At 42.7% G+C, this 136,070-nt stretch overlaps 3 protein-coding genes across 3 annotated transcripts in view; all 3 read left to right on the forward strand.

Annotated features, from left to right (window-relative positions):
* The window catches only part of RRS1 (regulator of ribosome synthesis 1), a 1,283-nt gene extending 463 nt beyond the window's left edge, over positions 1–820 (forward strand). Inside the window, exon 1 of the mRNA XM_089654262.1 lies at positions 1–820. This exon is cut by the window's left edge and continues 463 nt beyond it. Within this exon, the coding sequence (XP_089510388.1) occupies positions 1–630 (630 nt within the window). The 3' untranslated portion in view covers positions 631–820.
* Positions 821–13,682: 12,862 nt separating this feature from the next.
* On the forward strand, positions 13,683–74,524 carry ADHFE1 (alcohol dehydrogenase iron containing 1). Its single transcript, XM_089654263.1, has 15 exons — positions 13,683–13,831; positions 18,437–18,526; positions 18,665–18,702; positions 22,505–22,542; positions 25,472–25,525; positions 25,715–25,869; positions 27,270–27,466; positions 27,634–27,711; positions 35,471–35,576; positions 35,651–35,803; positions 39,044–39,142; positions 42,223–42,301; positions 42,970–43,066; positions 61,679–61,836; positions 71,714–74,524. The coding sequence occupies exons 2-15, from the start codon at positions 18,471–18,473 to the stop codon at positions 71,795–71,797; spliced, it is 1,392 nt and encodes a 463-aa protein (XP_089510389.1). The 5' UTR covers positions 13,683–13,831; positions 18,437–18,470; the 3' UTR covers positions 71,798–74,524.
* LOC149445037 (vexin-like) lies at positions 72,713–106,172 on the forward strand. The gene is made up of 7 exons (XM_089654254.1): positions 72,713–72,740; positions 85,622–85,741; positions 95,223–95,278; positions 98,089–98,236; positions 98,999–99,063; positions 102,796–102,887; positions 105,439–106,172. Exons 1-7 carry the CDS (start codon positions 72,713–72,715, stop codon positions 105,620–105,622), a joined length of 693 nt encoding a protein of 230 aa, XP_089510380.1. The 3' UTR covers positions 105,623–106,172.
* The last annotated feature ends 29,898 nt before the right edge of the window (positions 106,173–136,070 follow it).

Below are 136,070 nucleotides of genomic sequence, written 5' to 3' on the forward strand. Positions count from 1 at the left end.
GAGTGGCGGCGGCGCTGGGGCTACAAACGGGCCAACGATGACACCAAGGACTGGCTGATCGAAGTCCCGGCCACCGCAAACCCCAACGAGGACCAGTTCTCCAAGAGGGTGAAGGCCAAGAAGGAGCGGGTGGCCAAGAACGAGCTGAACCGGCTGAGGAACCTGGCCAGAGCCGACAAGGGGAAGGTCCCGGGGGTAGGACTCACCCCTACCGGGCAGCCTAGCCGGGATGAGCTGGGCAAAGCCATGCAAGTGGCCAAGAGGTCTACAGCCTCCGTGGGCAGGTTCCAGGACAAGCTACCCAAGGAGAAGGAGCCCAAGAACATGGGCAAGAAGAGGAAGTTCCTGCCTTTGGTGGGGGACCTGGGAGCAGAGAAGACCAAGCAGCTGGAGATCCTGAAGGTCCTGGACAGTAAGAAACCCATGTTGGATGTCACCAAGGCGGTCAACAGGCAGATGAGGGAGGAGGATGCAGAGGAGTCCGCCAAGAAGAGGAAGACCTTCAAAAAGGGGCGAGGGGGGAAACAGGGGGGCAAGAAGGGCAAGGGACCAGCCAAAGGGGGAAAAGGACCGGTGAGAGGGGGGAAAGGCAAGGGCGGGAAAGGGTTTGGCGGTAAAAGAAAAAAGTAAAGCTCTAAGCCCATGGACCTCACCTGATGGACTGTAGTCCCTATGCCTGTCACCGCTGATTGACACTTTATTGACTCATGATGTTCTCCATAGTAATACAGAAGGGCTGTCATAATGTTGATTGAAATATTTTTCTATTAAGCGTTTACCTCCTTTTTGGGGTATGTGAATAAAGGAAATGTAACTTGAATATTTAGGTAATGCCTGTTTACATATATTTGACTTCTAGATTGCAGTTGTTATGAATTTCCTAAGGGTGGGTTTGCATTATTTTTTGCTGGGAACATACTGCTCTTCAGCAGAAGTATGGGGGTGCTATTAACTTTTAATGGCACTCACACACCAACAAAACACCTGTGGTTTCACAGAATACCGCATGGTGACCCAGCACTATGCAGTTACGTCTGGCACAATGTTTTTAGGAAAAGGATCCGGTACGTCTTCTGCATGTAGGGCTGCCCATTCAAATGAATAGGCTGCTGTACATGCAGAATACTTCCTGCACAAGTGTGAACCTAACCTAAGACCTCATGCACATGGATGGTGTGGCCCAGATGCATCAAATCTTGGTGCTGTGGAGGCGCAGGTACAGTCAAAATCTGTGACTGGCTGAATGACAGAGACTGACCACTGTACTAGATTAGGGATGTATGCCCCAATCAGAACATTTCTATGTTCCAGCCATACGTCCCTATGCATGCTGCATATTTCAGTCTGTCATAAATGTTGGCATGCTGCTGGCAGTGGGATGGATTGGGCATCTCAGCCCAGTGCTGCTGGTGGTGAACAAGATCTAAATCATTTTCACTGTGTGGAAGATGACTAGTCAATATTAACCATTTTCCTACTGGGCACTTATACCCCTCTTCCTGCCCAGGCCAATTTTCAGCACTGTCGCAGTTTGAATGACAATTGCGCGGTCGTGCAACACTACCCATAATAAAGTTTTTTTTATCATTTTTTTCACACAAATAGAGCTTTCTTTTGGTGGTATTTAATCGCTGCTGGGTGTTTTATTTTTTGCGCTTTAAACAAAAAAGCAAAAAATGTTTTTCTTTCTATTATAAAATTTTGCAAACAGGTAATTTTTCTCCTTCACTGATGTGTATTGATGAGGCTGTACTGATGGGTGGTGCTGATCACTTCTCTGACAATTGCCGGTTATCGGCAGTACTTTCCTCATGCTGTGACAGCGTGAGGAAAGTGCAGCCGATAACTGGCAACTGTATCTACCTGGTGATCTTCTGTTTCATCGGAGACAGCTGATCACGTGGTAAAAGGAAGCTGTGATTGGCTGTTTACCGTATCACGTGATCAGCTGTCTGTAGGACACAGCAATCACTGGGGGACACGCAGGGGGCGTGTTCTAGAATGGCGTCTATGGACGTCCTCCCAGAACTAGACAACCGCGCTGTAGCCGTCTGTCAGCTATAGCGCAGTAGGGAAGAGGTTAAATGAGACAGTCATTCCTAAATGATTGAGGTAGTGCACTACATAGGTTCATCAAGGAATGTGAAGCAACCAGGTAGCTTGCTTTACACATTAGGCCCCATACATGCTACGGCATTTTGAATCACCACAATTCCAAAACGGTTTACTATAATAAATTGCACAACAGTGTGTTCATGTGCCATTCATTTTAATGCTGCCTAAAAACGCAGTGCAGTTCTGCCGTGAGATACATTATAGCAAACCCTCTCGCCCAAAAGAAGCTCCTGAACTTTTTTTGGGTGACATGCTTTGTGCGATTGCAGCACGATTTATTGCGTGACAATTGCAGCAGAACTGCATCACTTTTTTAGGTGCTTTTTAAATGAATGGCACCTGAATGCGTTGTGCAATTTGTTGCTTTAGCAAAGCATTTTGAAATTGCAGGCAGAATCGTAGAGACCATAGTGTGACTAGGGCCCTAGTGTACCCCCTTTTTTTGTTGCTGGTAACTGACCTTTGTGGTCCATAGCCATTGTGTAAATCGGTCACCTTTACAAATGGACTTCGTTTTTATGTATGACGGGTTTTAAACCAATTTTATTTTGCCATGGGGTTTTGCCATGGCACAAATGCAAGCAGCAGGAGTCTAATTCATGCTGCTGCCTTTGACACCTGTCTGCTGCTCGCTGTGGCCACAGAGTCTGTATGTTTCAATGACAGTTTGTCAGCAGCCTCAGCTATTTGTGGCTGTTCATGGTCAGCATTAACCTGTTGTAATCACTGCTGAATTCACACAAAGTGCAGTTAGCAGTGATCACCGCAGGTTAACGCTGGCTGTGCAAACATCTGAGGCTGCCAACAATCTGTCATTGAAGTGTACAGATTACTGCCGCTGGAATTCACACTGCCAAAACACAAGTGCAAATGTAGCCTTAGGAACAGTAATTCCATACACTGAATGGGAGACTATAATTGTCCTGCAACCTGTTGGCTATACCACTCTACAACTACATTGTCATCAGGATTGCTGTGCTGTTTGTCACTCAGCTCCCCTTTACACTTGGTGTCAGTGTAGCCAATTGATGTAATAGATGCTGAACCTTTTTTTTTTGTCAAAGCTTAATTGAACAAGCTGAAGTTAAAAGCTGATTGACTACCATGCACCAGATTATGCACTCAACAGTTTTCATAAATCACCCTCTTAAAGTCCACCTCTATATAAAAAATGCACTTATTTTTGCAGGGAAAAAGGGCATGTATTTTTTTTTCCTCCCCCAGGAGCTTGAAAGCATTTCACCCTCAATCAGTGCATCGCAGGTTAAGTGCAAGGCTCCTACAGGCTTTCATTTAGAGAGCTGGAGGAAATGTCAGTGGACTATGAGTGCAATGATCACTGCACTTTGTATTCCACTGAGAAGTACGAAGTCCATCTGCTGCAGTGGATACAGATCTCTGGCAACGAATGACATGAATGTGGGGGCAGAGCCTTACACAGCCATGCTGATTTCAAATTTCAGCATTTTCAGTCACTCTGCACGTGCTCAGTTTAGTGTGTATTGCTAGAGTTCTTTTCTTTGGAAGGGTACATGTGATCAGCACAGGGCCAATCCGCACTGTTCAGAGGTCCTGCAGCCCCATAGGGGAGAATGAAAACTCCTCCTACAAGCTTTAACCAGTGATTTGATGGAAGTCACAAGCCTGCTGTATACTGCTGATGAGAAAATGTATTTAGCAGTTTATATGTACTAAAATAATTGCATTTCTGTGTACTGTGGGAGACAAGATATAGTGGATGCAAGGTGCTGAGTTTAGTAACACTTTAAATATGGATGTTGCTAAAGTTTGAGTTGGTGTTTAAAGGATAAGTTCACCTTTGGGAACATGTTACATGTGCCACCTGTTTTTAGGGTGGAACATGTAACGTTCCCGATCCTGCAGCCTCCCGCTAACCCCCTCTCCCTATAACAGTACAGCGGGGTTTCCCCTGCTCCCTATCCCTGTCCAAGTTCACTGTTCCCAATAAAAACCCCAAAAGAAACCCCTAGACTTTGAGCCAAAAGAGTGACTGATACTGTGTGCCTGGCTGCTAGTGCAAATAAGCGGAACCAAATCAACTGGCCCTTTTGGGGGTAAGTGGTACACCTGTTTTGGCTATGGGACAGGAAGTGAAGGGAAATCTTCCTAATGGGATGCAGATGGCAAATATAAACCATTCAGTGGTTATACGCTATCCAAAATGAAAAATATAAAGCTTTGCCTGGTTTTGATTTTCCTTATAGGTAGATCACTTAAAGGATAAGTTCACCTTAAAGCAGAGCTCCAGCTGAAAAAAAAAAGCAGCTACTTACCTGTCCAGTGGTGTCCTCACCACTGCTGGTTTCACCAGCCATCTTGTTTCCCTGATGCCGGCATCTTTAGTGTGGACACCTGGCTGTGACAGCTTGCAGCTTCACAGTCAGGTGTCACATGCGCCAGAAGCACTGCTCTTTGTAAATGGCCCCGTAGTCTTCTGGGACCTGTCACATGTCCCAGAAGACTACGAGGAGGGAGTACAACCTCCTCTTCTGATCGCCTAGGTGATCGAGTACCTGTCAAATTTGGGTACCCGCTCCCCAAAGGTACCAATCCTTAATGGGGAGCTGGGGACAAAGCATTAAAGCAGAACTTCCCCTTTTAGATGGAGCTCCACTTTAAGGAACGTGTTACATGTTCCACCCGTTTTTAGGGTGGAACATGTTCCCAATGCTGCAGCCGCTGCCGTTCCCTCCCTGTGACAGAAGTATGAGGAGTAGTTCTCCGTACTAGCTGCCACTTTTCCAAAACAGTGTGGCCGTGTGGGGCTCCTCCCACACGGTCGCACTGTTCATTCACAGTCCTCTGTGAATGAATGAACTACAGATCCCGACAGCCTTAGCTACTGTCAGCTTGTAGTCCTCAATAAACTACCACAGCACTCCTTGTACAGGATGTAAAAGCAAGCAGATACATTGACAGTCTGCAGGAGACCTGCATGGCATCAGGGATCTGCTGATCGCTGGTGCAATCCTTTAGAGGCTCCAAACAAAACGAAAAAAAAAAAATTGCACATTTTTTTTACATGCAAAAAATGTGCATTTATTATTTTTTGTGTAAAGGTTAACTTATATTTTTACATGGGAGTGCTTGAAAAACTTGCCAGTTGGTCCATTGAGATTAATGGGAGTCTTCATCTTGACTGCTGTTGTGCTTCAGGAATCATGCGACAAAACAATTGGATGTCAGTGGGGGCAGAAGTTAGCCACTCTTGTGTGTAGTTCATTACTGAGAGCATATTATCTTGATTTTAAAGTGGTATTTATCCCAAAAATAAAAAATGATTATATTGTAGATTCTAGCCATTAACCACTTGCCTACCAGACACTTTTACCCCCTTTGTGCCCAGGCCAATTTTCAGCTTTCAGTGCTGTCGCACTTGGAATGACAATTGTGCGGTCATGCAACTTTGTACCCATTTGAAATTTCTATCATTTTTTTCACACACATAGAGCTTTCTTTTGGTGGTATTTAATCACCACTGGGTGTTTTATTTTTTGCACTATAAACAAAAAAAAAAAAAAATGGGGAAAAAATTTTTTCTTTGTTTCTATTATAAAATTTTGCAAACAGGTAATTTTTCTCCACTGATGTATGTTGATGAGACAGCACTGATAGGCAGCACTGATGAGGTGGCATGGATAGGCAGCACTGATGTGCATTTATAGGCTGCACTGATGAGGTGGCACTGGTGGGCATTGATGAGGAGGTACTGATGATACTGCACTGATATGCAGCAATGATGGGCACTGATAGATGGCACTGACTAGCAGCGCTGCTGGGCAGTAATGTGTGGCACTGCTGGGCACTGATCATCAATGCTCTGATCAGTGCAGATGTCCTTTGTGTCAGTTGCTGGTTATCGGCATAACTTTCCTCATGCTGTGACAGCATTAGGAATGTGCAGCCGATAACTGGCAACAGTATTTACTTGGTGATCTGCTGTGTCATTGGACACAGCTGATTATGTGGTATAAGGCTGCTGTGATTGGCCTTTTACCCCATCATGTGATCAGCTGTGTCCATAGGACACAGCAATCGAGAGCACCAAGGGCGCGTTCTGGGAGGACGTCATATGACGCCCTCCCAGAACTGGTCAACTACGCTGTAGATGTAATTCGGCTATAGCGCGGTTGGCACACGGTTAAGTTTATTTTTCAACTTCCTTTAACACTAAGCTGCCCAGCAAAAGTGTCAGTTAGAGGGTAGAGACAAACCATTTACCACTGACAGGGGTGCTTACAATGGTGATTAATTTACATAAAACCTTTATCCCAAAAAGTAAAAAAACGGGGTTCCCATGGCTGGAATGACAGGTATGTATAAAGAGCTGCAGCTGCTTGGCCAATACAATGCAATGACAGGAGGTTGCACCTGGTAATCCTGTGAAAACACACTTTCTGTCTATGGGTAACTACATTCATTTCTCCACAGTATCTATGAAAGGAGCCGTGGTTATCACCTAGGCTGGACTTCAAACATGTCTGCTTTCGTTAATTTTCTATACATACGTTGAAGGGCTTAGTTTAGTTTATATAAAAAATATTTTTCTGTAGTTGCTGGAACTGATCTTAGCATGAAAAAAGAAAACAAATGCAACCATTACATCTAATGACTGGTAAACTGCAATATATTAAATTTTTTTTCTTGTTCTTTGTTCTCGAAAAAAAGTTGATCTTGCCAGATATTTTGTCAGCAGATATCCTCTTGTGCTGCATTGTTATCGGTTACATTATTCATAGCTCACGTATAACTACATAACCCCACTAATATATGTTTTAGGGGAAGTCTCTGTAGGTTTGTCCTAGGGTGGTGACCTTGGCTCCTCAATAGACATAGTGGACTAAATGAGTGGTCACTGGAAGTGTGTTGCTAGCAAAATCACCATGTAAAAAAATAAGGTAGAACAATGGAAAATAAATAAAACTAATCCAGCCGCCACATTTAAAGACTGATAAGGTGCAATATGTTAAAAGTTTGTTTTGGGGTTTGGTTATGCTTTAAGGACCCATTTGCTATTGGTGCCATGTATGCCAGTATGTGAGAGCTCCTGCAGGGGTTCTCGGTGATCAGCTGCAGAAGCAGGGGTGGACTGACAACTCATGGGGCCCCTGGGCAATAGGGGATCATGGGGCCCCTGTGTCCTTGCCCAAACTCAAAAAATCCTATGAAAAAGATACCAGGGGCATGTCATGGGGTACCCTACTGACCCCGGGCCCTCGGGCAGTGCCTAAGTTTCCAAATGGTCAGTCCGCCCCTGTGCAGGAGGTAGCCTCGGTGAAAGCAATGGGCGGCTGACCACTCCAGCAGCTAATCATGGGCGATAGCATGAAATCGATCATGGATTGACTACCTGTGAATAATTGGCCCTGAATGCAGACTTTCTTCATCATTGGCGGATGTGTCCCAATGTTTTCGTTAAGCAAATCATTCATTTTGGACAAACTTGGTCCAAGCAAACTATTTAAAATCACAAGAAACCTGGAGTTAGGTTCTAATTGTTTACATCTTGAATTCCCAATGGTATCATGCACAATGGTTGGAGATGGGCCTTTAAGATATGTCTGCAGAATTGACGTATAATTAAGAACTTTCCTCCAGGAAATATATTATCCCCATTCAAGACACAGACAGTTTCTAATTCTTCTCTATTTAAAAATAAAGCAAGTTTTGTCTGGAGCTACTCTCTGCATGCCTATTTAGCTAGAACTATAGCTGCCCCCCCAAGTAAAAGTCCCTATTTAAAGTATAGCTAAAGGCAAAACTTTTTTTTTTGTTTTGGACAGAGCGGAGAGGGATAGAACACCTGTCAGTTTAAATTGCTGTCTGTGTCCCTTTTAAGGAGATTCACCCTCTACTCTGTTTGTCCCATTTACCCTTAGTCCCTGGTCACACTAGATGCGACTTGGCATGCGATTTTCATGCCATGCGACTTGCAAATCACATGGCAAGTCCCACCCTATTGTCCACAATTACAGCAGTCATATTGGTGTGGTTCCAACTTGGTTGGAGCCGAACCGATTTCTAAATTAGTACATGCACTACTTTCTGTACAATTTGCATAGACATCTGTGTCAGATGTCTTACAAATTGCACCTGAAATCAGCATGTCATCCAACTTTGAAATAGTGCGATTTCAAAGTCGGGTTTGGTGTGACCGGGGGGTTATTGTCGAAAGTAAAAGAAACACAAAATTTTGGGCTGACACCAGAACAGTAACAGAGGGAACATCTTCCAATAGGGACACTAATTCTGGTGACACCCCGGGATTCCCTCACTTTGAATGGATTTCCTCTCACCTCCTGCTTTGGCTATGGGACAGGAAGTGAAGGGAAGAGACACAGATGACAAAAAAACTGATGGGATATAACCCATCTTACTCTGTCCAAAATTACAAAAAAGACAAAAAAGATTTGCCTTTAGTTACACTTTAAGGAGTTGCAGACTATGGGTGTGTTACACTTGCCCAAAAAAAAAAGACCATAATTTGTACCCAGGGCATGTGTAACACATCCAGTCTTGTGCTCCTGGGAACCCCTCCCCCATCTCCCAGTATACAGTAATTGTCAGCTGTGTTTAATCAAAGCTGCATTACTGTACACTCAGAGAAGAAGTGGGGAGTTGTAGCTGTCAAAAAAGCCATCTGAATCAGTGTTTATAAACAACACTACTCCAGACTGTTATACAAAGATACAATGTAACATATTGTTGCAGTTGTATCTTTCTGTACATTCATCTATAGATCAAAGGGAGCAAATTATGTCAGTTAAAGTAACCTGACAAGTAAAAAAAAAGTTTTTTTTTATGTTCATGTTCCCTTGTTTAACCCCTTACTAACCCTTAGGCAAGCCATAGGTGATTACATTTTCTTTCCTGCAACCATGGGTTGTAGGAAAGAAAATTGCTTGTTTCCTCCATCAACACATTCGGTGTTAATGGGAGAATCCCTCCTGCAGTATTATTATCTGCCAGCAAGGAGCTTTTCCTGCTGGCAGAACACATTGGTTACTATTCCTGGTTATAGCTGCCGATAGTAATCACATGCAAAAAAATCTGACAAAGACTGGTTGTACTGAAGTCGATCGATGGATCAACTTCAGTACAACCAGCCTGTACATAGATGGACCTTCTGAAACGGCTGAGATCCGATCTATCTATGGCTTGCTTTAGTTTAATAATTAACTCTTTAGTCCTTTCGCTCTCCAACAGTTTTTTTCCTGCAGATTTTTTTTTGTCGGTTTCTATTTTATTAACTATTAATATTTAAACTTTTTTTTGTTTTTGTTCTGTTAATATTTTTACACATTTAACAAATATTTACACAACCCCTATATAAAAAAAGAGCAAAATTGAAAAAACAAAAAAGACTTTATTTCATTTGTAAATAACCTTGTAATGATCTGTACCAGAATCATAATTTTAGTGTAATTTTAAACAAGACAAATTACAGAATAAAATGGACACTCTTTATCTGTGGTAACACTATTTATTTTTAAACAAAAATTGCTCAAAAAAAGTGTGTTTGTTTTGTTTTTATTATCTAAGGATTGTTGCACAACAATATAATGAAAAGACAGCCTTGTTTGTCCTTAAAAACAGTAAATGTATTACCTTATTCTCTTTAGTAATGACAAAGATATTGCCAAATAAAAAGGTCCATAACAGAATTGTAACAATTGCTCTGGTCCATAGGGGGTGCACAGGTGTGAGAGGCAAAGTGGTTAATCACAGAGGTGGTTTGGTCCAGTCCGTGAAGCCTACCCTTACACAAAGTAAGAGGTGGTCTCACTGCCATGGTAACACATTTGCTGGTTATGAAGTGCTACAGTCTATCCTGCAGATACAACTGAGATACTTTCAGGTTCAATTAATAACAGAGATGTAGAAAAAGCAGTAACCCATAGCAACACATCAAATGTCATTTGCTTGGAATAAGGTTGCCTGAGAAAAGGCAGTTGATTCTGGCAGCAGGGAGTTACTGAACTATCTGTCTCATTATTCTACATATTATTGAATAAATCAACATAAGTGATCCAGAAAAACACACAGAAGGGACCCCCTAAATTAAATGAGACTTTTAAGGCATGAATACATAAACTAAAAATATGTGAAATCTTTATTTTCCATCAAAATTTCACACATACTGTATAATAAATATATAGCATGACAAACTATTTTCCAAGAGATCATAATGTAACATAACATAAACATTAAAAGATATTGTTTGGTTACAGGGATAGTTCTATAACAATCTGACGCGATTTGAAGTAATTCTGCTCCTTCCTTAGGGAAAAGACTCTGCACAAAGGTGATATAGTAACATAGAGGAGTAAAAAGACAAATGGATAAATCTTCAACCAAACATAAAAGCAAAGCTCTAATTTGTCGCCACCTCTTCAATGGGCTCTCAGATGAAAATGGACCGCCTGTTCGTTTTCTTCCAACGGATGGGGAATTGGATCCCTATCCATCCATTCACACCCGCTGCTCCACAGAGGAGAATGAAGGTTCCGAACAGGTCTGCTTTAAAAATGGGCAGGCAGACCCAATCGGAACATCCGTTAGAAAGAGCCCTAAAATGTAGAATATGCAACATTTGGCAGGCTCTTGGGCCAAACCTCTAAGTAAAGGCTGCATAGACAAACCACCTGTGCTTTAATGATTGCTCGGTAACGCCTGCAGGTGTTTGATGTCTGAGTGCACTGGTTATGCTCCCAGACGTAGGCTAGCCATACACTATACAATTTTCTGCCCAATTTCCTTTAGATTTACCTTCAACTATGTAGTGCAAGAGCCTGCCTAATTGGATACAATTGAAAGTGTTGTTAGGTTTGACCTCCTATTATATGGTTTTCGGTAAATCTAAACCAAAAATCTCAAGATAATTGTATAATGCATGGGCAGCCTTACAGTTAGGGTCGCCACCTCATCCCTTTATACCCTGGTCATATCAAGCCCAACTTTGAAAGCATGTGACTTACAGTGAAGTCGTATGATTTCAAAATTGGGGACATGCCGATTTCAGGTGCAATTTGCAAGGCATCTGACACAGATGTCTATGCAAATCGCACCAAAAGTACTGCATGTACTACTTTAGAAATCGGTGCAGCTCCAACCAAGTCAGAACCCCACCAAGATGACCGCTGTAATAGCGGACAATAGAGTGTGACTTGGCATATGATTTGCAAGTTGCATGGCATGCAAATCGCATGCCAAGTTGCACCCAATGGGACTGGGATGTTAAACCCAAGCACATATTAATTACAAAGGTTCTGAGGCTAAATTAATTCAGATAAGATACTAATTGAGCTCAATTACCACCTTAATCAGCTACAGAACCTGTGTAATTAATATGTATTCACTTTTAAAGGGATGAGGTGACAACCCTACTTCTAGGGGTGTCAGCAACTTAAGGATCTCTTCACAGCAGAACACTGTATGGGAAACCTTCATTTAAAGTGCATTGCCCTTGTGATGTGCTGCGGTTGTCAATGCAATGCTATTGCTAAAAACACTCAAAACAAGAGTTATTTGCCTGCACCGTATTACATAGTACATAAGTACAATGCAATCTGGTTGCAGAATGTTTTTTTTAAAGAAGTGTTCCTGTGCGATTCCTGGGGTGAACCACCCCTTTTCATTAAAATAAAGAGGTTTACACATACATTCTCTTTGTAATGGTTTTGCGCAGAGCAGCCCCTTACCTCCTCTTCTGGTGTCCCCACTGCCACTCTCTGCTCCTCCTCTTCTGCATGTGCTCTGGAGCACTCCTGAGCCGGGTTGTGTGTGTCCAAGGTTTACCTATAGTTATGGTAAATATGTCCAAAACGTGCACCGTTTAGAAAATATTTACTGTAGAAGCATCAGTGATGTCCACAGGGCAAGTGCACTGTGCTCTCCATGGACAACGTGCTGTGACCAAAACTGCTGTGTGCATGCGCAGGAGTGATGACATTGCAGCTCGGCCAATCTAATGGATGAAGGAAGACCAAGTGAAGATGGAAGCCTTTGGGAGCCATGACAGTGCTCCGCTGCTGGGCTTCGTTTTCAGGTAAGTCTTTCATAATGTGCTAATATGCAATGCATACTAGAACATTATGCTCTTAAATGATACGTTCACTTTTGGGAACATGTTACATATCCCACCCGTTTTTAGGATGGAACATGCAGGGCTGGTGCTAGACTATTTTGTGCCCTAGGCAAGACCATTTACTTGTACCCATTTTAAAAACAGTAGAGAATCTGCTAAATTTATTATAAAAACAAGTGCCATAAGATGCTACCAGCACCAATATTAAAGACAAAATCAGCGTCATGGATGGACTGTATCTGTGGCTGGCAGTGTCAGGGTTAGAGTTGCAGTGAGCAGAGGATGACAGATCATCACTTTGACAGATCCCAGGCAATGGGGGGAGATAAAACGCTGTGACAGCAGACAGCCAGCCGGCACACACACAGAGAGAACACCTGAGCTGAGTGATCCCACACAGTGACAGATCCGACACAACACACCACCTCCTACACTGACATAGATCAGCAGGTGATAGAAGAGCAGGCTGTGGAATCATGATGGTGTCATCACTCACTGACACATTGCACATGTGATGGATGGCCGGGTGACACTCACACAGACACAAGACATCAGATTCAGATGTTACTTTCCTCTGCAGGCACAGCTCCACCTCCACTGACAAATGGGAAGAGAAGGGCTGGAACTACACAGTGATCAGCAGCCGTCAGCTGGCTTGAAGTAAGGGACTGAGTCTGAGAGGAACACTGGAAGGATCAGCAGCTCAGCTGCTACACTGGCCCCAGACTCCCGGCATCTTCTTCTGTCCTTTCTTCCTTTCCTCTGCTTCCCCTCAGTTGAAGGATCATTCATTACGTGGCGGCATCCCACATAGAGTGCCAGCCTGTGTTGTGCCCAGGCTCCCCTAGGTGGCAGCGTGCCCTAGGCACTAGGTGCCTAGTTTGCCTAGTGGGAGCACTGGCCCTGGGAACATGCAGCCCCCTGCCCAGCTGTCACATTTTAAAAGCAGCGCTGCCAATGCAGGGCTCCGCCCACACAGCTGTGTCATTCATTTACAGTTCTGTGAATGAATGAACTATAAGTCTCAACAGTCTTTGCGGCTGTCAGCTTGTTGTTCTCAATGAATTACCACAGCGCTGTGGAGTGCCGTGGTAGTTCATTTAATCTTCCTGTCAGTATATCTGCTTGCCCGTACATCCTGTGCAGGCAAGCAGACATACTGACAGGTCTGCAGGAGACTTGCATGGCACCAGCAATCTACTGATTGCTGGTACAATGCTTTACAGGATCCTGCAACAAAAAATTAATAAATCCACATATTGATACCTGCAAAAAAATGTGCATTTATTATTTTTTGTCAAAAGCTGAACTTATCTTTCACTTGCAGGGAGAAGTTTTTTTAGATTTTTTTTTTTTTTTTTGCTGTTTGCTACCGCTTTAAGCTTTAGACCAGTGAACAATCCTTGGAGAAAATGCAGAAAGAGTGTCTTACAGAGGGGAGGAGGGACTTGTTTTCCTGCAGCCTAGGGGTGATCAGATTACCGCCTATCAGAACATAGGGCTGCGCTGAATCCTGGGAAAGAACATGCATTCCTACACTGGCTGACATAAGGAGACTGACACAGGATTCCACCATACTGATCCCACTGTACACATAAAATCTTTCAGGTAGTATTCCTTGTATCAGCACTCTGTTCCTTACTAACAAGGTTCTCTGTTGCAGGGGTCCCTGTATTGCTCTCGTTAGTTTGTAATGAACTGCTATGGCATGTCCAGCAGCTGTGTGCAAACATGCATAACTTTACAGCCCACGTCAATGCTTCATTGTATACTCCAACGTGACATTAATACATAATAACTGTTTTTACGCACAGACCTACAATATTTCTACAAATGCCTTTTCTGTAAAAAATAGATTTTAATTATCAGTATATACAGTAGCTTTACTTATGTGTGGTAGCTGAAACGACCTATTCTCACATATTCTGTATGTTTAAAGCTGAAATCCGGAGCCAGATGTCAATGATTGATATTACATTTGTGAGAAGAGTAATTGCTGGTGGACCATAGAAATGAGATTACAGTCACTCTTTATGATTGTATTCACCTTGATTGGGCAATGATCTCACGTCTATGGTGGCAGGCAGATGCCATCCTGCAGAGCAGGGAAGGATCTAGCCTGTCTGATATGGGGGTGGAGTAAAAGATGTGAGGGGGGCAGTGGATGGCAAGTCAGCAGGGCAGTGTACAGGGGGGTCAGCAGGGCAGTGTATAGGGGGATCAGCAGGGCAGTGTACAGGGGGTTCAGCAGGTCAGTGTACAGGGGAGTCAGGAGGGCACTGTACAGGGGGTTCAGCAGGTCAGTGTACAGGGGGATCAGGAGGGCAGTGTACAGGGGGGTCAGCAGGGCAGTGTACAGAGGGGTCAGCACGGCAGTGTATAGGGGGATCAGCAGGTCAGTGTACAGGGGGGTCAGCAGGGCAGTGTACAGGGGGGTCAGCAGGGCAGTGTACAGGGGGGTCAGCACGGCAGTGTATAGGGAATCAGCAGGTCAGTGTACAGGGGGTTCAGCAGGTCAGTGTACAGGGGGGTTAGGAGGGCAGTGTACAGGGGGGTCAGCAGGGCAGTGTACAGGGGGGTCAGCAGGGCAGAAGATAAGCATAGTGGTTTTTGCAGCAGTATGCAGAGCCTATTAGTTTGCAAGGTAGAGGACTGGGGTAATTGCTGGCAGGGCACTTTGCAGAGCTTCTCCCATCCCTGCACTGCACACAGTCTGGGCACAGGCATCAGCTCTCCTCCTCTACACACCACACATAGCTGAGATTGCCTTCCCTTACACACAGCCATGATCTGCAATGTGAAGCTGTCTGCTATGTTGCCGTTCTGATTTTTGAAATTCCATGGTAGGAATAGCAGTGCAGCTGCAGTAGCCAGGTACACACTGTGCAGATCGTGGCTGTGTGTAAGGGAATGCAATCAGGTATGTGTGGTGTAAAGAGGCCGAGCTCTGCTGCCTGTGCCCAGGCTGTGTGCAGTGCAGGGATGGGAGAAGGTGCTCAGCAGGTGGGCACAGTGTCTGGGGTGGAGGGGGGAGGAGAGGGCAGGGGGCTTTGACTTCAACAAATGTAAGTGGGGAAGAGCAGGAGAGATTACAACTATATCAATGCAAGAGTGGCAGGACTAGGATGGATAGTGTCGGTCAGCCGCGTTAGATAAGCAGAGAGCGGCAATGATCTTTTTTCTCACACTGCTTAAAGGCTCAGTTCACCTTTGGAACATGTTACATATTAGAAGTGTATTTAGGGTGGAACATATAACATGTTCCAACTCCTGTCCCCTCTCCCCCACGTCATGTGACAACGGGCAGGGGTACTTCTCCCCGCACCTGCTCTCCCTTTTCAAAAAGAGCGTGGCTACTTGAGGCTTTGTCTACTCAGCCGTGTCATTCATTTACAGTTTCCTGTGAATGAATAAACTACAAGAACCATCTGTTACCAAGTCAGATAGGCTTGTAGTTTTCAATGGGCTGCTGAATATAGCAGCTATAGCCATTAGCAATAATCACTGTGTTCTCCCAGCAGGGATGGCTCCCCCCCCCCTTTACCAGAGTACACAATGGCTCCACGAGAGCCATTCCCCCATCAACACAGACTGTGTTGATGGGGAAATTATGCGATTTTCATTGCAGGAAAGAAAATTGTATCATCTGTGGCTTGCCTTAGCCTTTAATCCTGAAGGGAATGAGATGAGTCTAGAAGATCACAGCAGGAGGCAACAGATGATCCTATGCTATGTGACCCCAGTGCTGAAGAGTAGTTACTATGTGTAGCTTTTAACTCTGAAAGGAGTACAAGTCACCATCTGCATAGAGATCCTGTGGGACATTCTTTGTTTTGTACAGTGTAGCTAGAAGTGAGGAGTCCTCAAGTTGTTTAGTTCTTCGGTATACCGGGGTATCCCAGGCTTCCTATCCCTATCCAAGTTCATTGTTCCCAATAAAAACCCCAAAAGAAATCCCTAGACTGTTCTTTGAGCCAGAAGAGTGACTGATACCGTGTGCTTGGCTGCTAGTGCAAATCAGCGGAACCAAATCAGCGGAACCAAATCAGCGGGCCCCTTTGGGGGTGAGCGGTACACCTGTTTTGGCTTTGGGACAGGAAGTGAAGGTAAATCTGCCTAATGGGATGCAGATGGTGAAAATAAACTATACAGTGGTTATACACTATCCAAAATGAAAAAATATAGATCAGTCACTTAAAGGATAAGTTCACCTTTTGGAACATGTTACAAGTTCCACCCGTTTTTAAGACGTAATATGCTTCCAATGCTGCAGCAGCTGCCCGCTGCTGCCCCCACCCTGTGACAGAAGTATGGGGAGGAGTTCCCCGTACCATCTGTCACTTTTTAAAATCAGCGCAACTGTGTGGGGCTCCTTCCACGCGGCTGCGTCATTCATTCACAGTGCTCTATGAATGAATGAACTACAAGTCGCGTCATCCTTAGCGGTTGTCGGCTTGTAGTTCTGAATGAACTACCACGGCGCTGTGGGGACCATAGTAGGTCATTGATTCTTCCTGTCAATATATCTGCTTGCCCATACATCTTGTATGGGCAAATATACTGACAGGTCTGCAGGAGACCTGCATGGCCCCAGTGATCTGCTGAAGGCTGCTGCAATGCTTTACAGGCTCCTATAAAGATAAATAATATAGTGCAGCGCTTGTAAATTAGATCCAATGCAGAAAAAGACAGCAAGCAAACAACAAACTGAAAGTCAATCAAGTATCCTTGGTACTCGCAGGGGCAGTGAAGATACCCAGAGCTATACTGCCTCAAATAATAGCAATGCGCACTCACCAGAAACGCATGGATTATGCGCATGTAACAACGATTATCCTAGATGATGGATCCGTCATAGAGCAGGTGGTGGGCATCACTGCATTGTTGTGACTGCACTGTATGTACGAATCTCAGGCTTCCTGGATGTATTCACCTTCTTCCCGGAACACAGCCTCTCTGCGGAAGACTTCCGCAGAGAGGCTGTGTTCCGGGAAGAAGGTGGATACACAACAATGCAGTGATGCCCACCACCTGCTCTATGACGGATCAATCATCTAGGATAATCGTTGTTACATGCGCATAATCCATGCGTTTCTGGTGAGTGCGCATTGCTATTATTTGAGGCAGTATAGCTCTGGATATCTTCACTACCCCTGCGAGTACCAAGGATACTTGATTGACTTTCAGTTTGTTGTTTTCTTGCTGTCTTTTTCTGCATTGGATCTAATTTACAAGCGCTGCACTATATTATTTATCTTTATACTTGTATTCCAAAGGCATTGTGGTTGCCTTAGGTGTTCTAGCTGCTTCAGTTTTATTAGAGCGCTCACTACAGTTTGTTTTTTAAACTTTACAGGCTCCTGCAACCAAAAATATTAAATGTACCTTTTTTTGCAGGTGAACTTACCCTTTAAGCCTAGTATACATGATGAGAAAATAGGACAAAAGAAAATGTTTTCGGAGCGATTATCTGATAATCTGAAAAAATACAATACAATAAAATACATGACATTGCGAGAGTTGTATTCTGCCTTATGAGAATTTTCGTAACTCTAGTAACCTAATCATTTTTGATGTGAGACTAGCATGCAATAAAAAAGAAAAAACGATGATAATCCATCCGATATACTCATGTGTACCAGGCATTATGCTTCGTGTTTATCCATAGTAGGGGTCATTGCGCTTTTTGCTGTTTTCGTGTTCCTGTTTCACTCTTTAAGCCCCCGGTCACATTGGGTACGACTTGGCATGTGACTTGCAAATCGTATGCCAAGTCGCACCCTATTGTTCGCTATTAGAGCGGTCATATCAGTGCGGTTCTGACTTAGTCGAAGCCGCACCAATTTCTAAAGTAGTGCATGCACTACTTTTGCTGTGATTTGTATAGACATCTGTGTCAGATGTCTTGCAAATTGCAATGAAATTGGCAGGTCACCCAATTTTGAAATCGTGCAACTTCACTGTAAGTCACATGCAGGGGCGGACTGACAACTCATGGGGCCCCCGGGCACACGATTTTTAAAATTGGCTTTAATTATCTTGCTTGGGCATTAAGCAGTCATAGCTACCATACAATTCTAATATGGACATATGAAGTAGACTCTGTCTATTATTTCTTTTGGATGTAACTTTGCAAGTACGTTTTGAACCATTCATCTTTTATTATTGATAGTAACCATGTACCTCTCTATTGTCCCTATATTTCCATCTTAGAACAACCCTATCTTTATATTTTCTGTAATTCCTAATGGCTGCTGGAAGGGATAAAGTGATTCACCTGCTTCAACAACTGCAGAGAGCATCGTAAGTTTTTAAAACCGTTCTTAGGATAAATCATTTATTCATGGACCAATAATTTTTAATATATTAATGTTATAGTAGGAAATTATGTTACACGAGAGTATACTTGTAACTAACACTATTTAATAATCCTCTCTTTAGATGCAGGTGCCCAGCTCATTCCCACACATATTGTCAAGGTAGGAATGAACTAGTCCATGCTACATATTGGTTGGATATATGAAATGTAAAAACATAAAATACTAGGCAAAATGGTATTCTAATTTAAAGTGGTATTAAATAAAAAACAAACATTTATCATATTGTAGCTTATTAATTTTTGGATGTGCTGGCTGCATTAGTTTTCTTATTTTAGGCTTTCATTCTTTTATTTTCACCTAGTGGTCTGGCCAGTAAGTCTGCTGTTCTTCAGCAGAACAAGTTGTTCTGCAGATAGATATAGCAGTTAGTGGGTTGAGAAAAAACATTTACCACTGACAAGGGTGCTTGCAATGATCACCATTTATTGTCCTGTTGAAAAACAACAGACTTACTGGTCAGATCACCAGGTGAACATAAAAGAAAGTAAGCCTCAAAAAGAAAGCTAATGCAGCCATCACATCTAAGAATTGGCTGCAATATGGTAAATGTTTGCTTTTGGATTTAATAACACTTTAAGCATTGAGGAGAAATTTATCTTTAGAGTTCACAACACAAGTACCAAAATATGGCTAGGTTTACACTATCTGTGGTGGATCACTTTTCAGAGAGCAGCTAAGCTGCAGCTTCCATGCATTCAGGAGGCAATCCTGCTGCCTCTGGAAGGTTTGTCTTTTTTGTTTGTTTGTTTTTTTATTTCTCAAATGGCAAATTTGATTGGGAATAACACGGTGCAATAGCAGTTTCAGCGCGGTCCTATTGACTCCAATGGCCTAGGTCAGCAATGGGCAAACTACGGCCCGCGGGCCGTATACGGCCCGGTGAACCTTTTAATCCGGCCCGCGGAGCGTGATACTGTCAGGATGGCTGTCAGGATGTGTGTAGGCGGGGCAGCGTGACGAACGTGAAGGGAGCTAGGCTCCTCTCTCAGTCCGCCCTGAAGACCGGAACGGCGCGGAACACGGCGAGAGGAACGCGCGGAGCAAAGGTAAGTGAATTGACACAGGGGGGACTTGGGGACTTAATATGGGGGATGAATTAATATGGGGGATGAATTAATATGGGGAATGAATTACTATAGGGGGGATGAATTACTATAGGGGGGATAAATTACTATATGGGGGATGAATTACTATATGGGGGATGAATTACTATGGGGGATGAATTACTATATGGGGAATGAATTACTATAGGGGGGATGAATTACTATAGGGGGGATAAATTACTATATGGGTGATGAATTACTATGGGGGATGAATTACTATATGGGGGATGAATTACTATGGGGGATGAATTACTATGGGGGATGAATTACTATATGGGGGATGAATTACTATGGGGGATGAATTACTATATGGGGGATGAATTACTATGGGGGATGAATTACTATGGGGGATTAATTACTATATGGGGGATTAATTACTATATGGGGGATGAATTACTATGGGGGATGAATTACTATATGGGGGATTAATTACTATGCTTACTATGGGGGAATATTACTATACTTACTATGGATGACACATACACATCATTCATCTACTCTTGGTCCGGCCCCCGGGTCCAATATATGAACCCATTGCGGCCCTCAAGTCAAAAAGTTTGCCCACCCCTGGCCTAGGTGGACAGGTGGTTCCGACTGTCAATTTGACAAGCTATGTTAATTTTGCTGCAGCCCCAACAAGGCCACAGCATGTGTACAGCACCCTTTGACTGTTTAGTAGGTTTTAGGTGGGCGACGGGGAAGAAGGGGGGGAGGGGGGTCTACTCTGATTCAATGTACCTCCATGTTGATCTGCAGTCATATCTAAAAGACATGCAGATCCCATCAGATGTCAGGTAGGGCAAAGCAACTGGATCATTTTTTTTTTAATTCTCTATTTTGTAAGGGGCACATCACATCCAACAAATATACAGTGGAAGGCTGGCCATAAATTATACAATTTTCTTGTTTTTCCTATAGATTTACGAAAACCATATAATATGAAATCAAACCTAAACACATGCTTTGTATGCTATTAGGTAGGCCATTGCACTACATAGTTGAAGATAAATCCAAAGAAAATTGAACAAGAAAATTTTATAATGTATGGCCAGCTTAAATCAAAATCTAGATTAACAGTATGGTCAAGATAATTGTTATACGTGAGTAACCTGATATATACAGCTTATGTTTTAGCATCTATCAGAACAGAATAGTCCGGTATATCGAGATGTACAAAGTTATCAAAGCGTTTTCATGTTTTTTGTTAGAGGAGAGGGAAGAGCAAGAAAAACACACAAAGAAGACAGCTGTCCGAGCGGAGTATCTCAGATCTGGAGGATATAGAGTCTAGGAAAAATGGAGAAGAGGGCAGGAATGCAGATTCCTTCCCAAGGGAAAATATCCTTGGTGTGGAGGCAGAAGCATAAAAAAGAGGGGGGGGGGGTTGCGGGGGTAAGGAAAGCAGGAGGGACTTGTGGGGTGTGGGGGAAAGGGGGGGCAGGGGGGAGGGTTGTGGTCTAATAACTGTGCACCTAAAAATTGGAGTCAAATGTAAGTCATAGCTTCCCAGGGAAGGCCACAAAGCAGGGATCGGACACAAAGCAGGGAAAGAGGCCAACGGCTCCATTTTTTTCAGTTGTTGACACCTATCGGAATATTTGAATTCATTCAGCTTTCTGGTCTGAAAGCTTATCTATGATAGCCATGGTAAGTTCCTCCAGCTCTTAAATACTCTGGCAAACCACTGTCATAGAGTTGGGGACACACACTTTTCCAGGAGCTAGGAAGACACATTTTAGCCACATTCAGCAACCAAAGCAGCATGGATTTCTTATACCACTTCCAGGACATTGGAATCAGAAAAGGAGTAGTACTGGATTATCCCCCAACAACTGCTTCATTTTAGTGTCATATCTTTACTTTAAAGTGTTACTAAACCCACAATGCTAAAATCAATCTGAAAATATCAGTGTTACATTTCTGGAGCCAATTTTGAGTCGCATGTCCTGTAAAAAAAAAAAAGCTGTAAAATTGCATATGAGTTTTTGCCACAGATCAGTGTGAAAGTAGCCTTAAATGTTACTAAACCCACAACAGTACAATCAGTCTGTATATGCAGTAAAGCATGCTTGTTATACTCACTGTTGAACCTAAGAGGTTAATACTCCACATTGTGTAAAAAGACTGTTTGAGCCTGTCTTCTCTGATCCTCCTCTTCTACTGTCCCCAATTCATCTGCTGATAGTACAGAGCTCTAGGAGACACTCTGCACATGCTCTGTTTGGTGTGTATTGCTAGAGCGTTTTTCTTTTTTTGGGGAGAGTGCAGGTGATCAGCATAGGGCCAATCAACACTGTCCAGACAGAGGGTCAGGGGTTATGCAGCCTCAAAGGACAATCAGAACAGAACTCCTCCTATAAGCTTTAACCAGTGCTCAGCCAGGCACTCATAGAAGTCACAAGGCTACTATATACTGCTGACAAGAAAAGGTATTTAGCAGTTTATATTTACTACAATAATTGCATTTCCATGTTATGTGCACTGTGGGAGACCAGATATAGTGATTGCAGGGTCCTGGGTTTAGAAACACTTTAATATCACTCCCGTGCCACTCTGTTCATCATTGCAGGTAAATGGAGATATCTCTCTACTCAGCAACCAACACCATCAACAGGGTGCCTGTAATCATTCTTAAAGGCTTCTAGGAAGTCACTGAACTCTAAGATAACATAAAATATACATGGGTATACTAGGCTTTGTGATATAACCGGAACATTGTTGTTTGTGAGCATTTTTTTATAGTCTGTAGCTTGTAATCATTTCAGAGAATGCACTGATCTGTTCTAAATTTATTTTAGCTCCATCATCTCAGATTACAACAGAATATGCATTTGAGGTAAATATGCAAATACAAACATTACTGTCAAAGTCTTGTTGGTAGATTTAGGGTTTGTTCACTCATGCGTCAATACCGTTAAGCAGTGTTTTCAAGGCCTCATGCACAGGGCTGCTGTTAGAAACCACGAGGGCCCATATAGCGGGGGCCCCGTTTTTTCCCTCTGAATGGAGGAGAGAGATACATTGTATCTCTCTCTGTCCTTTCAGAGAGAAAAAAATAAAGTGTGTGTAAAGAAGAAAGAAAAATAATAATAAAAAAATAAACAAAAATACCTTGATCAAGGTTTGATATAGGTCTGTGCTAGGGTTAGTGTCAAGGTCAGGGTCCATTTTTATCTTTAAATTGGTATTAGTGTCAGTTATTGGCAGGATAAAAAAAAGCAAATTGCACACTATGGTTTCTGGGCTGTACTACTGGGTTCAAAAAACTAACATACACATTTGTGGTATCGCTGCGATCCTCAGGAGCAGGAGAAATTATTTTGGGTTGTTCTTTGGTGGTAAGTTATGGTAGTAGGAAGAAATATACAGCTAATTTTTAAAAATGTTTGTTTGTTTTTTAGTATTTTAGTTTTCCTTTGGTAGTAAAACAAAAATCCAGAGATATTCATTAGCATTTGCCACCAAATGAAAGCCCAATTTGTCATGAACAAAACAAGGTACAATCCACAGGGATGTACAAAGTAGTTGTGAAGATATGTACAGTTTTACTATCACATGTCAAAGTTACAAAATTGTGCTTAGGCGTTAAGATTTGTTTTACCCTTAGGCGTGAAGGGGGTGAACAAGCTGAGGTTAGAAGCTGATTGGCTTCCACGCACAGGTGCACGAGATTCTGAGTGAACCAGTTTTAGTAAATAAACCCCCGTGACTCTTGCCTTTTTTGGATTATTTCTTTTATTCTCTAAACATTTGGAATATGAAGTCTTGCACCAGTAGCGTTCCTAAGGGGGTGCGGGCCGCACCGGGTCACACCATCATATGGGGTGCAGGAGCAGGATGCCGGCACAGTGACAGCTGCCCCCATCCCGGTGTTGTGGTAAAATGAGTATCCCCTGAAGAAACTGCGCATGTGCTGGTTTCAGGCCTAAGAAGCCGTTCGCTGGCTCTGTGCTAAAGTCGGAGATGGGCTTCTTCAGCCTGAAACCGGCACATGCGCAGTTGCTTCAGGGGATACATATCTTCCAAGGATACTCATTTTACTGCTACACCGGCTCTGCTCCTTGCTTTCTGGAGGGGTGACACCACGTGTTACCGCCCCTGGTGACACCAACCATAGGGACGCCTCTGTCTTGCACTATCCTGCTTATTCTCCTGTTCCTGTCACTGGGCTTTCAGCATTTCTTGTTCTGGCTCCAGGTATTCTGCTCACCATTTTTTCATTCTCCAAGACTCTATTTTCGATCCTCTTCTACACCTATAACCTTGGACAGCTTATTTGCTCCTTAAACAAATATTTAGTGACATCTCCCAACAATGTGCTGTTACAATGGCGGTGCAGGAAAGATGCATTCTGTGTGTTCCAGTGTGTTTCCCACAACACACTGGAATACACTGCATTTGAAACCACTGCAGGTGCCAATGCATTGTTAACAGCATCGCAAACGCATGCATGTACTACAAATGCGCTATAATACCATGCAATTTGGTGCAGCATGTTTTTTCAAAGTAGTGCATGAACTATTTTCTCTGTGTTCCAGTGCACTTTTAGCCCGTTTAAAGGGATGAGCTGCAAAATTGTACCACATGGGAAAGCGCTGGAATTGCATGAGAATTTGGCACTTGTTCCTGTGCAGACTGTAAGCCCTTTGAAAGGAGTTGTCACTCTTACTCAGGAACTCATAAAGAGTGTCAGTTGGTCTTTAGAATTCCCTCACTCCTCCATACTATAAATGTTGGTGCAGAATACGGATTCATTCATCTGTCTGGAACAGTCTGAATGAAGGGAGGCTGCACTAAGGGTGGACTGTCCATACCATGGACCTTCCCTGATGGCACCAGAATTCCAGCAACCCACAAGTCCTGTGTGGGAATTTATCGCATTATTGACAGCTTTCCAGGACATATACCCAGATCTTTCTATACCAACTCAGAGTCGCTAACCTGCACACCAACTTGTACACCAACAAATTTAATAAATGACTGCCAGTTTTCTTATCTCTTTTTTAATCTGTTGCAACCATTGTGACAGATTCCAAAAGTGTCAGTAGTAAACTGCTACCTGAGTCTGAAGCATGTGTTGGTACTGGTAGCAAAACTGGTGCAAGGCTTTCATCATTATTATTATTATTTATAATACAGGATTTATATAGTGCCAACAGTTTGCGCAGCGCTTTACAAAATGAAGGTAGACATTACAGTTACAATACAATTTGGTACAAGAGGAAACAGTGGGCCATGTTAAAGGGGCCATACTGCCAGAAAAGTGTTGTTTTTAGTGCATGGTGCTATAGAGCTTTTATGTATAGTGCTGCAGAAGATGACAACTCAATTTTTACAGATCTACCGAACAAAACTCTTAGACTTTTTTTTTATACTCTATTTCTTTTGTTTTGGGTTTGTTTGTTTTAAAGCAAACAATTATGTTTTACTTTTTTACTGTTATCTATAATCTTTTATCTAAACGTTTTCTATTTTTCTTTCTTAACCAGTTTCATTTGATTAGTGCAATTTTTACTATAGATAAAGTTATGCACGTCTGATATGGTAATTCAAAAGAGTAACTATAATGTGAAAATATTAGGCATTCATAGCAAGCAATCAGATTTCTGTTCTAATGTCAGATAAATGAGAAATTGTGATTGGGTGCTATGGGCTAAAACCTTTTAATTTTACTATCTGCTTAGATTTGAAAATCTGTATTGTCTATTCTGCTGTGCAATGATGCATTTGAAATCTGCTTTACTAAAGACTGTTTCTTTCATCAGATGGCAATGTCAAACATCAGATATGGAGAAGGTGTTAGCAAGGAAGTAGGCATGGTAAGGTCTCCAAACAAATGCAGAATTACAGACAAAAATAATGCAAAATAATATGTATGGTTATTTTGTGAGGAGTTCTTGCAGTGAGGGAACTGTTAATTATAAGCGGCATGCTAACTATAAACTACAATTAGTTAATTGTTACCACTTTACCAGCTTTACTGGTGACTGCATATTTTCTTTGTACAGGATTTGCAAAACATGGGAGCAAGAAATGTTTGTATAATGACAGACAAAAACCTTGTTCAACTTCCACCAGTCAAAGCTGTGCTAAACTCACTAAGGAAGAATAACATAAAGTTCTGCCTATATGACCGTGTCAGAGTGGAGCCTACAGATAAGAGGTAGCTGCATGGATAGCTGGTAGATGCCTGTGATATGCCATAATGATTGTCTTTAATGTAGAATTTACAATAATAGGTTTTGGTCTTTTTTATTTAACTCACAAATATTAGAGACTGTGTTTGCGGTTTGAATTTGTTTTCTTCCACCTATTGCACATCATTATTACTCCTATTCAGACTGGTAACCAAGTTACGATATTGGATTTTCCACATTAGCCAATATATAGACTTTATGATGGATTTTAGAACCTAAATATATCAACATGAACTAAAGGCTTTACATAGATTCCTTCTACTCACTTCAATTTACTATTTTTTGGAAAATATATATAGTATGTAATATTTTGTGTACTGTATGTTGTATTTAGCTGGATGAGAAGGCTTGCAGATGGAGTCTTTTTCATGGAAAACAGAAGATTGATGGCAGAAAAAGACCAAGTGGTCCACCCAATCTGCTAATTTTGTGTGTTTCTTCCGGGAATGGGTTTAATTTTTAAAATTTTTGACTAAGAATAGACCTATTCCAAGCATTTTTTTTCTGTTAACTATTATACACTCACAAGCCACTTTTTTAGGTACTCCTTGCTAGTATCAGGTTGGACCCACTTTTGCCTTCAGATCTGCCTTAATTCTTTGTGGCATAGATTCAACAAGGTGTTGGAAACATTCCTCAGAGATTTTGGTCCATGTTGACATGAGTTACTGTTGCCTTTCTAGCATCTCGAACCTGTCTGCCCATTCTCCTCTGACCTCTGACATCAACAATAAATTTTAATCCACACAACTGCCACTCACTGGATATGTTCTCTTTTTCTGACTATTTCCTGTAAACCCTAGAGATGGTTTTACGTGAAAATCCCAGTAGATCAGCAGTTTTTGAAATAGTCAGACCAGTCCATCTGACACCAACAACCATGCCATGTTCTAAGTCACTTAAATACCCTTTCTTCCCCATTCTGATGGTCGGTTTGAACTTCAGCAAGTTGTCTTCACCACATCTAGATACCTAAATGTATTGAGTTGCTGCCATGTGATTGGCTGATTAGCAATTTGTGTTACCAAGCAATTGTAAAGTGGCCTGTGAGTGTATATACCAAGCATGTTTAAATTCATTTACTGGTGAATGACTCACTAATTCTGCTAGACGTCTGTTCCAATCATCCTCTACTCTTTGGTAAAATAATACTTTTTTAATGTTATCCTCAAATTTCCCTCCTGTCAGTTTCAGTTTAAGTCCCCGTCTTCTTGAATGTTGCTTCATATTGAATATACTGCTCTTCTGAACCTTTGGTAATAACCTTTGGCATTAAGTGTGCATGATATCTGAAATATTCTAAATGGAATTTGTGTCTTGTGTTTTCTTTTTGTGATATCCAGTAGACCCTTTCTTTTGTATACAGTTTTATGGATGCTATTCAGTTTGCCAAAAAAGAGACATTTGATGCATATGTTGCTGTCGGTGGTGGCTCTGTAATGGACACGTGCAAGGCTGCAAATCTCTATGCCTGTAATCCTGGTGCTGACTTCCTTGACTACGTCAATGCCCCTATTGGAAAAGGAAAGCCGGTGACTGTAACCCTTAAACCACTCATAGCAGGTAACATATGCATAGTGGCTAGGAGGGAATACAATCGGGATGGAGATAATAAATTACTGAAAAGAAATTGCACAAATAATGAATGAAATATATCAAATAGTTATAACCACGCACCCTGGTTATCAAAGATATAATTGATGACATGTTATGTTCACATTATTTGACAGTCCCTACTACATCCGGAACTGGCAGTGAAACTACTGGAATTGCAATATTTGACTATGAAGAAATGAAAGCCAAAACAGGTGAACTCCACATTCTTTTAGAAACCGTATTTATTACACTAAGTCTACAGTAACTTTTTTATTCTGCTTTGAATTCAATGTTTCATTTTTATTGATGTACAAGAACAAATCTACTGCGGCTAGGGAGACCAGCCCACCTTCACCCTGGGCCAATGCCTGATTGCATGGGTCTCTCCACGACTCGATAAAGCAAAAAGCAGAGCTCACATGGAACATCCATCCAATCAGGTAATATGCTTTAGTGGTAAAATAGTAGCTTAAGGAATGATTTCACAATTGGGGATGAGCTGCTGTTACGCCATTGACCACATATGGTCATGTCCCTTTTGTTTACATTTAGCGACAGGCAAAGGAGCTGTCATTCACGGCGAGTGCATGATGGGATAGGACGTGTCGGTAGGTTTTTTCCTTTAGCAGGTTGGCCGATATCATTCACTGTGTCAGGACTCCCAGGTATGACCAGAGGTGTGTGACTGATGCAGGGAAACGCAGACTTCAGATATGTGATAAACAATACAATTTATTAACACTAACCATACAAACATAAACGCAGTGCAATACTAAACATAATACAGTGCAAACAAACCAAACCAAACCACCCACAGATAACAGTACATACAAGCAAGCTTCGTCAGGCAGGCCGGGTCAATATCAATTGGGCAGGTAGGTACAGGGGGAGCAAGCAGAGAATGGTCGGGGTCACAGGCCAGGTTCAGCAGGTAGCAAGCAGCGTAGTACAGAGGGTCAGGCAGAGGGATGGTCAGGGTCACAAGCCAGAGATCAAAACAGGTAACAAGCAGCGTAGTACAGAGGGTCAGGCAGAGGGACAGAAACAGGATGCAGGACAGATACAGGGCCCAGGACAAACACAACACCAAGGCAGAGTCTGTGGGTCTGGCCATCCCTTAAATACCCCAGCATAATCAGTTCCAGGTGTTAGCTGGCTGAAAGGTTGAGTCTCTGATTGCTGGGAGCACCCGCTGGCCAGCCCTGGTACTGCAGATCAAAAGGCAGGTGAGTCCCACCATTGCTGGCCAGTCCATTCCTAACAGTACCCCCCCCCCCAAGGAGCGGCCTCAGGACGCTCCAAACAGTCCTAGCTGGGCAAAATGTTCCACCGCCCGGGTCTGGTAACTGGCGGGATATCAAAGACTGGCACACCGGGCAGGACTCCGGGCAGCGGCACACCGGGCTGGACTCCGGGCAGCGGCACATCGAGCAGAGGCACACCGGGCAGAGGCACACCGGGCAGAGGCACACCGGGCAGAGGCACATCGGGCAGAGGCACATCGGGCAGAGGCACATCGGGCAGGACTCCGGGCAGAGGCACATCGGGCAGGACTCCGGGCAGAGGCACATCGGGCAGGACTCCGGGCAGAGGCACATCGGGCAGGACTCCGGGCAGAGGCACATCGGGCAGGACACCGGGCAGAGGCACATCGGGCAGGACTCCGGGCAGAGGCACATCGGGCAGGACTCCGGGCAGAGGCACATCGGGCAGGACTCCGGGCAGAGGCACATCGGATTACCAGGCGAAGCAGCAGGCAGCGGGCCACCAGGCGGAGCAGCAGGCACCGGGCCCCCGGGCGGAGCAGCAGGCACCGGGCCCCCGGGCGGAGCAGCAGGCACCGGGCCCCCGGGCGGGGCGACCGGGCCCCCGGGCGGGGCAGCAGGCACCGGGCCCCCGGGCGGGGCGACAGGCACCGGGCCCCCGGGCGGGGCGACAGGCACCGGGCCCCCGGGCGGGGCGACAGGCACCGGGCCCCCGGGCGGGGCGACAGGCACCGGGCCCCCGGGCGGAGCAGCGGGCGCCGGGCCCCCAGGAGGGGCGACAGGCATCGGGCCCCCAGGCGGGGCGACAGGCATCGGGCCCCCAGGCGGGGCGACAGGCATCGGGCCCCCAGGCGAGGCGACAGGCATCGTGCCCCCAGGCGGGGCGACAGGCATCGTGCCCCCAGGCGGGGCGACAGGCATCGTGCCCCCAGGCGGAGCGGCGGGCGCCGGACCCCCAGGCGGAGCGACAGGTCTCGGGCCCTCAGGCGGAGCGGTGGGCGCCGGACCCCCAGGCGGAGCGACAGGTCTCGGGCCCTCAGGCGGAGCGGCGGGCGCCGGACCCCCAGGAGGAGCGACAGGTCTCGGGCCCTCAGGCGGAGCGGCGGGCGCCGGACCCCCAGGTGGAGCGACAGGTCTCGGGCCCTCAGGCGGAGCGGCGGGCGCCGGACCCCCAGGTGGAGCGACAGGTCTCGGGCCCTCAGGCGGAGCGGCGGGCGCCGGACCCCCAGGAGGAGCGACAGGTCTCGGGCCCTCAGGCGGAGCGGCGGGCGCCGGACCCCCAGATGGAGCGACAGGTCTCGGGCCCTCAGGCGGAGCGGCGGGCGCCGGACCCCCAGGTGGAGCGACAGGTCTTGGGCCCTCAGGCGGAGCGGCGGGCGCCGGACCCCCAGGCGGAGCGACAGGTCTCGGACCCCCAGGCGGGGCGGCGGGCACCGAGTCACCAGGCACAACCGTGGGCTCCGAGTCAACTGGGATGACCGCTGGCACTGGGTCAGACATTGGATCGTCTGGCTGGACAGCGGGCATCGGGTCACCAGGCATCAGGTCATTTGGCTCGACAGCGGGCACCGCGTCATCTGGCAAGGCAGTGGGCTCCGAGTCAACTGGTATGACCGCGGGCACTGGGTCAGACATTGGATCGTCTGGCTGGACAGCGGGCACTGGGTCACCAGGCATCAGGTCATTTGGCTCGACAGCGGGCACCGCGTCATCTGGCAAGGCAGTGGGCTCCGAGTCAACAGGCACGACAGTGAGCACCGGGTCATCAGGTACCGGATTGTCTGGCTCGACAGCGGGCATCGGGTCACCAGGTATGACAGCGGGCACTGGGTCACCAGGCATCAGGTCATTTGGCTCGACAGCGGGCACCGGATCAGGTACCGGATCATCTGGATCAACAGCGGGCATCGAGTCAACTGGCCTAATAGGATCGTCAGGCTGGAACAGTTCATCATGCTGGGTAGAGGCATCAGGCTGAATGCCGGCGTCCGGCCGAGTAGAGGCTTCAGGCCGAGTAGAGGCTTCAGGCCGAGTAGAGGCATCAGGCCGAGTAGAGGCATCAGGCCGAGTAGAGGCATCAGGCCGAGTAGAGGCATCAGGCCGAGTAGAGGCATCAGGCCGAGTAGAGGCTTCAGGCCGAGTAGAGGCATCAGGCCGAGTAGAGGCTTCAGGCCGAGTAGAGGCTTCAGGCCGAGTAGAGGCTTCAGGCCGAGTAGAGGCATCAGGCTGCATACAGGCATCAGGCTGAAGAGAGGCATCAGGCTGCGTACCGGCATCAGGCTGAAGAGAGGCATCAGGCTGAGTAGAGGCATCAGGCTGAGTAGAGGCATCAGGCTGAGTAGAGGCATCAGGCTGAGTAGAGGCATCAGGCTGAGTAGAGGCATCAGGCTGAGTAGAGGCTTCAGGCTGAGTAGAGGCTTCAGGCTGAGTAGAGGCTTCAGGCTGAACCACGGAAGGCAGGCTCACCGGTTTGGATACTGGCAGGATGGTATTGGTTGGAAAGAATTTTCGCTTTTTTCTGGTTTTAACTACTGGAGCACTGCAAGTAAACGCAGGTCTGCAAACGAATGGAGCAGCTGGAGACAGAGAAGAACTGGAGGATGGAACAGGAGAGGGAGCGGTTGCTACAGAGGGCTCTTTTACAGGGTTAAAGGCAGGATAGGTGCAGCGAGTGGGAACAGGGTACTGACATGCGGTAGATAGCAGGGCAGGAGGAGCTGTTGGGAATGCAGGAATAGAGTTTTAAGGAAATAGATTAGAAGCAGGACTGGGTCTTTGTAAGCTGACTGAGGCTGGGTGCAACAAATCTGTCCATGTCTGCAGTATGGGTTGAACAAAGCTGAGCTTACACAAAGCCTGTCTGGTCAATGACTGTACTGCGTTTATACAATCTCTTAGTGTCTGTGGTGAACATGTGGAATAACGCTCCAGAAAGTAACCCACATCATCCTCTAATAACCACACCAGGGACTCTACCTGGTCTGCACTAAATGGTGGCAAAAATTCATCCCTGCATTCGGGGGAACCAGATGAAACCAACTCAGCACAAACCTAAATCAAAGGCTGCACCTCAGAGAACTCTGTGCCCTGATCTACTAGAACATGAGCGAGCCGTATACATTCTAGCAGTTCATCCCGGGTATACTCCTTCAGAGTTTGATAAGCATACTCCCTGTCATCAAACACTAGCAGATATAAATATTCAACCTCATCAAGATCCATCCTTCCCATCAACAAGCCAAGATGGCTTCCCTGTGCAGCCACTTCTGGTCAGGATTGGCCTTGGTGTAATGTCAGGGCTCCCAGGTATGACCAGAGGTGTGTGACTGATGCAGGGAAACGCAGACTTCAGATATGTGATAAACAATACAATTTATTAACACTAACCATACAAACATAAACGCAGTGCAATACTAAACATAATACAGTGCAAACAAACCAAACCAAACCACCCACAGATAACAGTACATACAAGCAAGCGTCGTCAGGCAGGCCGGGTCAATATCAATTGGGCAGGTAGGTACAGGGGGAGCAAGCAGAGAATGGTCGGGGTCACAGGCCAGGTTCAGCAGGTAGCAAGCAGCGTAGTACAGAGGGTCAGGCAGAGGGATGGTCAGGGTCACAAGCCAGAGATCAAAACAGGTAACAAGCAGCGTAGTACAGAGGGTCAGGCAGAGGGACAGAAACAGGATGCAGGACAGATACAGGGCCCAGGACAAACACAACACCAAGGCAGAGTCTGTGGGTCTGGCCATCCCTTAAATACCCCAGCATAATCAGTTCCAGGTGTTAGCTGGCTGAAAGGTTGAGTCTCTGATTGCTGGGAGCACCCGCTGGCCAGCCCTGGTACTGCAGATCAAAAGGCAGGTGAGTCCCACCATTGCTGGCCAGTCCATTCCTAACACACTGTGACTGACATAGATTTAAGTTCCTGGATGATGGTATTGATGATGGATCTACAACAAGGGACATTTTGGGGTTTTTGTCTTATAAAGAACTTTCCAAAAAAGCACATTTATTTAGTCTTTTGTTTATGAATAAGTAGTGGTATGTACCCCTTGCTCATTCACATGGGGAGGCTGGTATCTAGGGGCTCCTTTTATTTTAAAGGGAATCTTTCAGATCCTGATAAGCCCTCTGCCTGGGCTACAGTCTTGGGAAATAGGTCCTTGTCATGGGGACAAAGTTTTCCAGAAGGTACCCTCTCCAAGTCTCCAAGTTGAGGGCATGTGGCCTGGGATGGTTTAGGAAAGGGCTGAACACTCCCCCCCTCCCTCGTAGCCTGCCAGTTTGCGTGCTCAGATAAGATAAGGGTCTAGCATAGATTGATTTTGGAGGACCCAATTTTTTCTTATTTGCCTAGCGATCTCCCTTAAAATCCATACCAGACCTGAATGGCTTGGTATAGAATTTGGGGGGGGGGAACTTCACTTTTCAGGCGGGTTCAGAGCATACTCCAGGAATGTTATTTAAAGTATCTTTGCATTGCACAGGCTTCAGTACCAGTGTTAGAATTTCAGGTATTGAGCTGGAGATAGTATCAATGGACTACAAATGTGGTGATCATCGCACTTGTGTTCTACTGAGAAACCACATGTTCATCTGCTGTGGTGGCAGATGGAAGTTGTTCATTCATTCACAGATCTGTGTGAACGAATGATGCAACTGTTCAGGCAAAGCCCCACACAGCCACGCAAAATTCAAAAGTGACAGCTGCCATGGGGATGAAGAACCCCCGCACACTGTCAGTTTAGGACTAGGGTTGTCCATTTTCAATCATGTTAAACCCTATATATTGACCTTTAACCGCTTCCTGTCTGCCCATTGCCTATAGATGGCGGACAGGAAGCAGCACAGATGTTGGCTAATGTACCTGTACATCAGCCCACATCGGAGGCTCCTGCACAGCACATAGAGCGTGCACCCGCAGATCACATTACCGCTGTGTCCAGGTGATCACATGTCGCTTTACAATGTGATTGCTGTATCCAAATCACAGCAATCACATAGTTTGTAAACAGCACAAAGTAAAAGTAAAGATCAGTTATCTCTGCTCTCACTGTGAGCCTGTCAGGCTTCTTGTACACTCACAGACTGCAGTGCCAGCCACCCCGCCCCAATGTAATGTAGATAAAAAATCCAGCCATCTCCTGTCACCTGTCCCAGTGCTCACAAAAACACTGCCATACACCATACCAATGTCCTGATCACCGCAATACCAGTGTTCTGATCACCGCCATATGTCATACCAGCGCCCTGATCACCGCCATATGCCATACCAGTGCCCTGATCACCGCCATACGCCATACCAGAGACCTGATTACCGCCATACCCCATACCAGCATCCTGATCACTGCCATACCCCATACTAGTGTTCTGGTCGCCCCATATGCTATACCAACATCCTGATCACTGCCATACCCCATACCATCATCCTGATCACCGCCATACCACATACCAGGGTCATGATCACCCCATATGCCATACCATTGTCCTGAGCACTGCCATACCAGTGTCCTGATCACCACCATACCCCATACCAGACTCGAGATTGCCGCCATACCCCATACCAGCATCCTGATCACCGCCATACCTCATACCAATGTCCTGATCACTGCCATACCCCATGCCAGTATCCAAATCACTGCCATACGTCATACTAGCATCCAGCATTTTAGGGTCTCAGTTGATCAATTTTCAGATATATATCCCAAGAAGTGAAAATCATGTGTTGCTTAGAAAGCAAAACACAGACAACAAAGTGAAAATTGTTATGTTTTTAAGTGAATTAACACATGCTTTGTTCATTTTATTGGGTTATTTTTCACTAGGTTATTTGCTAATTATATACTCATAGATTATTGGAGGCTGTGATTGAGGTCTAACTAGCAGCACCGCACTAAACATTTCTTCTTTTTTACATCACATAGTTTGTAGACTCTATAACTTTCACACCGAGTAAATAATTGCTAAATTTCGGGGTATAAATAACCCCAAACAGTGTATGAGTATATTCTGGCCTAAATTCATGAAGAAGGAATATTTATTCGCAAAATTTTGTAATAAAAACTAACCGAAAAAAATGTCTTTTCAAAAATTTCAATATATTTATATAGCAAAAAATAAAAAAACAAGTGGTGATCAAATACCACCAAAAAAAGCTCTATTTGTGTGAAAAAATGAAAGCATGATGAAAGCTGAAAATTGGCCTGGATTGGAGGGGTGAAAGTGTCCAGACTCAAAGTGGTTAAGCCTAATGTTTCACATTTCTAATGTTTCAGCATCGTTAAAATTGTTGTTGCCTGCCAAAAATATTTTTTTCTTCCTTTGTTACATTTATCTAGGACAATGCCCATCCTCCTATACCATTTTGTTTATAACATCCCTTGATAATTGTCAGAGAAAACGACCATTACTGTTTTTAGAACATTTGGCTCCCATTGACTTCAGTTGGATTCAGATTTATAGGAAAATGAATGGTTTCCTTTTTATAATCAGTGAAACCCTCTTAATGTGGATATGATTGATTCACTTGGGAACACTGGCATTCCTAATTGCTTCTTCCCTTCCCTTTCATTACAACATTTCTTAATGTTATTCAAAATGATCTAAAGATGGGAGAAATGTCACTTTGCAGGATATGATGTTTCACAGTCTTGAAATTGATCATTATGGTATAAAATACCCTATTTTTGGATTTTGCTAGGTATTGCTTCTAGAACCATTAAACCAACCCTAGGATTAATTGACCCAGAACATACATTACATATGCCAGAGAGAGTTGTGGCTAACAGTGGATTTGATGTATTATGGTGAGTAAATGGGTCTCCTTACTATGGCGTGAACTTCAGAGCAGAAAATGAATGCATCCATATTTATTCCACAGTCATGCTCTGGAATCTTACACAGCAATCCCCTATAATATGCGCAGTCCTTGTCCAACCAACCCCATCAACCGTCCAGCTTACCAGGGGAGCAACCCCATCAGTGATGTGTGGGCTATACATGCCTTGAGAATTGTCTCCAAGTACTTAAAACGGTAAGTTAGAGTTTTTGACTTTTAAATTTCTGTACAAGTAAACAAAATGAACATGAAAGTTAGAGTCTGGGTAAAAATTATACAGAGGGGAGATACACAAAGCATGATGATAAGATTTAAAACCACCCAAACCACATTTATTCTCCTATGTGGTGAGTTTTTTTGTACTTTGTGTTAATCCTCTAGGCCCATGCCAATGTATCCCTTGTGGCATATGTGGCAGTAAGATGTGGTGGTGAACCACTTATCTCCCTTTTTTTCCCTTGTGGGATTACAGGGAGTGAACAAAATCAACCCCATCTGTTCCTTTGCAGTACAGGGTGAGGGGGCTTGGTTGCTTGTTTTTTGGAACCAACAGTCTCCATGACTTGTCCCTGGCTGATTTGACCTCTTTTCCCTTGTAGTTTGAGGGGTGATATACAGTGGAAACCTGTTTTTTACCCTTGTACAACCCACCTCCTCCTTTCTTTTTTTCCCTTTTAGGATTGGAGTTGGTGAATGACCCACAGCCATCTTTTCTCTCATAAAAAGAGTGGCAATTGCATGGTTGGTAAACCACTCATCCCGGTCTTTTCCTCAAGGAATTACAGGCACATATATGGGTCATGAATCATCAACCTGTTTTATCCCTGAAAGAATAAGTGGCTTTTGCACACAGCAGAGAACCACAGCCCTATATTTTCCTTTGTGTGATGTGTGATTGTCAACCATTCAGCTCAATATATCCTGTGTGGTTGACTAGCATGCTTTGGTGAACCACCCACCACTGTCTTTACTTGTTAAATGTGGGATTGGTTGTACTGTGGGTCAGCACAGTGGCTAAATGGTTAGCACTTCCGCCTGGCAGTACTAGGGTCAAATCGCAGCCACAGCACCACCTGCCTGGAGTTTGCATGCTCTCCCTGTGCCTGCGTGGGTTTCCTCCGGGTACCCCGGTTTCCTCCCACACTCCAAAGACATGCTTGTAAGTGAATTGGCTCCTGTCTAAATTGGCCCTAGTATGTGTGTGTATGAATGTGAGTTAGGGACCTTAGATTCTATGCCCCTTGAGGGTTAGGGACTGATGTGAATGTACAATATATATGTAAAGAGCTGTGTAAATTGACGGCACTATATAAGCACCTGAAATAAATAATAAATAAAATACTGTGGTGAACTGTACACCCTCATATTTTCCATTGTGGGATTAGAGACTAGTTCCGCAGTCTGTAGTTTTTCCTTTGAAATGAGCATTGGTGAACCACACTCACTCCTGTCTTTACTTCACTTTACTTCATGGATTGAGTAGCAGTTGTGTCTTGTGAATGACAACGCCCATCCCCCCCCCCCCCGTTCTTCTGTGTTCTCCCTCTTGGGATGAAAAGTTTGTGTGCTGCGTGGGAGCGATCAACCCATTCACTTCCCTCCTAGGATTGGGATGATAACCCACACCATCTTTTCCTCTGTACCAGCCTCTCCGGGATCCCCATCTTTTCCTTTGTGGCATGAGGGACAGTAGTGTTTTATGGTAAATTACCCACGACCATCTAATAAATTGTGGGATGAGGTAGAGACCGTTTCACACAATAGAAAACCACCCAACCCCCTTTTTTTATCATAAATAGTGCAGAAGCTAACCTATTTTTTTTGCTATGGGCATGAGGGTTATATTTTCACTAAATCCATGTCTTTGTCCTTGTTGGTTGCCAGGTGGCATAGTGCAGACCAGGGGCGGACTGACAAGTCATGGGGCCCCCGGGCAATAAGGGATCATGGGGCCCCTGTGTCCTTGCCCAAACTCAAAAAGCCTATGAAAAAGGTACCAGGGGCATCTCATGGGGCCTCTACTGACCCTGGGCCCTCGGTCAGTGCCCAAGTTTCCAAATGGTCAGTCCGCCTCTGGTGCAGACAATGGGATCTGTGAAAGAAATGTATCAGAAAATGAGGGGAGACCTCTGAGAGAAACTAGTGTTTACACAGGAATGTAGAGTGTATGTAACAATGTGGACACTGGAGAAGGAACAGCGTGTGTTGGGGACATGGACATTGTTGAGAGAGTTGCCAAGCATGAGTGTGAAATGTGTGTATTGACGTTGGTACTTGTGAGAAAACACGTGTGCTAGGGATGTGGTAAGAGGAGGAGTTCTCTGTCACAGCATGGACCCTGATGGGTGAACAACATATGTGCTGCATACCTGTCAGTTAGTGTGCAAAACCAGAGAAGCAGATTGATCTCAGAGGAGTTGCAAATATGTTAGTCATATTAGGGATTTCGGAGGAGTTGAAAATATGTTATAGTCATTAGACATGTGCGTTTTTAGTTTGGTTACGATTCATTTTTTGGATGAAAATCTTATTTTCGGGGAGATTCAGATGTGTACGAATCTCCAAATGGACATAAAAACAAATGTAGACGCATCCGAGAAAAAAAAGTTATTATGAAATTATTGAATACATTTGTTTCATTTTTTCATTTGGAAGACATCACCTGAAGGGATAGTAGTTCAGGCCCATGGGGAAATGAGCTTAATTTTTGAATTCATTCGATGATTCAGATAACGAATGGATCCAAATTTTGTTACATTCGTTTATTCGGGTGCACATGACACCAGCTGATATTGTCCAATCAACTCATGCCATTTCTCTTGGTGGGCTGGCCCAAAAATATTGAATCCTTCCGATTCAATAATATATTGAATATATAGCAGTCTTCCAGAAAAACTGCAACATTTTTCTAATCCACCCGGACTAACGCATATATACAAAACGATTGCCGAAGATACAAAACAAATTCCGAAAACAAATTGGATCAACATAACGAATATGATGAAATAAAAGTCTTCGATAAACTAATGCATCCTAAACAAAATTAAACAAAAATGTACAGTGTGCACATGTCTGTTAGTCATATTAAGGATCTAAGAGGAACTGCAAATATGTTATAGAAATATAAAGGAAGGCAGTGCTAAGAAAATCAACTCGTATTAACCTTTTAGACATATAAATGTTAATATTTCTTTTCGGTTGGAGTTTTAACTTGCACATCACCACTACTCTTTGACCTCCCTTTCACATTATCTTGTACTACACATTACATATATTCTAATACATCAGGTTTTTCATGCATTGGAAAGTTTTATTCTGTTACAAGTGAATAATTAGGTAAATGTATTTGTTTTATTCTTTTGCTACTTTAATGGAATATTAGTTTATATATCACTATAAATAATGGATTTCGTTCATTCTGATGATTTTTGACAGAGCTGTGAAAAACCCAGATGATCGGGAGGCACGTTTTTCCATGCACTTAGCAAGTACGTTTGCTGGAATAGGCTTTGGAAACGCTGGAGTACATCTCTGGTGAGTTATGGAAAAAAGTGCAGCATCTGTGCACATAATTGGACCTCTGACCTCACTAACCAATGAGCTTCTTATCTTAAACACAGACTAATAACTGTTTGTTTTTTAGTTATCATGTTATTATTATCATACAATCTTATTTCAATCACATTGGTCCTCGGGAAGGAATGTGTGTTAAAGACCCATGGGGCTCTTGAACACACAGAAGTAAAGTATCGAGCAAAACGTCACTCATTTGCTGTAGTCTATTGGTCACAGCAAATATTCATGCTGCAATATGTGTAATGTAAAAAAAGGTTTTATAATTGTATTTAACTTATTTTTATATAGAACTAGCATAAATACTGATATCTACTTAATATAACCCCCTGCACTACTTTGGGAGAGGAATAGTCCTCAGAAAAAAACAATCCCCTGATCACTCCAAAGACATGCTGGTAGGTTAATTGGATCCTGTCTAAATTGGCCCTAGTATGTGTATGTATGAATGTAAGTTAGGGACCTTAGATTGTACACCCCTTGTGGGTTAGGGACTGATGTGAATGTACAATATATATGTGTAAAGCGCTGCATAAATTGACGCCACTATATAAGTACCTGAAATAAATAAATTAAAATAAATAAATTAAAATCTCGAGAGAAGTGCACTGGCAAACAGTCAATCTAAGATCTTCGACTGATCCAATATTAGCACTGGCTTTGTTGCCTCCTAGCGGGCCAGGGAAACCCAGAAGGAAAACTGCAAAAACAAGAACACCTGCTCTTTTTAACAGTAATAAAACTATTGCAAAGGTAATGTGCTAGGCTGGTGTATCCTCTGGTTCTTGTTTTTGAAGGAACTCTGAACCAATCTTGACTGTTGCTCAGGGGGGACATGCGTATTGGAGGGATCAGCATCTGATAGATATCATCGGTGTGCTAGTGACTATTCATTGACTGGGATAGGATCAAGTTGAATTTCTTGCAGTAAATCTGCAAGAACATTCAAAGTCTGTATTGCTATCGGACAGGGGAGTCTGAATCGTATTGGATCGTGCTTTGCTGGGTTTTTTTGTCTTCCTGTGAATCAACTGTGAGTATAGGATTATAACTTTTTTTTTTTTTTTAATGGTTGAACTGAATGGAATTTTGTCTTTTTTCAGCCAGACTAACTCTGTATTGCCAACTGGACTGAATTACAAATCTTTTCGTAAACCAGTTCACCTGTATTTTGTATAAGTACATATTTTCTTTTATCTTAGAGTTCAGGTTTAACTGTAAACAAAAAAAAAAAGTTAATTTAGCTGCTAAAATAAACAAGTGATTTGACCAGCCTAATAAAGATTGTAATTGTATTTGATGATTATATTTATGCCATTATTTTATGTAACGTACAGTTGTATTCAAAATATTAGCAGTGTGTTGAAAAAAGTGAATAAAGCTCAAAATCCTTCTAATAGCTTTTAGTTCCATACACACAAATGCATTGGGAACACTGCACATTCTATTCCAAATCAAAACATGAAGAAAAATATATCAAATTTGTGTTGTTCCTCTAAAAAAATTGAAGAAAAGTGAATATTAGACTGTTCAAAAAAATAGCAGTGTTTGTATTCTTCTTTACAAACTCAAACATTCACTATAAAAACTGAAAAATGTTTGAAGATTTTGCTTTCCTTTGAATCACTTAATTAATATTTAGTTGTATAAGCACTGTTTCTGAGAACTGCTGTACATCTGTGTTGCATGGAGTCAACCAACTTCTGGCACCTGTGAACAGGTATTCCAGCCCAGGATGATTGGACTACATTCCACAGTTCTTCTCTATTTCTTGGTTTTGCCTCAGAAACTGCATTTTTGATGTCACCCCACAAGTTTTCTATTGGATTAAGATCCGGGGATTGGGCTGGCCACTCCATAACGTCAATCTTGTTGGTCTGGAACCAAGATGTTGCACGTTTACTGGTGTGTTTGGGGTCGTTGTCTTGTTGGAACACCCATTTCAAGGGCATTTCCTCTTCAGCATAAGGCAGCATGACCTCTTCAAGTATTCTGATGTATTCAAACTGATCCATGATCCCTGGTATGCGATAAATAGGCCCAACACCGTAGTATGAGAAACATCCCCATATCATGATGCTTGCGCAACCATGCTTCACTGTCTTCACAGTGTACTGTGGCTTGAATTCAGTGTTTGGGGGTCGTCTGACAAACTGTCTCCGGCCACTAGACCCAAACAATCTTACTTTCATCAGTCCACAAAATATTGCGCCATTTCTCTTTAGGCCAGTCAATGTGCTCTTTGGCAAATTGTAACCTCTTCAGCCCGTCTTTTTTTCAACAGTTGGACTTTGCGGGGGCTTCTTGCAGATAGCTTGGCTTCACATAGGCGTCTTCTAATTGTAACAGTACTCACAGGTAACTTTAGACCTTCTTTGATCTTCCTGGAGCTGATTGTTGGCTGAGTCCTTGCCATTTTGGCTATTCTTCTATCCATTCGAATGGTAGTTTTTCGCTTTCTTCCACGTCTTTCAGGTTTTGGTTGCCATCTTAAAGCATTTGCGATCATTTTAGCTGAGCAGCCTATCATTTTCTTCACTTCTTTATATGTTTTCCCCTCTCCAATCAACTTTTTAATCAAGGTACGCTGTTCTTCTGAACAATGTCTGGAATGACCCATTTTCCTCAGAATTTCAGAGAGAAATGCACTGTAACCAGCATGTACAACATTTGCTGCCTTCCTTCCTTAAATAAGGGCAATAATTGGCACCTGTTTTTCAAAGAATGAATGACCTCACTAATAGAACTCCACACTGCTATTATTTTGAACATACTCCTTTCAATTAGTGATTCAATTACACAGAATCAGCAGCATGTATGTCATGACTGTTGGGTCTGCTGGATTTCTATTACTCTACTACACCTGCTAGTAAATTATTTGCCATGTAGAAATATTATTTCTACCAAAAACAGTGATTGATCAGGTTAGTGATGTCTGACTGCTATTATTTTGAACACAACTGTATATAATGTAATATGGAGGTTTTCATATTAAAGACAGTGGACTCATTTATTGAAGCATGCCTTCCTTTTGCTTGTAGCCATGGCATGTCATACCCCATAGCAGGCCTGGTGAAGAAATACAGAGCCAAGGACTACAATGTGGACCACCCAATAGTGGTAAGGATTCCTGTAGTATTATTACATATCCTGCAACACTCCATAAAAACTGCTCTCCTAAAACTCACTAATGACTTACTAATTGCTAAAACCAATGGTCACTATTCTGTACCCTCTCTACTGCCATGTTGACCACCCCTCCATCCTCAAAGTACTCATTTCTCTTTGCCTCTGTGACTTTTGACTCTTTCCTGGTTCACCTCTTACTTATCGGGGGTGAGGGGAGAGTGCTCAGGTTCATTTTTTCTGAAAAGGTGAATTAACACTTTAATTTCTTCCTGTCAGTGTACTATCTTAAATTCTCAGCTAAATTTTATTTTCCAAGGCAAACCATATTTTTGCCAAAAAGCACAGCTGACAGTATCATAATTGGTCCCAGCCATTGGCACTTTTGCTGGACAACTCTATTGCTATGTAAATGTTTCGAAAATATACATAATGGCATGTGAAAAAAAGGAATTCATATATTGAACAAGATAATTAAAAATTTTACCTCTGCTTGAATGCAACATTTCTGTGATATTTCTCCTTTTATTAAGCCTTGATTGTTGGTCAAGTAAACTTGAAAAGTGGGACCATTGCTTCTTAAATGACAGTTTTGAATGGGATATCTGCATGAAATATTTTAATGTCGATTTCCTTCTAATAGTTTGTTTACCCTTTACCAGCCCCATGGACTTTCAGTGGTGCTCACTTCTCCAGCAGTCTTCTCCTTCACTGCAGCCATGTGTCCTGAGCGCCATCTGGAGGCAGCTGAGATACTTGGTAAGAATTGAAGTATTTAAAGTCAGGAAAATGGATGTTTTTGTTATTTTAGGTGACTTTTGGATACAGTAAACAAATGCAGATCTAATAAATTCTGCTTTTGTCAATTATTCTTTTATTTGAAAATCTCTCGGAGATAAAATATTGTATTATAAATCAGTGCCTGGTAAGACACAGGAAAATCTTTATAAGTAAGCAAGATGTTTCTGTCTTTCATGTCCTGGACATATTCAAAAGCAAATTTTGTCATAAATTTAGGCCAAAATGTATTCTGCTAAAAAAAAATCCCAATACTTGTAAATTAATTGGTTTATAGCGTCTACAAATGGCGGAATTTTTTTTCTCATACTAGCAATGGCGGTGATCAGCGACTTATAGTGGGACTATGGCGGGCATTCTCACACTGAGTGGGAACTGACTAACTGCCACTGACATCCTAATGACACTAATACAGTGATCAGTGCTATTAAAAAGCACTGACACTTTACTAATGACACTGGGCAGGAAGGGGTTAATATCTGGGGAGATCAAAGGGTTAACTGTGTGCTGTTTTACTGTGTGTGCTGTGTGTGTTTTACTAGGGAAACATGCTGCTTTGTATTGCTCTGCTGTGCAGAGCAACACAAAGCAGCATGTCGGTGCTGACAGGGGAGAGACCTGTGTTGTTTACACACAGACCTCTTCCCTTTCACTGTTCCTCAGGTTCCGGTGGGGAATCTCCAGTCAGGATCCAGTGATCGACATCTGTAGCCGCCAATGGCAGATTTGAATATTTGCCTTTCAAGCCACATCAAAAGACCCTCTCTCTCTCTGTAAGATGTGTTTTTTTTCTTTCTTTCTTTCTTTTTTTTTTTGCTTTGGTACATGTCTACAATGCCTTTTTGTCAGTTTGCCTACTAGCCCTAAAAACAGCCAGAATTTCCTTATAGAATTCATCTCTATAAACTTCAGTGGAAGTTGCTGCTCAGTTCAAGTTCACAAACTTTCAGGCAGGGTTCACCAAATCAAACCTTGGCAGATTCATTCATCCCTAGTCCTTAGCCCCCACTTTCATAAATCATAAAAATCCCCTTAATAGTGAGCCTGTGGGGAAAATTACTTGGTAGAGTACAACTCCCTTTGGAAAGTGAACAGTCTATTTGCCTTTAGTTAATCAAACCCCTTGAGGATACCATTGCCTACCTGGCTGACATGTGAAAGGCTAAAGCGGTACTCACATAGAAGGTTGCTATTCCTCTTTATTGATCACAGGATAAAAAGTTACAAGAGGATCCCAACGGTGATGTATTTCAGCCCTTTGTGGGCCTTAATCATAGCAAGGTGGGATCATTGACAGAACACATCCCACCTTGCTATGATTAAGGCGCACACATAGCTGAAACATGTAAGCGTTGGGATCCTCTTTTAAGTTTTTATCCTGTGCTCAGTAAAGAGGAAAAGCGATCTTCTATGCGAGTGCCACTTTATGCCTTTACAGTGGATGGATAACTGACAGGATCCGACAGTGTGCACCACTAACCTGCATTAAAGTTTTAGGATACCTTGGGATAGAGCAGCAGTGAGCTCTTTTTTTCCTGTACCTGATTGACATGCTGCTGCAATTTTAGTCACTGATTTATGATAAGAATTCATATAAGAACTTCTGACTTCACTGCTTGGTGCAAGTCAGTGGTTCAAAAATTATTATAGCTAAAAACAACCAGTCAACCAGCATTTTCAGAAAGAGAACGGGTGACAGAGATGACAGGTCTACTTTAATTTCAACTTAGGAGGTTTCTTGTGTTTTAAATTAATGAAATGAGAAACTTTCATGTATAGAGATGAAATTGCTCTGCCAGTTTCACCAGGGCAGTAGCTGTGATATAGCATCCCACAATAAAAAGTGCTCTATGAATGGAAGAGGCAGACCTGTCATTCATCTTCCCATCCTCTATTCACAGGGTGCTTTTCATTGATGGATGTTATAGTACAGTAGATGAATGGATGGAGGAGGGGGTGGAAAAGGCAGGTATAGTTGGCGCCCTTGACGATTGCTTATGACAGGTCCAGCAGCTGTATTAGCCCCCACAGCACTGGAAGATTACTGCTGAAGGGGTATGTGGGGGCAGAGGACTGAAACTTTATATAAAGAAAGCAGCCACCAGCACAGGGGGACACTTCTCATTCAATCTGAGTACCTGTCCCTTGTGCTGATTTAAAAAAAAAAAAATAACTAAATGCAAGCTTCAGGCTCCATTCACATCTGGGTGTTTTGTATCGCAGGCAGAATTGCCACGATTCGGCCTCCAAACCCAAAAGCGCTGTGCAAAAATGACAAATCACACCACGCTTGTTCAGGTGCCATTCATTTTCAATTGCAACTAAAACGCAGCAGAATGGCACCGCATTTTTAGGTACCATTGACAATGAATGGCACCTGTACACTTCTGGTGCAATTTGTTATTTTTGCACAGCGCCTTGAGATCACAGGCAGAATTGCACCGATTTCACCCGCGATGCAAAACGCCCAGATGTGAATGGAGCCTAAAGGAATTAGAAATGCCTTAATGTACTGGTAAGCCAGCTGGAGGTCAGCAAATTGATCTGACTTAATCTAAATGTTTTTGTTTGTTTTATTTATTTATTTAATTAGTTAGCCACTTCAAGTCCGGACACTTTCACCCCCCTCCAGTCCAGGCCAATTTTCAGCTTTCAATGCTATCACACTTTGAATGAAAATTGCGCGGTCATGCAACACTGTACCCTTATGAATTTTTTAGCATTTTTTTGAGACAGATAAAACTTTATTTTGGTGGTATTTATCTACCACTGGGATTTTTTTTTTTTTGCTATATAGATGAAAAAGTCCAAAATTTTGAAAAAAAAGTGTTGTTCTTATAAAATTTTGCAAATAAATTATCTTTCTTGTATTCATCTATCTTTTTGGTAAAAAAAAAAAAAAAAAAAAATAGTTTATAACCAAAACTTATAATTCAAAAACATTTTTTACTTTTTTTAATATATATTATTATTAATAATGTTTTTTTTAACATACTGTCACCCTACCGTAGTGACACTGTACTACTTGTGGGGGGTGATGAAGATTTTTTTTCTTTTTTTGCACTGATTGCTTTTACACCCATAAAGACTGTAAATGCAATAATTTCTCTTTCTCTCTGGCTGCATTCCTGCAGCTATTGACAGAAACAATTGAGTACTGTCCGTGATACTTTTTTATACTATACATTATATATATATATATATATATTGTAACAAGGTTAGCTCGGCAGCGGGTGTGTGTGACCCCCTGGATGGGTGCACAACACAAAAAGATAGTCACAGCACAACAATAGTGGAGGTGAAAACAAACAGGTGCAATTTATTTACAATATTTACAGAAAAAATGATAAACAAAAAGAGACATCAAAAATAAATCCTGGCCAACTTGGCTACTTACTGCAACAACAGCTTTCCCTAGCTACCCACTAGGTACAGCCTGCTGCTATACCTAGTTGCTAGTACTGGGAGGTTAGCCACACAGGCTTTGGTCTCTCTGCACACAGATAACAGGTCAGCTCCCCAGACAGTTCAGGCACAGATCTGGTTCCAGGGTGGAGCAACTCCCTAAGCACTCTGGGAAGCTTTATACAAGTGTTAATGAGCCCACTACCTTCAGCTGGGCTCATTATCTCAGTGCTGAAGGACTCAGCACTTCCCTCTAGTGGTACAAATCCCCATAAACCCTGAATCTCGGACAAATATATCGTCCATCCAGGACGCAACCAGGTGATTTCACCTGCCTACTGTCACATACCCCCCCCCTCTTGTTTCAACCTTGGGGTTGTAACACCAGTAGCCAGGCAGGCATGTACCCGGGATAAAGCATCCACATTTCCCATCTGAACACCGGGGCGATGCTTCACCGTGAAGGTAAATTCCTGTAGGGCCAGAAACCACCTATTTACCCTTCTATTGGTCTCCTTATTTTGAGCCATCCATTTCAAGGGAGCGTGATCTGTGATCAGGTCAAAATGTCTGCCCAGCAGATAGTACCGAAGGGAATCTAGGGTCCACTTTACCGCTAAACACTCCTTCTCAATCGTGGCGTAATTTTCCTCGTGAGACTTTAGCTTTCGGCTGAGATAGATTACCGGGTGCTCCTCCCCCTGCCAAACCTGGGACAGCACTGCTCCTAAGCCAACATTGGATGCATCTGTCTGGACCACAAAGTCTTTTGAGAAGTCTGGTGAGTATAGGACTGGCTGGCTACATAAGGCCCTTTTTAAAGACAGGAAGGCTGCTTCAGCCTCAGGGGACCACTTAACCATGACAGACTCCTTCCCTTTTGTCAGGTTGGTTAGGGGTACTGCCATAGAAGCAAAATGGGGAATAAATCGCCGATAGTAGCCAGCAATTCCTAGAAAAGCCCGTACCTGCTTTTTGTTATTTGGGCGTGGCCAATTCTGTATTGCTTCCACTTTGTTTATCTGAGGTTTTATTACCCCTCTCCCAATAGTGTACCCCAGGTACTTGGCCTCCTCCTGTCCAATCGTACACTTCTTTGGGTTGGCCGTAAACCCAGCTTTCCATATTGAGTCTAGCACAGCCTGAACTTTTGGCAAATGTGAGGCCCAGTCTGCGCTATGGATAATCACATCGTCCAAGTACGCTGCAGCATACTTCTGATGGGGACGAAGAATCTGATCCATTTTTCGCTGAAAGGTGGCCGGTGCATTCTGTAACCCGAACGGCATTCTTTTATACTGGAATGACCCTTCTGGGGTTACAAATGCAGTCTTCTCCTTTGCCGACTTAGCTAAGGGAATTTGCCAATAACCTTTCGTCAAGTCTAGTGTTGTCATGTACCGGGCTGCTCCCAGTCGGTCGATTAGTTCATCTATCCTTGGCATGGGGTAGGTGTCAAATTTTGTAACTTTATTCAACTGTCGAAAGTCGTTACAAAATCGCCAGCTCCCATCTGGTTTGGGCACCAACACTATGGGGCTGGACCAGTCACTTTGGGACTCCTCTATCACCCCCAAATCTAGCATTCTCTGTACTTCCCCACGTATTGCCTCCCGTCGAGCCTCTGGGATTCTATAGGGTTTCAGTTTTACTCTTTCACCCGGTGGGGTGATAATGTCATGCTCCACCCCCGAGGTTTGTCCCGGCAGCTCAGAAAAAACCTCTGTGTTGCGGAGCACAAACTCTTTAGCCTCCTGTTTTTGAATTGTAGACAAGGTGACTGCTATTCCAACCTCCAGAACCAAGCAGTTAGATGGCGCTGGTGACAAACCCTCAGCAACTAGGGATTCCCTGTCCCTCCAGGCCTTTAGCAGATTGATGTGGTAGATCTGCTCCGGTTTCCGCCTTCCTGGTTGTCTGACCCTGTAATTCACCTCACTCACTTTCTCAATCACCTCGTATGGGCCACGCCATTTGGCCAGGAATTTGCTTTCAACCGTAGGGATTAGCACTAGCACTCTATCTCCTTCAGCAAACGACCTGGTCCGGGCCCCCCGATTGTACACCCTCTGCTGCGCTAACTGTGCTTGGGACAAATGTTCCTTTACGATAGGCATGACCTGGGCAATTCTATCTTGCATTTGGGCGACGTGCTCAATCACACTCCGGTGGGGAGAACTCTCACTTTCCCAAGTTTCCTTGGCGATATCTAACAGCCCCCTTGGGTGTCTCCCATAGAGCAACTCAAATGGTGAAAACCCTGTGGAGGACTGGGGTACCTCCCGGATGGCAAACATCAAATAGGGTACTAAATAATCCCAACCCTTTCCATCCTTATCTACCACCTTCCTTAGCATTTGTTTCAGGGTTTTGTTGAACCTTTCCACCAACCCGTCAGTTTGGGGATGATACACAGAGGTGCGCAACTGTTTTACCTTGAACAGTTTGCAGAGCTCTTTCATCACCCGGGACATAAAGGGGGTTCCCTGGTCCGTCAGCAGTTCCTTTGAAATACCCACTCGGCTGAAAACGAGGAATAGCTCCTTAGCTATTGTCTTGGCAGAGGTATTTCGGAGTGGAATTGCTTCTGGATAGCGGGTGGCATAGTCGAGTATGACCAACAGGTACTGATGCCCCCTAGCGGATTTCACCAGCGGACCTACCAAATCCATGGCAATCCTTTCAAAGGGGACCTCAATGATGGGAAGAGGTACCAGTGGACTACGGAAATGGGGCATAGGGGCCGACTTCTGACACACAGGGCAAGAGGAACAGTAATTTTCCACCTCCTTAATGACCCCAGGCCAATAGAACCGCTGCAGTACTCTTTCCCGTGTTTTCTCCGCCCCCAAATGACCCCCAAGGATGTGTCCATGGGCCAACTCCAACACCAACTTCCTGTAAGGTCTGGGCACCACCAGTTGCTCAATGGTTTCTTCTGCCCCCTGAGCAACTCGATAGAGTAGGTCCCTTTCCACAAGGAAGTATGGATAAGCAGCAGTTTTCTCAGGACTCACTAGTTGGCCATCTACTTTTACTACATTTTCCCGGGCTTTTATCAGCGTGGGGTCTTTCAGCTGTTCGGTGGCAAAATTTTCCCTATGCACCTCTAAGTCCGAGAAATCCAAAACCGGCAGATTTTCATCTGAGGAGGTGGGCTCCTCCCCAGTTCCTTGGGTCTCCCCAGCTAGTACCGACAAGGGGAACTTGGGAGAGACCTCACCACACTCAGACGCTTTCTGGGATTCACCTTCCTGGTCTGCAGGGGAGACAGTGGGGGGGTCAGAACAATCCCAGAGTTCCCAGAATTTTGGAAAATCCCTCCCCACAATGGCATCATGTGGTAGATGAGGTACCAATCCTACCTGATGAGACAGGTTACCTTTGGGGGTCTCAAAAAACACAGTAGCCACGGGATACTCCCTAGTGTCCCCATGCACACAAATCACTGCCACCTTTTTATGCCCAGAGACCTTTGTAGTGACCATCTCCTCTCTTATCAAGGTTACCAAGCTACCTGAATCCAGCAACCCCACAATATTATTTCCATTAACAGTCATTTTGCACAAATGTTTCTCAGTGCCCGGGCTGGCCGTGCATACCACTGTCGCAAACAGCGACTGACGTCTATTGCTCAGAAAGTCACACTGTATAGGCTCATCCACCACTGGGCAATTAGCTGCAATATGTCCCTCTTGCCGGCAGCGGTAACAAATAATTTTTTTCACCGCTTCTTGCGGCCTTGGCCTTCCTGGCCGCTCTTGCCAGACATTGGGTAATACTCCCACCCTCTCACTCTCTCCACCCTCACCCCTTGTAGTCATCTTACCCGCCGCTGGGGATGGTCTGGTCTTAGGGTGGAAAGTCCGTGAGTCTCTGAAAGAGGAGGTCAGGTTCTCAGTAGCCAAGTATCTCTCCACTAGATCCACCAGCTTGTCTGCAGTTTCTGGGTCTCCATGGCTGACCCACTTTTGAATAGTATTAGGCAGAGACCTTAGGAACCGATCCATGACGACACGTTCCACAATTTTTGGGGCGGTCAAAGTCTCTGGCTGCAGCCACTTCCTGCTCAGGTGAATGAGATCATACATCTGTGACCTGGGAGGTTTCCCAAGCCGAAAAGTCCAATTATGTACCCGCTGAGCACGGACAGCGAGGGTAACACCCAACCGGGCCAAAATTTCCACTTTTAGCACATCATAGTTTTTGGCTTGGTCTGGCTCCAGGTCATAGTAAGCTTTTTGCGATTCTCCAGTTAATAATGGGGCCATCAATCCAGCCCACTGTTCTTTAGGCCACTTTTCCCTTTCAGCAGTCCTTTCAAAGGTGGTTAGAAACACCTCCGGATCATCCTCTCCAGTCATTTTTGGCAATAAACGGCCCACAGAAAATGATGGTGTTTTACCAGAATCATCACCAGCCTCAGTCTGCTGCCTCTGCTGGAGCTGCTTCAAAACAGCCTCAATTTGTTTCTGGTGTTTCTGGTCCTGTTGCACCAGCAATTCCCTATGGCGGACCTCTGCTTGTTCCAAGGCCTTCTGCTGGGCTGCAATGCTCTGCTGGAAACTTGCATTTGCCTGCTGTTGATTGGCATTTGCCTGTTGTTGATTGGCATTTGCCAGAGCCAACTGTCTGATTATCTCCTCCATGCTGGCCTTTAGTTACCACAACTGCCCGCCGTCCTCCACCATATGTAACAAGGTTAGCTCGGCAGCGGGTGTGTGTGACCCCCTGGATGGGTGCACAACACAAAAAGATAGGCACAGCACAACAATAGTGGAGGTGAAAACAAACAGGTGCAATTTATTTACAATATTTACAGAAAAAATGATAAACAAAAAGAGACATCAAAAATAAATCCTGGCCAACTTGGCTACTTACTGCAACAACAGCTTTCCCTAGCTACCCACTAGGTACAGCCTGCTGCTATACCTAGTTGCTAGTACTGGGAGGTTAGCCACACAGGCTTTGGTCTCTCTGCACACAGATAACAGGTCAGCTCCCCAGACAGTTCAGGCACAGATCTGGTTCCAGGGTGGAGCAACTCCCTAAGCACTCTGGGAAGCTTTATACAAGTGTTAATGAGCCCACTACCTTCAGCTGGGCTCATTATCTCAGTGCTGAAGGACTCAGCACTTCCCTCTAGTGGTACAAATCCCCATAAACCCTGAATCTCGGACAAATATATCGTCCATCCAGGACGCAACCAGGTGATTTCACCTGCCTACTGTCACAATATATATATATACTATACTATACTATGGTATAGTACTGCTTGGACCTTGAAGAAGGGGACATACCCTGAAAGCTTGTCCTCAAAATTGTATGTTAGTGCAAATAAAAAAAGTATCACGGACAGTACTCAATTGTTTCTGTTGCAAGTGCACTAATACGGCTACAATCACCTCAAGCAAAATGCAGCTATTGAGAAATACTGTGTGAGCTGTAACTGGTCACAGCTTGTCACATGGTACAAGTAGCCTTGTACCATGTGACCTCTGTGATCATTCACAGATATCACAAGTAGTAAGCAATGATGTCAGGAAGTGACATCTTGTTTACTACTGTTCATGTGATCACTGATTTGCCAATCGGTGAACACATGAATCGGGACCTCACACAGAGGTCCCGTACAGCTATCTGGGTCCTCCGGACACAACGGGCACCAGTCGCGGTGCCACATGCCCCCAGGGAGCATGCACAGGCAATGGATGCGGAGGGACGCTTAGAAACGTCCACCCGCATCAGCAGCGCTCCCATCCGGCCGTTTATTGATATGGGCTAGACGGGAAAAGGTTAATAAGTACATATATAGTGCCATCAATTTGTTCAGCACTTTACATATATATATATATATATATATATATATATATATACAGTCAGGTCCATAAATATTGGGACATGGACACAATTCTAACATTTTTGGCTCTATACACCACCACAATGGATTTGAAATGAAACGAACAAGATGTGCTTTAACTGAAGACTGTCAGCTTTAATTTGAGGGTATTTACATCCAAATCAGGTGAACGGTGTAGGAATTACAACAGTTTGCATATGTGCCTCCCACTTTTTAAGGGACCAAAAGTAATGGGACATAACAATAATCATAAATCAAACTTTCACTTTTTAATACTTGGTTGCAAATCCTTTGCAGTCAATTACAGCCTGAAGTGTGGAACGCATAGACATCACCAGACGCTGGGTTTCATCCCTGGTGATGCTCTGCCAGGCCTCTACTGCAACTGTCTTCAGTTCCTGCTTGTTCTTGGGGCATTTTTCCTTCAGTTTTGTCTTCAGCAAGTGAAATGCATGCTCAATCGGATTCAGGTCAGGTGATTGACTTGGCCATTGCATAACATTCCACTTCTTTCCCTTACAAAACTCTTTGGTTGCTTTTGCAGTCTGCTTTGGGTAATTGTCCATCTGCACTGTGAAGCGTCCAATGTGTTCTGAAGCATTTGGCTGAATATGAGCAGATAATATTCCCGAAACACTTAAGAATTCATCCGGCTGCTTTTGTCAGCAGTCACATCATCAATAAATACAAGAGAAGCAGTTCCATTGGCAGCCATACATGCCCACGCCATGACACTACCACCACCATGCTTCACTGATGAGGTGGTATGTGTCAGGATCCAGGTGTTCTGCGGCATCGCGTCGGGCGGCGCATGCGCAGAACACCCACTCTCTCTACCCGGCGGGCGGTAGGACCTGGCCGCGCATGGCAGCGGCGGGGTTCGCGCATGCGCACTCGGGATCACGGACGCGCGCCTGGCACCAATAACAGCGGGAGGCGGGCTATTTAAACGCAGGAACAGGTATGTTAGTTGCCGTTTGGTCTTGTATCCTGTGTCCTGTATCCTGTTCCTGTGTTGCTGTATACTCCGTTGCCGACCTCTGCTTGTTCCTGATCCTGCTCTCTCCTGTTTGACCCCTGGCTTGCCTGACTACTCTTCTGTCTGATCCCTGGTACTGTATTTGCCCGCATCCGGCTGAACCTGGCTTGTGACCTGACCATTCTTAGCTCGCTCCTCTGTACCTCGCTGCCCGCATAATACCGACCGGCCTGTCTGACCACGCATACCGTATCCATCCATCCATCCATCCATCCATCCGGTTTGGGTCAGACCTGTGTATCTGTCTGCCTCTTCCAAGTAGATTCCGTTCCTGCACTCCCCTGTCAGTATTCTCTACCACCGCAGGACGCACTCGGGGGTCGCGACCTGGTTTCAGTCTGCACCAAGTCCATCCCCACCATCAGGGGCCCTGGTGAACAGCAGGCTGGGACTTAGACCCCGCGCCCTGGGAGCGTCCGTGCGGTGGGCTGCTAGAGACTCTGCCAGGCGGCATAACAGTACCAAACGGCCAAAAGATGACGGAACCTGGAAGAGGACCTTCCCCCCTGGAAAATATGTGCCAGCATCTGGCGGCTCTTACTCAGGCGGTAAGGGCGCTGGAGGAGGGCTATAATCACCTGGATGGTCGGATCCAGACCCTAACCACCACTATTTCGGCCCCCCAAGATCATAGTCCCTCAGCTCCGGCCAGTGGTACCACTGAAACCCTGGCCGGGCCAGCAGCACCTACACCTACACTTATGCCAGAACCTCATGTTCCTGTCCCAGAACGATTCAGTGGGAATCGCACCAAGTTCAGAGCATTTCGTAATGCCTGCCTGTTGTACTTTAGGCTCCAGCCACGTACGTTCGCGACAGAAACCGTGAAGGTGGGGTTTATTATTTCTTTGCTACTGGATGAACCCCAAGAATGGGCGCATCGACTATTAGAGATCCAGCAACCACCTCAGCTGAAATCTGTGGCAGCATTTTTTGAAGCGATGGGCCTCCTTTACGATGATCCCGAACGAGCAGCATCAGCTGAATCGGCCCTTCAGTCTCTCAGGCAAGGTCGTAGGCCTGCAGAGGAGTATGCGGGTGAGTTCAGGCGGTGGATGGGAGACACGCAATGGAACGACGCTGCCTTGCGCAACCAGTTCCGCATAGGCCTGTCTGAGTCCCTGAAAGACGAACTAGCCAGGGTAGGCATACCAGCCACACTAGAAAATCTCATGACCCTGGCTATTCAGATCAACCGACGCTTGCGGGAACGCAGGATGGAGAGGTCAGGCCAGGGCCTGAGGCCTGCTTGGATGTTTCCCCATGCTCCAGGACCAGTCAGTAGCACTGCTGGGAATCGCAATCCAGAACCCCTGGATACGCCGGAACCAATGCAAGTTGGGCTAGCTCGTCCCTCCCTAACACCTGAAGAGCGTCAAAGACGCCGCCGCAACAACCTGTGCCTCTACTATGGGGAGGCTGGCCACATGGTACGTTCCTGTCCGGTGAAGGCTGGTAAGTGCACTTCTGTTTACTCTGCCACACCTACCACAGCCAGTCACAATGTCAATTATTTAGCGGTACCCATTTCATTCCAGCTCCCCGGAAGGGTCGTGACGGCAACAGCGATCATTGATTCCGGGGCCTGTAGCTGTTTTGTGGATGTGGACTTCGCGGCTCGATTCCAGATTCCCTTACAGGTTAAAGAATGTGGGTTTAATATTTTCCTAGCCGATGGATCTCGGATCAAGTCTGGGGTGGTGGATCGGGAGACCCCGCCTCTCTGTGTGACTGTATCCGAGACTCACCGGGAATTCCTGTGTTTGAATGCTATCTCCTCCCCTCTGTTTCCAATTATTCTGGGGCTTCCGTGGCTGCGGGCCCACGACCCCCAGATTAATTGGAAAGCCGGTACCCTCCGGTTCGGCTCTCCATACTGCCAAGAGCATTGTTGTCCACATGAGCCGGAGGCTCCACGCACACTATTCTGCGTAGATACTGACATGGAGCTGACACAACTCGTCCCTTCAGTTTACCATCAATACCTTGACGTATTTAGTAAGCGGGGAGCTGACAATCTTCCTCCGCATAGGGCCTACGACTGTCCAGTCGATCTGCTCCCGGGATCTGAGGTACCCTTCGGGCGGATCTTTCCTCTGTCAGAAAAAGAACTAGGGGTACTAAAGGAATATATTGAGGAAAATCTTCAGAAGGGGTTCATACGCCCCTCCACATCCCCGGCCGGGGCGGGTATTTTCTTTGTTGAGAAGAAGGATAAATCCTTAAGGCCCTGTGTGGACTATAGGGAGCTTAACAAGATCACGGTAAAGAACCGTTACCCACTTCCTTTAGTACCAGAACTGTTTCAGCGACTCAGGACTGCATCTGTTTTTACGAAGTTGGATTTGAGGGGGGCTTACAATCTGGTCCGTATTCGGGAGGGAGATGAGTGGAAGACTGCCTTCCGTACTAGGTTCGGGCACTTTGAGTACCTGGTAATGCCCTTCGGTCTGTGTAACGCCCCCGCCACCTTCCAGCACTTCATTAACGATGTGTTCAGGGACTTCTTGGATATTTTTGTGGTCATCTATCTTGATGATATCTTAATTTTTTCTGCATCTCTGGAGGAGCATAGGGGTCACGTCAGGGTAGTGCTGGAAAGGCTCCGTTTGCATGGGTTATACGCAAAGGCAGATAAATGCAGTTTTGAGCAGCACAGTATCCCCTTCTTAGGCTTAATTATTTCTACTACTGGAATAGCGATGGATCCACAGAAGATCTCCGCAGTTCTGGAATGGCCGGTGCCGTTAGATAAAAAAGGGGTTCAGCGGTTCATTGGCTTTGCTAATTTTTACCGGAAATTCATTAGGAACTTTTCAGGCCTAGTATCCCCCATCACGCCACTTACCAAGCAGGGAGTGCGTTTCAAGTGGACATCTGAGGCGCAGGAAGCCTTTGAGTCCCTAAAGAGGTTATTCACCGAGGCCCCAGTATTGAGCCATCCTGATTCTTCACTACCCTACATCTTGGAGGTGGATGCTTCCGAAAACGCGGTTGGGGCTGTGCTTTCCCAAAGGAAGGGCATCAAGGAACTGATGCATCCCGTGGCATTTTTCTCCAGGAAACTATCTTCGGCCGAAAAGAACTATGACATAGGGGACCGAGAACTCCTGGCCATCAAGGCAGCGTTGGAGGAGTGGAGGTACTTGCTGGAAGGAGCCGTGCACCCGATATTGATTTTTACGGATCACAAGAACCTTGAATATTTAAGAACGGCGAAGCGCTTGAGACCAAGACAGGCTAGGTGGGCACTTTTTTTCTCTCGGTTTGTGTTTCATATCACTTATAGGCCTGGATCAAAGAACACGAAACCAGATGCTCTTTCGCGGATGTTCGAAGACCCAAAGGAGGCCCACAAACCTGACACCATCCTGTCGTCTGGTAATTTTTTGGCATTACAGACTGAGCTACGTTCCCAACTACAGGCAGCATCCATAGGGGCTCCAAAGGTTCCAGGGGTGCCACTACAGAATAGAGACGGATTATGGTGGAAAGGAGAACGAATCTTGGTACCTGACGAATCTCGCACCACGGTCTTGGGCCATTGCCATGACCATCCCCTGGCTGGGCACTTCGGGACCCGGAAGACGTTGGAACTTCTACAACGTATGTTCTGGTGGCCCAGCATGTCCAAAGATTGCGAGGCTTACATAAAGACCTGCGCGGTCTGTCAAAGGAATAAGCCTTCCAGAAACAAGGCTTGGGGGCTCCTGCGACCCTTACCCATACCCAACAGACCGTGGGAAATGATTTCGATGGATTTCATTGTGGAACTTCCTCCATCTCAAGACCATACCACCATTTTCGTGATTGTGGACCGCCTATCCAAGATGGCCCCTTCTTGCCTCTCAAAGACACACCATCCGCTGCGGAGACGGCGCAAATCTTTGTGAGAGAGGTAGTGAGACTCCAAGGAATTCCTAAGGATATAGTTTCGGATAGGGGTGCCCAGTTCACCTCCAAATTTTGGAAAGCACTATGCGAGACCTTGGAAATCAAGTTATCTCTCTCCTCGGCATATCACCCACAGACCAATGGACAGACCGAACGTACAAACCAGACCTTGGAACAATATCTCCGATGTTACACATCATTTCTTCAGGACGATTGGCTAACTCTTTTACCACTGGCCGAATTTGCTTACAACAATGCTAGCCACTCGACTACTCAGCAATCCCCATTTTTTGCCAACTACGGCTTCCACCCGACCTTTTTACCTGACACAATTCCTGAAAGTTCGGTGCCAGCTACACAGGACATGTTGCACTTCCTTTCTGCAAACAATAAGGTCTTACAAGAAGCAATCCTGAAGGCCCAGGAGGGCAGTAAGAAAGCCTTTGACAAAAGGAGAAGAGGGGAGCTTATGTTACACCCAGGGGACCAGGTCTGGTTGGCCACAACAAACCTTAAGATGATATGCCCATCGCGGAAATTGGGACCGAGATTTATGGGCCCATTCCAGGTAAAGAGGAAGGTTAACGAAGTGGCGTACGAGCTCGTACTCCCGGAATCCTTTAGAATACACCCGGTATTTCATGTATCGCTGTTGAAACCCGCGGCACCGGACCCATTCCCGAACCGGAGATCTAGGCCTCCGGACGCCATAAACGTTGATGGGGAGGAGGAATTCGAAATTGAGACAATTCTAGACTGTAGGAAGAGGGGGGGTCAGACCCAGTTTCTCCTTAAGTGGAAAGGGTATGGTCCAGAGGAGAACTCATGGGAACCCTCCCAGAACATTCATGCCTCTAGATTGATTCGGGATTTTTTTGACAACCACCCACGCAAGAGAGAACTGTTGGGCATCCGGCGGCTGCCCGTAGGGGGGGGGGCATTGTCAGGATCCAGGTGTTCTGCGGCATCGCGTCGGGCGGCGCATGCGCAGAACACCCACTCTCTCTACCCGGCGGGCGGTAGGACCTGGCCGCGCATGGCAGCGGCGGGGTTCGCGCATGCGCACTCGGGATCACGGACGCGCGCCTGGCACCAATGACAGCGGGAGGCGGGCTATTTAAACGCAGGAACAGGTATGTTAGTTGCCGTTTGGTCTTGTATCCTGTGTCCTGTATCCTGTTCCTGTGTTGCTGTATACTCCGTTGCCGACCTCTGCTTGTTCCTGATCCTGCTCTCTCCTGTTTGACCCCTGGCTTGCCTGACTACTCTTCTGTCTGATCCCTGGTACTGTATTTGCCCGCATCCTGCTGAACCTGGCTTGTGACCTGACCATTCTTAGCTCGCTCCTCTGTACCTCGCTGCCCGCATAATACCGACCGGCCTGTCTGACCACGCATACCGTATCCATCCATCCATCCATCCATCCGGTTTGGGTCAGACCTGTGTATCTGTCTGCCTCTTCCAAGTAGATTCCGTTCCTGCACTCCCCTGTCAGTATTCTCTACCACCGCAGGACGCACTCGGGGGTCGCGACCTGGTTTCAGTCTGCACCAAGTCCATCCCCACCATCAGGGGCCCTGGTGAACAGCAGGCTGGGACTTAGACCCCGCGCCCTGGGAGCGTCCGTGCGGTGGGCTGCTAGAGACTCTGCCAGGCGGCATAACAGTATGCTTAGGATCATGAGCAGTTCCTTTCCTTCTCCATACTCTTCTCTTCCCATCACTCTGGTACAAGTTGATCTCGGTCTCATCTGTCCATAGGATGTTGTTCCAGAACTGTGAAGGCTTTTTTACATGTTGTTTGGCAAACTCTAATCTGGCCTTCCTGTTTTTGAGGTTCACCAATGGTTTACATCTTGTGGTAAACCCTCTGTATTCACTCTGGTGAAGTCTTCTCTTGATTGCTGACTTTGACACACATACACCTACCTCCTGGAGAGTGTTCTTGATCTGGCCAACTGTTGTGAAGGGTGTTTTCTTCACCAAGGAAAGAATTCTTCGCTCATCCACCACAGTTGTTTTCTGTGGTCTTCCGGGTCTTTTGGTGTTGCTGAGCTCACTGGTGCATTCCTTCTTTTTAAGAATGTTCCAAACAGTTGTTTTGGTCACGGCTAATGTTTTTTCTATCTCTCGGATGGGTTTGTTTTGTTTTTTCAGCCTAATGATGGCTTGCTTCACTGATAGTGACAGCTCTTTGGATCTCATCTTGAGAGTTGACAGCAACAGATTCCAAAGGCAAATAGCACACTTGAAATGAACTCTGGACCTTTTATCTGCTCATTGTAATTGGGATAATGAGGGAATAACACACACCTGGCCATGGAATATCTGAGAAGCCAATTGTCCCATTACTTTTGGTCCCTTAAAAAGTGGGAGGCACATATGCAAACTGTTGTAATTCCTACACCGTTCACCTGATTTGGATGTAAATACCCTCAAATTAAAGCAGACAGTCTACAGTTAAAGCACATCTTGTTCATTTCATTTCAAATCCATTGTGGTGGTGTATAGAGCCAAAAATGTTAGAATTGTGTCCATGTCCCAATATTTATGGACCTGACTGTATATATATATACATTTACATCAGTCCCTTCCCTCAAGGATCTTACAGTCTAATGCCTAGTACCATGAGAATATTGGATGAAAAACACAGCTCTTAGAGCGATTGTCCAATAATCTGATCTTTAGTACGAGAGAGCTGATCATGACAGTTCATGAGAAATTATCCGAAGGGACAAGCCTGAAAATGTTTCTCGTAAGATAACAGAACAATTTTCGTTTAATCAGTACAGTAATTATCCATAAATAAATCAAGTGACCAAGACCACTCATGCTCAGAAATGAAAGCTTACATTACAGTACAATACATTCCATCACTTCTGAAGTTGTATTCTGTCTTAGGTCTTTTCATAACCTTAGTGCCCTCTTCATTTTCAATATGAAACTAGCATGCATAAAAAAAAACCTGACAATCATTCATCCGACATTCACATTATGTGTACAAGGCTTTAGGCCTCTATCAAAAATGTCATAAATACGATAGGACTTATTTATACAGGAGATAAATAACCTACCAGCATGTCTTCGAAGTGGTTGAGGAAACCGGAGTACCCGGGAGCAGTGGCGTCCAGAGGCAGCTGCTCCATGAAAAGGTAAGTTGTGAAGAAAGCCGAAGATCTGATCCATCCTGCGGGGATCTTCGGCTTTCTTTACAACTTACCTTTTTCATGGAGCGGGTCCAGTGTCACCCCCTATAGGTTGCATGCCGACGATCCTCACAGGAAGAATCGGATCTGCGGATTGGGGAGCATCATGGATCGGACTCCGATCCATGATGCTCAATCCGCAGATCTGATCCATTATGTGGGGATCGTCGGAGGGAATGTCACCAAGTGTTATCACACCGGGTGACACCAACCCTAGGGACGCCCCTGCCCGGGAGAAACCCACACAGGCACAATCACATATTTTACAATAAGGGATTTATTTATAACTTTTTTCAAACAACTTTCACCCAGGATTCATGGATTTTCTAATTGTATCCTATTGTAAAAATGTCTGAATCACTGGTGAAACCTATATGAATCATTGGTGAAAATACTTTAGAAATAGACTGCTACGTATTTAGCTAAATGTCATAAAAAGTATTTGTCCTTCGGCCACTAGATGGCAGCATACACTTGTGCTCCTGTAGAGCATGTTAAAAAAAAAGAAAAGTCCCCCAGCCACAGTATATATCTTATGGAAGGAAATGAGGTCTTTATTATTTTATTTATTATTACAGGTACTTATATAGCACCATTAATTTACGCCGTGCTTTACACACACATATATATATATATATATTGTACATCCACATCAGTCCCTAACCCTCAAGGAGCGTACAATCTAAGGTCCCTAACTCACATTCATACATATACATACTAGGGACAATTTAGACAGGATCCAATTAACCTACCAGCATGTCTTTGGAGTGTAGGAGGAAACCAGAGTACCCGGAGGAAACCCACACAGGCACAGGGAGAGCATGCAAACTCCAGGGGCAGGTGGTGCCGTGGTTGGGATTCAAACCAATGACCCGAGTACTGCCAGGCGGAAGTGCTAACCATTTAGCCACTGTGCTGTCTTTATCAAATGAATCTAGTCCATGCTTGTGATGTTTGGAGCATATCATATTAATAACATAGTATGCATATCATTCTGATCATGAGTCAAAATATCTTTTAAAAACAGAAACTGTGCTCCCCCAAAGTTATTGGGGGTCGTCTGATCAGAATCTGGCATCAATTCAGTCTGCAGCATTATCCAATTAGATCTAGAACAAGCTTCCTCCTCATCTCAGTAGACTACAGTCACATCTTTATATCTTAATTCAGGGGCGGATATCCAGACTGCAAAACTTGAAGACGCCGGACTTATCTTGGCAGACACATTACGGAAATTTCTTTTTGACCTGAATGTCGATGATGGTTTGGCTGCAGTGGGATACAGCATAGCAGATATTCCCACGTTAGTGAAAGGAACTTTGCCTCAGGTAAGATGGAAGATATAACAAATACACGTTTAGCCCATACCTAACACACTCACAAGGCTTCAAGTATATTTCCACTTTTGCAGCCAAACTGGAACAATGCCTCCATTATTATTATTATAATACAGGATTTATATAGCGCCAATAGTTTGCTCAGCGCTTTACAAAATAAAGGGAGACAATGCAGCAACAATACAGTTCAATACAAGAGGGTTGGAGGGCCTGATCCTGGGAGCTTACAATCTAGGAGGGAGGGGAATCTAGTTCAGGCCCATTGCGAAATTAACTTAATTTTCAAATTCATTTGATGATTCAGATAATGAATGGATCCAAATTTTGTTCCATTCGTTTATTCGGGTGCACATGACACCAGCTGATACTGTCCAATCAACTCATGCAATACAGTTCAATACAAGAGGGTTATGAGCTTACAATCTAAGATTTGTTACATGTCACATTCACATAACATAACTTTAAAATATTTATAAATTGCTGCTTAAAGCGTTACTAAACCCCGGACCCTGCATTCACTGTATCCGGTCTCCCACAGTGCACAGAATATGGAAATGCACTTATTTTAGTAAATATAAACTGCTAAATACCTTTTCTCATCAGAAGTTAGAGCAGTCTTGTGACTTCTATCAGTGTTCAGCCAAGCACTAGCTAAAGCTTGTAGGAGGAATTTTCTTTCTTCTCTAAGAGGATGGAAAACCCCTGACCTCTGTCTGACCAATGCTGATTGGTCCTGTGCTGATCACATGCACTCTCCCAAAAAAAAACCTCTCTACCAAACTGAGCATGTGCAAATGCCTACGATCCAGTCTGTCTTATCAAGAGATAAGAGGTGTTTGCTTAAAAAAGGGGAGGAACAGAGAAGGAAGGATCAAACGGCCTTTTTACACAATGCAGAGGATTAACCCCTTAGGTTCCACAGTGAGTATAACAAGCATGCTTTACTGCATATACAGACTGATTTTACTGTTCTGGGTTTAGTAACACTTTAACTTCCTAATGTTAGAAAAATCGTATTTAGCTCTCCCCTTATAATAAGGATGGGACTGGAGAGTAATGTTTGCCATAATTGACCCTGGCTGTACTGTGCTGGCAGATCTCCATTATCAGTGGTAAACTGTGTGCACTGTCTGCCCTAAGGTTTTCTATACATGTTACAATCTGGCCATATAATCTCTGATTGTACAATCTCCATAAGATCTACCAAAACTGGTACTATGAGGACGGACCCAAACTATTCAATCAATTTGTATGCAATCAGACAGGGCCTTTCACCACATACTTGTTGGTAGAGCTAATGTAGATAATACAATAAACATATGTGGTGACCTTAAAGGGAGTCTAAAGGTTAATTTTTGGGGGGGAAAATAACAAACATGTCTATACTTGCCTACTATGTGCAGTGGTTTTGCTGAGAGCAGCGTGGATCCTCTTCTTCTTGAGTCCACCGCAGGTTGTCCTTTCCTGGCCCATCCCTCCTGCTGTGTGCCCCCATGGCAAGCAGCTTGCTATGGGGGCACCTGCTGCTCCGTGTGTCCACTCACATGCGGAGCTGTTGCTTGGCCCCACCCCCTCTCTCGTCTCATTGGCTGACTGGCTGTGATCGACAGCAGTGGGAGCCAATGGCTTCCGCTTGCTCTCTCAACCAATGAGGAGGCAGAGACCCAGGACAGCTTAGGCTGCCATTCACATCAATGGATCTTGATGAGGCTCAGGTAAGTATTAAGGGGTTGGGGGCACTGCTGCACACTGAAGGTTTTTTACCTTCATGCATATATTGCTCCGGCTGGATGGTGCACTGAGTAGTACCAACATTTGGGCAGTGTGCACCCAGAAATGAATGCCCGGAACTCAGACTGCATGCATTTCTGAGTATACTGCCCTAAACATTCGTTCTACTCGGTGCACCATCCAGCAGAAGCCACTTTCAGCTTCCCATAGACTTTACAGGCTCCCATTTGGACAGTTGTGTGGATGTGGGTGCCTGTGCCCAAACACAGACAGTGTGGTGCAGGTGGAAGGCTATCAAAACACTGGGATCTTCTGCACCAGGACAAAACACCCAGTGTGCATGAGGCCTTAAGCAGAGTTCCATCCAAAAGTGGAAGCTCCGCTTATCTGCCTTCTCCATCCCCTGCCACATTTGGCACCTGGGGAGGGGGGAGCAGGGAACGGGTACCTGGTTTTGACAGTTCGCCACAGTGAACTGAGCCGGAAGTTTGCGCCCCTCCCCACAGCCCTCTGGGTCACTTCGCAGATGACTGAGGCCCATTCACAAAGCGCAGCACGCTTTGCAAATGTGCAGTATGGAACTGGCTGTGAAGTAACAAGGCTTCGCTGCTGGTTTCCCTTATTCAAGATGGCGGCGCCAGCACCTGACAGCCGATTGAAGAATCGGCTTGGGATGAAGACACCACTAGATCCCTGTACAAGTAAGTGCCCTAATATTAAAAGTCAGTGGCTACAGTATTTGTAGCCGCTGACTTTTAATTGTTTCCTTGGGGAGCGGGGGGATTGGTTCTCTTTAACCTCTTACCCAATACCGGGCACTTGCACACCCATCCTGCCTAGGCCAGCTTTCAACTTTCATCAATGCTACATTTTGAATGACAATTGCGTGGTCATGCAATGCAGCACTCATATGACATTTTATAATTTTTTTAGACAGATAGAGCTTTTGGTGGACACAGTGGGTGACAGATTGCACCACAGCGCCTGGCCATGGGGGGCGAGCAAGTCTCAATCCCCAGAAGATTTCATATGACGTCCACCCAGGATAGCAACACTCCTGCTCGGCCGTCATATTACTACACTCCATGTGGGAGGAGGTTAAGGACAGGAAATGTTAAAGCGATTGTGACTGATTCATTACAGCTATGCAAAAATACAGTTGATGCACATAACACATTAGAGTCTCTTTCATTGGAAATATTACATTTAATTTGTTGCAATTGAAAACAGATTCTCTTTTGCACCCGTTTTAATGATTCACACCAGTCATTGTGTAGTATGTATTATGAAATGTTTGCAGAAGACAAAGAGCAGCATGCAGGTTGCAATAATACCTAATTCCATCCGGCAAGAATCCTTCCTTCACTGATGTCGCTCCAGTAAGCTGATTGCTCTGGGATGTTGCAACTTGACAGTTAAAGCGGAGCGCTGCCCAAAAGGGGAAGTTCCGCTTTAAGCCTTTGTGCCCCGCTCCCCATTAAGGATTGGTACCTTTGGGGAGCGGGTACCTGAATTTGACAGGTACCCGCTCCCACTTCCGCTGTGATCGCCTAAACGAAGTGGAAGTTGTCCTCCCCCCCTCCCTCCCCGTAGTCTTCTGGGACATGTGACAGGTCCCAGAAGACTATGGGGACATTCACAAAGCGCAGCGCTCTCACAGCCGGGTGCCCACACTGAAGATGTCGGCGCCAGGGAGAGAAGACAGACGGTGAAACCAGCCATGGTGAAGACATCGCTGGACCGAGGGACAGGTAAGTGTCTGTATATTAAAAGTCAGCAGCTACAGTTTTTGTAGCTGCTGGCTTTTATTTATTTTATTTTTTAAGTGGAACTCCGCTTTAACATTGTTCTCTTCACCACTTTATTGAAAAGGCATTAAAGGGGTTGTCCACCATAAAATAGAAATGGATTCCTGAACCAGTAACTCCATGTATTAAAGCCATTTCAAACCCCAAAATAACAAAAAAAACAATTAAACATTTCTCATTACATCGTTTATCTATCTGAGCCCTTAAATGTTCACATAAATCTATAAATTAATAAATGACCTGTTGATTGTACAGTTCTGTAGGCTATCCTCCTCCTTGGAGGCAACAATGTACTCCGGGAATACACCCATATGCATACGCCTGTATATGCGAGTGCCGGCTTGTACAAACACATAGCAACATATAGCCTATTCTGTAATTCATTCCTGTGGGCAGAATTAGAAAGCAGCTGAGGCTCCTTGATGCAAATACAGGCGTATTTATTCTGTATGCCCATACACCTAAAAATGCCTCATGAGCCCTAACGTTCTATCAAGTTGCAGCCATAGCATGAACTGAGATACTGTAGGTAGGTGGTACTTATATATATATATATATATATATATATATATATATATATATATACTGCATGTTGGAATGTGTTTTTATTACAAAATATATGAAAAATATTTTTAAAAATACATTTCAAATATGCTGTATGTCTTTAAAAATACATGTAATCTACATTTTTGGAATGCATTTACAAATATATGTTAAAATTACTTTTTTAGCTGTTAAAAAAAAATCTGAAGAATATATTTAAAAAATACATATTTTTAAAAATATTTTTCATATATTTTGTAATAAAAATGCATTTCAACATGCAGATATATGTGTATTTATTTATTGAAATATATTGAATATGGCCAAAATTGTAGCATTTCAAATATTTCAATATTTTTTAAATATATTTCAAGTATATTTTTCTTCCATATAGGTATACTTACCCAGTGACTGCAGACCTAGGTAGGGAGTGTTGCATTCTACCTGTTTGTCTTTTTGTGCTATTAAATTGGGAAGACGTGGAGTGACCATACTTACCATCACAGAAATAGTTGACGGTGTATGCGTTTCAACCCTTTCTTTAGCCATTGTCTGGAGTTCCACTTTAAATGCACAAACCTTGAAATCCTTTAAAACAAAGGAAGCTGCCATCTTAGCCTTTGTTTGATCAACATGTGTTCAGATATGACACCAGCCATTTGGCTTGACAATTCAGTTGACAGAGCAAGCAACTGTGGCCATTATCATTCACAGCATGGTTTAAATGTAACTGTTTTGGGAAACAGGTAAATCAATGAGTTTAGTTCCACTTTAATAATCATAATAGAAAAAGTGGTGAAAGGCTGCCATAGTCGTTACCGTGTAATAGAGCAGAAAACTGCTAGGTGACAAGCTTAACAGGATACATTACAAGACACATCAGCATTGTTGGGTGGCCCGAGTACAAAAGCAAAGCAATAAACAACCATTCTTTCCAAGATTAACTAGAAGTAATGGATAATGTGTAAAAGTTAGACATTCTAATTCAGCCAATGACATCAGCAGGAGGGCCATGGTAGAACCAGCAAATGCTTTGTGATTAAATCCTGTTCTTTTGGAAGGAAACAGCTGTCTATATGCTTGTCTGCTGTTCTAATTGGATACCCAGTGATTTGCATGTCCTAAAACACTGACAAGCTTTACAGCACATCTGTTTCAAGTACATGTTGTATAATTGCCTGCCTGTAGCACTAGCCACAAGTCATTGTGTATATGTGGCAAGATGCAGATGTATGCAGCAGTGAGACTGTAATATCTTCTTTCTTGGAATATCCTTATGATCAGTGGTCTCCAAACTGCAGTCCAGGGGTCAGATGCGGTCTTTTGCTTGCTATCCAACCTTGGTGCATTATTCCCCTTCCCCCACTGAAAGTAACAGTGGGGCATAGTTCCTGCCACTGACACCAATGCTGGGGCACTATTTCTCCTACTGACACCAATGATGAGGCACTATTCCTCCCACTGACAGCAACAATAGGGCACTATTCCTCCTACTGACACCAATGATAGGACACTATTCCTCCCACTGACCCCAATGATGGCACACTGACACCAATGATGGGGCAATATTCCTCCCACTGACACCAGTGATGGGGCACTATTCCTCCCACTGACACCAATGATGGGGCACTATTCCTCCCACTGACACCAATGATAGGGCACTATTCCTCCCACTGACACCAATGATGGGGCACTATTCCTACCATTGACACCAATGATGAGGCACTATTCCTCCCACTGATACCAAGGATGGGGCACTATTCCTCCACTAACACCAATGATGGAGCACTATTCATCCCACTGACACCAATGATGGGGCACTATTCCTCCCACTGAAACCAATGATGGAGCACTATTTATCCCACTGACACCAACAATGGGGCACTTTTCCTTTTACTGACACCAATGATAGGACACTATTCCTTCCACTTATATCAATGTTTGGGCACTATTCCTCCCACTGACACCAATGGTGGGGCACTATTACTCCCACTGACACCAATGATGGGGCACTATTCCTCCCACTGTCACCAATGATAAGGAACTTTTCCTCCCACTGACACCAATGATGGGGCATTATTCCTCCCACTGACACCAATGATGGGGCACTATTCCTCCCACTGACACCAATGATGGGGCACTATTCCTCCCATTGACACCAAGGATAGGGCACTATTCCTCCCACTGACACCAATGATGGGGCACTATTCCTCCTACTGACACCAATGATGGGGCACTATTCATCCCACTGATACCAATGATGGGGTACTATTCCTCCCACTGACAGCAATGATGGGGCACTATTCCTCCCACTGACACCAATGATGGGGCACTATTCCTCCCACTAATACTATTCATGGGACATTGTTTACTCCCACTGACCACAGTCCGGCCCCCCTAAAGTTTGAAGGACACTAAACTGCCCCTTTCTTTAGAAAGTTTGGAGACCCCTGCTTTAGATCATAAAGTAGACGAGTTAAAGCATATCTTAACCCAAAACAACAAATAACTATGTTGCAAAGTGTTACTAAACCCACAACAGTAAAATCAGTCTGTATATGCAGTAAAGCATGCTTGTTATACTCACTGTGGAATCTAAGCGGTTAATCCTCTGCATTGTGTAAAAATGCTGTCTGATCCTGACTTCTCTGATCCTCCCCTTCCTCCAGTGTCCCCCTCTTGTCTCCTGATAAGACATATAGTGTGGAGTCACTCTGCACATGCTCAGTTTGGTGTGTATTGCTAGAGAGGTTTTTCCTCTTTTCGGGTCCCCCGCCGGCAATCTTAGCCCCTCCCTCCTGCTGAGTGCCACCAGAGCAAGCAGCTTGCTATGGCTAGATCCCAAGGTGCTGCTCTGTGTGTCCATTCACACTCAGAGCCATGGCACAGCTCCAGCCCCTTTCTCTCCTCATTGGCTCACTGGCTGTGATTGACTCAGGCAATGACGAGGGAGAGTCCCTGGAGAGCCAAGACTCTCGTGTACATCGCTGGATCGCGATGGGGCTCAGGTAAGTATTAGGGGGGCTGCTCCACACAGAAGGTTTTTTCCCTTCATGCATAGACTTCTAGAAGGTAAAAAGCCTTGAGCCTTTACAACCACTTTAAGGGAGGGCTGTTGGCAGGCAGCAAAACTGCATCATAGCCACTCATTTTTGCCACCCTCCATTCGCACAACTAAATGAACCTTCACTATGTGTGCTGAAGTCCGCAGAGCGAACTGAGCAGTTCTGATAGCATTGTGTCTAAAATTGTGTTGTGCTTGTAAAAGCAACATATAAATAACACAATAGAAATGAAAGTAATCACCCTTGCTAAAATGTAAATGTATACAAAAAGTGAAACAAATATGTGAAAACTTGTGTCTAAAAAGATTTATGTGACAAAATCCATGAAAACTAAATGAAAAGTCCAGATATCCTCATGATGTATGCCGCAAATGTCCCTTCACCAACCCCTCTCAGGTGTTCTCTTACCTTAGTTGGATGACTCCCATTGCAAAGGTCAAAAAATTCCACGAAAATATAAAAGCAGGTGGAGGAAATTAGCATCAAGCGTCTCATCAGAAGATTTTTTAAAGTGGATCACTGAGCCCAGGATTTATCACATAAAGCGTCTCTTAGCAGATGTAACTCCCAAAAAAAATCAGAGAAAATGCATAGTGCTCACCGTTTTAACTTTATTCATAAATGCAAATAGAAGTTTTTTACACTCACAATGAAAGAACAGAACAAGCGCCAATGTTAGGGAACTGCCTTAAAGTCATCCTGCACTACCCATGTATGTGTCTCACCATCCACCACAAGTCTGCAGACACTGCTCTCCAGCCAGCCATCGCTCGGTTTGCTCCAAGACTGTAAGCTCACACAGTCCATTCCTAGTATGTACTGATGTAGGTCTTGACAAACTTCACAGAATTATTTTTTATAACGGTGCCAGTGTGTTTCATTGATCACAAACTATCTCTGTTGAATCTTATTGAATGCTTTGGGCAACAATTTCACATTTGCTTCAGTCTTCATAAACAAGACCAGTTCTAGTTAGCTGCATAGGCCACACAGTCCCTGGCCTGACATGGCACGGCATCGACTGCTGACAAACAGTAATACATTCATGGCATATTTATTTACCAGAATAATGCCCTGCCTGCCAGTGCCATCCTGCCAGAATCTCAGTGTTGCTGCCCCTGAACAGCATGTCAGTTTTCCTTAGTAGAATAATGTACTGCATACTTACATACCCTTCTAGAGCTGAATCTAGATGTAGAGAGACAAAGTGGGCAGACTGTCTCAAACTTACCCTAACCCAAGTGTGCCTTGTGCAGTTATGAATTCTATTTCCATTTAGCGTGATACTCTGGGGGAGATTTACTAAAACTGGAGCACCCAGAATTGGCTTCAGCTACTCATATGGAAGAAAAATATATTTGAAATATATTTTTAAAATATTCTTCCCAAATATATTGCCATATATTTGAAATACTAAAAGTTTGGCCATATTCAATATATTTCAAAATGTATTTCAATAAATATATATAGATATATATATATATACTGCATGTTGAAATGCGGTTTTATTACAAAATATATGAAAAATGTTTTTAAAAATACATTTCAAATATACTGTATGTCTTTAAATATACAAATCTACATTTTTGGAATGCATTTACAAATATATGTAAAAATATATGTTAAAATGACTTTTTTATATGTTCAAAAAAATCTGAAGAATATATTTAAAAAGTATATATTTTTATTGGTAAATGCATTCCAGAAATGTAGATTTGTATTTTTAAAGACATACAGTATATTTGAAATGTATTTTTAAAAATATTTTTCATATATTTTGTAATAAAAACGCATTTCAGCATGCAGTATATATGTTTATTGAAATATATTTTGAAATGTATTGAATATGGCCAAAATTGAAGTATTTCAAATATATGTCAATATATTTGGGAAGAATATTTTTAAAATATATTTCAAATATATTTTTCTTCCATGTTTGTATGCATAGCAGCCAGCTTCTAATTTTGAGCTTGTTCAGTTAAGCTGTGGCAATTAAATGTGGAAACTGCTTTTTATTTATATTTTGCACTCTCCAGTTTTAGTAACTTACCTCCTATGACTAGTAAATTGATCAGGGTAAGAGGGAGATGACACAAGACAGTTGGCCTAGGGAGCAGTATTGGCCTGAAGACCTTTCATAACCAGTTGGAAAGTCCATGTCCCCTCTTTATTCTGATGTTGTAATAGTAGGAGGAAATACTGAGAACAGACTATAACATTTCAATGTAGAAGCAGACTACCTAGTCCCATAACTGGTCATAGAAGATATGAAAGCTGGAAATCTCATACTTTTTGTCCTGTCACCATTGTCATATATATATATATATATATATATATATATATATATACAGTATATATATATATTCTCACTCCTCGTCCACATCATAGGTATAGTTCACCCTCAGATTTTGCCCCTCCCCTCAACAGTATGTTTTGCAAATGTTTCACTGCTTAACGTTGAGGTAGATTTTTAAACCAGAAAAGCAAAATTCAAATATATTTAATTTTATTGGTATCCTAGGTGCATTTCATGTGTGCATGTAAGTGTGCCCTGGCAGCAGAAAAATACATGTATCCATTCTGACTAAACTTCTGGAATATTTTCATATTTCCTTTTTGGTCAATGTTTTCTGCCGTTTTCCCAAAACAGAACCTAGCAACCTTATAATTGAAGACAAAAATATGCCTCTGAAGTCACTTACATTCTTTACTGTGTTTCAGGAGCGGGTGACAAAGCTTTCCCCTCGAGTACACACTGAAGAAGACTTGTCAAGATTGTTTGAGGCTTCTATGAAGATTTACTGACCGCACTGAATGCATGAGGATAAATATTGTTCTGGATAATATCCATTATACAAACTGAATTGCGTACTAGTATCAAAGATGTCACAATAACTTTTAGACAAATTGTTTGCTGCTGAAATGTGTCTGTTATGGTTGGGTATGTTCCCATTTTCGTTGGGCCCCGTTTAACCCTTATATCTCTACTTTAAAGAATAATGCACCACCAAGACTCATGCTTTTCTAGATTAAAAGAACAAATACCATGGTGGTAATTGCTCTAATACCGTGCTATCAAGAGTTAAACTATAACTCTTATAAAATATCATCCTAAAGCAGGAGTGGGCAACTGTGGCCCTCCAGCTGGTGTAGAACTACAAGTCCCATGAGGCATTGCAAAACTGACAGTTACAAGTATGACTCCCAAAGGCAGAGGCATGATGGGACTTGTAGTTCACCAACAGCTGGAGGGCCACAGTTGCTCACCCCTGTCCTAAAGAGAATTAGTCACATCACCCATGGGAAGCCCCTAAATCCCAAACACACATTATTACTGCACACTCAGCTCCAAGTTGGAGCCCTACCACTTCCCCTACCAAACCACGATCCAGTGGATGCATACTTTTTGCAATATTGAAGATCTGTAAAGAGGCTTTTTGGGGCCTGTTTTTACTGTGTAATTATATTAAAGTCAAGGCGACATGAAAGGTTCAGTTTAAAATCATCTCTGTTGGTAAAATTAAACTGTGAATTAAAGCTTCACCCAAAAACACTTTCCCACTCCTATCCATGCCACCAAATGCCTCTCTGACGATGACATATTCTAAAAAGTGAAGCCTGTTTTTAGAAACTGACACTTCTGGGAGTATCCATCTCAAGGTCTTCGCAGCACTCACTGGTTACTCCTGCCACCCCCTATGCCACTACTTGGACATTGCGATGTTTGGTGGCATGGGAAGCAGACAAGGTAAATATGGACTTTTTACAGGTAAAATCGTCACATGTTTAAGGTACCCTTGCATAGGAGATGATCATTGCCCATTCTGCTCTACCAGCTCAGGTGTCAATCATTTTGTCTATGAATATCCACAGTTATTAGCAAACACTGTTGATTGTTTCCGAAACACAGTGAACCAGCCATGCTGATGGTTTTTTTTTTTTTTTACAGCATAAAACAGATTTCTCTACACTTGACTACTTCTTAGGCTACTTTCACACTGAGATGTTTTTGAAGCACGTTTGCGCCTGAAAAGCTCAAGAAAAATGCTTCCCTATGTAGGTCTATGTATGTTTTCACACTGGGGCATTACTCTTCTGTTGCGGTGTAAAAACGCATGCTTGCGACATCTTTGGAGCATGGTTGTTCATTAAAAAAAAGCCCCAGTAATACCTCTTCCCATTGAAATCAATGGAAAACACCTGAAAAGCGCCTCAAAAATGCCTCTGAGAAACATTTTTGGTGCAGTTTTTAACTTGCATGTCTTTTAAAAAAAAACCTCAGAAAGCGTGGCAAAGCACGATGAAAATGTGTGTTTTTGTAGTGGATCAGTGTGAAAGTAGCCTTAGAGTGCCTGCTCACCTTACACCATTTGTTTAAATGTGCACACTCAGACAATAAAAGCATGCATGTTTCTGTACCTGTCATTAAAATTCAACAATGGATCACACCTGCTATGCCTAGTACACAGACAACCTCTCTATGCTCTAACATAGGATGCCTATTTGTGACCAGTAACTGATTGCCGTCTCTGTAATAAATAACAAAGCCTGTAACTTACCACCGAGCTTACTCTAAATAATGATGGACATTCACAAAGTGCTATCATTATTTGTGACCACCATGGGTCCCCACAATTTGACAGAAATGTGTAATTGTTTCTAATGTGAAAAAAATAACTTTATTTTACAAAATAAAATAAACCTATGAGAAAAAAAAGTGTATCCAATGTATTTGCAGTGTTTGTTGTCTTCAGCCATGGCAGTAAAAGATTATAGTTTCTCTTTTAGTTTTGTGTTAATTTTGTAAATCCATTAGTCATCCTTTTGATGCATTTACTAATTATAGCAAATGTGTTAACCATGAAATCGTAGATCCCTGAGTTGTAGCATTCTTAGAATTTCCATATTGTAGGCTAGAATTATAATTTATTGAATTCTTTAAATAAATGTTACAGCTTGAATAGACCTGCTGATCACAGAATGAATGTTAGGCATGCATTACATGTGAAATATAAAGTATTTGCTGCTAGTGATTTTATTCCCTTAGCATTATTTTTCTCCAACACAGTTGTGATTCTAGGGAAGAACACAATGAACTTGGTAAACCAAGAGAGGTTATTGATTGGCAGCTAGGTGAAAAAAAAACAGCAGTGTTTAAGTGCTCTACCCAGAGCACAGCTTATTGAATCATACCCCATGTGCTTCTCAATAGGGGAGTATAATGCACTTAGAGACCACAGTCACAGAACACAATAACTAGACACATGGAGCTGAATTTTACACTATATTATGTTTCATACAGAATTAATGCAGCCTTCTGCACACAGCATATTAAGGGCACATATTGTCACTCGGATTTAGTGACATCCTAAACCGCTAAGGTGGAACAGTAGGCCCCTTATTAGAACACTTATTGCCAGATGTCAGTTTTTTAGAAATTGAAAAATATTTCCAGGAGTTATATTAAGGTTTTATTGTAATGCTTTTTCTACTACTTTTGTTAAAATAAATGTTATCTTTCCTTACTTGCAATTCAATCAATATCATTGTAATGTAAGAAACCTTGCAAGGATCATTCTGATTATGATGCATTAAATGTGCTGGTTGGGACCTTCCAGGTTTGCAAACTTACTTATACATGGGTAAAGGTACGTGACGTCATTACGCATTCAACGCCCGCTGGAGTCAGATTTCTCTGTCACAAGTGATCAGCCTGCTAACTTTTTTATATTGTTGTTTGACATTTTAGATTTTTTGTAATTATGAGGCATTGTTGCCTCTTTTCATACTAATAAATGGCTATAGCCTTTTAAATACATACTTCACCATGGAAGTATTATTTTTCTGATCCCATGGTTTTTTAAATGGATGTTGGTTCAAGTGCCTTTACCATCAGTGAAACACTACTGGGGATGAATCATGAGTGCATCTTGACCGTTTATAATCTAATGGTTCATCATATCTTGTAAGAGGCGTCTGTGTGTCCTTTGCACTTGGTGTTGGATATCCAGTGGTGGAAGTCATCGCACCATATGTGGCTGGCCATTTCTATTAAAGGATTCATCACTGTAGACACTTTTTGTTTGAATTATAATTTATTTTGGCTTTCACCTGGCTTAATATATATATATGCACTAGGATACTTGCATTTGGACTGCCATTCACTATTTCGGTCTGATGTGGATTATAATCGCTCATGAATTTATTCATGTAAAGTGCATATGGTTTATATACTCAAATTATAAGTTTATGGAATTTATAAACATATTATTATAGGGATTTTTTAGTGCTGCTGTTTTTATTCTGTTTATGGGTAAAGCTGCCCACAGACCTCTGAGAACAGTGGGATAAGCAGGCACCTTTTATCTATAGATGTCTGTTGACCACAAAAAGGAATTGCCTACAAGACTCTTAAGGCTCTTCTATGGAGTAGGATAGGGGAGGAAGCGTCGTACTTTAGTTTTCAACTTTTATAAATTAGTTCGCTTGTTTTTGGCATGGTAGTGTTGGAAACAAATTTCAGCACACAAATTGTTAGCAGGAATTTTATTGTTCATATGTGTTACAGTTATTGCACCAAAACACTAATCTCACCTGCCCATTACAGCAATGTATGCCCTATACCAATCCATTAAAAACCATACTATAAACCTTCACCATACTTTAGACACTCATGGTGATAAATATCATAACGGTTATACTAGTATAAAATATACTATGACAGTGTATGACAGACTTTCTCAACAAGGGTTGTGTGGAACCCTAGGGGTCCTTCAGAGATTGCTAGGGGTTCCTTGAGCAATGAGCAGTTTCTGCCTCTCAGATTAGGAACCAATGACACAAATGGTCTTTTTAATTATCAATAAGGGAGGATTATTCATTGTATCCCTAATGTAAGGAGCATTCTTCCCATCTATCACTACGCTTGTGTACTGTGAGCTGTGAATATAGTAATTAATAGGATGTTCCATGAGACCTAGAAAGTGATTTCAAGGCTTCCTCTATTCAAAAAAGGTTTTGAAAGTGTAGTGTATGATCTTTATTGTAGATTCTGAACTATGAACAGACCAGTAAAAATGTGAAAACATTCCAGCTGTGACTCACTGACAGCATGCCTTTCCTACAGACCAACAACTAGCACACCCTGATGATGTTTTCCTGTTGGAAAATCTGTATTGATGAGAACTCCAAATACCTCATAGCTGAGTAACTCCAATAGCTTACAGTCCAGAATCTGCCTGCAGTACACCATATCAACACAATCTATAAATCAAGACATACAAGCAATTAAAGGTGAATCAAATCTCAACATTTCTTCTAAAAGCGGAGTTTGGTCCCACCGCTCCTATCTCCTCTGCTTTCTTATTAGTCAGTGTGGCTGTCCATCAAGATAAAGGTCTAATAGGGGAGCAGAGAAGATGGAAAGTTGGGCCATGTTTTACAGCAAAAGTTGAGAGTTGTATGTAATACATGGGTAACTACAGTGCCAACAAGTATTTTTCATAATTTCCTTAATAAATATATTTTTACACTTTTTACTTAATCTACGTTTATGTCCACCCTACTCTTTGTAACATCAATTGCACAATTATTGTGTAAAATGTATTCTGAATCAATCATTTCTTTAGTTTAATTTTATTTTTTGATAATTAAACAATCGAGTTATTTAGTAAACTGCATCTGACAGGTCGTCCACTGAGTACAGCTTGTTCCATCCACAGGGAGCCATGAACAAACAAGTTTTTTTTTACCAGCAAAGGAGAGTCAGCAACTCCTCAACCATGCCTGCTGTTCATTAATCAGACCAAGTAATATCAGATTATTACATTACCTTATTCAAGTAGTGATTTAAAAAAGCCATCCTTACAGTTGAGTGACCTTGCCTAGGCTGAGGGGATTTCATTGGTTAGCTGCAGGTAAGAGGAAATATCTCCTCTCTCCAAATGATCAGACTGTAACATTGTAACCTTGTAGCAAAGCAAAGTGAGAGGCAACAGCAGGGGGCTGCTCTCTCTCAGACATTTGTGAACACAACCTAAAATGTCACAGGCACCGGTATTTTCACAGTTGTATAAGAGAATCTCCATACAGAAAGTAGATGCTGACCCCATATATTGAATGAACAAAGACGGTGCTGTCTTTTTAGGGATCATGTTGTTGGGCATTGCTTTTCCATGTTTGACATGTTTAAAATAGAAGACAAATGTAGCTCAGCAAAATCCTATTGGCTTTCATTACACAGTAGACATGGCAGTTCACAGGCTGCATTTGACCTGTTTTACATTGCGTTGCAGGGCAAACATAGCCTTTGCATGTCATACACTGCATTTTCAGTTCAACATAGCTTTCTTTAAATTGAATATGTTGCATTTGATTAGAATGCCTGTCGACAATAACCCTTGATGAAGGCATTATCAAAGGGAGCACTGTGATCTCTGTGGGAGGTGATACGCTTATGCTTAATTACACTTAGGCTGGGTACACACAGCTCATTTTTTTTTCATTCAGCCAGCTGGCTAAACAAAGAAATAAATAACAGATTCCTGCATCCACACAAGTGAAGTGGATGCAGGATTCCCCACCAATGGGAGATTGTATTCTGACAGCAGGGACACTCTGCTGTCAGAATATGCTGACCGAAGGATTGTTCCCAGTGAGAACATTTGGCAGAAGTTGATTATTAGAAAAGGGAGAGCTGCTTGAAGATTGAAATCTGGCCAGTTCCCAGCCTTAAAGAAGCTATAGGACTTCCTTTACAAGACAGTATCACCTTATCCATTCATTGTATATAGAGTTTTAGTTGGCCAGACTTCAGCTTTACACTACTGCAGGCACATAAAACTGAACTATGGTCAGCTAAAACTCTATATATAATGAATGGATAAGGTGACACTGTCTCTTAAGGGAAGTCCTACAGATTTTTTAAGGCTGGGTTCACACTTTCAGGGTATAGTGTGTTGTAATAACATGCATTGCATTAATGCAGCCTATTCAAATGAAAGAGCTGTCAATGCAGTAAAAAGTCCAAAAAAGACAGAAATGCACCAGACATGCACCATTTTAAGCAATGCAGCACACCACAGTACATGGCAGTGCTTTATCATGAATTATGGTGTGCTGGAAGACGTGCGCTGGAGCTACATTAGCCTTAGTTGGTTGGGATGCCATACAAAATGGACTGTAACATGCGTTGCAGTAAGGCGTACATTACCAAAACACACTGTTTTGGTAATGTTTTAGGATATAAACATCAAAAGATCATAATTGGTTAATTTAAGAAAAAAACAGTGTATATATAGTTTGTAACCATACTGTATGTGCTTGTTATGCAGGCCATAGACGGGTCGTTTATCAGCCGAATTTTCATCCGAACGAAAAATTGGCAAATATTCACACCGTTAATGGGGCAATGCTGTCGGCCGTTTTTTGCAAATCTTCTCATTTCTTTTTATTGGTCATGCTGGAAAATCCACGAGAAATGGCAGTTTTTCGTAAGCATTAGTGGCAGCATCCATGGCAGCATCGACCAATTTTTCGTTTATCGGCCGACAATTCGGCCGATAAACGGCTCATCTATGGCCTGCCTTGCACAGCTTGCCTCCTGATGATCCTGTTATCTCACAAGGTCTGTATGATGGAAAACAATAGACGCTCCATAAATGTCAAATGTTCACAATAGAACTAGTACCCCAGAGACTAGACTCCAAAATTAAAAAATAAATGCTGACTTTGGTTTTCAATGATAGGTCCGCTTTAATAAGTCCACTTTGCCAGTCTACAGAAGCAAGCCTTTAAGACACATATCAAAGTTTGAGAGGAAGGTTACAGTATAAATAGCTTAATCAGAACTCCTGAACAAAAACTGGTGCTTAGAAAATTTGTAGAGACTGGGTGTTTTGGAGTGGTTTAGATAGGGATCAGCTAGTTATATAGGACAAAGAATTATATAAAACCATGTAGATAACAGCAATCCAATTAAAAAAAAAAACTTTATTAAAAATAGGCAATAAGGCAAAGTACCACAGGAAGATGAGATCTCTTACATGTTTTATGCTTAGGAGCACCTAATCATCTAATCATTATATGGAGTTGGTTTACTAAGGGCAAATAAGCTGTTCACTTTGCAATAGAATTTTCCCTTAGCTTAGTGATTGTGATAAAGATATGCTTTACAAGAATACCCAATCGTGTGCAAGGAAAATTTAAAAAAAAAAACTGTATTTCTGTTTGCTTGTGATTTGATGAAAGAAGTCAGCAGCGCTTCACCTCCTTCACTAAGCCAACAGAAGCCGCTACCATGGGGAAAATAATTATTTGATCCCCTTCAGATTTTGTAAGTTTGCCCACTTACAAAGAAATAAAGGGTCTATAATTTTTTTCATATAATTTTTAACATCAACCAAAAATCCAGAAAAAAACACGATACAAATGTTATAAATTGAGTTGCAGTTCAATGAGTAAAATAAGTATTTGATCCCCTGCGAACCAACAATAATTCTGGCTCCCACAGACTGGCTATGTGCTCATGTGGTACACAGATTAGTCCTGTCAATTTAAAAAGGTGCTCCTAACGACAACCCAGTATGTGTATAAAAGACACCTGTCCACAGAATCTCTTTCTTGAGTACCACCAAAGAGCTGTCAAAGGATGTCAGGGACAAGATTGTAGAGCTTCACAAGGCTCGAATGGGCTACAAGACCATCAGCAAGAAGCTTGGTGAGAAGGAGAAAACTGTTGGAGCGATTATTCGCAAATGGAAGAAATACAAAATATCCATCAATCTCTCTTGGTCTGGAGCTCTATGCAAGATTTCCCCTCATGGGGTAAGGAAGATCATATGAAGAAAGAGGGATCAGCCCAGAACTACACAGGAGGAGCTTGTGAATGATCTCAGGGCAGTTGGGACCACAGTCACCAAAACAAACCATTGGTAAGACAATCTGCTGCCATGGATTGAAATCCTTCAATCCCCTCCTCAAGAAGGCACATGTACAGGCCAATCTGAAGTTTGCCAATGAACAGCTAAATGATTCAGAGAAAAATTGGGAGAAAGTGCTGTGGTCAGATGAGACCAAAATTGAGCTCTTTGGCATTAACTCGACTCGCCGTGTTTGGAGGAAGAAAAATGCTGACTATGACCCTAAGAACACCATCCCTATAGTCAAGCATGGAGGTGGAAACATTATACTTTAGGGGCTATTTCTCTGCTAAAGGTACAATTTGACTTGCATCATTGAGGGGCCAATGGAAGGGGCCATGTATTGTAAAATCTTGGAGGAGAACCTTCTTCCCTCAGCCAGAACACTGAAGATGGGTCATGGATGGATCTTCCAGTATGACAATAACCCAAAGCATATCACCAAGGCAACAAAGGAGTGGCTTAGGAAGAAGCACATTAAGGTCATGGAGTGGCCTAGCCAGTCTCCAAACCTTAATCCTATAGAAAATTTATGGAGGGAGCTGAAACTTTAAGTTGCCAAGCGACAGCCAAGAAACCTTAAGGATTTAGAGAAGATCTGTAAAGAAAAGTGGACCAAAATCCCTCCTGAGATGTGTGCAAATCTGGTAACCATCTACAAGAAACGTCTTACCTTTGAGCTTACCAACAAGGGTTTTTCTACCAAGTGCAAAGTCATGTTTTGCTTTGGGATCAAATACTTATTTTACTCACTGAACAGAAGCTCAATTTATAACATTTGTATCATTTGTTTTTTCTGGATTTTTAGTTGATATTCTGTCTTTATCATTTAAAATACATCTATGATAACAATTATAGACCCTTCATTTCTTAGCAAGTTGACAAACTTATAAAATCTGCAGGGGATCAAATTATTATTTTCCCCACTGTATACGTCTGTTTTTTTCCATGAAAAGCAAGTTGAAAAAACAGCCACATCTTTTAGTAAAAGCAGTGAATATTACACACATGACACATTGTTAGGCACACAGGTAAACCCTTGATTGCCCCTAGATGTAAACCCCTTCCCAGTCAGTGTCATTAGTACAGTGACAGTTTACAGCAGGTGTGTCAAACTGGCGGCCCTTCAGCTGTTGCGAAACTACCAGTCCCATCATGCATCTGCCTTTGGCAGTCATACTTGTAACTGTAAATCTTGCAAGGCCTCATGGGACTTGTAGTTTGGCAACAGCTGGAGGGCCGCCAGTTTGACACCCGTGGTTTACAGTATTAGCATTGATCACTGTATCAATGCCACTATTGATGTCAGTGTCAGTTAGTCAGTTAGTGTCCCTCCCAGCCAGCATCAGCTAATGCCAGATTGCCCATCACACTAGCACAGTCCCACTATAAGTCGTTGATCACCGCCATTACCTGTATAGTGCCATAGCTGCAAAAAACCCTTATCAATACCATAGTACCATTAATACCATACAAACCAATTAATCAAATACACTTCTTGGGATTTTTTTTTTACCAAAGACATGTAGCAGCATACACTTTGGCCTAAGTTTATGAGAATTTGTTTTTGCATATGCTTTATAACAGAAAGTTGGAAATATTGGGTTTTTTTTTCAAAATGTTTGCGCTTTTTTTCGTTTGTATAATAAACAATAAAAAACCCAGTGGTGTTCAAATGCCACCAAAAGAAAGCTCTATTTGTGTGAAAAAAATATATACATTTCATTTGGGTACAGTGTTGCATGACCAAGCAATTGCCAGTTAAAGTAGCACAGTGCTAAACCTTCTGGAGTTTAAGAATGTTTTGTTTTTTTTAACTAGAATGTTGTCATCCACATTTTTCAAGGAAAATATTGTTAGTAATGAGCTTGACCTGCATTGGGATTCATTGTGTGCGCAGGCATGGACCAACCTGGAGCTGTATTCCTTTTTGTTTTTTTGCCATAGAAGCAGTAGAGCATTGGGCGATGACTGCTTGTTGTACAAAATGAGTATCTGCATCAGACAATATCTTCTGTATGCAGTAAGTGTTTGGAGCAGTATAACATTGGCAGAAATATAATACAAAATCATCTTTTCCCCAGTTTTTTTATGTGCAAATTTGCTTATGCTGTCCCATTACCTTCTTCAACAATTATCACTGTGATTTTTTTACTCAATCCGACAGGACAGCATTGCAAATTTACCATGATCTTGACTTCAATACAGGGCTGCAATATTGAAGGCCCCTTTTAATTTTCACTCCCCATTGCCATGATTAATAGCTGGAGTTTAACAAGCACTTTTCTTTGTTAAGAGATAAAGTTTAAGCCTGTGGACATCTTCCACTGGTCATCCTAGGCCCATAAAATACCTCCATTTGTGGTATATTTTTGTGCCAGCATCTATTATGTTTATGACTATTAAAGCATTAAATCCCTGCTGTAATACACAAGTCCCATTCAGTGCTGGATAGATGGGCCACTGATCTTATTATGTGTGGTTAATGGATTTGTTGTGATCACTTCAGTGAGCATCAATAGAAGGATAAACAATTCCTTTCTGGAACATGTAAGTCCCCATCTGCTGAGAGGGTTTAGTGGCGGTGAGAGGCAAGCCTTGAGCAGATGAGCACGCTAGCCAGTCTCATGCTAATGACATGCACTGCAAAAGCTGGACGCGTGGCTCAATTAATCACACTGTAATTGAGTCTTTGGGTCACATTTCACACCCCCTGTCAGATGTGCGATTTCATAGATAACAAAGGCCTAGCATCTCAGGCCAGAATACTTCATAAATAATGCACTTTTATGAACATAGGTGGTTCTGTTGAACACATTTTTTAATGATTATTTTGATGTGTAAATTGAACTTGCTACATTAATCCATAGCACCCCGAGGAGGCCCCAGACAGTGCTGGGACGTCACAACTATCCATTATCCATGATGTGCTAGAAGTCAGGCAGCCCATACTGATACTTGTATATTATTTGGAGCATTGCCTTTCTGGGTTTTAATCCTGAGCTGTCTAACTGATTTGTTAAAGGCCAGATGATTCATCAATTAGCCATCCAGCTAATTCAACCTAACGGATAATTTCATTAAAAAAAAAAAAAAACTTTGCAGAAAGAAATTACCTTGTCCTAAAATGTGTCAAAGGCAGTTTGTCCTGAAAACCTCTTTGATATTCAGCAGTTTACTAATTACATAAATTGACACATTGATGCTGAGTATGTCCACATTCATTTAATAAGGTAATTCTAATTCCTGTAAAAGTAATCATTATTTGCATTGGCCAGAAATGAAGAAGTGTCAAAATCTTTCAAATGAATTCAGCTTGTGCTTGAAGTTTCCATAGAAAGCATGAATACTGCGGATTTTCAGCTGCTGGTTGGTCAACAAGAAGACATAAATGTAAGAGGAAGTACAGTTTCCCCATTTTATAATAATATCCTGTGATGTTGTGCTGCAGTGTCTGATATTATAGATTTGAGTTAAAGGATAACTTCTTTAAAATTGCACCCCTTCATTGGTCTCCCTATTCAGAGCTTATTGTTTGAAGTCAGACATAGGTGCCAGGGCTTACCATTCAGAATAATGACCATTCCTATCCTTACTTTGGTGCATTTGTCTACACCAGCCATTCCCAACCAGTGTCCCGTGAAGTCCTAGGGTTTCTCCAGAGGTGGAAGGGGTTCCCAGAGCTGTAGCTAACTGACCTCCCATTTGATGGTTTCTGCATAGTTCCAGGTCCTACGCCATTTAGCAGAGAGAGCAGCATGACTGCAAGGGTGTAATTCTGGCCACCCCTGTAATGAGGGTATTCTTCCCACTTACCACCTCCAATGCAACCGCCACAAATTACCCAATGACCTTTATTAGACTAATCTTATTAGGGGTTCCTTGAGACTTGAAAATTATTTAAATAGGTAATTTGGGGTAAAAAGGTTGAAAAAAGGCTGGTCTACAGATATCCATTATTCTTAATGAAAAGCCCCAGAGCATGTATCTGATTTCACATACATTCCAAACACACTGGAATTGCAGGAAAGGGGAAACACTGCCTTTCCAGACCAAGCAGGGTACACTGAACTCTCCAGACTTTTCTGGCATGTGATTCAGTTTACAAAGACATGGAGGAGGTTTCGTCATTTCAAGCTTTCAAACAGTAGATAGATCTATTAGTAGGCAAGGATAACTAAAGGCAAAACATTTTTTTCCCCTTATAGAGTAAAGGAGAGTGAATTAGTGTCCCCATTGAAAGATCTCCCCTCTATTGCTGTTTTGATGACAAAAATTTGGAATTTCTTTCATTTTAGTCGATAATGGTAAACAGGACAATTAAAAAGGATGAATCTTCGTAACTGGAGCACAAACAGAAATAAAAACTGGTAGGTGTTCTAATTTCTCTCCACTGTATCCAAAACTAAAAAAAAAAAAAGGTTTTACCTTTAGTTACAATTAAAGTAAAAAAAAATAGGTATTGTACTATGTTCATTGCTCTTGACCTTACTGAAAATTTATTTTAATCGCTAGCTAAAAAAACAAGTGGCTTCATTAAAAAACTAAAGCTTAACTCCAGAAATTATTTGAACTGCATAATCTTCTTTGTCAAGCTTGAGACAATGTAAGTATGCATATCCCATATCTGATGGGCCACTGGGCAAGCTGAAAATCAGTGTAGAAATCGGAGCTGCAGTAGCAATAGCCGCAGTAGTCCAGTTTCCGCGTTCTATGCGAGCAGCTGTTCCACTGAACACAGACTACTGGGGGTTGCTCACCAGGCACCACTGCTGTCATTGAATGCCTTGTATTTATTTCAGTGAAAACAAGGCATTTTGTGAATAATGTCAGTTCTGAGGAAGCAACCCCGTGTTCTGTGTACAGTGGGGCAACCACTCACATAGAACCTAAGCAGGACCTGAAAAATTGTAGCTATCACTGTAGCAGCTCTGACTATTACAGTGATTTCCAGCTTCCCCAGTGGCCCATCAGGTATGACATATGCATACTTAAGTTGTACCAATATAAATGTGTAATACAAATAATTCCTGGAGTCCGGCTTAAAAGGGAATCAAAACAAGCATATGAATGTTTGCTGAATATCTATTTTTTTTCATTTCTTTAATTTCCTTGAGTTGTATATGAGCTCTGCTTTATTTTTCTCTTTTTACTTAATTATGACTTTTCATAAGCTTGTTATTAAATAAGCCCAATTAATTTCTTGTACCACAAATTGTTAAGCACAACGTCACCAAAAAAATGTTTTAAGATAATTTGTAAGATGTACAACATGCAAATACTGGGAAGATATGAAACTTGGTAAATCCAGTGTTCAATTCAAAAATTGGTTTTGAAACAAAGTATACAAAGAGAAGGATTATATATATATACATAATTGTACAGTTAGATTGTATTTTTACTCTGCTGTACCTTTTATGACAAGTGACATAAAATACGTGATGCATGAAAGCAGACTGAGAAGTGTGCCAGTGACATGCAAAGCTTTCTAGGCACACAGCATGGAGACAATGCAGGAAAGTGCCCTGGGGTGTTTACTATGCTCTGTGGCAACAAACCTTTGTATGAATGGAATTCTTGACAAGACAGATGGGAGTAAATAATGTTACAATGTGGAATAAGGAATGAGATGAGATCACAGCTCCAGCCTGGCCAGTCCATTGTAAACCTGGACAATGATCAGGGGTGCTGAATTCTGAAACCTTTTTAGGAGAAGCTCAGATCACTTGGATCAAGCTGCTGGATGCACCACTCTACCTCACAATGAACCACATATGCAGCCACAGGGAAGACACTTTACAAAGCCTCAACTCTTCTTTTTCGTCCAAAGGTAGGACCATGAAAAATGAAACAAACTGTTTGTTTACGACTATTGATTTCCATGCATATAGCAGCAGATTTATCATCTTTTTAAACTGACAGTGTGTGTTTTTTTTATTTATTTAAAAGACAGAATGGCAGTTCTACAAGCTTTTTGCTTGTCACTTACATTTTTTTAACCTCATAACAAGCAAAGCCAAGCAAATCTATTCTTCAAAGTGTACCATTGTTCAGAATATATTATTAGTAACTATGAAGCAAGGATCTAAGACAATAGACATACTAGTAAGTATAAATGTAAGACACTAAGTGGGTTACATGGATATGCTTGCTGGATTTAGTATCACAAGTCTTATTAACAATGACATACTTATTTTAAAATGTACTTGATTGACATACACATAAACAACGTATATGAAAGAGCAAAGTGAAAATGATAATGTCATAGAGTTTGGGATATAGTGAGAATCATTAGTCAAATATGAACTAATCTGCACAAATAATTTCTGATTGGATGTAGTTACCTTGTGAAGCCTCTAGGCTGCTGAAAATTTCTAATGGGACTTTATAAGCCCCATTCACAATTGAGCATTTTGTAGAACATTTAACTACACTTGACTATGGTCAACAAGCAGAATCTCATTCTCTCTCATTATAATCACCAATAGATATGGGTCATTTTATTGTTGACTTAGCAGCTATTTTGTCTCCCATCCAGGAATCAATAACAAATCATATTGATCTAATCAACTCAGATGTTGAAAGAGAAATGTGTTGATAGCAAAAGCAAAGGTGACACAAAGGGGTTGATATACTAAAGGCAAATAAACTGTTCAGAATGCAAGGAAAGTGAATTTTCCCCAGAACTTGAATGAGGTGAAGCACTGGCAACTTCTATCATCCAATCCTGCAAAAGTATAAATCCTTTATTCTTGGGTATTCATTTCAACATTCACTAAGCTCTTAAGAAAATACCCTTGAAAAGTGCAACTTCCCTTGCAAAGTTAACAGCCTATTTGCACTTAGTATCAATGTAAATGAAATGTAAATTCTCAGCAAACCTGCATTTTCTATTCTTTTATTATCTACTGTTAATTGGATTACAAAAGTTTGGTCAACTAGTTATTGATGTGTTGAGTACCAAAACTGGACAGTGAAAAATCTGGTGAAGCTTTGCATAGAAACTAATCAGCTTCTGAGTTTTATTGCCAAAGCTAAATTGAACAAGCTGAATTTAGAAGCAGATTGCTTACTATGCACAGCTCCACCAGTTTTAGTAAGTTTTCCCTATTTATTGTGTTTAGTGGTAATCACAAAAGTGCTTATAGCACTTTGTTTTCAAAGTAAATAGTCAGTGGTCTTTGTGTTCATAATTAGCATGAGTACCTGTGTTTGGTTTGACATTTAGTTAATATTGTCAAAAAGAGTTTAGAACCCTGTAACTCCGCAGTCAGATAGCAAGAGATCTGTGTCCTCTATATTTAAGTAGACCCTGTCACCAACTTAAAAATCACATATAAAAGCATGAATGAAATGAATTTCAAATGCTTGCTTGCAGTGTATTTATTTTCCTTAAATTAATTTTGCAATATTCCTTTGAACTTGTGTGAAATACAAAACATTGTTTTGATTCCTACTATAATTTTCCTTTCCTGCCTACCTCTCATGACTGCATACTCTCAGCTCTTGCCAGTTAACCTCACAGTTTCCACCTTACTAGACTACAAAAGTGAGAATACACCACCACCCAAGCGTTCCATCACAAGACTCACGACAGGACAAGAGGGAGGGGGAATTATGCTCTTGTGAGGACTAGCTAGGAATGAAGAATTACTGTAAGAATCAAAAATCAAAACTATTTTACATATTTCCAGCACTCCTCATGACAGCATACTATGGGACATAACTAGCATTAGTCCATGGTAGGAAGAAACACATTAAAGCACCATATACTACTCAAAGAAGAAAAGTCTAATTGCCTTTCAGGGTAGCTAACAGAATTGAGCACTCCAAATGACAGGAGGCTACAGAAATAGAATCAAGCCTTTAATGTTGAGTAAGGTGTTGGCTGAACTCCAACTATTTGCCTTGCAAATCACTTCCATGGAAACTTTGACATGAGAAGCCCAGGAGGCCTCCACTCATTTAATCAAATGTGCTCTTAATTCCATGGGTGGAAGTAAGCTCTTGCAAGTGTAAGCATACTGAATTGTTTTTAGAATCCAGGAGGGGATGACTGACAATGTGGCTTCTGCATCTTTACTGGGTTCTTAGGATAAATTAATGGGTTGTCAAATGTCCGACTTTCCTTCTGTTTCTTTAGGTATCTGGAAATCAAACATTCTATGTCTAGTTTACTGAAATCATCTGATTCTTGTTGGGTATCATTCTCAAAACTGGAAGTACCACTTTCCAATATAAATGGTATTCTAATGAGGAAGGAGAACCTTGTTGGGTAAGATCAAGCAAAAAGGCTCCTTGAACCCTGGTTCACATCTATGCGGCCGTGCGGGCTGTGTTTTGCACGGGCACGAGAGCACATTCATTTGAATGGACTCCCGTGCCTGTGTGTCAGGGTTCGCCGCGGCGCATAGGTCTGAGCATGTGCAAATTGCCAAGACACACTAACATGCGGGCGCTAGGACCTGGGCGCCAGCGGCGGCAGTTGCGGCCGCGCATGCGCCTTTGCGCACACGGGCACGCGCTTGTCACCAATAACAGCGAAGGGCGCTCTATTTAAAACCAGCTCTTGCAATACTCAAGTGCCGTATGGTCTTACTCCTGTTATCCTGTTGTATCCTGAGAGATTGCTTGTTGCCGACCCTGCTTGACCTTGATCCGTTGACCGTCTCCTGCTCTGATTCCTGGCTTGTCTGACCATTCTTCTGTTTGCTCCTGAACATATTGACCTCCTGTTACTGAACCTGGCCTGTGACCCGTTTATCCCTCTGCCTGCCGCTCTGTACCGTTCTGCCTCCACTGTTACTGACCCGGCCTGTCTGACTACGCTTAATTCACCTCTTCACATCAGGCTCTCACCCGCTACGTGCCACTGGCAAGTACCTCTACCACAGCTGGTTGTACCCAGGGGTCACGACCTGGTTTCGACCTGCTCCAAGTCCATCCCCACCATCAGGGGTTCTGGTAAACAAGCAAGTCGGGGCTTAGATTCCGCGCCTTGGGGAATTCCAGCCTGTGGGGCGCTAGAGGCTTCTGTCAGTCGGTCCCTGACAGAACCATACAGCCATGACTGAGTCTGGAAGAGGTCCCTTTTGCTAGCACCTGGCGGGCCTCACCCAAGCTGTCAAGATACTCCAAGAGGGATATACGCATCTGGAGGGGCGTATTCAGTCTCTAGCCTCACCGACAGTTCCGCCCGCAAACCCGGGAACTCCGCCTCCAGCCAGGGGGCCTACCGAAACCCCCACCGGAGCAATGGTTGCCATGCCTCCACCGGAACCTCGTGTACCAACACCAGAGCGGTTCAATAGGGATTGAGGGAAGTTCAGGGCCTTCCAGAACTGCTGCCAATTATACTTTGAACTACAACCGCGGACCTTTTCTTCTGAAACCGTGAAGGTAGGATTCATCATATCCCTATTACAGGGTGAACCCCAAGGCTGGGCTCACTGTTTGTTAGAGACTCGCCACTCTCACCCGAACTCGGTTTCTACATTTTTTAAAGCAATGGCGGAACTATACGATGATCCGCAACGATCTGCTTCGGCTGAAGCAGTTCTACATACCTTGCAGCAGGGTCGCCGGGCAGCAGAGGACTATGCCTCAGAATTCAGGCGCTGGAGCCGGGACACCCAGTTGAATGACGCGGCTCTGCATCACCGATTCCGCCTCGGCCTATCTGAACCACTGAAGGATGAGCTAGCCAGAGTAGGTGTACCTGGCTCCCTGGAGGGATTGATAACTCTGGCAATTCAGATTGACCGCAGGCTTTGGGAACGGAGGTCTGAAAGATCCAGTCAAGATTTAAAACCCACATGGATGCTGCCACGGGTTCTTACCTTTCCGAACTCCCCTGCCAGTATTCAGAATCCAGAACCATCGGAGGGGGCCGAACCGATGCAACTTGGGTTGATGCGGCCCTCCCTAACGTTTAAAAACGCCAGAGACGCCGGGTAAACAACCTTTGCCTCTACTGTGGAGCAGCAGGCCATGTGGTACATTCCTGCCCGGAGAAGTTAAGTAAGTGTTCCTCCATTGCTTCTGCTATGACTCCTGCTTGTTTATATAAACCCTCTCACTTAGCCATACCGATCTCATTTCAGCTCCCCAGAAAAACCGTGCCGGTGACGGGCATTATTGACTCAGGGGCCTGCAGTTGTTTTATTGATCTCAATTTTGCAGCTCAGCAGCAGATTCCCTTACTGACCAAGGAGCACGGCCTAAACATCCTCTTGGCCGATGGGACTCAAATTAAATCTGGGTTGGTAGACCGGGAGACCCCCCCCCCATTTGAAATTTTATGGCCAGTCTTCATCAAGATCTCCCCTGCTTGGACGCCATTGCATCCCCACTATTCCCAGTTATTTTGGGGCCTCCTTGGCTATGAGCACACAACCCCCAAATTAACTGGAGGACTGGGTCAATTCAGTTTAATTCATCCTATTGTCAGGAGCATTGCTACCCCAGGTCACCACCAGACACCCAGACTCTGCTTTGTGTAAACGCAGACACTGAGCTAGCACTCAGTTTACCACCACTACCTTGACGTTTTTAGTCCACGGGGAGAAGACATTCTTCCCCCGCACAGGGCGTATGACTGTCCAGTTGACCTCCCGGGATCTAAAATTCCCTTCGGCCGAATTTTTACCTTGTCTGAACGGGAGTTGGGAGCATTAAAACAATATATTGACGAAAGCCTTCGAAAGGGATTTATCCGTCCGTCCACATCACTGGCGGGGGACGGAATCTTTTTCGTGGAGAAAAAGGACAAATCCCTGAGGCCCTGTATTGACTATAGGGATCTGAACAAAATTACGGTTAAAAACCATTATCCTCTCCCCTTAGTCCCCGAGTTATTTCCTAGTTGAATAGCTGTGACTGAGATTTTTGTGACTCAGTAGGCCTGCTCCTCTTTGCAGAATGGGATGCTTGCTCAAACGTCTGCATGCTTTCTACAAAGTATTGATTAATGTATGATTTTACTTTCTGTCATTTTGCTTCTTTATCTCTTGTAGCTTCTTTAAAACAACCTACATATGTCATTTTGCAGACAAAGCAATAGCCCCACATGTCCAACAAACTTCATTTCCTAGACAAATACAGACTGGGCTATTAGAGGATGAAGAAGTGCGGGCTTGGTACCGCTGTGGGCTGTGAATTCTTCATAACACCATGTGCTCTGATGATGCATGATATCAACTTGATCACATGGGTAATGTGTAGTGTGACTTCTTAATATGTAAAAATACAGAAGTATAGCAAAACTCTAATACAGTGCTAAAAGATTACTACAGTGCTTTCACAATGAAAGTGGTAAATACACAAAACAAGTAAACACCAGATACAGTCATGGCCGAAATTGTTGGCACCCTTGATATTTTTCCTGAAAATCAAGTATTTCACACAAAAAAGGTATTGCATTAACACATGTTTTGCTATACACATGTTTATTCCCTTTGTATGTATTGGAACAAATATAAAACAGAGGCAGAAAAGCAAATATGACATAATGTCACACAAAACCCCAAAAATGGGCTGGACAAAAGTATTGGCACCCTTAACTTAATATTTGGTTGCACACCCTTTGGAAAACATAACTGAAATCAGTCGCTTCCTATAACCATCAATAAGCTTCTGACACCTCTCACCCGGAATTTTGGACCACTCTTCCTTTGCAAACAGCTCCAGGTCTCTCTTATTGGAAGGACACCTTTTCCCAACAGCAATTTTAAGATCTCTCCACAGGTGTTCAATGGGATTTAGATCTGGGCTCATTGCTGGCCACTTCAGAACTCTCCAGCGCTTCTTTGCCATCCATTTCTGAGTGCTTTTTGACGTATGTTTGGGGTCATTGTCCTGCTGGAAGACCCAGGATCTTGGACGCAAACCCAGCTTTCTGACACTGGGCCCTACAGTGCGACCCAAAATCCTTTGGTAATCCTCAGATTTCATGATGCCTTGCACACAGTCAAGGCACCCAGTGCCAGAGGCAGCAAAACAACCCCAAAACATCATTGAACCTCCACCATATTTTACCGTAGGTACTGTGTTTTGTTCTTTGTAGGCCTCATTCCGTTTTCGGTAAACAGTAGAATGATGTGCTTTACCGAAAAGCTCTATCTTGGTCTCATCTGTCCACAAGACGTTTTCCCAGAAGGCTTTTGGCTTACTCAAGTACATTTTGGCAAACTGTAGTCTTGCTTTTTTATGTCTCTGTGTCAGCAGTGGGGTCCTCCTGGGTCTCCTGCCATAGCGTTTCATTTCATTTAAATGTCGACGGATAGTTCGCGCTGACACTGATGCTCCCTGAGCCTGCAGGACAGCTTGAATGTCTTTGGAACATGTTTGGGGCTGCTTATCCACCATCCGGACTATTCTGCGTTGCAATCTTTCATCAATTTTCCTCATCCGTCCACGACCAGGGAGATTAGCTACAGTGCCATGGGTTGCAAACTTCTTGATAATGTTGCGCACTGTGGACAAAGGCAAATCTAGTTCTCTGGAGATGGACTTGTAACCTTGAGATTGTTGATATTTTGCCACAATTTTGGTTCTCAGGTCCTCAGACAGTTCTCGTCTCCTCTTTCTGTTGTCCATGCTTAGTGTGGCACAGACAGACACACAATGCAAAGGTTAAGTGAACGTCTCTCCTTTTTATCTGCTTTCAGGTGTGATTTCTATATTGCCCACACCTGTTACTTGCCCCAGGTGAGTTTACAGGAGCATCACATGCTTGTAACATTCTTATTTATCCGCAGTTGTGAAAGGGTGCCAATACTTTTGTCCAGCCCATTTTTGGAGGTTTGTGTGACATTATGTCGAATTTGCTTTCTTTCCTCCCTTTTTTTGTTTTGTCCCAATACACACAAAGGGAATAAACATGTGTATAGCAAAACATGTGTTAATGCAATACGTTTCGTGAGAAATACATGATTTCCTGGAGAAATATCAAGGGTGCCAACAATTTCGGCCATGACTGTATCTGTATCAATAACGAAAAACAAAATGTGAAACTTTTTTATCAGATGAAAATTGTGAAGTGGATATACACAATGCTCAGAAGTCCATTACACCAAAAGTGTTCCAATATAATACACCAATGTATTTAAAATTTGGAAGTGCGGAAACAAAAGAGCACCTCAATAGTATGGACAGCTTCACCTCAAATCAGAAGCTCCCTCACCAAATAACGATGCCTTTCTTTAACGAGATCGGTATGTACTGCTTAACAGCAGATGGAAACCTTGTAGTCAAATCCTTCCTACTCACCTAGCTGCAGCACAGGCTAATAGGAAACTTACATAAACTTTAATAAATTAAAATTGCACTTACATACATGGTAGAAAAATGGCTTTAGACTTCAACAGCTGTGTAGACAATAATAGTGGCCACTGTAAAGTCTTGCTACTCTGGACTCTTGGCTGTCTCTCATCTTTCCTTTCACACTAGCAAACCGGACTGGTTTCACCCTAACGTGTTTCGTAAAGGACGACCTTCTCAATATATTTTTTCTGATTTTATCCTGAAACAAAGCCGTAGAAGCAGTAAGTCTCCCTACCTCTGCTTCTGCTTCAGTAAAAAGCAAAACTCCAGAACAGAACTGATACCCACTTGCATAGGAATAAGGAATAGGGGAGCAGAAGGAAGGTGCAAAATGGCAGCACGAGGCTGGAATGCCAATGCTCTTTAAATTCAAAAGCTGTGTGACTCCAATGGCTTTTGGGACCACCCGCACCACCTAGGCAACCACAGACTCCACATAGAAGCACTGACACCAGTCTCAACAGAGGCCACATAGAAGAACAGACCTACCTCACTGGTCACATCATAACTCAGGGATGTGCACATGCACCTACACACTTGCTTTGGTAACACTGAAGTTGGAGCCTGGAAAGTTGCATTAGAAGGTAAAAAGATAAGTAATGGAAAAGTAAAGGAAAAAAGGAGAGTTTGCCCAACAACAACAAATGAGCAATTTATGTCACTGATAACCCTGGAAGTTAGGGCACACCAATCCAACAGTTTTTACCAATCAACATGGGAGTCTTCAACCATGGAGAGGGTAAGCTAGGGTGGAATGTGGTAGGTAGTTCCTCTAGCAGTGATTCTGGAGTGAGGGCAGAAAAAGAACCCTGTGCTAGTGGTGTATTTTTAATAGTAAGGTTAATCCAATGCAGTTAAGGGGGCAAAGGTGATCCACAGGGGTTGATTTACTAAAACTGAAGAGTGCAAAATATGGTGCATCTCTGCACAGAAACCAATCAGTTTTATTGTCAAATCTCAATTGAACAAGATGAAATTAGAAGCTGATTGGCTACCACAACTCTACCACATTATGCACTTTCCAGTTTTAGTAAATCAACCCCACAGTATGCTGCCATGTGGAGTGCAGGGAAAATCGACTAGATCCATAGTACAGCCCCCACCCCCCTTGCACGTCATATCCCTCTCCTGTTCTGGGAGTTTCTAATTATTCTCTATTTTTACTTAACTCCTTCACCCCTCCCATCACCTCCCCATATAAACTTTTGAATGACCGTTCTGAATCTGCTTGGCCTGCTGATGTCACTTCTATGATGTCAGCACACTGCAACATTCTCATAACTTTTGGATGCCTAAACAAGGGGGATTAAAAGTTAAATAGCAAAGATAAAATATGTTAAATGCACATGAAAATATTTTTGTTGACAAAAATTATATGGTGACAGGGTCTCTTTAAGGCGATAATGTCTTTAGCAGCCTAAAATTGAAAAGTAAAAATGTTATATTTGAAGTATGATGTCATTGCCTGCATTGCAGATGCCTTGCAAAGAGGAAAATGATTCAAGCAAGAAAATGGAGCCAAAGTTCCCTAAACATGTATTAAGCAATGAAATAACTGTAGCTGGCATCATGCCTTTGTTTGTATAAAGGCCTCCTAGGCCTGAATCTAAGACAAAGTATTAGGAGGGGAGCAGCCTTGACATACAAGTATAAACCAATATCAATATTATAATATATATACAGTATATATATATATATATATATTTATTGAATTTATTCTACATTATGAATAAAACACATTTATTGTGTACAAGGTAGTAATAACTGGTTGGCAGCAAAGTCATATGGATTGCTCAATGAAAGTGATATGTTTTCATAATTGAAATCTGGCCTGCTTCATAGGATGTGGTTAGTGTACACAGAAATTATTATGCAAATTTTGTTACATGGTTGAGTTCTTACACGCTACAATTAGTTATACTAATGACATCATTTTGTAAAACAGGATACATCATATTTTAAGATGGTTTCTGTTCATTCCTTTACAGCTTATATCCGACCAAGAAGAAGAGCAGTGGGTGGTCAGAAGGCCACATTTAATAATGTAAGAACTTGTGAGTTTATTGATATATAATATATTTAATAATATTGTAAATACCTGTGCAGCCACCTTCAGCCTGGGTTCACACATCTGCGTTGTGGCATATTGCATGTGATTGAGACAGGAACCGCACTGCATTCCTGCATGAAAATCACATGTGAATTCTGTGCGGTGCGATTTGAGCCATACATTTTGTATTGCTCAAATTGCACCGCATGTGCACCAAAAAGGTGCAGGTCCCTTTTTTTTTGTCCTCACTAGAATGAGATCGTATTGGTATTCACACCCATGGGACCCGGTTCAGCACATTTCACTGCGTTTTGCAAACTGATTTTGGGGAGTTGTTAACATACACACCCGCAGTGGTTCGCATGAATGAGGTGTGCAGGGGTGGACTGACCATTTGGAAACGCGGGCACTGCCCAAGGGCCCAGGGTCAGGGGGCCCCATAAGATGCCTCTGGTACCTTTTTCATAGGCTTTTTTGAGTTTGGGCAAGGACACAGGGGCCCCATGATCCCCTATTGCCTGGGGGCCCCATGAGTTGTCAATCCGCCCCTGGAGGTGCGATTATGATACAGTGCGATATTTGCACAGAAACCGGTGCGAATTCCGCACCGCATCAGTGTGAACCCAGGCTCAAGCTGCTGATCTCTGATACCAGGGAATATTGGCTGATAAGAGTTAAAAGTGCCTGATCAGTTGAATTCTAAGTCCTTTTGCAAACTGGACGTTTTTACAGCGGCTGTTTTTGGCCTTTGACGTTGTTTTTTCTACAGCTAATAAACTCACCAGCATGTTATCCTATGTGTCCATGCACATAGATTGTAATCAACGTTTTTTGGCTGGGACGTTTTTTTGGCAGGAAAAAAACCCAGGACTAGTGGGTTTGTAGAGTTTCTTACCTGAAAAAATGCTCTAATGCTGAAAAATGCAGCAAACCACCGCAAACCGGCGTTTTTGGACATTTTTTGACCCCCCCAAATTTTTTCTTTAAAAAAACGCTATAAAACGCAAACGTGGGAAAACGCCGCTAAACGCAGCAAAACGCAGCTATACGCTAATGCAAAAATGCTGTAACTTTATTATTATTATTATACAGGATTTATATAGCGCCAACAGTTTGCTCAGCTAACGTTACACAGCTAACGTTACTAGCATTATCAAAACATCAAGTTTGCATGAGGACTAATGGTATTATTGCTAGAAATGGTATTATTGTTAGAATTTGTATTATGTACAGTATATGTAACTATCCATAGCTTTATTACTGCAGTATCATTGATTTTAACCACTATAAGACAAGGCCTTTTTCTTACACTTTTTGTTTACATTTAAAAACAGTATTTATTTTTGCTAGAAACCCCAAACATTATGAGATTGATTTACTAAGGCAAGTAGTATGCGCAGAGGCATCCCTAGGGTTGGTGTCACCCGGTACGGTAACACTTGGTGACACCCCCTCGGACGATCCCCGCAGAATGGATCAGATCTGCGGATTGAGCTTAATGGGTCGGACTCCGATCCATTATGCTCAATCCTCAGATCCGATCCATCCTGCGGGGATCGTTGGCTTTCTTTACAACTTACCTTTTCTTGGAGCGGGTCCGGTGTCACCCCGTATAGGTTGCACGCCGGCGATCCCTGCACTTGTAAAGAAAGCCGACGATCCCCGCATGATGGATCGGATCGATCCTGTGGGGATCGTCAGTTTTCTTTATAACTTATCTTTTCGTGGAGTGGGACCGGTGTCACCCGGTGCGGGCCGCACTCTCCGCACCTGCCTCAGGACGCCACTGTGCACTGTAAGTGCAGTTTCTCTAGATCTGAGGGGAAGCACTAAATGAGGGAAAGCTCTGCTGATTTCTATCATCCAATCATGTGCAAGCAAAGATGCAGTTTTTAAAAAAATTTCCTTGCATGTGATTGGGTATTGTTTGCTAAGCGAAGCTTTACCTCATTTACTAAGCTCTGGAGCAGTGCACATTTGCAATGATACTTTACATTTGTGTTCAAGCACTGGGGGACTGGGACGTTTTAATTTTTTCAATTATATTTATTTTATTTGAATTTTTTTATTTTTAAACTGTCTCTTTACACAAGTTTTTATCACTTTTATTGCTATCACAGTTAATGTAAATGCATTTCCTGCATTAAGGTAAAAATATTTTAAAACCAGCTGTGTTCCCCCACCTCCCTAAGGCCCCGTTCACACGGGGCAATTAGCTCCGTGCCTTGGGCAGGTCTGTCTTTTATTAACATGGGGATGCACAGGTTCGACATGCATCCTCGTGCCAGCATCCCATTTTAGTCTACCAGACAAGCGGCTGAATGGATGCACACAGGGTGAGTTCTGAGACTGGCACCTGCATGTCATATAGCAGCTGTGTCCCAATAGACTAAAATGGGATTTTGGTATGAGGATGCACATAGCACCCAGGCATTCCCAATTGATTTAGTGCTTTTCATGGCATCTCTTCTCTCCCTTCTCCCTCTACTCACAGGGACTGAGACAGAAGTGGGAGCTACTGGTTCCTGCTGCTGCTGCTCAATCAAATGTTGTGAGGAGGGTTCAGTGGGCAGGGCTAGGCAATGATGTGTGTTTCTATGGATGCACAAAGCCCAGCTTGGCATTGACTGTCATCAACTGTGTCGATGGAGGAATCAAGTGATTTTCTTTCCTGCAACCATGGGTAAATCAAGTAATCTATGGCTTGCCTTAGGTTTAGTGGTAATTCAGAACAGAGTACCTGCTCTGTTTCTTACTGTAGAATGGTTATCATATGCATACTTAGCTGGTTTTCTATCATACAGGTGACAGCTAGTCCTGGAGCCACAAATCATTGGACACAAAAATATCTGCCACAGCCGCCTGATCTGTTTCATGTCCTGTGCACTAGAGATGAAGTGTGGAAACTTCCTCCGCCACAACAATGCCGCCCTCGCCGATGTAATAGACAAAGTAAGGATGAATATATTTTTATTTGAACCATGCATTTGGAGTATTCATTGGATTTTAGGTATATTCCAGAATCACAATGATTTTGTTCTTGATTAAAGTGAAGAAGATGTAAGATTATTATTATCATTATTATTATTATTACAGCATTTATATGGTGTTAAAAGTTTGTGCAAAATGAAAATAGACAGTACACTTACAATACATTTCGATACAAGAAGAATCGCCTTGTTCGGTAGAGTTTATAATCTAAAGACATTCCTGACTTGTTTAAAAGATGAAAGTTCCAGAACTGTCATCCTTGTCAAAATCAAGAATTGTCAATGATTACTAAGGACAATTGTCAAGCCAGTGCACAGTAGATCACAGTCATCTGGCTGCCTGAACAAAAATTTAGACCATGCATTGTCTAGGCATTAGCAAGACCCCTATGTAAAAGATTTATTTTGTATACAAATATTACATACAGATTGTATGTAACCCTGTAACAGATCATTGTGTTTTCTAAAAAAAGAGAGCACAACAGAAGCTGTTGGCCTTCAGACCCTCTCTCTCTAAATTAAACGTCATAGAGCACCATTGGAACAGAAAAAGCTTGGGGGGGATGGCGTGTTAGTCCCTTTTCAGGCTCTTTCAATTTTGTGTATATTGAATAATTTATATTTACCAAAAATAATTATTCAAGAAAGAACATATAATCAAAGCACTATACATTCCCTTCAAAATACAGTAACATGAAACTCTGTTCTGCTTTGTACTTTACAGCAGGCGCTGAAGACATGAAAATACCAAAGTTTGCCACAAATCATCAGAATGTACAACACCAAAATGTAAGTATTTCTTGACAAAGCACATGTCGAGTATAAATTGATTTATAGTGCAAAGGTACTCTCAATGTCTTTTTCACCAGCTAAATACATTATTTGTCATACATAAAAATGTAACAAATGATAATAGATTCACAAAGGACTATGATCTAGCTAAAAAAACACAGCATTCGCCTTTTTTAATAACTTTCTCTGACCAAAACTTTGGAATTAACTCATTGTTTGATAAGGGTGGAGCAACTACTGATAAATACTCCACTGCAGTGTGGAAATTTCAGCTTGAGTTTTTGAGGTCTATGCACAATAGGATTCACAGTGAAGTAAGAGCCAGGAAAACTTAAAAAGGAACCTATGACTATTGGCTCAAAAGCAAACATTTTAAATGTTAACACATAAAATTTCATATTTACTTAAATGTAAGAAAAATATGTATTTTTAAAGCAAAAAAAAGATTCTGTACTTAAAAAAGAACCAAAGGAATATTTACCTCTCTTGCTGTCCATGTTGCAAACACAGGTTCCCTGGAGAAGTTCTTTCCAAAATAGACACTTTCAGCAGTGTTGATTTTCTCTGTCCTCTGCAATGCTCAGTGGTTCCTCCTGATGACCTCCATGTCACTCCTGTATCCTGTAATGACTTGAAGGTGGGCAGAGGAACTACTAAGCACTTCTGAAAATACCTATGATGTTTGTAAGTGAGAGAGAGTTGCTTTAACCTTCCTAGCGGTAATCCCAAGTGTTGCTCGGGGTTAATTTTCAGCACCAAAAGCGCTAACACCGAGCCACACTCAGGATTACACTGTAGTGTAATTTACCTTGTCCTGCGATCCCCCGATGTCCTCCCACTGTTTCCTCCCGCCGATGCCAGCATCCGTCTTCTGGGTTCCCTTCCCTGTGATCGCCGTAACGCAGGGGGGCGGAAGCGGTGGGAGATTCAAAAAAGTAAACAAAACATGACATACTCACAATACATTGTAATCTGTTAGGATTACATTACTGTATCAAACCATTTCTCCTCAGTTTTGTCCCTAGTGCTTTGTCCAGTGCCTTGCCTGTACTTTTGCCATTCTGCGTAGAAACTTGAGAACTTCCACGGCATCCAAAAAGTGTCCCTTTAGGTCAAAAGCAGTTTTAGACCAGCTAAAAAACAGCAATAGTGAATTAGAATTGAGCGATAATGATTCGTGGGGAAATTCGTCTTCAGACACTGAAAGTGACGACAGCAACGATTCTGCGACTGAGCTCAGTGATGGGCAAACTTGGTGCTCTATTGACTGTGGTACGGATCAGGCAGTGCCTGATTGTGATTTCAGACTTTTTGCAGTCCCATATTTCAAAATTTTTCATACCTGGGATGTTTACTAAACCAATATGCAGTGTCTAGTAATATTGCACCCTTGTTTGAACAAATTTCAGTGTTTTTGGTTTGATTACATTATTGAATTAAAGTGAATTAAATGTATTATTATTATTTTTTATAATTATTTATTACATTATAATTTATGATTTCGTGTTTCAAACTTTTTCATACCCAGGATGTTTACTAGACTCTTGTTTGGACAGATTTAAGTGAGCTATTCCTAAGAATTACAGGCCTACAATATAAAACAAGTTTCCATGCTAAACAATGTACTGCTTTGACATTCAAAAATATTGACATAATCAGACTGCAAGGGAGGTTAAAGTGACACTAAGCCATATCCTTATTCTACAAATATAATCCATAGATTTCCATTACTTAATGGCTCTGTAATATATTTTCCATGAGATTGTTTCTTACAGTCTTTTCTGCCTCCTTGTAAATTGCTCCATGAGCTCCCAAAACTCTTCTTTTTTCCCCTCACTTGCATTTGTTTAGTTAGTTGTGGCCATGTGTACTACTGTTGGCACAGTACAAATTCTATAGTCCATAATCCATCTCTGTAGGAGTGGCTGTGTTCCCACCTACAGTGGTAAATAGAGTTACCATTCTTTGCATCAAGGTAAAAAATGTCTGTGTGAAGTCCCCCCCCCCCATACCTGAGCTTGATCTTGATCCAGAGCTGTGCCCGAGAGCAGCAGCTCTCTTGGCTTTCTCTTTCCTCACTGGAGGTTGAGGTGGCAGGGGAGAGGCATTGACTCCTGCTGCTGTCAATCATAGCCAGTGAGGGGAAATGAGGACAGGACCGAGTGAAAAGAGATGAGGACAGGGCCAAGCCAGGGTTGGTTTGCTAAGGGGGATGGGGGGGGAGGGACGGTACCCGAGCACCAACAGGAGACCCCAGGAGAGGAAGATCAGGGCTGCTCTGTGGAAAACCATTCCACAGAGCAGGTAAGTGTGACATGTTTATGATTATTATTATTTTTATTTTTTTTGTTTTTATTTTCTTTAGAATCACTTTAAGAATACATACTTGAAAAATATGTATATATATATATTTTTTTATTTAAACCATTTTTTAATTCAATTCAATGTCGCATTAAAAAATATCCTAGATTGTAAGCTCCAAGGAGCAGGGCCCTCCTTTCCCTCTTGTATTGAACTGTATTGTTGCTGTATTGTCTCCAGTTCAATTGTAAAGCGCTGAGCAAACTGTTGGCACTATATAAATCCTGTATAATAATAATAATATAATAATAAAAGAGAAAAGATGTACAAAACCAATCTCCATTCCCTTTTATAGTTATACTTTGTTTATCAACCCATAACAACCAATACAACACCATTCCATGCAGATGTGACTTCAGAGTGAATTCTGATCAGTTACTATGGATTGCTGCCCTGCAGACGAGTGCCCATTCTTAAATGATGCTGATAATCTTACTGTAGTGCTACGTTTAACTGTTATTACTGGAAACTACTCTGCTGAAGTTGTTATTGTATCAAGTGGAACAGTAGCATCCACCTGCTGTCTCTAATGAAGCTGCAAGCCAATACATTTGAATGGATAATTATGCCCCAGCTGCATGGTATGGACTGAAATGACCGTAAATTGTATGTAACTCATAATAGCTATTATTGTCTTCACAGGAGAGACTGTTAAGAGAAATGCAAATCATAAAAAACAGTAATATCAGTTTAAAAAAAAATCAGCTAGCTTTTTTAGAATAATGTTCTTCATTATCACAAAAATAAGAAGCTTTAGGGGTTAAAAACAGGAACTAATTTTGAAAATAGCCCAAATTTCACAATAAAATATTACTATTATTATTGTTGTTGTTGTTTGTATTGCCCACAAAGGGAAAAGAAACCCTCAGTCATATTGAAATGATAAAATGATTAGTGCAGACAGAGGAGACTTTGTCATAATGATTGGGCTTCTGTGTGCAGATCTCCCGAAGCTCACTTGGGAATTACTGTGATTTATTACTATGCAAATGCTAACATTTTTTAAAAAGCACTTCTTCATATTGAATTGATGATTCCAAAGAAAGGAGAAAGCAATTAAATATATCTGTAGTATCTTTGCTTCTAAAATAAATAAAATTTTTATATAATAATATTATTATTATTATTATTATTGATTATTAATTGTAATAATATTAGTCATATTTAAATATTATTAATTACTAATATTAGTAATATCAATATTTATGTTAAAATTTTGATCTTGGAATCCTATAAAAAGGTGTGCAAGTCAGCAGTACAGTATACATTACACAAAATCTATAAATGTAATAAATCAAGTTTTTATCAGGACAATTACGCTTTCATATGTTACATGAAATTTATTTAGATTTACATCTTCTCATGCAGAAATCTCTTTCCTCGTCACCAATAGCCCAAAGCGTGAACAAGCAGATTAGCAGAATTTTGCCAGCAGACGACGTCACTCCTGCCACTGATGGGTAAGTCCCCTCCTCCACTCTGCAGCTCTTTGCCAGCAGCTGCCTCTTGTGTGACAATAGCTGTAGTGTGCAATTGAAGTGGGTCAGGTCCCTAATGTCCTCTGAACTTAAGAGAATAACAGGTGGCCTGGGTTAGGGGTCAACTATTCAGCATAAAACTCTGGCAACTACCAATGATCTCATTAGAAACTTCACAGAATTGAATCTAATCCTTAACATAGATAATATTTTTATTTTAGGTGTACTCCTATAACCATATGATTTAAAAATATATGCATAATCAAATAATTGCAGTTTTTTAATAAATGTCAGTTTTATATGCCTGAGTACTGCTTAATATTCTGAATTCAGTGATAAGAACATCAATTACCCTTACATGCACAGATTGGGTTAACTGACACCTCTCTTTCGGCAGCTGGTTCAGCCATTCTTAGTAATAGCCAGTCTTGAAAGATATGGATGTATGGTCTGGGTGCCCAACCTGCAGGGATGATATTGGAGGCCATATAAAAACAAAACATTAATTCAGTGGATTGGGATATTTAATAATTTGGTAGATACCTCTAAATTTGAATCAGCTCTTATGCGAGACAATTATTAGCAGTTGGTCTATTATTTACTTTATTTTTCTGATATACTGCATATCCTATGTATCAGGACCTTTATTCATGGGCAAAAGGAAGTGTAAAAAGTGCAATAACTGCTTAGAAGCAGTCAGAATTTGTTTTAGTGATCGGATATCCCTAAGCTGAAATCTGATTGGCAGTTGTTGGTTACTGTACTTTACAATGAGGACCCTAGTTTTGGTGGCCCTGGTGACTGTGAGGGATTTCCCCCACGTGGGAGGGATTTCCTCTTACTTCCCGTTGTGGGTATTGGACAGGAAATGAAGGGATCTCTCCCTGAAGGGACACAGATGGCAAAAAAACATGATAGGGGTTATAACCATCCTTTAACTTCTCCGTTCTAGAATTATTGCTCTCACAGAAATGCTTCCAGTAATATCTAACATGTGTGGTACTATTGCTGCTTACATGTACATACTGGATATACATGCACATTTGCATTATTGTTTATGTGTGGGTGGATGAGGGTGCTTTAAGAAAAATTTAATTATTGTTATTTATTTATTTTATTTACATTTTTTTTCATTCAACTTTATTGTTAAGAAGCCCCCTTGTGATAGCTTTGGGCAGGTGACAGGGACTCTTTATGGAGATATCAGGGGGCTAGTAGACCCCCGATGTCACAACTGCCATCCAAAACAACTAACCAAGCACAGATCGTGAATTACAGTTCTGAAACCGAACGTGACTAAACCCAAAACTCATTTGTCACAGAGGAGATAGGGGAAAGGATGTTCCACCATGTCTTCTGTGAGAAGTTGTCCCAACCACTTACCACTGTCCTGGGCTCCTCAGAGGCACAAGAGAGCTCGGGAACTACCGTGGGTGGTGGTGTGTGTGGAGGGGGGGGGGGCCTTCACGGCACTGTAATAGTGATCACAAAGACAAGGCCAAGATCAAGGTCTTGTGATGACCATGGTTGCTTGCAGTAAAACACTTGCTGGCATTACATTTTTATAATTACAAAAGTCAGCAAGTGGTTAAAGCAACCCTGTTGTTATGTTCATGAAATAGTAACAGACCCAGTGTGTAAAAGAAGAAAGTGTATTCTTAACTTTTCCAGTAGGCAGTGTGTAAAATTTGTGCTTACTTTAAGAGGTCCAGGTATCTTTGTTATATGACGTGTCTGGGTGTGTTGGATAGCCTGTTCCTTACTGAAGCAGTGACATTGTGGCTGTCCAGAAGAACCACAATGCCCAGCAATGGACACACCCAGAAGCATTAGATAGAAGCAGTGCCAAAAGCTATTAATGAGAGTCAAGATTTTACGTACCATACACTTATCTATCACCGTACTTTTCAAAATGGCGGGTTGGTGGCACTAGTATGCTGGAGTGCCGTTTTAAAGTAGTGCTCTATAAATTACTTGTCATTAAAAAACACAGATCAAAGGCAAAATGCACAGAGCCAATCAGAATTGCTATGTGCCTTATGATCAATGCGATGGTCTTTGCCTGCTCATTAACACTTTCATCTCCATCCTCCGCACTGTGTGTCACCTGTACATTAACCCCTTTGATTCCTCCCTCTGTGTATGACCTGTACTTTAATGATGTGTTGTATCTAGTGCACCATTACCAAGCTCTGTGTGTTAAGAAATACATATTTATTTTCACTAAAATTATATGAACAATGCATTATAACTAAGCTTTACTCATTTATTCATGCACAGTTAGACACTTATCTACATAGCAGAGATTATAATTTGGCACTTTAACCCAATCACCTAACAAAAGAAGAAAAAATCTAGCAGACCATATTAGGAATACAATGGCAGATGGAACTGGAAACAAAAGCATTAGAAATGGGACCTTTGTGTAGTGCAGCCGTCATGATGTAGATCTGTGTTTACCCACTTAAGTGAAGTTACTGGATGCAGTAGGAAGTGATTTGGCCACTCAGTTCTCCTCTCCATTCTGTTGCAGGTGCAATAATCACAGGCTTGTTCACACTGAAGAGGACGTTTGCTTTGAAAACGAGGCCAATTTATTACTGACTGCACACAGCACACCAAAAAAGTCCCCCAGCCTACTGCAAAAAATGGGTCTGAAACTCAGGAAGACTTCAGAATATATTGGTGCTTCAAACTGCGCTTTTGAGGAAGAATGAACAAAGCACTATGATGAGTACTCATTCAGACTATTGCTTGACGGTGATCAAATGTTTTATTATTTATTTTCCTACTAATGCACTCAAGCGACTCGGAGAAGTGTCCAGCCTACTGTTTTTGACCCCATTTGTGGACTATGCATACCAGGCAGCTTGTGGCTTTGACCACTTTGGAACTACAAAACCACTATGTACTGCTATCCTCTGTCTTGGCATTGTGTGTGACCAGTGAAGATGAAATTGGCACAACTGTATGCGAGCCATGGGCACTAAAGGGTGTTGCCTGCTTTTGTCCTAGACTTTCAGGTGGGTGAAATGGAATTTTAGGTTGTGGCCCAGAACAGAGGAACAGTCACAGGTTGATGAACCCAACTATATAAGGACTATATAAGAACTATGTAGGTTTAGAAACAACTGCTCATAATTTGGTGCCATCCACTAATCCATACTGCTTTTTCATGTTGAGTTCTGCTATGCTTTAAAGGGAAACTATAGTAAGCATGTTTGCTGTCCCACATTTACATGATTTTGCTGCAAAGCTCTTTTTGATTAACGAATTTTAACAGTCACGTGGAGAGTAAATTGTTTTTAGTGAATCTAATCCATCTGAGAGTTAAAGTGCCCACAGACTTTAGACGAGAGTCTTCCAATCCATCTAATGTATGGGGGTAGTGCATGACAGCTTTAAAAGAATATCCTAGAGGAACAAAGTGATTGGGCAGATTAGGAAATCTTGTCCAAATTCTTTTGTTTTCCATGGCACTAGGATGAATACGTCCTTCCTGCCTCCTCCATTTCCTTACACTAGAGCATTCATGGGCTAGAGTGTCTTGCTTATGAGACAGACTAGTTCAAGAGACATTGTACATGCATATCCAAGCATTCTAAGATCTGGCCATTCTTAGGGTTTGCTCACGCCAGAGGGTATATTTTAATTGGTATATTCTATACCATCTATTGAGTTTTTTAAGTACTTCATTTAGATACGCAGAACAAGGAGAGAAATCTCAACCAACACACGCCATGTAAGCCCACGTGTTTTAGGCCCAGGTGATAGCAACTTCAGCCTAACTCTATCCCATTCATGCCCTCTGACATGTTTTGCCTTTCCCCAGGCTTGGTCACTCCATTTAGATGATTTGGAGTGCAAAATAAGGGGCTCATTTATAAGAGAGAGCAGAAATTGCTATGCATTCTCCATTACCGTGCAGTGTTACTCTATGCCATGGTCTACATTTTATGTTCCATTCATAAAATGCAAGTTCTGAGCTTTGGTGTCCTCTAGAGCTCTCTGAGCTGTGTGGAGTGATTGAAGGAGAACCAAGCACATCACTTTGACAGACTGCAAGACTAGATTATCAGAGCTTTTTAAATGCTCAATTTTTTCTATCATGTTCTTGAATTTTTCCTGTAATGAAGAATGCTGCAGAATGAATAACAACACATCAGGGGGATTATTTAATTAACATTGGAGAGTGCAAAATCTGGTGCAGCTCTGCAGAGAACCCAATCAGCTTCCAGGTTCTTTAATTGGCAAAGCTTAACTGAACAAGCTGAAGTTAGATGCTGGTTGGTTACCAGACACAGCTGCACCAGATTTTGAGTGCTCCAGTTTTAGTAAATCTCCCTCCAGTTGTTAAGAAGTGCTTAAAGTGAGACAGCTGAAGAGTGAAGCACACCCTTCAGCAAAGCACATGTAATAAGCAACCAGGCTGCCATTCATGTACATATATAGTTATAGATTCTGTAAAGAAACATTTTTTTTCTTTAAAACATTGAAGTACATTGATAAGATTATTTTTTCATTAGGCTGATCATTTTCAAATGAATGTCTGCAAATATCATAAATACTATAGTTACCCCTTAAGGTCCCTATAGTCATGAGATGATCAGGCCAAAGTGAATGGAAAGCCATATTTCTATGAGTAGTGCCAAAGAGTAGTGGACAGTTCAAACTGACTATTCTCAGGGGAATACATGACTGTCAGCTAAAATCTGTTCCTGTAGATGTGTTTACATTTGTATACCCAATGCTGCTGATGTCATTCAACTAGATCCTTCAAGAGCCTAATTCCCTTCCCCAATTAACAGTGATGCAAGTAATAAAAATATGTCCAGCTCTATAATAATCAGGTTTATTCAAAGTAAAGAGCATAGTGTAAGGAGCTTTGTCCGATTGCAACCAATTGAATTTCACGGATTTAACAGAGTGAAACCTGATTGGCTGCTATAGGCAGTGGTATATTTAGGTTTCGTGCTTCACTAGGCAACACATAAATTGCCCCCCCCCCCTTCCACCGAGAGACCCTGACACTGACCAGCACCCCCCTCTCCCACACAGCCTGCAATTGACCAACAACACCCCCACCCGAGATAGCCTTCCACTACCACCGCCCCCCATACACTAGCAACCCTTCCCAACCCTGCGAGAAAGAAGACACTCACCTTCACAGCTCTGGACATCCCCGGGAACAAGAGTCAGGCTCTACATACACCATCAAGAAGCCCGCAGCCTCTCTCAGATCGCACCTGGTCCCCAGGCTGCATGTGTCCATTCTTCCATCCCTTCTTCTGGGGGTGGCGCTGCCCCCCTGAAAAATGCCACCTTAGGCAAATGCCTTGTTTGCCTTGTGGTAAATACGCCCCTGGCTATAGGTCACTTTGATGTTTAATTTGCACTGTTTGAATAAAACTGTTTTGAACTATGGGATTGCTTTACCAAAACTGGAGAGTACAAAATCTGATGCAGCTCTGCATAGAAACCAGTCGGCTTCCAGGTTTTATTGTCAAAGCCTAATTGAACAAACTGAAGTTAGAAGCTGATTGGCTTCCATGCACAGCTGCACCAGATTTCTCTCTTTACAATTTTAGTAAATCAACCCCAATGTGTATATGGCCGTATTATCAGCTGTCCATCTCTTTCCATAGCCATCTTTTGAAACAAACTTGATGGGCGGCAGAAGAGACGGATCCATCTGCACAAGTCCAAAATTGGTGTGCAGCTGAGCTTTGAGTTCCAGGAGGTGATTTACTAAAGTGTGATGTAAAGCCAACCTGTGTTCACTATAAACACCCCATTATGTTAAGTATTATTATATTACTTAAAGTGGTTGTAAAGGCTGAAGGTTTTTTATCTTCATGCATTCTATGCATGAAGGTAAAAAACCTTCTGTGTGCAGCAGATCCCCAGCCCCCCCAATACTTACCTGAGCCCCCTCTCGATATAGTGATGAGCATGCAAGCCTTGGACAGCAGCATTATCAGTCTGGGGGAAGGGGAGTGTTAGAGCCATTGGCTCCTGCTACTGTCAATACCAGGCAGAGAGCCAATGAGGAGAGGGCAGGGGGCTGGGCCGAGCCATGGCTATATGTAAATGGTAACACAGAGCAGCAGCTTGTGAGCGAGCCTGCTCGGGTGCCCCCACAGCAACCTGTTTGCTGTAACTGCCTATAAAGAATTAGTTGCAGCCTGGCTTCAGTTTGTTAGTGTATTTTACTCTGCTTGTCAAGGGCGGACTGACAACTCATGGGGCCCCCGGGCAATAGGGGATCATGGGGCCCCTGTGTCCTTGCCCAAACTCAAAAAAGCCTATGAAAAAGGTACCAGGGGCATCTCATGGGGCCCCCTACTGACCCCGGGCCCTCGGGCAGTGCCCGAGTTTCCAAATGGTCAGTCTGCCCCTGCTGCTGGTACATCTAACAGTCCCCTTCAATGAGATTGACAATGCTGCTATACAAAGGTGCCCCCTTTGCTTATTCATCCAGAGGTGGGACACTCTAATACAGGAGGTGTGTTACTGGCCAGGTCATCAGGTGAAAGAGGAAAAGCCTAAAAAAGAAAACTAATGCAGTCACCACATCTAATGATTGGTAAGCTGAAATAGATAACATTTTTGGTTTGGGGTTTGATTCTACTTGATAATTGCAGTGGAAAAAATGCATGTCTTCAGGCTGGCTGTGTTGTATTATGGGGCTGTATTACCCTAGGTTCACACCTAAGCATTTTCGGCAGCATCTTGCGTTTTGCAGAAGTGCACTACAGTCCATTTAACATGATTTCCTATGAGACACCATCTCTGCATTTTCACCCGGTATGTTTTTTGGAAAGGGTCAGGAACTTTTTTTAATGCAAAAAGATGCCTTTTTGGTTCTATAGACTTCAATGGAAATGCTGCCGAAAAGCAAGTAGTGTATTTTAAATATGCCTAGCAACAAGAAAAAAAATGCAAAACACATCAAAACCATGGCAAAAACGCAATGCAGAAACAGGTTAAACACAAACTGAATAGGTGTGAACCTAGCAGGGGCGGACTGACAACTCATGGGGCCCCAAGCAATAGGGGATCATGGGGCCCCTGTGCCCTTGCCCAAACTCAAAAAAACCCTATAAAAAAGGCACCAGGGGCATCTCATGGGGCCCCCTACTGACCCCGGGCCCTCGAGCAGTGCCCGAGTTTCCAAATGGTCAGTCTGCCCCTGGAACCTAGCCTAAATAATGGGAGAGATATAGGAATCATTTAAAGGGTAAGAGCTCTTCTAGATATCTAACATCTATACATATAGCTGGACTTTGGCTTTAACAAAGTTGCAAAAATTGGTGTGTGACATCCCCTGCATGGACAAGCCCAAGAACCATTGCCCTAGCTGTTGGCCTTTATCATTGTGTTTTATACTGTATGTACTGCATCTAATATTTATGCACTCCTCTTCCATAACACGCTAATGAATGTAAACGGAATATCAGAATGTGCTGTTATTATTCACAGTGTGTATTATATTACAGACTAAGACACTGCTTGGTAATGAATCCTACTATAAAGCTGGCCTTTTGATAGATCAGATAATAGTCGTAATGGAGGATAATGTAATGCTCTGCTGCTGGAAAGGCTGGCTCTATTTCAGCACTATTATAGTGAATTCACTTAATGCTTGGCTGGTGTAAAATAACCTAGAATTCACAGGTGGACTACAGACTGTGCTCCGCCTTAAACAGAAGGTGATACAAACACAGGGGTCATCCACGTCCACGCACCTCCTTCTACAGGTGGATGAGCCCTTCTCCCAGCGGATTCCTGCCAGATGTTCTTTATCTACAGAACGGACAACGTCAGCAATGCAAAGAGCAGGGATGATGTGCAAAGCGTGGCAGCCCAGAGCAACCATGAACACTGCGCTTTACAGACATCAGATCAGTGAACAAAGCATTCTGATTGGTTGATGTGGGTTACTTTGCACATTACTTCTTAATACCTAAGTTATCTTTTGTGGTCCGATTAATTTATATATGTCTAATTTATTTATTTATAAATGTTGTATAAGATATTTGATATTTGATTTAATCTGAAATGCTTTTTTATAAAAAAAAAAATAATAATATTTGTATCTTGAAGCCGGTTTTGTGTTTATTAAAAGTCATAAAAGTCAGCAGCTACAAAAACTGTAGCTGCTGACTTTTAATATACACACTTGCCTGTCCCAGGGTCCAGTGATGTGCTCACCCGCGCCGTCCCTTCTCCCCTTCTTCTCTCCAGCATCTTAACTGTGGGCTCCAGGCTGTGACAGCTTGAGGCTTCACAGCCGGGTGCCCACTGCGCATGCGCAAGTCGTACTGCGCATCCTGATTGGTCCGGCAGTCTTCTGGGACCTGTGAAAGTTCCCAGAACACTGCAGGAGGAAGGAGGGGGCTGAACTTCTGCCTCACTTCACCACGGTGAACTGAGCCAGAAGTAGGAGTGGGTACCTGTCAGAACCATGTACCCACTCCCCCCTCCTCTCCAAAAGGTGCCGGATATGGCAGTGGAGGGGGGAGGAGGCAAACAAGCGGAACTTCCACTTTTGGGTGGAACTCTGCTTTAAGAAATAACAGTTTGAAGCATTTTCCTGTCTACTTGAGGATGTTGTTGCTGGTTATGACTTCCAAATTCTGAGTGAAATCTGTGTACGTGCTGATGGGTGTATTCTGATGTGTGTTTTTTATGTCAATAAAGTGTTATGAGCATACAGATCTAAAGCCTGTGTATTGTTTACATATGACCCGTCTCACAAAACTGATTGACTGAATCAGTGCAAAGAATAACTTGTAAACTGCATTTAGTACTATTTTTTTGCCTCAAGGTCTCCACAGAAATCAAAGTGATTGCAAACCTCTGAAATGAACAATGCATATCCTTCTATAGTTTGTACTTGTCCCAATCCAAAGCACTGAGTGTGATTTCTGTCTGCTCTCTCCTCCTTCTGCTATCTGCATGATTCACATCTGATCATTTATGCCAACACCAGACAATCCTGTGAGAGACCCCTGCAGCACACAGCATGTGATTGACAGCCTCAGCTCTTCATTTTTCCCTATGAGACTGTGTAGAAGAGGGGGTGTCTATTCCCTCCACTAAGGTCTCAGATTACAGAGGGCACCCTGCTCTATGCTGACGTGACATCTGATCCCCACCCCCTGCTTCCTGGAAACTGAGAAATGCTGTGTAAATGGTGTACTTTGAATGGCTGTAGAGGTGAGAGTCCTGCAGATAAACAGGTACAATTTATATAAGAGGATTTGTTTCATTTCTGTGTATCACCTGAGGCCAGTCACTTCAGTGGGTATATGTAAGGGTTTGCAACCACTTTAAATTGGTACATGTGTTCTCAGTACCAGCAGTTGGGTTGGTAGCTACACACACCCCAACATGAAATAACTAACCTGTCCTTTCACACTTGACCTCCCCACACTTTGAAGTAGTAGTACTATGGTTAAAAAAATAATTACCTATGCAATGCAGTCTGTATTAATAATAACACCCACATCATAGTTTTAATTCCTCCAGTAGTTTCACTGATTTTCAGCTTCCTGTGCCAAATGAGAAATTCCCTAACACTCATTTCAGTAACTTTGCTAACTTGTGCAACAGATTCGGGCAGCTCTTCATAGCATCAGGTTTACAATGTGGCTCTATCACTGCACCAAATTCCAAAAGAATTACCTCCTGTTCATAACAAATGAAACTGGAGGTAATTAAGACCAACTCATATACAGAGACAGGCAGAGTGTCTATCTCTGTACACTGTGTATCAGAAGGCATATTTGCCACAGTTATCTTCAGTTATCTTCTCCCCTCAATACCTGTCACTGGGTGCTCCCTGAGTTGCAGTACCTTGCCCAGGCCTGGCCCCCATGGGACAACACCTGCAAGGTGACAGTGAAGTGGGCAGTCATGTTCAAGGAGCCCCTCAAAAACGGTAAGTGTGTGCCTGACATTGCCACTCAACTGAAGGTGTTCTTTGCCTGCAACTGCATCCGCAGGAGTTTGCTGAAAAGAATAATGGACTCTGGTGGAAACTCCATGTCATGTTCTTTCCTCCTGTCCTTCTGGAGGTCCCTCGAATGGGACGAATGGAGCAGTTCCATCCCCTACAACTGGGACACTCCTTGGTATTACTTGGACACTTTTACATTTATCAAGGAGCAGGGGCTACATGAAGTCAAGTCCGACTTGTGGAAGCCAAAGACTATCTAAAAGCTGATTAGACACATTAACCTCTTCAAGTCCGGACACTTTTACCCCCTTCCTGTCCAGGCCAATTTTCAGCTTTCAGCACTATCACAATGACAATTGCGTGATCATGCAACACTGTACCCATATGAATTTTTTAGCATTTTTTTTAAACAGATAAAGCTTTATTTTGGTGGTATTTATTCACCACTGGGATTTTTATTTTTTTTGCTATGTAAATGAAAAAGTCCAAAATTTTGAAAAAAAAGTGTTTTTCTTATAACATTTTGCAAATAAATAATATTTCATTGTAACTCTTGGCCAAAATTTATTCAGTTATCTTTTTAGTAAAAAAACAAATAGCCAAAAATAGTTTATAACCAAAAATTATAATTTTTAAACATTTCTTTTTTTAAACATTTTCTACATTTTTATATTATTATTTGTTTTTTTTTTTACACACTGTCACCCTAGCAGTACACTGTCACCATGGTGACACTGTACTACGTGTGGGGGGTGATGAAGATTTTTTTTTCTTTTTTTACACTGATTGCTTTTACACCCATAAAGGCTGTAAAAGCAATAATTTCTCCTTCTCTCTGGCTGCATTCTTGCATCTATTGAGAACTACTGTGTGAGCTGTGATTGGTCACAGCTTGTCACATGGTACAAGGCTGTTGTGAATAGCCTTGTACCATGTGACCTCTGTGATCATTCACAGATTTCACACGTAGTAAGCAATGATGTCAGAAGTGACATCTTGCTTACAACTCTGCATGTGATCACTGATTGGCCAATCAGTGATCACATGATCGGGTCTTCGCAGAGAGGTCCCGTACAACAATTGGTGTTCCACTGTGTCCGGAGGACACAGTGGGCACCGGATCGTGGTGCTGCGCACTCCCAGGGAGCGTGCACAAGCAGGGGTCGGGGAGGCCATTTATAAACGGCCACCCGACCCTGCACTGCCACCGTCCAGCCGTTTATATACAACGGCCAGATGGGAGGTGGTTAAATAATAATAGGGTGAGGTTATCCACACCATCACGCCACAACCACATGCATTGTGGCATGGCCCCATTTACTTTTAGCCATTTACAGTACCTCCTGCCAAAAGCAACAGGGGGTTTAATTCTTGCCACAAAGCAAAGCATCACGTCTGAGACGTGTACATTCCTGTCCGCTGTCTTGCAACTTAACCACTTCCCATCCGGCCCATGTACATAAACGGCTGGACGGGAGCAGTGCAGGAGTGGGTGGCTGTTTATAAACATCCTCCCGCATTCCCTGCCTGTGCACACTCCGTGGGAGGCGCGGCACCGCGATCCAGTGGCCGCTGTGTCCCCCACACACAGCGGAACACCGATAGCTGTACGGGACCTCTGTGTGAGCTATAAACTAATTTGGGTTATTTATTTTTATACTAAAAAGATAGCTGAATACATTTTGGTCAAGATTTATGAAGAAAGATTATTTATTTGCAAAATTTTATAAGAAAACCCCTTTTTTTTCAAAATGTTTGGACTTTAAACCAAAATAAAGTTTTATCTGTCTCAAAAAAATGCTAAAAAATTCATATGGGTACAGTGTTGCATGACCGTGCAATTGTCATTCAAAGTGTGATAGCACTGAAAGCTGAAAATTGGCCTGGGCAGGAAGGGGGTAAAAGTGTCCGGACTTGAAGTGGTTAAAGGATAAGTTAAACTTTTGAAAAAAAAAAAAACCAAAATAAATAAATAAATAAATGATCATTTTTTTGCAGGTAAAAAAAAGTGTAAAAACGGCTCTGGCAGCGAAAAGGCTAAAACTGCATGTCAAATGCCTTCTGAAAAGCGATCCACCACAGATAGCTCTTCGGAGGGCTAACACTGGTGTAAACTAGCCTTAAGGGCTCGTTCACACTAGGCTGTTTTGCCAACGCTTGCCAAACGCCCCTATAGCGTTTGGCAAGCGTTGGTCCGGTGTTTGCGGAGTGTTTTTAACGCTCGGCAAACGCTCCGCAAACGCCGCATGCGCGGTTTAGCGGCGGTTGCTAGGCGTTTGCCGAGCGTTAATAACGCCCCACAAACGCCTATAATGCATTTGAGTGGTGTTACCGCTCCGCAAACGCCCCGCAACCGCGTCGCAACCGCACCGCAAACGCCGGCCGGGCGTTTGCGGAGCGGCACCATAGACGAGAATAGGAGGCTTCAAAGCCTCCTGACTCGACCAGAGGCGTCCGTTTTGCCGCAACGCGACGCGACGCAAACACTCCTTTTAGAACAGCACCATGTGCTGTAATGTGCAGAATTGGCAGAGGCGTTTGGGAAGCGGTAAAAACGCTTCCCAAACGCCTCTCTGCCGCCTGCACACAAGGCTAGTGTGAACGTAGCCTAAGAGTTTTAGCCATGTGAACTAAGTAGAATATTGGGACTGGAAATAAGCAGCTTATAATTACTATTGAACTTTCCTTCCTAGCACTCTCAGATGCCCTTTTCCTTGCCAGCTGGTTAATGAAGAAAGGCAGGTCTTGTGGTGAGAGTATTACTAGAGGAAACAGGTGTTCCTGCATTCTGATCAATTCCCTGATGTCTCTTCAACAATGGAAAGCAGGTTCTCTACTGTCTGATAACAGGGTATCAATAATCATTTATCTGGATTAGCTAATAGGTGGGCTGTAGGGGGGCCGTATTAAATCACACAAATGTTAATGCAGATCAGGTTGCTATAAAAGTGTTCAACATAAAGATTATTGAAAAAAAAGGATTTTTTTTAATAAATACGCTGGACACATGTACTGGATACATTCATTTATCAACTGTGAGAAACAAAATTAGGAATCAAAGCTTTTGGGGGTAGAAAGTCTGGCTAATGTCGCACATTTATTTTGTGACACGACATGACCAATAAAAATGACTGGATATAATACAGGGGAAATATATTGTATTTTCATTATATTTTAATTTCCTATTTGAAATTATTATTTCTTGTGTACCTTCAAGTAGTATTAAACTCTCAGTGTTTTCTAGCTTAACACATTCAGCACAATAAAATAATTATTCTCCAGTAAACTAATTGTTAAAATTCTTACCCCAGCTTGCAATTTACAGCTTTCAATGCTGCTGGTTCCTGATTTCTCAGTGCTGCTTCCCTGTACTTCCAGTCTTCACAGAAAAAAATTAACAGTGGACAGTGCAGTAGGGACACTATTCCTCCCACTGACACCAATGATGGGGCACTATTCCTCCCACTGACACCAATGACGGGGCACTATTCCTCCCACTGACACCAATGAAGGGGCACTATTCCTCCCACTGACACCAATGATGGGGCACTATTCCTCCCACTAACACCAATGATGGGGCACTATTCCACTGACACCAATGATGGGAGACTATTCCTCCCACTGACAGCAATGATGGGGCACTATTCCTCCCACTGACATCAATGATGGGGCACTATTCCTCCCACTGACACCAATGATGGGGCACTATTCCTCCCACTGACACCAATGATGGGGCACTATTCCTCCCAATGACACCAATGAAGGGGAACTATTGCTCCCACTGACACCAATGATGGGGCACTATTCCTCCCACACTGACACCAATGGTGGGGCACTATTCCTCCCACACTGACACCAATGGTGGGGCACTATTCCTCCCACACTGACACCAATGGTGGGGCACTATTCCTCCCACACTGACACCAATGGTGGGGCACTATTCCTCCCACACTGATACCAATGGTGGGGCACTATTCTTCCCACTGCCACCAATGATGGGACACTATTCCTCCCACACTGACACTAATGATGGGGCACTATTCCTCCCACTGACACCAATGATGGGGCACTATTCCCCCCACTGACACCAATGATGGGGCACTATTCCTCCCACACTGACACTAATGATGGGGCACTATTCCGCCCACAGTGACACTAATGATGGGGCACTATTCCTCCCACTGACACCAATGATGGGGCACTATTCCCCCCACTGACACCAATGATGGGGCACAATTCCTCCCACTGACACCAATGATGGGGCACTATTCCTCCCACTGACACCAATGATGGGGCACTATTCCTCCCACTGACACCAATGATGGGGCACTATTCCTCCCACACTGACACCAATGATGGGCACTATTCCTCCCACACTGACACTAATGATGGGGCACTATTCCTCCCACTGACACCAATGATGTGGCACTATTCCTCCCACTGACACCAATGAAGGGGAACTATTGCTCCCACTGACACCAATGATGGGGCATTATTCCTCCCACACTAACCCCAATGGTGGGGCACTATTCCTCTCACTGACACCAATGGTGGGGCACTATTCCTCCCACTGACACCAATGGTGGGGCACTATTCCTCCCACTGACACCAGTGGTGGGGCACTATTCCTCCCACTAACACCAATGATGGGGCACTATTCCACTGACACCAATGATGGGAGACTATTCCTCCCACTGACAGCAATGATGGGGCACTATTCCTCCCACTGACATCAATGATGGGGCACTATTCCTCCCACTGACACCAATGATGGGGCACTATTCCTCCCACTGACACCAATGATGGGGCACTATTCCTCCCAATGACACCAATGAAGGGGAACTATTGCTCCCACTGACACCAATGATGGGGCACTATTCCTCCCACACTGACACCAATGGTGGGGCACTATTCCTCCCACACTGACACCAATGGTGGGGCACTATTCCTCCCACACTGACACCAATGGTGGGGCACTATTCCTCCCACACTGACACCAATGGTGGGGCACTATTCCTCCCACACTGATACCAATGGTGGGGCACTATTTTTCCCACTGCCACCAATGATGGGACACTATTCCTCCCACACTGACACTAATGATGGGGCACTATTCTGCCCACAGTGACACTAATGATTGGGCACTATTCCTCCCACTGACACCAATGATGGGGCACTATTCCCCCCACTGACACCAATGATGGGGCACTATTCCTCCCACACTGACACTAATGATGGGGCACTATTCCGCCCACAGTGACACTAATGATGGGGCACTATTCCTCCCACTGACACCAATGATGGGGCACTATTCCCCCCACTGACACCAATGATGGGGCACAATTCCTCCCACTGACACCAATGATGGGGCACTATTCCTCCCACTGACACCAATGATGGGGCACTATTCCTCCCACTGACACCAATGATGGGGCACTATTCATCCCACACTGACACCAATGATGGGCACTATTCCTCCCACACTGACACTAATGATGGGGCACTATTCCTCCCACTGACACCAATGATGTGGCACTATTCCTCCCACTGACACCAATGAAGGGGAACTATTGCTCCCACTGACACCAATGATGGGGCATTATTCCTCCCACACTAACCCCAATGGTGGGGCACTATTCCTCTCACTGACACCAATGGTGGGGCACTATTCCTCCCACTGACACCAGTGGTGGGGCACTATTCCTCCCACTGACACCAGTGGTGGGGCACTATTCCTCGCACTGACACCAGTGATGGGGCACTATTCTTCCACTGACACCAATGAGGGGCACTATTCCTCCAAATGACACCGATAATGGAATAAAATAAGAGGTGGAACACTAATAGGAAGAGGCGGAGCCTAAAGAGGAAGGGTGGAGTTTACAGCTAAAGGGGTGCATCTTAAACAGGAAGGGGTGGGACAAATTTAGATGCAGGGGTGGGGTGCCCAATTTGAGTCTTGCCTAGGGCAGCACAAAACAAAAATACACCACTGATTGCAGCAGCAATCAGTAGATCACTGGTGCCATGCAGGTCTCCTGCAGATCTGTCAAATATGTCTATTTGCCCATACGGGATGTACAAGAAAGCAGATATACTGACAGGAAGAATCAATGAACTACCACGGCACTCCACAGCGCTGTGGTAATTCACTGAAAACTACAAGCTGACAGCCACTAAGGCTTGTAGGACTTGTAGTGCATTCATTCACAGAACTCTATGAATGAATGACGTGGCCATGTGGGTGGAGATATTTTTCAAATCTGACAGATAGTACGGGGAAACATCTCCCTGTACTTCCGTCAGAAGGAGTGGGGAGCAGCGGGCGGTGGCTGCAGCATTGGGAACATGTTACATGTCCCCCCCTAAAAAAATGGATGGAACATGTTCCCAAAGGTGAACTTATCCTTTAACATTGTTTGCTCCTTTAGAAAAGCACCAACAACCATGCCACGTTCAAAGTCACTTAAATGCCCTGACGGTTGGCTTGACCTTCAGCAAGTTGTCTTCACCATGTCTAGATGCCTAAATGCATTGAATTGCTACCATGTGATTGGCTGATTAGCAATTTGTGTTACCAAGCAATTGAACAGGTGTACCTAAAAAAGTGGCCGGTGAGTGTGTGTATATACAGTATATATCTATATATATATATATATATATACTAATCAAAGCGACTATGCATTCTCTTTAAGGTTTAAAGGGAAAGCATGTAACTAAGGGCAGTTTGCAAAACCTGAAATTTCTAATTGCCCCTTTTAGGGAAAACCTTAATTTCTGATACATTGTCTTCACTCCAATCCCTACATGAATCTTGTTGATTATCTCTACATGGCTGAGTATTCAGCACACTTTCAGAAGCTGCTTTGCTCTCTTCTCAGGCAAAGATAACTGACGCTTGCCAAGAGCTGTGGGAGTGGGGGGACTCCCCATTTCAAGGCATGGGACAGAAGAGGTTTTCCGGTATTTATTCTTCACTTCTAAGCATTTCTTCTAGAACAAATCGTTTTGACAGGTAATGCTATTTCATGTAACTCTTAACATTATGAGGGCAATTGACTAAACTCCAGGGTTAATGTAACTTTGAAAAGAGACGTTGAGATGCGGATGGATGATGTCACATTCCCACTCCTCACTCCACTAATAAAAATACAAGGCTTCCTGTGAATGGATGAAAACTCAATTTTGTTCCAACAGCAGACAGGAGGTCTCCCAAGACACTGCCTGAGCAGATTGCTGCATACTACATGTAGCTGTTGCTACATACAGTATGATACAGTGCTTACAGCAGCCACTTAGTAAAGGAAATTATTAATTCTGACCAGCTTGATCCAAAAAACTGTTTCCAGTTTTCAGTGACAGAAAAACTGGAATTAGGCTTTACATTTTGAAAATTAAAACTAGAAGCGGATTGGTTGCCATGTACAGCTGCTCCGTTCTTAGTAAAAAAAAAATATTCACACTGTCAAATTGAAGATGAAATATAAAATTACATTAGCACTGTAACATTAGCTAGAACAGATTTCAGAAAGCAAAGTTCACAAAACCAAAAATGTGGTAATATATTATATAAGTATTAATATGTTAATGTAATTTCAAAATTCATTTTTAATATTCTTCAATCTGCGTTCACTATATTCTGGTCTCCCACATTACACAGAACATGGAAATGCAATTATTTTAGTAGTTATAAATAGCTAAACACCTTTTCTCATCAACAGAGCAGTCTTGTGACTTGAAGGAGGAGTTTTCATTCTCCCCTGATTGTCCTATGAGGCTGCATTACCCCTGACCCTCTGTCTGAACAGTGCTGATTGGGCCTGTGCTGATCACATGCACTCTCCCAAGAAAAAAAAACTCTCTAGCAATACACACTAAACTAAGCATATGCAGAATGACTCCTAGAACACTGTTCTATCAGCAGATGGATTGAGGACTGTGGAAGAAGGGGAGGATCAGAGAAGACAGGATCAAACAGCCTTTTTACACAATGCAGAGGATTAACCCTTAAGTTCCACAGTGAGTATAACAAGCATGCTTTACTGCATATACAGACTGATTTTACTGTTGTGGGTCTAATAACACTTGAAAGTAATGCCTATTAATAAGGTCCTTGTGTTGGCACCGCCTGTTATGAGGTGACAATGCTCTCTTTTTGTCTCCAGTTGTGGTTCTGCATGGTCACTATTGCTTGGGCTTCTGATACAAGACACACATTACGCAAGAATGGTCCACTGTTTTCTCCATCAGAAACTCACCCTGAGAAATACCAAACGGTCATTGCCGGAGTGCAGGTAAACATGAAATAGCTGCAAAGGGCTGCAGGAGATCAGCAGCACTGAGATACAGCAAAGCATGAAAATATGGTGAAAACAAGTCAAAATAAAGTAGTAGTAATCAATAATACACAGGGGGAGATTTACTAAAACGGGTGCACTGAGAATCTGTAGCAGGTGTGCATGGTAGCCAATCAGCTTCCCACTTCAGCTTGTTCAATTAAGCTTTGACAATGAAACCTGAAAGCTGATTGGCTTCTATGCAGAGATGTGCCAGCTTTTGCACTCTCCATCTTTAGTAAATAACCCCCACAGTGGGGTTGATTTACTAAAACTGGTAAGTGCAAAATCTGATCACATTTGCATAGAATCCAACCAGCTACCAGGTTTTTTTTTTGTCAAAGCTTAACTGAACTGAAGTTAGAAGCTGATTGGCTACCATGCACACCTGCTACAGATTGTGCACCCTCCAATTTTAGTAAATCAACCCCAATGAGTAGGAAAATGAAATAATTTGGTTCTGGTATACATCTATCACACTAAACAGTTCAAACTACAGTACATCATTTCAATCATTTCATCATTTTCTAGCCCAGACTAATGTAACTTGTTTCCATCTATCTGTCTGTCCCATCTATCTATTCATCCGGACAGATAAGCGTACAGACAAATGCCAGGAAGGCGCCAGGTCACATATGCATAATAGTTAATTGTTCTATTAGTATTTAGCAGTTAATGAGGAAAGATTGTCCAGGATTACACCAGGTCCAGCCAACTTATTTTTCATGGTAAGTAGATGAATTAAAAAGTACACTGTGTCACAAAAAAAAAATCCCATAAAATAGAAGCATCATTAGAGCTCCATTCTCCAGCTGAAAAGAGGAGGAAAAGTGCTTCTTTGCATGGAAATGTATGCAGGTCCTTCATATGCCTGCCAGATGACCTGCCTATCACTCATATAATTGCTTCCCATCTGGTGTCTGGAGAAGACAAAGCCATGGGCATTTGTCAGAGCAGGGGGGATGTATATATCCGAGCCCTCTTATAAAGAAACACCCCAAACACATGTTGACCCGGCCATTTCTTTAGCTTGGAGGGCCATTCATGAATTTGTAAACTGATTGTTCATTGAATGACTCGGCTTTCCTCTCTAAACAGCGGCACACTTCTGTCAGTCAAGAGCTCTTTACAAAAGGCAATGACAAACTTTGGGATATCTATCACAAAAATGACACTTTAATAGCACAGTCACACAAATCATAGCAACTCACAATAGCTTGAAAAGGGTATATTGCAATACTACGCAGCTAGCCTTCAGTACAAATTACTATTTTGTAGATCTGTTTTTATACGAATACACTGACAGAAGAAAACCGTACTTCAAAATCTTTATACATCCAATATATAAAATCTTTATAAATCCAAGATATAGTTTTTTTTTCAAAGCTTAATTGAACAAGCTGAAGTTAGAAGCTGATTGGCTAACATGCACAACTGCAACAGATTTTGCACTCTCCAGTTTTAGTAAATTTTTATATTTGTATTTAGTAAATTTTTATATTTTTATTAAAAAAAAAATGAAAATTGTATCAAATTCTTAGCGTAATTTTCATTTCCTGGCACCAATCCATGGCAGCATACTACCACATGTTGGCACCAGGAAAGTGCTTTAGAAGGTCAGTCTACCTTTAACTAATATTTGAGTTTTGGGTGTCCCATTGTCCCATAGCCAGAAAGGGAAGTAAGGGGAAATCCCTTCAAAGTGAGGGAATCCCTTATTATCTCCAGGGTTACCAGAACTAGTGTCCCGATTGGAAGATTTCCCTTCTATTACTGTTCTGGGGAGACCTCAAAATTTAGTGTTTTCTTTCCCTTGGGGTGATAATAGTAAGAATGATAAATAGAGAGGGTTAATGGGTACACAGACAGTAATAAAAATCTGACAGGTATTCTAATCCCCTGGTGCCCAGCCTGCGGCGCTTTGAAACTTTTTGTGCAGCCCTCAGGGCCCCTGCTGACATTAATCTGGGCTTCCCTTTTACCCTGTTATAGCAATGATTCCTAGCAGCCTGTAATATGTCTCAAGTCTACAACTACTACGTCTACTGAAGCATGTCTCCATTCCCCACCAACTCCAATGGCATGTCCACACTGTCTGACCTTTTATTTTATTTATTTATTTCAGGTACTTATATAGCTCCATCAATTTACACAGCACTTTACATATAGAGGAGAGATCTCTTTTGGAACACAAGGACTTTTTCCTGGGCGATCTTTGCACAATGATTTTGTTGCACCCGAGCTTGTTTAATTATATGGGACACTTTATTAATTGGTATGCACTGGATATTTTATTGAATATACTGTATGACTTTGATGGCACAGAACACTTTAATATATGAAATTATAGCACTGGACACTTTGTGAAATTTTTTATGATATTTGTAATATTTGCACATTGTTTTTTCAGTTTTTTGGGACACTTTCTAAATTGGAATATTTATGTTTTATTGTAGTTTGCACAAATTTCAGGAAATTATGTGGTGTATTATATTGTTGGGTTTTGCTAAAAGGGGACAGCACAGTCACCATTTATAGGTTATATTTTGAGGGCGTTTTAGTGACAGCAGCTTTCCCTTTTCCAGATATTTGTTCATACATACAATATATATATATTATTCTCACATGGTGCAGACTATTGGTTGGTATCTATATCTTGTTCAAAATGTTTTTGATTAATCTGTCTAAGATAAATAAGAATGAGATACATAATATCATACACCAAACAACTAATGAAACCTATACCTCTTTGTATGCCAATGTGAACCCGGAGTGTGTGGAAACAATGGCTTTTTTTGTGGCAGAGGAGATGTTGATGTACCTGCACCACATTGATATGTAGCCCAATCACATTCATGAAATTTTGCTTTTCTGTCTCCAGTCCGGTCAAATTCTTGACTAAGTTTAAATAATAAAGGCTAAACGAGCGCTAGGTAAAAGAAGTAAGCTGCTAGCATAAAGGTAAAACCTCAAATCCTTCCAATAAATCAATTATTATAGTTTGCTGAGCGAACTATTGGCGCTCTATAAATACTGTATAATAATAATAGCAAATGCAGTGCTAAACAAATGATAAATAAATAAATCAACATATGTGTATACTGTAGATTAATGTTTACGAAAATGCAAAAATATATAAATGTAAAAAACAGATAAAAATAGTAGTGATAATAATAGTAAGGCACTGGGATATTAAAAAAAAGATAAGGTACGCATAAAAAGTAAGAACAAATCTAAATGATTGAATATGGAAAATATGTAAAAATATATGTATATAAAAAAGGGGGAATCAGATAAAAATGAGAGTAAAAATATAAATGCATGTATCGAGAGGTATGCTAACTTGTGTCGATGAAACAATTGATATCAAGATCAATATCAAGATTTCTTCTCTGGCTCGTTTGTTACAAGCCCCTTAAGGTGGATTCCTGTTATTTCCATTTTACACCTATGACTGGTCCTTAACACTGGATGGGATTTTGCCTGGATTTGGAGAGTAATAGTCTGCTGTTCCCCTGATGTGCTGATGTGTGCCAGACAGGGGCGGACTTACAACTCATGGGGCCCCTGGGCAATAGGGGATCATGGGGCCCCTGTGCCCTTGCCCAAACTCAAAAAAGCCTATGAAAAAGGTACCAGGGGCATCTCATGGGGCCCCCTACTGACCCCGGGCCCTCGGGCAGTGCCCGAGTTTCCAAATGGTCAGTCCGCCCCTGGTGCCAGATGACCCCCTCGAGTTACCCTTTCGGATGCAGATGACCAGGAGTGGTTTGATATACTCAAATGTGCGATTTATTGCACTTTCTGGTTAGTGCAATATACATTAGTTTTTCCAGCCACTGGAGTCACGGAATTCACTTGATGCTGTTTTTTGGACTTTTTATTGATATATCTATTTATCTTTGTATCACAACTGCACTTTATATGTCAAATAAAGACGTTATTGTCGCCATCTGATATAGCGCTCCACAGCACACGCTTATACGTTTGTTACAGTATAGATATATGTCAATTTATTTATTTATCATTTCTTGACTAAGTTTATTTGAGCCTTAAACATCAACCCATCTAATTTATCTTTTACAACGAATCACCGGAAAAATGTCCTTATCATTTTTGGACCTAAAAATATACAGGAAACAAGAAGGCAGATTTGCCACTAGACTAGACTATGCAAAAAAACAACAGTGAGTAATTCATTGCTGCACTTTAACAATGTGCATCCATGGGATTTAATCAAGAGCACACCAGTAGTGCAGTATATGTGGAATCGATGTAACTCTACCAACAATAGGGGGTTTGAAGAAGAAGCCTAACAAATGCAAAATAGATGCTTAAAGGGTTAGTTTACTGTACCAAAAACTGCCTATGTAGATAAGGGGTGCCTGTAAATAAAAAAAAAACTGAGCAGCTCTGAATAACACCCTTGGTATGGGTATAGGCCATTTATGTACCTCATGAAGCCCGACTAGAATACTCCCAGGAGATTGCTAAGTGAGGCCTAGTCATTACTGCTCACCTTCACCATCACAAGAGAGAGCTCTCAGATGCTGAGCTCAGAGCTGCTACATCAGTGGAGAGAAAGAACATGTGAGGGGGTCTGAATCAGAGAAAAAGATCACTCCTGTGATGGTGGGGGTGAGCAGTAATGGCTAGGCCTCACTTAGCAACACCCTGGGAGTAATTCCACTCAGGCTTCAGGAGGCATATAAATAGCCTACACCTATAGCAAGGACATTATTCAACTTTAGTCAGAGACACACTGTTCTTTTTTTATGCACAGAGGCCCCTTGGTGAAGGTGAACTTTCCCTTTAAACTGGAACTTCACTTTCCAAATCAACATTCTTTTTAATCCTCATGCTGCTAGCATTAGTAAATTGATAGGAAAGTATATCTTATTTACTGGTTTTAAACTTTTGTTTTTACATTTCTTTAGTTACTTCCTGGTTTCCAGTCTAGGCAAATGACGTCATACATCCCAGGAGTCTTCAGGAGAAAATTAGCATACCATTGGCAAAAGAATATATAATTTTGGGATCTGAAGTTTTTACCTCATGGGTACAGTTAAAGTCCTGTAATTTGGTGGGTGCTTTCATGGTATTTATATAATGGCGGTATGATACCTCTTAGGAAATTAAACAAATTATGTGTTTTCTACTTTTCATTTGTGTTGCACATTTGCTCTGAAGTATAAAGAGTGTGTTTAATGTAATTCCTAGTCTTTCAGGGGTCTCCAAACTATGGCCCGCCAGCTGTTGAAGTACTACAAGTCCCATCATGCCTCTGGGAGTCTTGCCTGTGGCTGTCAGAGTCTTGCAAGGTCTCATGGGACTTGCACTTCCCCAACACCTGGAGGGCCATAGTTTGCAGACCGATCACAAGTTTGTATTTAGCTGCTTCCAGGACACTAGGTTACCCATGAACAAATTATTTATGAAAGTAAAATGACCTGGTGAAAGGTACAGAGAGAGAAAAAAAACCCCAAAAAGCTCTGACCTCTGATTTTACATTTAACATTTTTGGATTAGGACCTCAAGGTCCTAAAAAAATTGATTGTTCTGGGTAATATACACTGCTCAAAAAATAAAGGAACACTTTGAAAACACATCAGATCTCAATGGGGGAAAATTTCATGCTGGATATCTATACTGATATGGACTGGGTAATGTGTTAGGAATATAAGGATGCCCCATTGTTTGATGGTAATGAAAATTATCAACCTACAGAGGACTGAATTCAAAGACATCCCAAAAATCAAAGTGAAAAAATGATGCAGCAGGCTAATCCATTTTTCTGAAATTTTATTGCAACAACTCAAAATGGTACTCAGTAGTTTGTATGGCCCCCACATGCTTGTATCATGCCTGACAACATCTGGGCATGCTCCTAATGAGATGATGGATGATGTCCTGGGGTATTTCCTCCCAGATCTGGACCAGGGCATCACTGAGTTCCTGGACAGTCTGTGGTGCAACCTGGCGGCATTGGATCGACCAGAGCATGATCTCCCAGAGGTGTTCTATTAGATTTAGATCAGACGAGCTTGGGGGCCATTCAATGGTATCAATTCCTTCATCCTCTAGGAACTGCCTGCATACTCTCGCCAGATGAGGTTGGGTATTGTTGTGCACTAGCAGGAACCCAGCACCCACTGCACCAGTGTAGGGTCTGACAATGGGTCCAAGGATTTCATCCTGATACCTAATGGCAGTCAGGATGCCATTGTCTAGTCCAGCAATGGGCAAACTACGGCCCGCGGGCCGTATGCGGCCGGCGGACCTTTTAATCCGGCCTGCGGAGCGTGGCAAACATTGGCTGTCAGGATGTAGGCGGGGCAGCGTGACAAACTCCTCTCCTCTCACAGTCTGCCCTGAAGACCGGAACGGCGCGGGAACACGGCGAGAGGAACGCGCGGAGCAAAGGTAAGTGAATTGACACAATATGGGGAATGAATTACTATAGGGGGGATGAATTACTATGGGGGATTAATTACTATGGGGGATTAATTACTATAGGGGGGATGAATTACTATATGGGGGATGAATTACTATGGGGGATGAATTACTATGGGGGATGAATTACTATATGGGGGATGAATTACTATGGGGGATGAATTACTATATGGGGGATGAATTACTATGGGGGATGAATTACTATATGGGGGATGAATTACTATGGGGGATGAATTACTATAGGGGGGATGAATTACTATGGGGGATGAATTACTATGGGGGATGAATTACTATATGGGGGATTAATTACTATGCTTACTATGGGGGAATATTACTATACTTACTATGGATGGCATGGTAGTGGCTGGGCCGGCCAGCAGCTAGTCCGGCCCCCGGGTCCAATATATGAACCCATTGCGGCCCTCAAGTCAAAAAGTTTGCCCACCCCTGGTCTAGCCTGTAGAGGTCTGTGCATCCCACAATGGATATGCCTCCCCAGACCATCACTGACCCACCACCAAAACGACCATGCTGAACGATGTTACAGGCAGCGTAATGTTCTCCACAGCTTCTCCAGACCCTTTCACATCTGTCACATGTGCTCAGGGTGAACCTGCTCTCATCTGTGAAAAGCACACGGTGCCAGTGGTGGACCTGCCAATTCTGATGTTCAATGGCAAATACCATTTGAGCCCTATGGTGCCGGGCAGTGAGCACAGGGCCCACTAGAGGACGTTGGACCCTCAGGCCACCCTCATGAAGTCTGTTTCTGATTGATTGGTCAGGGACATTCACACCAGTGGCTTGCTTAAGGTCATTTTGTAGGGCTCTGGCAGTGCTCATCTTGTTCCTCCTTGCACAAAGGAGCAGATATCTCCTGATTGGGTTCCTGCTGATTGGGTTAAGAGCCTTCTACAGCCCTGTCCAGCTCTCCTAGAGTAACTGCTTGTCTCCTGGAATCTCCTCCATGTTCTTGAGGCTGTGCTGGGAGACACAGCAAATAGCACGTATTGATGTACCATCCTGGAAGAGTTGGGACTGACTGTGCAACCTCTGTAGGGTCCAGGTATCACCTCATGCAACCAGTAGTGACACTGACCCTAGCCAAATGCAAAACTAGTGAAAAACAGTCAGAAAAGATGAGTAGGGAAAAAAAATGTCAGTGGCCTCCACCTGTAAAACCATTCCTGTTTTGGGGTTCGTTTCATTGTAGCCTATCTAGTGCACCTGTTGTTAATTTAATTAACACCAAAGCAGCAGAAACTGATCAACAACCCCCTCTGCTACTTAGCTGATCAGATCAATATCCCAGGAGTTTTATTGACTTGATGCTATACTCTGATTAAAAAGTGTTCCTTTAATTTTTTTGAGCAGTGTATGTACAATATAAATGTCAGGACAGAAACATGGAAGGTGCCACTGATGACTTGTGCTTGAAACTGCATGGTCCACGGCTGTCATTATTTTTCTTGCCTCACTACATAGTGAGTCGCTGACCCAACACAAGTGTGGACATATTATAGGCCTGCGAGCTGATATGCGTAGTCTTGTTCCTGTCAGTCACTTTTCACGTAGGGAAGCATGGGTGAGAATGACAATCCTGCAGCAAGCAGCATCCTAATCGGCAGTGGTTGTTTCCATATTTCTACCCTGATGGGTTACTTTTAATCAGTTTTGAGAGATTGTAAATCTGTATTCTAATGATGTTTATTATATTTTATACTTTTTTATTAATTTGTAGTTACCATAAACCTATGTGCTGGGTAAACAAAAACCCCAAAAAGTAATTTTAATACACCATACATGCAATCCTAAGTGACAACTCATTAAGAACAAATGAGGCTTTCACTCACTATTCACATTTGCATGTTTTGCCCAGATTCCTTTTTTTTTTTTTATCTCTTTAGCTGTGCAATGTCAATGAATTGTGACAACAAGGACGAGCACCTGCATCCAAAACATCATATCGCTTAGGGGTGAGAGATTCGGTTATAAAATCAACACATTTCTCTGAAATGATCCAGAGGACGTTTGTGGTCTTGAAACAGACGGGCCATTGACTGCGCAGTGTGGCGCCTATGCTCACAGCACAATCACATGCATTTGCTCTGTAGACTAGCAGGCTGCTTGGATAAAAGGTAATCAATGGGATTATTTCATGCCACACTGAATCTTTAAGCTACATACAGCTGACCTGCCCTGGCCATTCAATGTGCAATCAGGCTCTTATGATTTGCATTTTTTACTAGAGAAAGACACAAGGCCAGTTCATGGTACAGACCCTGGGTCAGAAAGTTATGTAGTCATTAAGGATCTTTAATAATTGTACTTATAATAATGCTAAGAATGAGCAAAATAGGTTAATGACACATGTAATTATTTAGTGTATTTACCCTGACTGACATTTAGTTTGCTAAAGCACTGTGCATCATGAATGGTTGCCATTTGTTTCATATAAAATGTTTGTTTTCAGCCTTTATTCATCCTGCATTACATCACATTGCATCCCTGTCTAAATGCATGTACTCTACTGCATGGCATTTCTCAAGGGCAGGTTTCCTACTCTTGACGATAGGACATACTTGCATAACATATGTTGAAATATCCATCATAAGACTACAAGGTGACAATGCAGAAACACAAACTGAGACACATGGATAGAACATTGTCAACCTATAAAAGACAGTGGCTAAACAATTACCTTCATAGCAAGTTTGTCAGGAATTATTTTAATGAAAACTGCAAATTTAAATATATTGAAAGTGACTTTCTATTCAAAGTACAGAATTCGCACAGGATTTCTGAGCTCCATAAGGCAAAATGGCAGGGATCAGCTGTCACACACTGCTCAGCATAGAGCAGGGAGCTGAGTGTAATCTGAGACCTGAGTGGAATGAATAAACATCCCCCCCATTTAACAGTCGCATAGGGAAACATGCACAGCCAGGGCTTTCAAACACTTGGGGGTGAGGTAAGGGCCATCTTCGAGAATTCCTTGGTGTTGGCAGAAACTAGCAGATAAGCAGGAGAGGAGAGCAAACCTAGATCACACAATAGTTGTTTTGAATTGAGGCAAGTACACACTATGGAAGTATATGTTTTAATTTTTTAATTTCAAAAGTTTACAACCACTTTAAAGTAGAACTCCAGCCAAAAAATAGCAAGATAAAATGAATAGCCTATTAACAGATTTGGGGGGGGGGGAAAAAAATTTTTTTACTTTTAATCCAGGGAATTTTCCTGCAGTACTTTTTTTCTTCAACCTATCTCCTCTAAGGCCAGGTCATCCTGGACCCACCCCCAACCTGTACCTGGACAGTGAAAGGAGAAGCATAGTAAGCTCATCTCTCGGTCACTCTGCTTTCTCTTCCTATAAGCATGCTTCTTGTCAGCACACAGAACTGATTTATTGCTTCTTCCTCTCACACTGCAGCCCTGCTGTATAGACTGATGCCAGGTCAAATTCCGTTATCTACACTTCTTGCATTAAAAAAAAGAATGTAATTATATACTAATGACTACAGAGATGCACAAATGTGTGCTTTATTTCTACCTAGAGCTCATTTATTATATAACATTTACCATATTGCAGATTACCAGTTCTTAGATGTGGTGACATTAGTTTTCTTTTTTAGACTTTCTTCCCCTGATTTTCACCTGGTGATCTGGCCCGTAAATCTGTAGTTTTTCAAAAGAACAAGCTGTCGTGCAGATGTAGCAAATCATTTACCACTGACAGGTGTGCTTACAATGATCATGATCGTAAAAAGATATGTAACTGCTTGTAAAGTGTTAGCTAGAGCTCATCCTTAATTTTTTAGTGTATACAAATCTGCTACTCCATCTAACACTTCCCTCCTCCCAGAAGAACAATGCTGCTGGTCCAAAAGGTGGCCCCTGTGCTCCATCTAGAGTGGAGGCACTCTAATGCAGGCCAGATCACCAGGTGAAAACAGAGGGAAGGAAGCCTAACAAAAAAGAAACAACAAATATGAATGCAGCCACCACTAATGATTGACAAGCTGCAATATATTACATTTTTGGTTTTCAGCCCTAGCCAAAAGTTTTGAGAATGACACAAATATTAATTTTCAGCTTAAAGAGCAGTCAACCATTGAAAATTAGATTTGAACCTTGCTTCTGTTAGTAGAGTCTAAATATTAATATGAAATTCATTCTTATTGGTTGTTGTGGGTTATAGCACCTTAGTTTATTCCTTTGTGACTGCCACAAACTTTTAAAGAATATGTAAGCCCACCATTTCATATCCCTGATATACCATGTACTTGTATGGAAAAAGTACCCGCTTGTCTTTGTATTGCTTCCTTTGTGTGAACTCCCTGGTGTCCCTGCCAGTCACTCTGCTTTTCTATTAACAACTGGCCACACTAGGCAGGAGAGCACAGTGTGGTCAGTTTTGATTGTGCTGACACACCCTCTTTCCACAGCTATTCACTGGTAAGACCAGGATGCTGCGGTTTCTCTTTTCCTAGCTCTTATGCAGCTGAGAACAAAGGGTATGTGATTACTTATTTTAAAAAAGTGGGAAACAAGGCAGTATAAAAAATTTTTTTTTTATAACTATACACAAATAATTTACGATGCATAGATTGGGGTAGAGAGTTCCAGAGGATGGTGGAGGCTCTGGAGAAGTCTTGAAGACAAGCATGGGAGGAGGAGACCAGGGAGCTAGACAGCAGGAGGTTGTGGTAGGAGTGGACAGTTTGGGTGATATTTGGAGACAAGATTGGTGATGTAATTTTGGGCAGAGTTGTAAATGGCTTTATATGTTATTGTTAACGTTATGAATTTTATACATTGGGCAATGGGAAGCCAGTGGAGGAATCGGCAGAGAGGGATGGCAGATATCGAACGGTTGGTAAGATGGATGTGTCTGGTAGCAGCATTCATGATAGACTGAAGAGGGGATAGCCTGCAATTAGGTAGGCCAAGGAGGAGGGAGTTACAATAGGCAAGGCGAGAGATAACAAGGGAGTGAATAAGTTGCTTAGTGGTTAAAAACAGATGCATCATGGAGACATTGCTGAGGTGAAGCATACAAGATTTGGCCAGTGATTGGATTTCGGGCTGAAAGGACAGATGGGAGTCCAGGATTATACCTAGTACCCTGGCACGAGGGACTGATAGTTGTGTTGATCTTGATGGAGAAGGCAGGGGAGGGGGCACGGGCTGGAGGGAATAGTATGAGCTCAGTTTTGGAAAGATTTAGTGACATATCAGCATGGACTTCACTCCACTTCCTCAAACTAAGTAGGTTAGTAATGGGAGAGGAGACTGAAGGGATGAGGTGAGGAGCAGAAAGATAGATTTGCGTGTCATCAGCATAGTTATGGTACTTAGAGCCATAGGAGTTTATCAAGTGACAAAAGGGAGGAGGTGTAGATGGAGAAGAGCAGGAGTCCAAAGACAGAACCTTGAGGGACCCCTACAGAAAGAGTAAGTGGAGAGGAGGAGACCAAATTAGAAGTAATGCTGAAGGAGCGCTGCGATAGGTAGGAGGAGAATCAGGAGAGAACAGCATCTCGGAGGCAAAGAGAGTGGAGCGTTTTTTTTTTGTTTGTTTTTTTTTTTTTTAGGAGGAGGGGGGTGGTCAACCGTACCAAAAGCCGCAGAGAGGTCAAGTAGTATGACATTAGTGGCCATTGGTTTTAGCAGTTAGTAAATCATTGAGTTTTAGTAGGACAGATTCAGTGGAGTGTAGTGAGCGAAAGCCAGACTGTAAAGGGTCAAGAAGGTTGTTAGTGAGGTAGGAGCTCAAACAATTATAGACTAAGCATTCTAAGAGTTTAGAGGTAAATGGGAGCAGGGAGATGGGTCTTAAGTTGTTGAGATTGGTGGGGTCCAGCAAAGGACACTAAGTATGGGAGTGATCTGTGCATGCTTTAGAGGGGAAAGGAAGGTGCCAGTAGAGGGAGAGATTGAAGATGTGAGGGAGCATAGAATAGAAGAAGCGGGTGACTGTAGTAGTTGTGAGGGGGACAGGTGGTGAGACGGGCTTTTGAGAAAACCTTAGTGACCTCTTTGGTAGTAACAAGCTCAAAAGAGGAAAGTGTTGAGGTTGCTTTAGTATAAGGTGTGCTAAGTGGGATAGATGTCTGTGTAGTGGAGATGCCCCTACGAATTGCATCAATCTGGTTTTTTAAATGATTGGCAATCTCGTAAGCAGTGAGTGAGTTACAGGGTGGAGGTGGAGAAAGTAGTGTCAAAAGTAGAGAAGAGATGATGAGGACTAGATGACAAGGTATTAATAAGAGTGACAAAGTAGGCTTGTTTGGAAGCATGGAGGGAGGAATTGTATTTTAAGAAAGCAGGTTTATATAGTGTGAATTCTTGCTGGGATTTTGTTTTACACCACAGTCGCTCCAGTGCACGACTGTCTCTTAAAACTTCTGGTGTAGTCAGTCTGCCAAAGTTGTAACGGTCGGGGCCTGATGCTTCATGTAGAGGGAGCAAGTGAGTCTAGTATGGATGAAAGCGACTGTTGTAGACAGAAGTGGCCAGGTCAGCGCAGAGTGGAAAAGAGACAGGCTAAAGTTGTGAAGGTTTCCGCAGGTAATGGTTTGCGGCTTGGATGGATAGGTGTTTGATCACAATCTCACCACCTTCACAATGTCCTCATCTTCAAAGAGGAAAGGGGGTTTTGGTGAGGTTGTAGGGAGTGCAAAGGTGGGAGAAAGGTCTAATGTATTCCCATCAGAGTGAGTCGAGGGCTGTGTACATTGTGTGTTAAAGCAAAAGAGGAGGTTAGGTTGAAGAGTTGGGATGTAGCTGGGTTATTCATATTAATGTTAAAATCTCTAAGAATGATAGTGGGTATTTCAGAGGAGAGAAAGTAGGGTAGCCAAGCAGAGAAATAATCAAGAAAGCATGACATCGGTCCAGGAGGCTGATAGATCACTGCAATCCTCAGAGAAATGGGAGAAAATAGCCGAATGCAGTGAGTCTCAAAAAGAAGAGAAGGATAGAGAGGGAGGGTTATGGTGGACTTGAAAGATTCAGTGGGGAGAAAAGCAAACCAATTTCACCTCCTTTCTGACCACTGGGTCTGGGTGAGTCTAGTGGAGGCCTCCATAGGAAAGTGCTGCAGGGGAAGTAGAATCTGCTGCTTGAAGCCAGGTTTCTGTGATTGCTAGTAGGTTAATGGAGCGGGAGACAAAAAGGTCATGGACAGAGGTGAGCTTATTACAGACAGAGCGGACATAGATTCATTATCCAGTCAACTGAGAAATAATGATGCCTTCTATGTTCTCTACATGTTTGTGTGGCTTTCCGCCCACATACCGGTAAATTAACTGGTATGAAAGATGGCAAGTCCCTATATAGACAGGTATGATACAAATACCACAATGTTCTCTGTAAACACCTGCTAGTGTGTCAGCACTATATAATAAATAAAACCCATTTCTACAGGGTCTATTTATAATTTTAAAAAAATGCTTTACCAATGTCTTAGCATTGGCACAGAAATCACAAATAGTCCCTATAATGTGTCTAATATGTTTATTTCCTATGATGGTCAGCTCTAAAGGCTACAATGAGGTTAGCCCCTATGTTTGTACACAATAGGAGTAGCTGAATAAGGTGATCTGATGAATTGTACCGTTATCTGGGTACATTTAGTAAGTCACAAGTATGTGCATATTAGTTGTTAGTATCAAGACCTAGAACACTTGTAGTCTTTAGGACTTCTAGAAGGTCTATACTTGGGCTGGAAATGTACCTTTGCTTTTGATTGATGCATTCCTCATTGAAATCAATTGAAATGCATCAAAACACATTGACGTTTCATGACTTAAATTGACGCACAGCATAAAAAGTGCATTGCAACACATGGTAAAAAAAAAAGTGGCAGTGTGAGGTAGGACACAATGCACTTTAATTTGTTAACATTGACTCCAATGGAATATGCATTAGGAAAGTTTGAAGAAAAATGCAAGGGAGTGTTTGAGCACTTAGGCCCTATGCGCACTACTGCTCCTAATCTCATGTTTAGGTGCTTCTGGAGCTTTTTTGCCAAAGCCCCTGAACTCAACTCAATATCAATTGTCCATGCAGAGTTTAGCTGCAGCAGAGTTTAGGGGCAGTAAAACAGAGAGGAATGTTTTGAAAGAAAAAACACCAAAAACGCAGAAAAAAAATGCATTTAGACCCTGGGTGTTTTTGTCATTAATGGCCAGAATAACTTTATTCTGGCCAATTAAATTTATAAAATACCCAAGTGGTTGATGTGGGTAAACACATGTAAACGTGGAACACACACCAAGTATTTTTTTTTGTTTTGCTGCCAGAGATGTCAGGAGCAGTTGTGTTTAAAGTCCTGTGTGCATGTACCCTAACAGAGCAGGGCGGCAGTTGTACACCAGTCACTTGCGCCCGCGGTGCCCTTGCTGA

The sequence above is a fragment of the Staurois parvus genome, unplaced genomic scaffold (assembly GCF_062004578.1).
Source record: "Staurois parvus isolate SC_StPar_1 unplaced genomic scaffold, SC_StPar_1.0 ptg000748l, whole genome shotgun sequence".
NCBI lineage: Eukaryota > Metazoa > Chordata > Amphibia > Anura > Ranidae > Staurois > Staurois parvus.

Excerpts from the sequence above, each read along its gene's own strand:
- ADHFE1 (XM_089654263.1), top strand. The coding sequence starts at position 18,471 with ATGGCTGCTGGAAGGGATAAAGTGATTCACCTGCTTCAACAACTGCAG. Across the intron at positions 27,712-35,470 it reads AGAAATGAAAGCCAAAACAG|GTATTGCTTCTAGAACCATT; the intron begins GTGAACTCCACA and ends GGATTTTGCTAG. Across the intron at positions 42,302-42,969 it reads ATGTGGACCACCCAATAGTG|CCCCATGGACTTTCAGTGGT; the intron begins GTAAGGATTCCT and ends ACCCTTTACCAG.
- LOC149445037 (XM_089654254.1), top strand. The coding sequence starts at position 72,713 with ATGTTTGGTGGCATGGGAAGCAGACAAG. Across the intron at positions 72,741-85,621 it reads TGGCATGGGAAGCAGACAAG|GAGAAGCTCAGATCACTTGG; the intron begins GTAAATATGGAC and ends AAACCTTTTTAG. Across the intron at positions 85,742-95,222 it reads CTCTTCTTTTTCGTCCAAAG|CTTATATCCGACCAAGAAGA; the intron begins GTAGGACCATGA and ends ATTCCTTTACAG.